The sequence below is a fragment of the Panicum virgatum genome, chromosome 1K (genome assembly GCF_016808335.1).
Source record: "Panicum virgatum strain AP13 chromosome 1K, P.virgatum_v5, whole genome shotgun sequence".
Lineage (NCBI taxonomy): Eukaryota > Viridiplantae > Streptophyta > Magnoliopsida > Poales > Poaceae > Panicum > Panicum virgatum.
The window spans coordinates 4,748,062-4,872,877 of NC_053136.1; the positions used below are offsets into that span (position 1 = coordinate 4,748,062).

General features: G+C 45.9%; 9 protein-coding genes, 1 long non-coding RNA gene and 4 pseudogenes across 16 annotated transcripts; 9 read left to right on the plus strand and 5 right to left on the minus strand.

The window, feature by feature from the left end:
• Positions 1-11,772: 11,772 nt before the first annotated feature.
• Positions 11,773-17,657, plus strand: LOC120658482 (zinc finger CCCH domain-containing protein 13-like). 4 transcript variants are annotated; one of them, XM_039936767.1, is made up of 11 exons: positions 11,774-12,075; positions 13,764-13,901; positions 13,995-14,040; positions 14,459-14,594; positions 14,680-14,736; positions 15,287-15,384; positions 15,489-15,560; positions 15,689-15,876; positions 16,442-16,587; positions 16,886-17,083; positions 17,270-17,657. In XM_039936767.1, the coding sequence occupies exons 1-11, from the start codon at positions 11,853-11,855 to the stop codon at positions 17,303-17,305; spliced, it is 1,338 nt and encodes a 445-aa protein (XP_039792701.1). In that variant the 5' UTR covers positions 11,774-11,852; the 3' UTR covers positions 17,306-17,657. The 4 variants fall into 4 exon arrangements, with proteins under 4 accessions (XP_039792838.1, XP_039792701.1, XP_039792775.1 ...); XM_039936841.1 differs by having other exon boundaries at positions 14,007-14,040; XM_039936904.1 differs by lacking the exon at positions 16,886-17,083 and having other exon boundaries at positions 11,773-12,075; positions 17,270-17,546.
• Positions 17,658-18,045: 388 nt separating this feature from the next.
• On the plus strand, positions 18,046-28,125 carry LOC120658792 (annotated as a pseudogene).
• Positions 28,126-28,882: 757 nt separating this feature from the next.
• On the plus strand, positions 28,883-31,897 carry LOC120658914 (probable leucine-rich repeat receptor-like protein kinase At1g35710). The gene has a single exon (XM_039937063.1). The coding sequence runs from the start codon at positions 29,408-29,410 to the stop codon at positions 30,986-30,988; it is 1,581 nt and encodes a 526-aa protein (XP_039792997.1). The 5' UTR covers positions 28,883-29,407; the 3' UTR covers positions 30,989-31,897.
• A 25-nt stretch (positions 31,898-31,922) lies between these two features.
• On the minus strand, positions 31,923-34,695 carry LOC120659037 (peroxidase 3-like). Its single transcript, XM_039937139.1, has 4 exons — positions 34,104-34,695; positions 33,817-34,008; positions 33,565-33,727; positions 31,923-32,611 (listed from the first exon to the last, which is right to left on the minus strand). The coding sequence occupies exons 1-4, from the start codon at positions 34,344-34,346 to the stop codon at positions 32,166-32,168; spliced, it is 1,044 nt and encodes a 347-aa protein (XP_039793073.1). The 5' UTR covers positions 34,347-34,695; the 3' UTR covers positions 31,923-32,165.
• An 885-nt stretch (positions 34,696-35,580) lies between these two features.
• On the plus strand, positions 35,581-36,529 carry LOC120659141. The gene is made up of 2 exons (XR_005668921.1): positions 35,581-35,978; positions 36,102-36,529. It is a non-coding gene; the product is annotated as an uncharacterized LOC120659141 (long non-coding RNA).
• A 4,309-nt stretch (positions 36,530-40,838) lies between these two features.
• LOC120659201 lies at positions 40,839-49,866 on the minus strand (annotated as a pseudogene). Its single transcript, XR_005668942.1, has 3 exons — positions 48,942-49,866; positions 43,104-43,108; positions 40,839-42,185 (listed from the first exon to the last, which is right to left on the minus strand). The product of XR_005668942.1 is annotated as a polyubiquitin-like (transcript).
• Positions 49,867-56,625: 6,759 nt separating this feature from the next.
• LOC120659283 (CRIB domain-containing protein RIC10-like) lies at positions 56,626-58,610 on the plus strand. Of its 2 annotated transcripts, none has more exons than XM_039937397.1 (5): positions 56,626-56,973; positions 57,229-57,314; positions 57,517-57,635; positions 57,745-57,832; positions 58,205-58,610. In XM_039937397.1, exons 2-5 carry the CDS (start codon positions 57,257-57,259, stop codon positions 58,444-58,446), a joined length of 507 nt encoding a protein of 168 aa, XP_039793331.1. In that variant the 5' UTR covers positions 56,626-56,973; positions 57,229-57,256; the 3' UTR covers positions 58,447-58,610. The 2 variants fall into 2 exon arrangements, with proteins under 2 accessions (XP_039793331.1, XP_039793405.1); XM_039937471.1 differs by having other exon boundaries at positions 56,629-56,973; positions 57,517-57,611.
• Positions 58,611-59,553: 943 nt separating this feature from the next.
• LOC120651082 (early nodulin-like protein 3) lies at positions 59,554-60,868 on the plus strand. The gene is made up of 2 exons (XM_039928449.1): positions 59,554-59,908; positions 60,025-60,868. The coding sequence occupies exons 1-2, from the start codon at positions 59,731-59,733 to the stop codon at positions 60,678-60,680; spliced, it is 834 nt and encodes a 277-aa protein (XP_039784383.1). The 5' UTR covers positions 59,554-59,730; the 3' UTR covers positions 60,681-60,868.
• A 1,573-nt stretch (positions 60,869-62,441) lies between these two features.
• LOC120651091 lies at positions 62,442-63,419 on the plus strand (annotated as a pseudogene).
• A 260-nt stretch (positions 63,420-63,679) lies between these two features.
• On the minus strand, positions 63,680-65,642 carry LOC120659411 (40S ribosomal protein S14-2). The gene is made up of 6 exons (XM_039937574.1): positions 65,485-65,642; positions 64,644-64,763; positions 64,506-64,551; positions 64,338-64,423; positions 64,117-64,246; positions 63,680-63,943 (listed from the first exon to the last, which is right to left on the minus strand). The coding sequence occupies exons 1-6, from the start codon at positions 65,485-65,487 to the stop codon at positions 63,876-63,878; spliced, it is 453 nt and encodes a 150-aa protein (XP_039793508.1). The 5' UTR covers positions 65,488-65,642; the 3' UTR covers positions 63,680-63,875.
• A 4,242-nt stretch (positions 65,643-69,884) lies between these two features.
• LOC120659487 lies at positions 69,885-70,528 on the plus strand. The gene is given in 2 exon segments (XM_039937683.1): positions 69,885-70,268; positions 70,271-70,528. Coding segments are annotated over 2 exon segments (366 nt in total). The 5' UTR covers positions 69,885-70,022; the 3' UTR covers positions 70,391-70,528.
• Positions 70,529-78,606: 8,078 nt separating this feature from the next.
• On the plus strand, positions 78,607-80,258 carry LOC120648124. The gene is made up of 4 exons (XM_039924879.1): positions 78,607-78,715; positions 78,816-79,441; positions 79,527-80,127; positions 80,172-80,258. The coding sequence occupies exons 1-3, from the start codon at positions 78,607-78,609 to the stop codon at positions 79,959-79,961; spliced, it is 1,170 nt and encodes a 389-aa protein (XP_039780813.1). The 3' UTR covers positions 79,962-80,127; positions 80,172-80,258.
• A 2,325-nt stretch (positions 80,259-82,583) lies between these two features.
• Positions 82,584-112,509, minus strand: LOC120659564 (BEACH domain-containing protein B-like). 2 transcript variants are annotated; one of them, XM_039937841.1, is made up of 40 exons: positions 112,162-112,509; positions 111,494-111,557; positions 110,820-111,024; positions 109,698-109,871; positions 109,224-109,538; positions 101,972-102,194; positions 101,245-101,298; positions 100,159-100,599; positions 99,366-99,681; positions 98,800-99,249; positions 98,554-98,712; positions 98,272-98,421; positions 97,359-97,514; positions 97,209-97,250; positions 96,781-97,125; positions 96,461-96,634; positions 95,636-95,796; positions 94,841-95,150; positions 94,344-94,749; positions 93,918-94,239; positions 93,445-93,633; positions 92,821-93,061; positions 92,506-92,709; positions 92,212-92,433; positions 91,949-92,125; positions 91,746-91,831; positions 91,171-91,626; positions 90,880-91,090; positions 90,426-90,647; positions 89,605-90,075; positions 89,215-89,517; positions 88,674-89,126; positions 88,544-88,590; positions 88,352-88,445; positions 87,110-87,316; positions 85,854-85,979; positions 85,391-85,759; positions 85,073-85,304; positions 83,819-84,569; positions 82,584-83,110 (listed from the first exon to the last, which is right to left on the minus strand). In XM_039937841.1, exons 1-39 carry the CDS (start codon positions 112,320-112,322, stop codon positions 83,872-83,874), a joined length of 9,636 nt encoding a protein of 3,211 aa, XP_039793775.1. In that variant the 5' UTR covers positions 112,323-112,509; the 3' UTR covers positions 82,584-83,110; positions 83,819-83,871. The 2 variants fall into 2 exon arrangements, with proteins under 2 accessions (XP_039793775.1, XP_039793707.1); XM_039937773.1 differs by having other exon boundaries at positions 91,746-91,858.
• A 1,632-nt stretch (positions 112,510-114,141) lies between these two features.
• Positions 114,142-116,117, minus strand: LOC120659692 (annotated as a pseudogene).
• Positions 116,118-124,816: the final 8,699 nt, after the last annotated feature.

The following is a 124,816-nucleotide window of genomic DNA, read 5'->3' on the forward strand; positions in this document are numbered from 1 at the left end:
GTAATTGTAACTACCTTCCATAGTATTAGCTGATTGAGTCGGAGGTTACAGTAAACTGACTTCTTCCTCATTATCTTCGTTGTCGTGGGGATTTTTAGGGGTACCCACAGCCGGGTGGCGGAGCGCACCCGCCTATTCCCAGTGAGGGAGTACTCGGGGAAGTACTAGGCGATGGGGCTGGATCTTCGCTGAGACAAGGACTCAAGAACACTCGATTTAGAGTGGTTCGGGCCGCCGGAGCGTAATACCCTACGTCCACTGGGAGATGTATTGTCTTGGTTGTGTGAATGAACCTATCCTCTGCTGGCCTTGGCTCTTGCCCAGCCTGAGGTTTTCTAGCGGCGCTCCCTCCTTTTATAGATCAAGGGGGAGCGGATACATAGGACGTCGATGCCCCGACAGGTGGGCCCAACGTGAATGCGGCTACAGTGGTAGCGAATCTTTCCTTCGATATGCGTACTGCTGCTCTCCTGTCACAGGGGTCTTCTCTTGTTCCGTCAGCTAGGTGCCCATTGGAGTAGCGTAGCTTGCGGCGTGGCCTGCTGAGGCTATTATGTAGCGTCATAATGGGTGAAGCCGAGCCGTCGTATCCGACTGTTACGGCAGACTGGCAGACGCGGCATGGGCGGCGCCATCGGCTCCACTGCCTTGGTAATACGCGATCAATAGTGCCCCCTGGTCAGTCAAACGCCTCGGCTTCCACCATATCAAAGTGGATGTCCACCTACTGCAATGAATGCGAAGGTAGGTGGACCTCAATATGGAGACCAAGGACTTCATACACGTGTCGGCCCCGGACCGCCCTGAGGCGGGGCGTCCAAACTTTCCCTTCGAGAGGGGTCCGGTTGCTATCCAGGACCCTATGAGGGGTCCGGGACCCCGCGGGGGTCTGGATTCCTTGGGAGGTCCGGAGCCCTGGCTACAGGCGCTTGAGCGCCTGTTTTTCCTGGGACACGTGGCGTTCCCAGACCTTCCCCGGCCGCGGAACAGGTCCGGACCTTTGTCGGGAGGACAGGACTTCGGACTGCAGGGGTCCGGCTGTTTGGTTGTAGTCAAGGATGACTACTAAGGCTCTTGCCTAGTCACAGCAAGAGGGGGTACCCCAGTCCTGGGGTACCGACAGTGGCCCCCGGGCCCACCTCGGGAGAGGTATGAACCCGCGGGTGGGGCCACCACCGTGATGTGTTCCGACGCAACTTGATTGCGTTGGTGTGCTCTTGGAGAGAGTGGGCATCCCGGACCCCTGAGGCCGGTATGATTGTTGCCTGGTTTAGGTACTAGAGTGCTCTCCACGGGGCGACGAAGGTGTAGGCTTAGGGTACAGAACCAAGCTAAGCGGCTACACGGACTTCGGATCGCTCAGGGGGTAGCACTACTTCCCGGACCCGGCTTTTGTCGACCGTCTCCGCCGGAGCGGGCCACCGGAGTGGACTTGGAGCGACCGGGGCGAGCGGTCTCCGCCGGAGCGGGCCACCGGAGTGGACTTGGAACGACCGTGGCGAGCGGTCTCCGCCGGAGCGGGCCACCGGAGTGGACTTGGAGCGACCGTGGCGAGCGGTCTCCGCCGGAGCGGGCCACCGGAGTGGACTTGGAGCGACCGTGGCGAGCGGTCTCCGCCGGAGCGGGCCACCGGAGTGGACTTGGAGCGACCGTGGCGAGCGGTCTCCGCCGGAGCGGGCCACCGGAGTGGACTTGGAGCGACCGTGGCGAGCGGTCTCCGCCGGAGCGGGCCACCGGAGTGGACTTGGAGCGACCGTGGCGAGCGGTCTCCGCCGGAGCGGGCCACCGGAGTGGACTTGGAGCGACCGTGGCGAGCGGTCTCCGCCGGAGCGGGCCACCGGAGTGGACTTGGAGCGACCGTGGCGAGCGGTCTCCGCCGGAGCGGGCCACCGGAGTGGACTTGGAGCGACCGTGGCGAGCGGTCTCCGCCGGAGCGGGCCACCGGAGTGGACTTGGAGCGACCGTGGCGACAATCCGATGAAGCATGTTACCGGACCTCATAGTAAGGTGCAAAGAAACCAAGCCTTATACTAGAAGAGAGCCCGGGACCTCTAAAGTCAGCAGTCCTGGATACTAGAGTACTTGTAACAGGGTAGTGAAGTACGTAAACTTAGGGTACATTACCAGGCTAAGCCACGCGGAGCTTCTCTACCCCAGGATACAAATACCACTTCTCCAGAGCAGGTCCTTAGGGGTCCGGACCGCCTTCCAGCTAGAAGGGGTGTCTTTACCTGACCACAAGCCAGCAACTTAACTTGGATTGTTAGCAATAAGGGAAACTCCGGTCAAGAGAAAAGAATAGTTAAACCAAGGCGAATAAATGTAATCAGGGTGGAGCCTAGGCAAAACTGAGGAGGAAAATCTCCTTTATTATTGTGGTTGTCACGGTATACATCGGAGGTCGGGATTACGAGGACGGACCTCCACCGCTCCGGACCGCTTTTGCCTGTTTGTGTGATAGGGCCAGAGGTCGGGTTTACAAGGTCGGACCTTGACCGCTCTGGACACACACGTAGACACCACGCTATTACAAAGGAGAAAATCTCTCATTCCTTTCTTAGGAGTAACCTACGGCTGCATGCTATACAGCGTGTTCTTCTTCGGAGGTGAAGGCGCCCTGAACGTGCCTGAACCGCATCATCCAGCATCACCTCGGGAGCTCGGGGGACCCCTCCTTGCCTAAGAGCTGTCACATGCTTACATGGCATGAGACAAATTCTTTGGCTTTGAATGGAAGAGGCCCCCTCCCCCTGCCGTCGCCGTTGCCGATGGAAACCAGAGCCCTTGCGCAGCAGATGGACCGGTGCGACGCGTGGAGAAGTGCGGTCGTTCGCCGGCTTGTCCTTGGTGCTAGCGCCAGGGGCCCCCGCACGAGGAGGCGGGGTCCTGTCTGCAGCAGCACCGAGCAACGCTGAGGTGGATCTCCGGCGCTGGAGACGGCGGGACGACACGGTCAACTTCCTCCGGGATGGCCGTCGGCTCCAGGCTCCATGTTGAGAGAAAGCCTTGAGCCGACACCATGCCACCGCTGAGGAGGCGTGGCCGTTGCTTGAGAGAAAACCTTGAGTCGACGTAGGAGCAGCGGCGCGCAGCGGCGCCTCCGCTGTGCGTTGCTACGCCGGCTCTGAGGTGTCGCGGTGGCGACACACAGCAGGCGCCGCTGCCGTGCGCCGCCGCACCGAGGGCGTCGGAGTGCCGGTGCCATAGCATGCGGAGTGAGTGTGCCTTCCTTCATCTTCAAGTTCGCCGTTGCAGAGGGAGAACACAGCCTAGAGGCCTGAAGATCCAGCCAACGCCTGTCCTCCCCACGGACGGCGCCAAAATGTCGTGGGGATTTTTAGGGGTACCCACAGCCGGGTGGCGGAGCGCACCCGCCTATTCCCAGTGAGGGAGTACTCGGGGAAGTACTAGGCGATGGGGCTGGATCTTCGCTGAGACAAGGACTCAAGAACACTCGATTTAGAGTGGTTCGGGCCGCCGGAGCGTAATACCCTACGTCCACTGGGAGATGTATTGTCTTGGTTGTGTGAATGAACCTATCCTCTGCTGGCCTTGGCTCTTGCCCAGCCTGAGGTTTTCTAGCGGCGCTCCCTCCTTTTATAGATCAAGGGGGAGCGGATACATAGGACGTCGATGCCCCGACAGGTGGGCCCAACGTGAATGCGGCTACAGTGGTAGCGAATCTTTCCTTCGATATGCGTACTGCTGCTCTCCTGTCACAGGGGTCTTCTCTTGTTCCGTCAGCTAGGTGCCCATTGGAGTAGCGTAGCTTGCGGCGTGGCCTGCTGAGGCTATTATGTAGCGTCATAATGGGTGAAGCCGAGCCGTCGTATCCGACTGTTACGGCAGACTGGCAGACGCGGCATGGGCGGCGCCATCGGCTCCACTGCCTTGGTAATACGCGATCAATAGTGCCCCCTGGTCAGTCAAACGCCTCGGCTTCCACCATATCAAAGTGGATGTCCACCTACTGCAATGAATGCGAAGGTAGGTGGACCTCAATATGGAGACCAAGGACTTCATACACGTGTCGGCCCCGGACCGCCCTGAGGCGGGGCGTCCAAACTTTCCCTTCGAGAGGGGTCCGGTTGCTATCCAGGACCCTATGAGGGGTCCGGGACCCCGCGGGGGTCTGGATTCCTTGGGAGGTCCGGAGCCCTGGCTACAGGCGCTTGAGCGCCTGTTTTTCCTGGGACACGTGGCGTTCCCAGACCTTCCCCGGCCGCGGAACAGGTCCGGACCTTTGTCGGGAGGACAGGACTTCGGACTGCAGGGGTCCGGCTGTTTGGTTGTAGTCAAGGATGACTACTAAGGCTCTTGCCTAGTCACAGCAAGAGGGGGTACCCCAGTCCTGGGGTACCGACATTCGTAAATGCCTTGATCTTCATGTACTGTCTGACAAGATTTTCTTGCCATGTTTGACGCAAAATGTCGATTCTAACGTGTTAACAATGAATGTCTTTCTCCATGTGTAACATGATACCTATGGTTTAAGCGGACAGCAAGCATTTCTGGAGCCTCAAGATCAGGTAATTGTTCTTCATGTGATGGTGGTATGTAGATTGGCGTCCAGTCGAATTGGGGTATAGGCACATCGGCAGCACTTTTGCACTATCCTTAGCTGGATCCAGAAGTTCAGGGACATAATGCGGATTCTCCATGGCGATGGAGTGAGGGTGCCGCCATCTATTCTTTCTCAACTCTTTTTTTCCTCGTTTGCACGCTCTCTTCCCCTCCAACCGTGCCATCTTCTCGCGCTCATTTCTAGCATTCCTTTGCTCTGGGTTCATTTTTTTGTACCACTCCCTTTGGTACGTGCTCTTTGACTTACTTGTCATATTTTGGGATACAGAATCAAGATCGTTTATGGTCTTGTCAGAGGCTTCAGCACAGTTCAGGAGCACACTTATTACCAAACTCTGGTGTTTGGAAGGATCGGTCATGATTGTCAGCACTGCTAGGTTGATATGAATTGTTGATATAGAGCCGATCATAACTTTTATCAGGATCAACATTTTCATCGTTCAATGCACCGGCCTCCTCTACAAACAGTTTGTACAAATATAAGAACAAAGGATAGTAAAAGTCCAACTAAAAACTGCACCATCAAATGGAGTTTTAGAAAATCTAATTGGCCTCGTTTTCTTTTCCTAACATTGTGAGAACCACACAAACTCCGAAACCAAAGTAGATATACATGAGTTAATGTTCTAAAGCAGATCGAAGTATTAAAAGGTCCAATAATTTGATACAACCCTGAAATATTGATCCATCCAGATTACATGTAATGTTGTAACACCACAAAAATGAAATGCATCTAGCACCTTTCTTTTTTCGACGCACTTCACGTTGCCTCATACATCTTGCATTCTTCTCTTCCTGAGAGAATACTGCATACCTTGTTCTTTCCCTTTCCCGTTTACGTTGCTCAGCACTGTTGTTTGCTGACTGTAAATTGGATTCACTCTCAACCCCTTCAATTTAAATAGAACATATTATAGATAGTGTGTCTAACATTTTAATTCAAGTAATCGCTTCTACCATGTGTATTCATTAGTTACCTCCATTAGTTTGGTTTGTTAAATCGCCAAATGGAGCACGAGAACTGTTTGTTTCCATAGAATTTTGATATTCTGTAAACCACATATAATCAAAAACCAAAGTTAGACGCATACTATAGTAAATACAAGTAGAAACATATGAATGAGTGACATCCAACTGAGACGAAGGGCCTATATAGCACAAAATACCCTTAATTTGGAGGTGAAAATGATGCTAAGGGGCTTAGGATCGGCATCCTGAGATTCTCCACAAATTAGCGTGCATCCAAAACTTAATCCAGCATAAGAAAAAGAAGCAATTTTATTGCTGATACAACCAGGACAACAGAACATGTAAACAATTCCTACATATGAGCCATTTTATTACTATCATACCACACAATAAGTTAAAAGAGTTTTTATCTCCATTGTGCTGTTACTTCCATACAAGAACATGAATTGAATATATAACTCCAAAATGAAAACAGGTAAAAAAGCAAAATGGAATGAAAAAAAACATGTTATCCAACACCTTTTTTCTTTTTGCGTGCTTCACGTCTCCTCAGATTTTTTTTTTGCATTCTTCTCTTCCTGAGACATTGCTGCATACCTTGCTCTTTCCCTTTCCCGCTTACGTTGCTTATTATTATTGCTTGCTGATGGTGAATTGGGTACATTCTCAGCCCCTACGTTGTAAATAGAAAAACCTATATACTCAGTGCAATACAAATTGTAGATGAATTATTCTTTCAATTGCAACAATCTAACAATCTAGACTGGATTGAAATTGTTTTATAGGTGAAATTGTGCAGCAGCCGCGACGTGTTGTATCAATAGACATCCCAGCGGGATAATCTCCAAAAATCACATATCACATCATGCAGTTTGCTAGTACAGGAAATAGGATGTTTCTGTTTCTTGTTATCGGTTGAGCAAATGGACTGGAATCGGGCTTGCTTTCTTGGCTGTGCTATTTTACTTTTTCTAACACTACTTGCTTTCTCATATACGTGCAATTTAAAAGTAGAGTGCGGATATAATATATTTGGGCATTCAATGTGGTGCATGCTTAACAGGAATATGTAAATTTTAACCAAATCACTAACCTGGGACATCTTGTGAGTCCGCATTGGTCAAGACAGGAATGGAATCTCCATCGGCAGCATGATCTTGAGAAAGCACTGACAAAAAAGTTTGGTTAGCATGTGTATATATAATTTACATATAGCTTACCTGTAGTATATCTGATAAATGCAACAACACCCGCCGTTTACCTATCGGCGTCGATGCAGTACCCTCATGTCGGGGATTTCCCTGTACGTAGGAGTCATTGGTATGCAACCAATCACTACTCTCATCAAGATCAAGTCCATCAGGTTGTCCAGTCATATCATTCATGTTCTGCTGATGCATGCACTCACCAGTATGATCGCTACCTGTAAAAATCATGATCAACATAATGGACTGGGAGTAAAAAAAATTCCGCAGAGTATAACATTGAAGACTGTCATGCAGGACCCCATGCAGATTACGATGCTAATAGCACAACCAAGGGAAAACTAAGGTCAGTATATAGCAGCCCATTGAGCTTGTAAGAACAGATTCAAAACTTATAGACTAACGGAGCCAGCTTGAGGCCAGACATATTCAGCTATCATTTTAGTTTTCTTGGCAGGACACATGCATGTCGAAAAAACAATCAAACAGGGGAGCGAAGTGCATAGCACTGAATTAGCAAGAACTATAGCAGCTGTTCTGTATGCATCATTGTGCTAAAAACATGGTCATGTATCAGAAAGACTTGGTGTAGTTGTTTACATGCTGAAAAACAATGCAGGTAACCCACATATGATAAATGTACTATGAATTTGATAGAACCAGGAATGGGATATGAACCATAATATCCGTTCATAAACGCAGATTTCAAACTAAAAATTCAATTAATGTTATTGCATCATGGCACTTATATTGTATTCTTACAGCAAAAGTTAAAATATACCACAGCCCTATGATAGCTAAAGTGTCACAGTATTATTTCTGTACAAGTGCTCTTCTGCTTCAGATAACACACTATTCTATCTGACCAAAAGCAATACATGCATGGATCAACACAAATATTAACAATATGTAGAAGATCATTCTCTATTGCTTTTTAAGTTGTTATATCATAAAAATGGTTAAATAAACAGAAGCGATGACAATTCCCCACTTACAGGTAATCTGAAATTCATGAATAAGAGCATTGTCCTCTAATTGGATCACCAAAGAGGATAAACTACAGACTTCCACAAATATCCCCAATCTTTAAGACAAGAATAATCACACATTAAGAATGACAAGTTACCATCTAAATTTTCAGAACCACACAAGGTTTTAAATAGCCGGCTATAGCTTCCGCTATAGACCGCTATAGCTTCTAGAGAGGGCGGCCGCTATGGCATTTAGCCCGCTAAAGCCGGCTATAGCCCGTTAAATTCCGGCTATAGCCCGCTAAACGCTGTAACGGCAGCTCTGCCGCTAAACGTCTTAGCCGGCGATTTAAAACCTTGGAACCACAAAAGGAGTGGCATTTTCAGAACTGATCTATTTTGATCAAAGAACTGGAACAATCTATATTATCAACTGGTAAGATTAGGTAGGCATGAAACGAGTATCTCCGCTGGAAACATATATTAGTTGTGACTTGTGAGTTGGTTTCAATTGATTAGAGATAAAGGACCCATCCACGAAGAAACAAGGAGACCCCTGCGCACACCTCGCGTCCATGGCGGAAGCCGGAAGGGGCTCCTGGAAGCTTTCCTTGCCGGTGTTCGGGTGCGCGGGAGGCCACCAATGGTGGAGGGCCATGGGAACGGCCGGAATTTCGCGGCTGCCAACGGTCACTGCTGCTGTTCGTGGCGGCGCTCCTCCGCTGAGGCTTCAACGACTTGGAGAGGTGGAGGAGGTACGGCTCGACGTAGTGGTGCTCGTGGTGCCGTTGGTTTGCTCCGGCACTACAGTGGTGAACCAGGTCCTCACGAAGGGGTATGCAACACATCTAATATGAACCGTTGATTTCAGATCCAAGGGCTGGTAGCCCTTCTCCTACCTCTGGCTACTCACGTAGCAGATCAGAACGTATCCACCATGGAAAAGCTTCTGTGCGTGCCGTTCTCCCCTGGCGACGCCCTAGATCAGCCTACGGCGCGCGAAAAACAGCAGGGAACGGCAAAATGGAACGCGCACGGGATGGGGATCTCACCTAGGGCACTCGGGAGAGCTGCAACAGCGCGGTTGGTTTGTTCCGGCGGATGTCGAGGCCGTCGTATTTCGGCCGCCGAACGGGCTGCGGCTGCAGCAGGTGGCGGGGGCGGACCTGCGGCCTGATGATGCGGAGAGCCGCGGCGCGGACCAGGACGGGGGCGAAGGGCGCGCGGGGAGGCGCAGGACAGGAGCGCGGGCCGTACGTCGGAGGAGGAGCGTGGGGCGAGAGCGGCAGGGCCGAGTAGGAGGGGCTCGCGGGGAGGAACCGTTTGGAGATCCGGGGTCGACGGGGAAGGGAAGATGGAAGACGGGACGGACGGTTTGGAGAGGCGGGCAGAACCACGGGGGAGGGACGGACGGTTTGGAGAGGCGGGGAGAACCACGGGGGAGGCAGATTCACCGTAGCGGTAAACATGACTTCGTTCTTTTTTACGTAGTAGTAGATAGTAGATTAGACTTATGTGAATAACTTTTCTTATATGAATAACTGATACAAAACTTTGTGTAATGTATAATGTTTTAAGTTAATAAAGAAATGCAGGGTTACTATTCAGTACTTTTTGGGTGTGGGTGGACCCACCATCTCTTCATCTTTCCACTCTAGGTTTTCCTCTCCTTAGAGCATAACCTATATATTTTCTCTCTCCATCACTGATAAAATATTTTGCACTTTTTAATAGCTAGTGCTATAGCGGATTACTCATGGATAAGGTAGGGGAGGAATCTATGCGTGTTTTTGCTATTGGTACGGGGATAAAGTTGGTAAGCACCTTCCATTACCAAAAATATAGTTTTGTAGTATTAGGAGGAGAGATGAATAATGTGCTAGAGATGTCTTAATAGTTCTCACCCAACTCTTTTGCTCATAACCTATTGGTGTTCAAGAACACCCTTGTAAATCCTTTACCATTGCGCGAAAATAATCCTAAGTCATAAAACTAGGTGGTGTGGTAACCTAACACGAGGAGGAAGGAGGTGAGCGCAAGAGAGGCCCCACATTGCAGTAAGAAAGATGGTTTGTCAGAGACTCCCAGAGACTAATAAGCGATGTACAATATCGCTAGCTCATATTATCCACTTTCACGAATAACGTTGTTAATGTTTCATTCGGATAAGGTTCCTTGCATTTGCATCCCTATTTTAGCTTGTTATCGAGACTATTCGTGGTGAAGTTAGGCTGATTTTCTATGATGCCAAGAGAAAACACAGCTAACCCTAGGAGCTCCTCAATTACCATCTCCATTATTTCTTACACTCTAAACATGTTACTTAAAAAAAGATTCCTCCAAACATTAAGTCCTTGTTTGGTTCCAAAGATTTTTTTAGTCCCTGTCACATAAAAAAGAATCTTACTATTTTGAAATATCAAACAAAATCTATTTATAATTTTTTTGACAACTGAGTGCTAATTCGCGAGACGAATCTAATGAGCCTAATTAATTCATAATTTGCTGCAGTGATGCTACAGTAATTATCCGCTAATCATTGATTAATATACATCATTAGATTCGTCTCGAAGTTTAGCGCTATGATTCTGCAATTAGTTTTATAATTAATCTTTATTTAATACTTCTAAATATTAAGATTCTTTTTTATGTGACATGGACTAAAATTTAGCCTCTGAAATCAAACAACCCCTAACCCTACATCTACATAGTACGCTCCATTCATTTTGAAATATAGAATATTTTACTATTTTAGTTTATCCTGAGTCAAACTAAATCAAACTTCCAACTTTCATCAAGATTATAGAGATGCAAAACACCACCAACATCAGATTATTTGTCAATAAATTCATCATGGAATATCTAGACGGCTGGCCTGTTCGGCTGGTAGGATAAATAGTGCGCGGCTAGTAGAATAAATAGTATTATGTGAGAGGGAATAAACCGTAATATGCCAGCTGAGCACTGTTCAATATGTCAGCCGAACAGGCCTAGCGCCTTGTAGGTAACGATCGGACGGCACAGATAGTGCAGTGCGGGGGTATAGGCTCGTTATCTGCCCGCCTCCTCCCCTTGCGTTGCCGACGGCATCGTGCGGACCCCAACAGCACAGCTCAAGATGGCAACGGGTATGTACCTGATGGGCAGTAGCCATCCATATCCGTACCCGCTAAGACTAAAATTTACTCGTCGGGTTACCCATACCTGCATACGGGTAAGAAAAATTTTCCATATCCGTACCCGGCGGGTAATTTATATCCGACGGGTAATCCGTACCCGAAAACATATCCGATAATTACATATAAATAAGAGACATCCATATTAAAAATAAATTATTCCAAGCTTAATTACAACAAGCATTAGCAAATTCATCCAAGTTTCACTGCAACAAGATTAGCTCCGATCTCCCTGGCACGAGGCTGAGCCGGCGAGCGCGCGGGCGGATGGCTGGGGCGGACGGCACGGTCTTCTCCTCCCCTCCCGGCTGCGAGCGATGCACGTCATGATCTTCCCGTGTCCCGATGCCGCGCGCCGCCCGCGAGGCGAGGGGCGACTGGGCGAGGCCGCGAGCGGCGTGCCTGCTTGGGGATGGAAAGGGCCGAGGCCCGAGGGGGCACCGCCCGCTGGCGGCTGGCGCTGAGGCGCGGACGCAGAGAGGGAGAGGAGGACGGCGCGATGCTAGGGGCGACGGGCCAGCACTGCGGACTGCCTGCAGGCGCGATGCTAGGCGCCGACTGCAGGTCACGGCTGTGGCGGCTGGGAATTTGGGAGCGGAGTGAGGGAGAGGAATAGGTCTAGGACTTAGGGCTCACAATATATATATTAGGCTATTTTAATTGGATTGTGTCAAATTTATGGGTTATATGAGCTCAAATGTATTAAAGATTTGGGCTAGTTCAATTTTTTTTGCTGTGGGTATTTTTTACCCGCGGGTAGACGGGTATGGATCACATACCCGTCTACCCGATGGGTAAAAGATTTCGTCCATTAACATATCCGCGGGTAAAAAATTTATTCAATATCCACCTTCTTACCCGTCAGGTACTCGGTTTCCCATCCTCGTCCTCGTCGCCTCCCCGCTAGCGCTAGCTTTGCCCCCACCCCTCGAAACCCTACCCGCACCATGCGCGATCGATCGGTCGATCGCGAATTCCCCAGCCGCGAGCGCGGGGATCGGCCGCCACCCGGGATGCTGGGCCCTCCGCGCCGCGGGCCGGCGTACAAGACGAAGATGTGCGCGCTGTGGCAGCGCGGCGGCTGCTCCCGCGACACCTGCAGCTTCGCGCACGGGCGCGCCGAGCTCCGCCGGTTCCCCGGCTCCCGCACCTCGTTCCCGCCCCGCGCCGGTATACACAGCCCTTCCTTGTGCGCCCATTCTCCACTCTTTCTTTCTTTCTTTCTTTTCCTTCAATTGAGTGTTTATGTTCTGAGATCAGATCCCGCTAGGGGCTTATGGTTCGTGGTTGATTGGGAGGGCCGGTTGTTATGACATTTCAGAAAATTCTCTTTCTCAGATTGCTTTGTTGGTAGGTTTAGACGTATGGTTACTAGATGCAGGCTGTTGGGGCGGTTAAGTGAATAATATTGTGGAGTACAGAGTACAGTGTTTATCAGAAACAGATCTCTTTAATGGCTAGGGTTCACGAATTCTGGATCCTATGATGAATGGTCACGTAGTCAACTATGTGATTTATGTGCTTCTGAAGAACATGACACATGGACGGTATGAGATGGTTAGTCATGAAATGAAATCCATGTGATTTTTGTGCCTCTGAAGAACATGACGTGGTGGTTGGTATGAGGTTTTAGCGTTCCATGCAAAAAAGGAAAAGGCATACATGGCAACTTACTGATATGGATGTCTGCCATAACAGAAGGGAGGAATTAGATCAGTTTGACTTTCGCTGGGATAGCGATTGACTGAAGAATGAATATATTTTATTGCATCATTTATGGATGTCTATATTTGGACCTTTAAGGTGTTATACACAGACATGGGTGTGGGTATATCGGTGTATGACTCGAGCGTGGGTTTGATTCATCGGAATATGGCACTGGTGTGGGATGTCTGATTCAGAAAAAAAAAGGACACAGGTGTCCAGGTAACATATTTACCTTGGGCCATTGTTCTTCATAGGGAAAGTTCTTGCTTCATGATTTTTTGTAGTAGCGAGATGTCTTGTATTTTCTTATAGTGCTTGTGTGATTTGTTAATTTTTTTTATATCAGTGCTTGAATTCAACCTCAGTTGCTGCAGATAGAAAACAATTCTAACAAGTGGAAGCTCGTTGCAGAATTAGGCGGCATTCTTACTGGTTGTCTTTTGATTTAACTACCATTTGAATTAGCAGACTTCTGGGCAGATTTGTTAGACTCAACCGCTGCCAGAGGATAAGACGTCCTTTATTATTCTTCACTTGGTATTTCGATGATTTGTTGTGACTGTAATGCTTGTCCTATATCAAGAAGGTGGGCATATCAGTATCTTGGATGACGATTCCCCTGAATCATGTCCCTATACATTTGATGTGCTATGACCATGTGATTAACAGATTTAACAGAAATCCTTGAATATTCTGCATCAGTTAGTTTCATTGGGAAGCCTGGTAATTGCAAGTTCTTGTAATTATTGCAAGTCACCGCGGAAGATATCTGGACAAATGATAGTAGATTGGTGATATTGGGATTATAGAAGACCTCAACTTGTCATAATTGCTATTTGGGCTTGTTCATGGTGCCTCCATCAATTTGATTTCTGACAATCAACATTATGAGTTTGGTATCATCTTAATGGGTGCATCAGTGGTTTCATACCATATTTGGTATCTACTCGCGCGTTAATTTTCACCCCTACTTTGTTGTGGCTAGTGGTATTATACTGGAGACCCTTCTACTTATTGCTTGTCGAATTATCTTGTAGCTCAAAGGTTGTGGTAAGCTTACAGGCTTGTGGGTGATCTATCTCCATATTGATAAATTTTTCGTTCAGTGTCGTATCTTTCCTTGTATAAAATCTGCTCTATCTCTACTTTAGGGAGGGGAGATTATAGAGGCGGTGACTTCAGAGAAAGGTTTGATAGGAGGCGTTCGCCTCATAGGAGGCATTCCCTTGATAGAGATTCCAGGGGTCATCGTCCTCTTCATGATCGAAGACCAACTTCTCAAGAAAGGGGTATAGAATGCCTTCTTATTTGAAATTCTGCATCTCACCTTTTCATTTAATTGAACTCCATGTCCACCGTGTATGTTATTAAAGCTTTGAAAGTTTTACTTGCAGAATCTAGCTATTCACGATCCCCCAGCAGGAAGAGGTATGCAGTGCATTCCAATAAATGATTAAGCCATTGAATTGTAGATATACTTCGACACATCTGCCACTGCCATACTTTTACTTGTATATTTATTATCCATTGTTTATTTGTTATCTGCCTTGTTTCTGTGATGCAGTTTCCTCATTGTAAGCTACCATTTGATATTTTGGAGCTCAAATAGCTTTCAAAGCTTTGTCATTGAACAATATATTTTAAAATATCCTATATTCCTATCTAAAATCATAACTTTTAATCTTGTAGACTCACACATAAAATGCCTCTTCCGTTAAGATGCCTTGAAGAACTCTTATTTTATTGATTTTTGATGTTCTCTACCTGCGTTTAATATGTGGAAGACTGAACATGCTGATATTATAATTTACCTTTCCACTTTCTAACCCCTCTCCCTCTCTCTCAGCGATAGGAGGCATGATAAGAACCCTGATGATGGAGAAACCAACTCATCCAGGAGCTTGAGCGTCTCTGACAAAAATGATGATAGAAAAAAGGAGAAAATCTTAAGTGGTGATGATAAAGAGGATCAAGAAATACAGGTCTGCTGCATAATACAATGTATAGCTGCAAGTCATCTTTAGGACACCCTGCTATTGTATAATTAATATTAAGATTATTCTGCAGCTGAAACAAATAAGACAGGATACGGAACTTCTGCGTGAGGATAAATCTCACTTGGAGGTCAGTTTCTCTGCTTTTACTATTACAGCTTGTAAACCATGTGAGGTTCTTAATTGCAATCAGTAATGCTTCCCTATTTTCTATTGTAAGGTTAATCACTCCATTCATAAATGGGACATTGATGTGCGAATCATCATGCTTTAATGGCTTTATTTGAAAAATTCATTTCTGTGCTTTATTTTTGGTTGCATCTTTTGCTGCTTATATCTTGTGTAATTGAAGAGTATTCGGTGTTCATGATGGTTTAGTTTAAACTTACTGAAAACTATCCAATGTCCATAATGGGCTAAACATTGTTGGAGTTTTAATTTGTATAAGTTGATATATGCATATAAACCTTGCTTTGCAATGCCCATTTGTAAGCATTTCTTCCCAGAGTTTTTACATGCTTTATTTGGATAATGTTTCTCTTAGTTCCTCCATCCATGGTCTATTATAAGTTATGATTGGCCATGTATTCAAAATAGCTCGATCTTGTTTTAATATGAACTTGACGCTCGATCTTGTTTAAATATGAACTTGACGCTCATATTTACTATTCCTTTCTTAGAACATTTTGGATGAGAAGAACGCTGAAGTACGCAAGATTTCTAGCAGGGTAAATGATCTTGATCTGCAGATAAGGAAGGAGAAAGAGGAATGCCACAGGTAATTGTACAATCTGGCACATGACAAGGTCATTATTGTTTATATGAATAGCTTCATGGTGTCATCAGGTGTTCTAATCTCACATTACATTATTTCCAATGTAGGATGACCTCAAAAATAAAGAAGTTCATTAAAGCTCATGCTCGCTTTTTGAAAGCACAGGAAGAATTGAAAAGGTACATTGTGTTTTGTCACTTTTCAACTAACAATCAAAAAACATTTTGGCCTGTCTTACTAGCACCATTTCACTTATATATCAACACACTTATGGATTTATGGTTATTGACTAATTGGAGCTGTGCAGGTCACAAGCTCGTTTTGAGAGACTTGGTGATTTGCTTGCTTCGGATATTCTGAAGCGTGGTGCTAACGAAGAAGTTTCCAGTGTCAATGTTGATGAAGATCCAAATGGGCCTTATGAAAGGAGCCCAAATGCTGCTACAGCTAAGAAGAGATCAATCCCTTACTCAACAAGTGAAGAAGCAAAAGCCGGTGGGTATATTAGTCTGTTTCTGAAGAGTGTAGAGTGATGAGTATGTTCTGTTATGGTTCACATTAGTATGATGTGAATCATTTTAACTTTTAAGTAACTTTTGTTTCTTCTTGGTGAAAAGTAGTAAGGTACTTGGAGTCTAAGTGAGCCCTCCCTAGCTTCTAAATCTTCCTACGTTGAACTTCAAGCATTGGAATTGATGTGATAAGTTGGCTAACCCCTTATAGAAACACTAAATGATGTATTCCCTCCATTTGTGAGGCATTTTAGAATTTGAGTTACCAGCATCCTTAACCTTGATCATCTGGTTGCACGAAAAACTGAAAATAATTGGCTTATGATAGGTACTTTCAAAGTATAATATCTATAGTTCTGTACGCCTATTTGACCATATTGCTGTAGAATTTGAGTGGTCATATTGGAGGCCTTCTCCAAAATGTTGTATATCTGCAACAAAGGAAGAAAACTTTCCATTTACATCTCATTATCATTTCTTGCTCTTTGGGTTTAAAGATACGTCTTTGTATCAATGTTGGTCTCATGTCTAATCTTGTTCTTTTTCAGTAAAGAAAAGGAGAGATCGTGATTCAGAATTTGATAAATCAAGCAAGGGAACTGAGCCAACAAAAGCTTTATATTTGAAGAAGAAATTGTGGGAAGATGAAAAGGATAAAATAGGCAATGTTGTTTCCTCGGCCAACACTGACAAGGTGCAGTATTCTTCATCTATTAACTCTATTTTCTCATAAGTTATGCGTATCACATTCTCTATCTGGTATAGTTGAATGCTCTGTTTGGACAAGAGTTAGTGAAGTTTAAGGTTGACACCTCATTGCCTTTTCTCTCTTTCTTGACTGTTAAAACCAACTAAACATTTGAGACTGTATAAAATTTTATAGGCTTCTTTTACCATCGATCAGTTAGCTCATTTTGGTCCTATTGACATGATTCACGCAGTGGGTAGTATGAGTTCAAACTTTTATTGAGTAGACATTTTTAAACTTACAGGTCAAAGATTCTCCAGCCAAACATGTTTTACCCTCCACTGGTATGGCTGCTCATGCTGTGGATGATCTATTTGAAGCTGTTGAACTGGAGGATAGGCATGATCCAATAAACACATCAGTAGAAAATGATGCTGGTGACGAAACTAGGTCGCCTGCTATGCCCCCACAGCCACCACCAGTGGTTAATGCTTACGAGCAGGTGACTAAACTTGCATCCTACATCCTTAGAATGTAAAATACATAGAAAATGTAAATTTGCATCATGCAGGAAATGAGAAACTTAGCTCGTGTAATTAAACTGAATTGCACTTCAAAACGAGTTCCTAATTTCTTTATGTAGATCTGGTGAATAGTGTGCTCACAGTTTGTTATGTTTCTTTCCCAGTATGAGGGTGATGATGAGGATGTCGACGTGGAGTAAGTGGATGTCGAGATGGTAGAGATGATACTGGAATAATCTGTTTGCTCTTGCCCATGTAAAGTCAAATGTATTTGGTATTGGGAGTTTACCTTCTATAAAAACATCTTTGATGGTAGAGGATGCAGTTTAAGCTGTCTGTTATGTGCAGCTCAACATTTTTCATGATTGTGACACCCCAAATATCCTGTTACCTGTACCTAATATATCCCGCGGACGCTAATCTTCTCAGTGCCCTGGTGCTTGTGATGCTGTTTCCATGTGTTCTGCTGATGCTGTGCTGTTTTGCAGCTTGTGAATACTGATGTTTTATGATCGTATTATTCGAGTTAGTCGATGCTGGTGAAGTGGCTTAGTACATTCTTCTGCTGCAAACTTGAAATGCTATGCTGTAACGCTACGATGTCTTCGTATAAGTTTAAGCAGCCTGCTGCTTGTAGTAAGCAACATTATTATCTCTGGTCCGCGCACTGGAACGGAGAGAATATTTTAGAAGAGGAGTTTTGGAGGAGCCACAGTTAGTTTTGAAAAAGCCATAAATTGTGGCTTCACCAAAGCGACTCCAGCTCTGTTTTTGCATAAAAAAAGACCTTGATTTGTGGTGTTCATTTATCCAACCCCAAAAGATCGCTAACAAGAGACCACACCTAGCATACAAAACACAATCCCAACCACTCGTTAACGATCGGACGGCTAGGTGCCTAGGCTCGTTGTATGCCGCCTCATCACGGCCTCCTCGCCTTGCCGGCGGCACTGCGCGGACCCGAACAACCCTTTTTCCATTTCCTCGTCGCCTCCGCTCTAGGGCTTTGCCCTCCACCTCTCGAAACCCTACCCGCACAATGCGCGATCGATCGCCCGACCGCGAATCCCCCAGCCGCGAGCGTGGGGATCGGCCGCCGCCCGGGATGCTGGACCCTCCGCGCCGCGGGCCGGCGTACAAGACGAAGCTGTGCTCCCTGTGGCAGCGCGGCGGCTGCCCCCGCGACCCTTGCAGCTTCGCGCACGGGCGCTCCGAGCTCCGCCGGTTCCCCGGCTCCCGCACCTCGTTCCCGCCCCGCGCCGGTATACACAGTCCTTCCTTGTGCCCCCCATTCTACACTCTTTCGGTTTTTTTACTCTCTTTTTTTCCCAGTTGAGTATTTATCTTCTCAGATCAGATCCCGATAGGGGCTTATGGTTTGTGGTTGATTGTGAATGTCGTTCTATGAAATTTCAGCACGTTCTCTTTATTTGGTTGTTTTGTTGGTAGGTTTAGACGTATAGATTACTAGACGCAAGCAGTTGGTTTGGTTGTGTGGTATGGTACCACGGAGTAGAGTGTTTGTTGGAAACAGAGCGCTTTATTGGTTAGGTTTCACGAATAAATGAATAATTTTTGAACGGCCACAAGATTGTGTGCCATTTCACAAGCAGTACGAATAAATGAATAATGGACCCTTTGATAATGGTTGTTACCCTAATCTATGTGATTCTGAAGAACATGACATGTGGATGGTATGAGATGGTTGGTCATGTAATCCATGTGGTTTATGTGCTTATGAAGAACAATGCACGGTGGACTGTATGAGGTGTTAGTGTGCCATTGAAAAAAAAAAAGGAAAAGTCATACACGGCAAGTCACTGATACAGATATCTGTTATTACAGAAGGGAAGAATTAGGTCAATTTGGCTGGGATAGCAAGTGGCTGAAGAATGTATGATTGGACCATTTATGGTTGGCAACTTTAGAGTTTTAAGGTGTTACATGGACACAGATATATGGGGGTGTCAGTGTCGGTGTGGGTGTCCAATTTGGCAGATCATTTGGAATCATGCCAAATAACGCTTGGAATTCGACATGGGTGTCAGAATCCGGCACTGGTGCAGGGTGTCTGATTCAAAGGGAACTTTTTTCTTGCTTCATGATTTTCGTAGTAGCGTTATTTCTATATTTTGTATAAACTTAAAGTGTTCGTGTGATTTTTAAATTTTTTATATCAGTGCTTGAGTTCGACCTCAGTTGCTGCAGATAGATAAAAAATTCTAACAAGTGGAAGCTTGTTGCAGAATTAGATGGCATTCTTACTGGTTATCTTTTGATTTAACTACCATTTGAATTATCAGACTCCTGGGCAGATTATTAGACTCAACTGCTGTCAGAGGATAAGACGACCTTTTAATAGATTCTCCAATTGGCATTTCAACGATTTGTTGTGACTCTAATGCTTGTCCTACATCAAGAAGGTGGTCATGTCAGTATCTTGGATGATGGACTCCACTGAATGATGTCCATATACATTTGATGTGCTATGATCATGTGATTAGCAGCTTTAACAGTTAATTGAGCTTGTATCTTTGAATATCGTGCATCAGTTACTCAGTTAGTTCCATTGGGAAGCCTGGAATTGCAAGTTACTGTAATTCTTGCAAGTCACTGCAGAAGATATCTGGACAAATGATAATAGATTTATATGCTGATATTGGGATTTGAGGTTGTTCATGGTGCTTTCCATCAATTTGATTTCTGACAATCAACATTATGAGTTTGGTATCATCTTAATGGGTGCATCTGTGGTATCATACCATATTTTGGCATCTACTCATGCTTTAATTTCCGGCCCTACTTTGGTCTGGCTAGTGGTATTATTCTGGAGACCCTTCTACTTATTCCTTATTGAATTATCTTGTAGCTCAAAAATGTTGTGGTAAGCTTACAGGCTTATGGGTGGCCTATCTCCATATTGATACATCTTTCGTTTTGTGTTGTATGTTTCCCTGTATAAATCTTGCTCTATCTCGACTTTAGGGAGCAGAGACTATAGAGGCGGTGACTTCAGAGACAGGTTTGATAGAAGGCGCTCGCCTCATAGGAGGCATTCACCTGACAGGGATTCCAGGGGTCATCGTTCCCGTCATGACCGACGAGCGGTTTCTCAAGAAAGGGGTAAATAATGCCTTCTTATTCTAAAATCAGTAGTACATTTTAATTGAACTCCATGTTCAACGTGTATTTAGGTTATTAAAACTTTGATAATTTTACTGCAGAATCTAGCTATTCACGGTCCCCCAGCAGGAAGAGGTATGAATGCATTCCAATAAATGATCGAGCCATTCAATTGTAGATATACTTTGACAGATCTGTCACTGCTCATACTTTTGATTGTATATTTATTATCCATTGTTTCTTTGTTTCTATGATGCGATTTCCTCATTGTTACCTACCATTTGATGTTTTGAAGAAGCTCGAATAGCTTTCAAAGCTTTATCATTGAACAATATGTTAAAATATACTCTGAAATCATAACTTTTAATCTTATAGACTCGCATTTGTGGCGTTTAATTGCCCATATTATATGTATCGACTGTATTGACACAAGCTTGTAACATTTGTCCCTATAGAACATGTAGAACTTTCTTATGCTTTATTTTATGTCCATGATTACTAGATTCTTGACATGTGTTATATGTTTGCGATTATCTAATGTGTTCAATTCTTAATGCACTTCTCAGAAAAAAGATCATACCACTTTTCACAAATAAAATTGCCTCTGCTGTTAAAATGCCTTGAAGAACTCTTATTTTATTGAATTTTGAGGTTCTCCACCTTCGTTGAATGTGGAAGACTGAGCATGTTGATATTATAATTTACCTTTCCATTTTCTAACCTCTCTTCTCAGCGAAAGGAGGCATGAGAAGAAGCCTGATGATGGAGAAACCAACTCATCTAGGAGCTTGAGTATCTCCGACAAAAATGATGATAAAAAAAAGGAGGCACTCTTAGGTGCTAATGATAAAGAGGATCAAGAAATACAGGTCTGGTGCATAATACAATGTATAGCTGCAAGTCATCTTTGGGACACCCTGCCATTTTATAATTAATATTAGGATCATTCTGCAGCTGAAACAAAAAAGACAAGATATGGAACTTCTGCGTGAGGATAAATCCCGCTTGGAGGTCAGCTTCTCTGCTTTTACTATTACAGCTAGTGAACCATGTGGGCTTCGATGGTAGTTTTGAAAAGATGATGCATGGGTTTCATGCATCAGAACAGTAAACCTGTTCTGTTATTACACTACCAATGCACTGGCTAATAAATTTGGTGTCTAGGTACTTATAGGTACTTAATTGCAATAAGTGATGCTTGGCTATTTGCTATTGTAAGGTTAATCATTCCACACATGAACATGCTTTAATGGCTCTATTCAACAAATTCATTATTTGTGCTTTATTTTTGGTGCTGCCTGCAATAACTGCTTTTTGCTCTTTGTATCTTGTTCATTGAAGAGTATTCAGTGTCCATGATGGTTTACACTTACTGAAATCTATCCAGTGTCCATAATAACTCGATCTTCTGAACTATAATATTTACTAACCTCTCTTCTCTATCCAGTTTCCATTTTCTAACCTCTCTTCTGAACTTGACGCTAATATTTACTATTCATTTCATAGATCATTTTGGATGAGAAAAATGATGAAGTGCACAAGATTTCTAGCAGAGTAAACGATCTTGAACTCCAGATAAGGAAGGAGAAAGAGGAATGCCACAGGTACTTATACAATCTGGCACGTGTAAATGGCCTGCCTCTTGGTTATACAAATAGCTCCATGGTGTTATCATGTATTCTATTCTCACATTATTTCATTTCCAATGTAGGATGACCTCAAAAATGAAGAAGTTCATTAAAGCTCATGCTCGCTTTTTGAAAGCACAGGAAGAATTGAAAAGGTACATTGTGTTTTGTCACTTTTAAACTAACAATTGGATAGCATTTTAATGTGTCTTACCGCACCATTTCACTTTATATCTACATTATTACGTATTTATGATTACTGACTAATTGGAGCTGTGCAGGTCACAAGCTCGTTTTGAGAGACTTGGTGATTTGCTTGCTTCAGATATTCTGAAGCGTGTTGCAAATGAAGAGGTTTCCAGTATGAATGTTGATGAAGATCCAAATGGGCCTTCTGAGAGGAGCCCAAATGCTGCTACAGCTAAGAAGAGATCAATCCCGTACTCAACAAGTGAAGAAGCAAAAGCCGGTGGGTATATTAGTCTGTCTCTGAAAGTGTACAATGATGACTATGTTAATATTCAAGCACTGGTTCTAAGTGTGCCCAGTAGTTGGATCACTTTTACTTTTAAGTAACGTTTCTTTCACATTAATATCTGTGAATCACTTTTACTTTTAAGTAATGTTTCTTTCAAAGTACTCAGTAGTTGGATTCTAAGTGTGCCCTCCCTAGCTGCTAAAACTTCCTCTATTGAACTTCAAGCACTGGAATCGGTTTGATAAGTTGGCCAACCCTTGATAGAAACACTAAATGAAGTTACCAACATCCTTAACTTTGACCATCTGAAAAAATTAGGTTATGATAGGTATTTTCAAAATATAATATCTGTAGTTCTGTACGCCTATTTGACTGTATTACTATAGAATTTGTTTGAATGGTCAATGTTGTTTATTGGGGAGCCCCCCACCCCACCAAAAAAAAAACTAATTTACATTTCGATATCATTTCCTTTTCTATATGTTGTGTTTAAGGGTGCGTCTTTGTATCGGTTGTGGTCTCATGCCTAATCTTGCTCCTTTTCAGTAAAGAAAAGGACATATCTTGATGCAGAATTTGATAAACCAAGCTTGGGAACCGAGCCAACAAAAGCCGTATATTTGAAGAAGAAATTGTGGGAAGATGAAAAGGATAAAATAGTCAATGTTGTTTCCTCTGCCAACATTGACAAGGTGCAGTATTTCTCGTGTATTAACTCAATTTTCTGATAAGTTATGTGTATCATATTCTCTTGCTGGTATAGTTGAATGCGCTGTTTGGACAAGAGTTATGTTGATGACCAAAATTGGCAGCAGACAAGACCAACCGGTCTGACCGGTCGCCCCAGGCGGTCTGACTGGTCTGTGACGATGTAGCCGATCCGGCAGGAGCCGCCCGGTCTGACCGGTCCAAGCAGAGTCCGAGTACAACTAGAGATTTTCATAGATTTAGATCTTATAATAGGATTTCTTGCGGGACAAGTCCACCCACATTATAAATATAAAGGGCCACGGCCGATTGAGACATCCAATCGATCAAAAAAACACATCAATACATTACTTTTCTTTATGTCTATTGTTTCTATTTTTATCTTCAAACCCTAGCTCCTTCCAACCCTTTTCTGCTGTTCTTCCTTCGTCTCCGCGACGTCTGAAGGCGTTCTAGGTGGCCTACCGATCCTAGAACAACCCTACGTGCGCCTGCCCTGACGGGGTCCCTCCCGGGCGAGCGTTCGTCGGACTTCGCCGTTCTTCGCCGGCGAACCGGTCTGACCGCCTTGAGCATCGGCGCCGCATCTGTGCCGTCGCTCGCTGCACGATCGTGCGCATTCGTGTGTGTTGGCCCTAATTTTGCGCCAACACAATTTTGGCGACTCCGCTGGGGAAGAAAGATTTTGGTTGTAAAACCGATCTAATCTACTCCATATACTACCATGGTGAAGCTGTCGGATCTCGGTGAGATCAACGTCAATAATATCAGCATGCCATCTGTTGATGAGTTGCCACCCGAGGATCGTCAAGTTTATGAAGCCTTCATCAAGGAGTGCGAAGAGGAGAACACACGGTGCAAAGAAAAAGAAATCGAAGAAAAGCGTCGGTGGTTCTTGTCTCACTTCTCCAAGAATCGGAAGGGTGATGTCTCCAAAGACAAGGAGGTGGTCATTCTTTCAGATGAGGAGGAGCAGGCCAAATCTAACACCAATGTAAGTGCTGCAATATCGCCCATTACTTTGGAGCAAATTAGTCAATTGTTGGTTAGTGGTCAAGAAAAGATTCTTGCTACTGTTCAAAATATGATAAATCATTAGGCAAGCAACCTTTGATTGATGATAGTGGTACTCCTAGACCTAATATTGATGGCACTTTTTATCATAGTACTATGCATCTTGAATCATCGGCAGCACATGCGCCCCAATACGGCATGCCGATGAATTTTTATGATCAGAGAACTCCAGAGCAGTATCACGCGCATGGAGCGGTCGGACCGGTCTCGCAGACCGGTCAGACTGGTCATGGAGGACCGGTTCTGGAGCTTTAGTTGCATATCCATCGTCTCCTGAACCAATTACTAGTGTACCTTTGTTTCGGCTGGCTTTAGCCGAATGAATAATTCATACACTATGCCTCCTCAGGGTTCAGGTTATTCATATGGTACAATGCCAAATAATGGACATTTGTAGCAAATACCATATACACAACCGAATCATATACCGCATGTGCCGAATAGCTCTAATACCAATGTTCAAATGCCAAATGATTCTTATTTTAATCAAATACTTGAGAAGCATAAGAAAGATTTGGCTGTTATGTTTAAAGAAACTTTCGGCGTAGAATTGAAGGACGAAACTCTAGTCTGTCAAAAGTCTAATCCTGAGAGTTTTGATTCTATTCCATATCCTCAGAATTTTAGAGTACCAGAATTTATTAAATTCACTGGAGAGGATAGAACTACAGGGAGCATGTTAGTCAGTTTAATGCACAAATGGGAATTTATGGGAGTCTTGATCATTTGAAAATTAGAATGTTCCCTTTGTCTTTATCTGGCACTGCTTTTTCATGGTTTTCGGCATTAGCTCCTAATTCTGTGCAAACTTGGTCTCAATTAGAGCGTAAATTTCATGATCATTTTTATAATGGTGAAAATGAGTTGAGGCTATGTCATTTAACATCGGTTAAGCAAAAGTATGATGAGTCGGTTGCTGAATTTATTAGAAGATTTAGAGATACAAAAACCGATGTTATAGCTTGGTTATTTCTGAAAAGGATCTTGCCGAATTAGCTCTTAATGGTTTGAGATCTCATATTAAAGAAAAATTAGAAGGATATGAGTTTCTAACTGTTAATCAAGTGTTGCAGAGGGCTTTGGCTCAAGAAAGCCGAAGCAAAGAGTCTAAGTGTAAATCTGATCGTCTTGGTATGCATATGATTCATGGTGATTCTTCAGACGATGAGAATAGTGAGGTTTATGCTGCTGAATTTGTGTGGTCACCTAGCGATAAACCTAGCACTTGTACTTCTTTAAAGCCGATTCCAAAAAATCGGCATGATGAAGTTAAATACACTTTCGATGTGTCTAAGTGTGATAGAATCTTTGATGAATTAGCAAGGCTTGGAAAGATTAAGTTCTCACACTATTCCATCGGTAGATGAGTTGAAGAGGCGTGCTTATTGTAAATTGCATAATACCTTCTCTCATGCTACAAATGATTGCAATGTTCTTCGTAGACAAATACAATTGGCCATAGACGAAGGATGATTAGTTATTTCTGGAATGCAAGTCGATCAAAATCCTTTTCCAATGCATACACATGTGCTTGAGTTGAAAAATTCCAAAGTTTTAATAAGGCCGAATCAAGCCGAATCAACAAAGGGAAAAGACGTGATCATTGGAGAAGAGAGACCTGAGAAGAAGATGCAGCATAACAAAATCTCTCGAGATCCTTCAACGCTCGGGGGGCAAGACAAAAGGAAGACCGACAACAAATCTATCGGTCCGACCGGTTCCAGAGGCGGTACGACCGGTTTGACTGGTACGAAGACCGGTCTGACTGGTGCGTGCAGAGAATCTGGGAGTTTCTCCAGAAACAAGACAAGACTGAGTTTTAAAGAACTCTTGGCTAAGTATGAGAAGCAAGAAGTTATTCAGAAGGAGAAGCGATTAGATGAAGCTAAGGATGTGAGCTTATCGTTAAAACTTCAAGAGCAATCGGTTTGTTGTTCACATCAAAATAATTGTTATGGGCCGTTTACTCTCTGGTTTCATCCTTATTTTTATACGCCTATGGATTATAGTAGGATGCATATGCAATTATATTATATTCAATTTCCTCCTATGTATCCAAATTATGCTTCACCACAAAGACCGATTGTTGCTAGCAATGATCTGGTCAAAAGAGACTTTAATTGCAGCAAAGAAGACGTGAGACAAGATTCAAAATATTTATAGCCGAGGTGGTGTCCCTCAGGCTTGTCTCGTACCCAAAAGCGAAGATTGCAACGTTTACGCAAACAAGAAACGATGGGGCAAGAAGTGGAGGTCAAGCCAACAAAGCCAATAGCCATGAAGAAAGTTTGGAGACCGAAGCAAATTGATTCATCATCAACTTGAAGAAAAGCAAGACATGGCCGATAATTTTTATCGCCCTTAGCACAAAAAATGGCCGATGTATCGTTGATCATCGCCTTTAGACAATTTTGGTCCAGAAGAGTGTTCTTTGGCACGCAAGCTTTGCCAAAGAACATGTGGGCATATGTTGACGACCAAAATTGGTAGCAGACTAGACCAACCGGTCTGACCGGTCGCCCTAGGCGGTCTGACTGGTCTGTGACGATGTAGCCGATCTGGCAGGAGCCGACCGGTCTGACCGGTCCAAGCAGAATCCGAGTACAACTAGAGATTTTCATAGATTTAGATCTTGTAATGGAATTTCTTGCGGGACAAGTCCACCCACCCTATAAATATAAAGGGCCACGACCGATTGAGACATCCAATCGATTAAAAAACACATCAATACATTACTTTTCTTTATGTTTATTGTTTCTATTTTTATCTCCAAACCCTAGCTCCTTCCAACCCTTTTCTGCTGTTCTTCCTTCGTCTCCACGACGTCTGAAGGCGTTTTAGGTGGCCTGCCGATCCTAGAACAACCCTACGTGCGCCTGCCCTGACGGGGTCTCTCCCGGGCGAGCGTTCGTCGGACTTCGCCGTTTTTCGCCGGCGAACCGGTCTGACCGCCTTGAGCATTGGCGCCGCATCTGTGCCGTCGCTCGCTGCACGATCGTGCGCATTCGTGTGTGTTGGCCCTAATTTTGCGCCAACAAGTTAGTGAAGTTTAAGGTTGACAGCTCATTGCCTTTTTCTCTTGCTTATCTGTTACAAGTGAGAGCACAATATAAAATTTTATAGGCTTCCTTTATCATCGATCATGTTAGCCCATTTTAGTCCTGTTGACATGACTCAAGCTCTGTGTAGTATGAGTTCAAACTTTTATTGAGTAGATATTTTTAAACTTTCAGGTCAAAGATTCTCCAGCCAGACATGTTTTACCCTCCACTGTTATGGCTGCGCATGCTGTTGATGATCTATTTAAAGCTGTTGAACTGGAGGCTAGGCATTATCCAATAAACGCATCAGTAGAAAATGGTGCTGGCTGTGAAACTAGGTTGCCTGCTATCCCCCACAGCCACCACCAGTGCTTAATGCTTACGAGCAGGTGACTAAACTTGCTTCCTACATCCTTAGAAGAAAAGATTAAAAAATTTGAAAATTCGCATCTTTGCTGGAAATGACAAACCTTGCCCATGCGATTATACCAAATTGCACTTCATAACTTGTTCCTAATTTCTTTCTGTAGATCCGGTGAAAGTATGCTCACAGTTTGTTCTGTTTTCTTTTCCAGAATGAGGGTGATGATGAGGAAGTCGACGTGGAGTAAGTGGATGGTAGAGATGGTAGAGGTGATACTGGTCTGTTAGCTCCTGCCCATGTAAAGTCAAATGTGTCTGGTATTGGGAATTTACCTTACATAGAAACATCTTCTCTAGTGGCGACCCATAGTGGACGCTGTTTAAGCTTGACAGCTAAGGTGTAGCTCAACATGTTTCGTGGATGTGACCCGAAATATCCTGTTACCTGTACCTAATATACCCCGAGGTAGCTAATCTCGTCAATGCCATCGTGCTTAACGCTGTTTGGATGTTTTCTGTTCATGCTGTGCTGTTTGCGGCACGTGAATACTGATATGTTTTATAATCGTATTATTTGAGGCGGTGCAGGTGACATAATGTTAGTACATTCTTCTTCGCAAGTTTGCAGTGCTACAATGTCTTCGTATAAAGAGCATCCCTGCTGCCTGTGATAAGCAACATGGTTATCTTGTGGTGCTCGCGCATGATTCCTCCATTCGGTTGCCCTCTCTGCACAAGCTGTTGCGTCTCCCCTATGCAATTTGCAAGCAGGCCAGAAAGGGAAGCAGATGAGTGCTCCACTGATGACCGGTAAGTCATCAGTGGAGCCCCCATCTGCTTGTCCGGCGTGCACGCCGGGAACACTGACTGATGGAACTCCAGCACAAGCTCTGGCCACGCTCACGGCTCACCTATCTGAGCTTGGGCACCAACAGCCTTGCAGGTGCCATACCCACTAGAGAATCGGAAGGTGCCATACCCACTAGAGAATCGGCTAGTGTTCCGATTGTAACCTTTTTAGTCTTGGTTATGGAAGGACTACGAATCTGGCACTAAATACTTAGATTATTAGTCCCGGTTTTTACACTTCTTGCCTCATGCATAACTTCCTTGTTATTCTCACCTACGTAGAACATATGACTCTACTAAGTATGTTATCCTTTTGAATTAACTCGTGGAGGACCCAAACTCCCGGTTGGTTGCTCCAACCTCCATCTATAATATTTTTTTATATTTTTGGCAGTCAATGCTCTAGCAGATTACTAAAAATAGGGTGGAGGGAGAAATCCTCTACAATTGGAGCACCTCCGATTACTAAAAGAACAAATCTTTGATATTAGGGAAAGGGATGATAATCTGGAGATACAAAATCCAGCCGCAGCACGGCAGCAGGCTTGGTGGAGCAAGTCTACAGCTATCCGGATGTTGACTACCGGTAGGAAGGTATTCACTACTAGAGTACTTTTATATTGGGGCGTTCTTGCTATTCCCAAAGGTGCAGCGATGCATGCAATCCAATCAATTTACCACCTTCAGTTCCACCCAAGAGTAGCCTTAGCCATGGCGCTGCAGCAACTCCTCCATATCTCATTTTTCTTGCTAATAGCATGCGCGGCTATGGCGATCAACCCAGAAGCAGAAGCACTTCTCCGATGGAAATCCACTCTGATTGGAGCCAAATCTCTGTCCTCGTGGTCGCTTGCTCATCCAACCTGCTCCTAGTTCGGCGTCACCTGCGACGCTGCCGGCCACGTCACTGCGCTCAAGCTTCCCAGTGCAGGGATCAGCCGCAAGCTTGATGCCTTCTACTCGACCGCGTTCCAGAATCTCACCAAGCTTGACCTCTGCAGTAACAACCTCGCTGGTACCATCCCGGTAAACCTCTTCATGTTGCTCAATCTCACCTCTCTGGACTTGAGCAGCAACAGTCTCACTGGTGCCGTCCCCTACCAACTCAGTCAGCTCCCTGGGATTGCCAGGCTTAATCTGGGGAACAACCACTTGACCAACCCAAAATATGGAAAGTTTTTGCCTATGCCCGATTTGAAGACCTTATCTCTAGCTAATAATGATCTCAACAGCATGTTCCCATGGTTTGTCCTCAACTGCACTGGTCGTAGGATGAGGTGGCTCGATTTATCAGCTAATTCCTATTCAGGGCATATACCAAGCTCACTACCAGAGATGATCCCCAGATTACGGTATCTTAATCTGTCACACAATGAATTCTCGGGTACAATACCGCGTTCACTTCCAAGGCTCCAAAGGCTCCAAGAGCTACGTCTCTACAACAACAATCTCACCGGAGGAATCCCGGAAGAGCTGGGGATGCTATCTGAATTGCGTACTCTTCACCTATGGAACAACGCACTTGATGGGCCGATCCCAGCATCACTTGGGAACCTTACTAGCCTCGAGTTTATGGACTTGTCACTGAATCAGTTACATGGGCCGATCCCAGCATCACTTGGGAACCTTACTAGCCTCGAGTTTATGGACTTGTCACAAAATCAGTTACATGGAAGCATACCACCATGTTTGGCCAAGATGCAACAAATACGATACTTCGAGTTAAGTGGGAATAATCTCAACGGTGTCATTCCACCGGAGTTGTTTACAAATTGGACCATGCTCCAGTTGTTCGACTTGTCCAACAACTCGTTCAGTGGAAGCATCCCGCCGCAAATCGACAACTGGGTTAACCTGGAGGTTCTCTACCTCCATGGCAATAATTTTATTGGTCCAATCCCTGCGGAGCTGGGAAACATCACATTCTTATATTGGTTGGACTTGTCAAAGAATCACTTCACTGGAACAGTACCATCAAAAATTGGTGCTGTATCATCTTTGGAACTCCTTGACGTTAGCACCAACCATCTTGAGGGCGAGCTTCCTGCATCTATATGCAACTTCACACAGCTCAGTTATCTCATCTTGTCTCACAACAAGTTCAGAGGTACCATTTCTAATCTCAACGGCATGGAGTCGCCCATATTATGCCAACTAGGTAATGCTTTGCATGTCTTGGATCTATCACACAACCAACTATTTGGAGAGCTCCCTAGTTGCATTTGGAGCTTGTGGAATCTTCAGTTCTTGGATTTGTCTAGCAACACTTTGGTTGGGGAAGTTACAACCGTGATGACTAATTCCACGTCTTCACTAATTTCACTACACCTATCCAACAACAACTTCACGGGATCCTTTTCAGCAATGTTGAAGAACTTCAAAAACCTAACTATTCTAGATCTTGCAAACAATAAGATTTCTGGAACAATTCCTCCATGGATACGAGAGACCAATCCTTTGTTGAGGATTCTAATACTACGATCAAATATGCTCCATGGAAGTATCCCGTGGCAACTTTCACAGCTCTCATATCTCCATCTACTTGATCTATCTAAAATAACTTTACAGGTTCAATACCGAATAGTTTCGCTAACATGTCTTCAATGTGCCAGCCCATAAAGGAAACATACATTGACAATGGACTTAGTGAAATTATATATTCATATTACGGTGAAGTTGACATAGTTTGGAAGAGACGAGATTATAATTTTCAGTCAGCAGCTGACTTTATGATTGATATAGATTTGTCAAGAAATTCTCTTTCTGGTCAGATCCCTTCGCAGCTGACAAATCTAAGAGGTCTTCGTTCTCTGAATATGTCAGGAAATTATCTATCTGGAGGTATCCCAGAACACATTGGCAATCTCACACTTTTAGAATGTCTTGACCTCTCTTGGAACAAACTTGAAGGCCCTATTCCTTTGAGCATGTCAAACTTATTGTCCCTAACTTCACTAAATCTCTCAAACAACAATTTATCAGGAGAGATACCTAGAGGATATCAACTGAGAACTCTTGATGATGCCTCAATTTATAGCAATAATCCAGGACTATGTGGATTTCCCCTGAACACTACATGTAACAACTCGATTCCCAGGTCACCATTGGTTGGGGTAAACATACACGGTCAAGAATATGAAACCCTATCGTTGTGCTATTGGGTAATTGCCGGTGTTGTTTTTGGTTTCTGGCTATGGTTTGGCGCATTATTTCTCTGCATGTCCTGGAGGTTTGCTTTCTTCAATTGCGTTGATGCCACACAATATGGAAGTGTTAAAAAGATCAAGCAGAGAGCAGAGGACTCTTCTTCCCATTCAGCCCACCTGGGCGTCTCAGAGCTCTACCAATAGTTTTTGCGTGATCTCTAAGCTTACTCGAAGGTGCAATGGGCATGTAACTTTCATGCAGAGATCCTTTCTGATAAACGGGCAGAATTGCCCTATGTAGTATCATGAACAATGCTGAATTTAGTCAGTTGCAAAACACTGTCACTCTGTATCTATGTAGTTTCAAGCATATTGATTGTATCTATGCATGCAGCATCTAGTGTGTGTGCTCGAATTTACCAACTTTCTTTGACGTTTGGGAGGTTGAACCATGCAGCTCAATATGCAATTGGTAGATTGCAAATTGCAACACAAGAGCAGCAACATTCTTCTACAGTTAACATCAAACACAACAAAGAGGATGCTTCACAAAATTTTCAGTAGAATTATAACGGCTGCAAATGACCAAAATGTGATAGCAAGTTGGCATATCCCCCACTGATGACGATCCCTAGAAAGAATGGAAACAATCAGTTGGAGGGGGAGTTCACAACGGCGCAGTTCCTCCTGACCTCCCCCTCGGCGCCGGTCTTGACCTGCACCGTCCCCAGCGTCGCCATGGACCGCGCGAAGAGCTGGAAGAAGACCTCGTCGGGTCCAGCCACGACGCTCTCGACGTCGGCCCGCGCCGCCGCGTCGGAGAGCAGCGCGGCGTCGGACTGGAGCAGGCACCTGTGCTTGAGCAGCGCGCGGTAGTAGCCCAGGTCGAAGCTCAGGTGGCTGCCCGGGTCCATCTCCACGATGGCGTCCTCGGCGTACCCGCCGTTGGGCGCCCGGCACTTGCGCCGGCGGAGGTTCACCGCGTAGGCGGCGTCGAGGAACGGGTCGGTCGTGTCGTTGCTGGCGCCGGCGCCGGGGTGGCCATAGAGGCGGTCGGCGAAGGACGAGCAGTGCGCGATGCCGATCGTGTGCGCGCCTGATCAGACAAGATTCCGCATGTTTTAGTGCTGGAAATCGAGCTGCTGATGTGGACGCTGACTTTTCTCTATGCAGTTTTAGTGCTGACTGTCGAGTTGCTGATGAACACTTGAACAGTTTAATATTGTTGAAGAAACATTAAAAATGGCCAAGCTAAAATGCAGTGACCTATATAGCTGCGCTTACAAAATTCATGCACCCGTAGGGCTAAAATTTAGGTGTAGCTGAAATTCAGTAATTTCAGTACAGCGAATGTCCAGTGCTCAACTATGAATCTCAGGCAGTCAGGCCACATATATGCACGTATTTAGAGGAACAGAAAAAAAATCAAAGTGGACAAGTTAAAAATGCAGTGACTTGTAAAACAGTGCGCACAAAATTCAGGCACTTTTTCTCCTGAACAGCTAGAATTAAGTAATTTCAGTAAAATGAAAAGTCAGGGCTCAACTATGAATCTCAAGCCATATAGGCGCCGGCAGCGCATTGGAGAGGACAGGAAGCTGGTAAGCATAAGTGAGTCGGATCTGAAAGTAAATTTGGGTTTATTTCCCTCAGGGAATCCGGCAATCCGCTTTAAGATAGGCAGCGAAAGGAAACCATTATTCGTGCTCCTTTTGCCTGTGCTACTGTTGCCCACTCAACACACAAGGAATGGGGCAATCACAGCCAGGCCATCTCTCAGTTTCCGGCCTACTGCTTCTTGTGCAGTTATGCCTCTCTGAAATCACACCGCTTTTATTCTTCTTTCAGAACTTAACATTAATGAAACCCATGTGTTCTGAACAGAGCCTGATTGAGATAATGATTTTCGAATGATCCCTGATTGAGATAATGATCAAGTGTTATGTGTGCTGACTAGTGACTAGTTTGCATTGCAAGTAAATGATCAATTGTTATGTGAAATCATGCGTGCATTACTGTAGCGTGATGATTGATGAGCCACGTTGTTACCTGAGAGCCAGACGAGGTCGCGAACGCCGAGGCCTTTGCTGGCGAACATGTCGGCGAGCTCCTTGAAGCTCATGCTCGGCTTGGGGATCTCGTCGATCGCCTCCTGCATGCTCGACACCGTGCCGTCCCTCCTCCCCGTCGGCACGCGCCACGACGGCCCGCCCTGCAACAGCTACACCGTCAGCGCCTCAAGGTTCAGGGCGGCGGCTAGCCACAAGTGAAGGAAGCGCTGCCCGCTACGAGGTCACGCACGATGGCGGCGACGGCGTCCCGGGCGGCGAGCGCGAGGACGTCGGCGCATGAGACGACGCCGGGGCACGCCTCCTCGACGAGGGCCTTGACGCGGTCCACGAAGTCGAAGCCGCGCAGCGTCAGGTTCGGCGGCGCGTCCTTCTCGGCCACGCCGCCGGCGGTCGAGTTGAGCAGCACGGACGCGTCGCAGCCCTGGAGTGGACACATCACGCAAGGTCAGACAGTGCGGTGCGCGCGCACTGGGACGACACGACGGCGAGCGCGACGGCGAGCGCGCGCGCGCGTACCCTGACGAAGCAGTCGTGGAAGTGCAGCCGGAGCAGCGCGGCGGCGACGGTGGGCACGCGGCGGACGTGCTCCCGGACGAAGGCGCCGACCAGCCGCTCCACGCCGGGGCAGCTCTGGGCGTAGAACCCCATCCTGAGCTGCCCGCGCGCGCCGGCCACGCTGCTGGCCACGACGACCACCATTGCCATGGCCACGGCACTCCTCCAGCTGCTGCTTCCCGGCCGGCCGGTCGCCATTGCCATGCCGCCTAGCCGACACAAGGCTCACTCACTTGGCCTACTGAACTGAGCTGCTGTGTACTTGTGTAGAGTAGCCGGCGTGTGTGGCGCAGGAGTACAAGTCCAGAACACAAGGTTGGTGAGCTGGGCTTGTCTATAAATACAGGGGGATATCTTCTTTGTTTTCTGCAGGCCCAGGGCTTACTTAACACTGAATTCAGTATCAGAAGCAGAACCAATTCAGAGATTTCTATCCTTCAAAAAAGAAAAAAGATCAGAGATTTCTATGGCAACATTGCTAGGATTTCCAGCAGTGGGTAGAGGCCGGGCAAGAGAATCAGGCTATGGTAGAGGTCGCAAGCTGCATCCCGGTTAAGTTTCGCAGCGCTTTTAGCTTTCAGGTCCACTCCCAGCCCCACTGCCTGCATGTGTATCCCCGTCAGGAATGTGATTCTAAAACAGAGGAAGAGACATGTCGCCCCCACAGCCCACATGCAAGCGGCGCAAGGAGCGCGTGATTTCTTCTTCGCCTTGCAATCCTGATTGTGATTGGGCACCATGTGTGTCTCTCTGTGATGCAAAGTGGTTTCGACGTCTGTGGATGGAAGAAAGAGCAAGAAAAGAACAGGATCCTTTCCTACCATTGCCTCAAAGGCCCTAGCTCTCTTTTGGCCAGCTTTCAGTGGCTCATTACTCCATTCAAATCGTCCTGTTACATGCTACTGTTATCTCTTAGCGGCTCGCTGACGAATGGCTAATCAATGTGGCCTGTATTGTTGATGACAATCCAATTCCGAGAGACAGTAGTTGTTTTGTTTTGTTTTGCTATTTTCCTTGTTTTTTTCTTTATTGGGTCGGCATGTACAAAATCCTTCCCAACTAATATGAAAAAGACAGAGCAACTACCGATTGGCCCTTGGAAAAGTTTACTAGAATCGTTAAATCATCTGGTTAAGCGTCAGTGTAAGAATTTCTGAATCGTGTTAAAAAGATGATCAACATTATACATATGTTTCCTCTAGGTTAAGCATGACAATTTGCAAAAGTGTTTTTGGGGGTGCACTGCACATCTTGGGCATAAGACTGATGCAGAGAAAAAGAGGAGAAAGAGTGAGCCGATCAGAGCATCTCCAGCCGGCTGCCCAAATATAGCCCTCTATTTTGTATTTTTAGGTTGGCCCATAAAATTTAGGGGTTTGAAATTCTCTCCGGACTCCGGTTAGTCCGACCAAATGAAGGCCACTAAATCAATCTGACTAATGCCACCCAGCCGTCAGCGAAACTCTCCCCCGTCCGCCCTCTCCTCGGGCTCGCGCCGCCGCGCCCGCCTCGCCCGTGCCGCGCCGGCCGGACCCCTACAAGCTGCTACCCTTCCGCTTTCCCGTCGCTCTCGCTGGCCCTTTTTCCTTCCCGGTCGGCTTCCCCTCCGCTCGCCGTCCCCGTCTGCGGGAATCCAGCTCCAGCTCCTCCTCGCCACAGCTCCAGCTCCAGCTCTAGCGGGATGTACTTTACTACACAGGGAGGAAAGGAAGAGTGAGAGGTTGCAAGCCTGCTGGTGTGCTTGCGGTTGTGCTCTGCTTCTGCTCTGCTCTGATCTGCTCCACCAGCCAAGCAGGATCCGAAGCTCTGGAGACGAACACGGAAGCTACCTGCTAGGTCGGTTCTTGTTTCCTGATTCAAATTTTCGTCTCTTTCCCTTTATTTACTTGCTGTTTCGAATTCACCTGCCTCCCCTAATCATTCGCGCCTACCTCTGTCGAATTTTTCCACTCTTGGAAGGCCCCTGGAAAAAAGCAGGCTGCAAGAAGGCTGCCTGAGCATCCAAACTGATGTGATTACTTCTGTAAAATGAAACTAGCATTGCCTGAGCATCCAAACTAATGCTGTATTTGCTTGACAATTGATTTTAGTTGTACTGTTAAGTTGTACTGTATTATTAGTGTTGTGAAAATAATCTTGCAGTCCCTTATGTACTGAACCTGAAAGATGTGCAACATGACAATTATCAGGTCAACCTGTCATTCAGAACACAGACAGCTTATGTACTGAAATCTGAGTTCCTTTTCATTCTGGAGGAAAGAAGACAATTATCTGGTATTCTACTGCTTATCTGTTGCACTTTTTTTATTTAGGACGTACACCAGACTTGGTTGTTCTGAAAGCACTGTATTGTATCAACCATAATAATACAGTAGTAATTCTGTAAACTTCTTAATCTGCTTGGTTTCGCTATCTAAGTGACTACTGGCCACATGTAAGACATGCTGACAATCACTGGTATTTTTCAACTCAGCTGACTACTACTATAGAAAAAGTACTACTGAAATAAACACTTGTTGATAACCATGCAAGGAACAATCTTAAATGTTACAACAAACTGCAGCAGTTCAGACTTGAAGTTGAAGCTCACTAGTTCAGAATCTGAACCCTCTTCCATAAGTACTCCGTATTTGAAGTTGAAGCTCACTAGTTCAGTTCAGACTTCAGAGACGAGTCTCCTCTGCAGTTCAGACAGAGGCAGCTGGCAGAGTAGTTTGTATGGCAAAAGATAGGATGTAAAGCTCACTAGCTCAGTGAACAATAATCAGTTTAAAAAGTAATGGACTTCCATGAGGAAACATCACCAGAAACATTACTGAACAAACGGAGAAAGCTCGAGTCATGAAAGCACATATGGAGTCCGAGCTCAAGGCAGACAGGAAAATAAGAACAGTCAGCACCAGCCAGCCCAATGCCAAATGACTAGGTACAAAAGAAACCGATAACTATGTTTGAGTTCAATTATCATATAGCATTTCAGAAATAGATAACTCGCAAGTACATTACAATAGATGTTCAGGTACAAAACTGCATCAGGTAGACCTAAATAAGGAGCACACAAACTCTGAATTTCCCCAAATCCTGATGCCAGTTTTCAAACTGAAACCGAACATACCCAAAACTAAAAATGGTCTTCACATGAGAGACTCAGCTTCCTCAGCGTCCCCTCCGCTGCCCTGCTCACTTGTGGAACCTCCCCCCGATGCCTTGAGTAATGCTTCCTTGGTTGTTGCTATTTGTTGCCTCATTGTCTTGACATATGCTCTTTGGCTTTCATCCACGTTGGAGGTGTTGCAGAACATGATCTTTTGTTCTTGATCCCATAGCAACTTCCGCTCTTCGAGGTCCTTCTCAGCTTTCCATCTTTCTTCGCGTTTCTGATGTTCTTCTGACTTCATTTGTATAAATGTTACAAGCTGCACGGCATATTCATCTTCTCCATCATTCCTCTTTTGTTTCTGTTTTGATTGTTTGCGACCTGGAGGTCGCTTGGAAGGTTCACGGTCATCTTCTTGTGCTTCTTGCGATGGGGTCGTGGACTTACTTTATCTCTTTCCTTGGGCTTGTTTCATTGCTTCATATGCTGATTGAAACTTCTCGGTATGGCGGATCTCCATCCAGCAGTGAAAGTAAGGAAAACCTTTGGCCTCATCATAGGATTTTTGCGCTAAATTGATCTGCAACAAAGATGAAATCAACAATTAGAGAATGAGAAGCATTTGATGAAGTCATGAATTTACAAACTTACATATTCTGTATGCGGAACGCAACTTGGACGGAGACGTTCTATCTTCTCGATGCATTCTTGAAACCGAATGCATTCCCTTTGGATGCCATTCCATCTTTTTTCAAGGGAGGTAACATTTCTATCAGAGACAAAAGTCTTGTTCTCATGATAGTGTTGTGCTATCCGATTCCAATATGTGCCTTTTGGTTGATCACTTCCTATTCTTGGGTCAAATGTTATGGCCATCCAAGACCAACACAACTGGATGTCTTCATTGTGATTGTAGTTTCCTCCCCGCCCTCTGCTACTGCCACTATCTAGGATTGGTGTTTGTGTGAGAACCTCTAGATCAGCTTCAGAGTCTTGTGTCAGCATGTCCACCAATGGCTGAGAACTGTCCATTGGGTCCTATAATGCAGAGGCTAGTCAGTTGTTATCACAGAGTCTTCAAGTGGTGCAGCTAGCTAGACAAGAAAATTAAAGCTCACAATAATAAAAAGCATGCTATTGCTACTGTCCATGGGCAACTTAACATCACTTGCAGCAGCATCTTTTGCAGATTCAGATGCTGTTCTACTTCTACATCTTTTCCAGCAGTTTTTAGCATCAAGGTTTCTGAACCAGGCATAACACATGAGGGCATGAGGCTATCAAATTCAGACTTCCTATTCATAAAGAAGTTCCATTCCCGGTTGGGGGAATTTATGTACTTCAAATCCAGACTTCCTTATGCTAGCCCATTGACATAAAATTTATGTACAGAACAAACAAACGACAGTGAAAAATATCAAGGAACAATACCTAAATCCTTTTCACTTCTATTGATATATGTGCCATTTATCATTCTCAAAGCTAATGCTCACTGGCATAATTCAAGGGAGATGTAACAGACAACTGCAGAAAAAAAGAGAATCAATCCTAAATCCTTTCATTCTGCTGATATGCCATTTATCATTTGGCTTCTATGCTTTTGAACTTGATACAGAAGCCAGCTACCCATTCATCTCTGGCTTCAGGCAACCACTGAATTACCAACTGATTCCACTGAATTACTAAACATGAATGATCCAGGGCATTCTAAAACATGAGAACTAAATGATATATCACCAATCAATGTGTATCTGCTTAAAGCAAACAATATCAAAGAACTAGGTGGAGTTGCTCCTACCTGCATGGTGTTGTCGGCAGTCAGGGTAGGGCTCCAGTCATACAATGGCATCGAGGAGGAGCTGAAGTAGTCGCCATCGTCCTGGAGTGAAGTCGTTGAGGCGGCTCTTCGGGTGTCCGAGGCGGTGGCGGCAGCTTCCCGTGACGTCTTCTGCACTTGGTGCGACGGAAGCTGTGCCGGCTCGGAGAAGCTCGGCATTTGGGCCTTCCTGCCGGCGCCGGTGAAGACAGAGCCGCGATATGGTTCATGGCGCAGGGGAGCAGGCAGGAGGGGGCCGGGTGGAGGCGATTGGAAGAGCTGGCGAGGCAGCAAGGCGCCGGGTGCGTCGGGGACCTGGCGTGGCCGGACGCCGCCGGGATCGACCCCGGCGTTGTGGTTCTGGCGAGGTAGGACGCCGCCGGGACGAGGACTTGCCGGCCGTGTGGGTGCCACGAATGTCGACCGACGTTTCTTGGATGCCGAGGTAGGCGCGGCCGGCCGAGGAGGGCGCTCGTCGCCGAAGATGCCGCGAGGCAGCAGCGGCCTTGTCCGGCTCGGCCCGTCGCTGTCGGTGCTCCAAGCCGGCCGTCCGTCCCCCAGAGGGGTGGATCCGTCCATGGCGGGGAGTCTACCGGCAGCGGGCGAGGATCTCCGGCGACGGCGAGGCGGGATGGTGGCGGCGACGGACGGCGTGAGAGCCGCGACCACGACTCCGCGAGATCCCGTGTCGCGAGCGAACCAGAGGAGAGGGAAAAGATGAAAAAATAGAAGTGGGGCCCACGTGTCGGGTGGGAATAGAGGGCCTCCAGTTCTAGGGGCTCTGGGCCAAAATTTGGTGGCCTCCACAAAATGGTAGCTCGTTTAGTGGCTCGGTTGGAGTTGTTTTTTCCACCTGGAAGACTAAAAGAAGGAATAGAGGTCCATTTAGTCACTGGGCTGGAGATGCTCTCAAAAGCAAAGATTTCCTCCAAATCTAATTTCCTTTCAGTTTCGGGGTACAGCTTACATCTTTGAGAAGTTGTGTGTACATTTTACAGAGGGGAAACAGCGCCCGGAATGACTAGTTGGTTGGACAAGAGCTCTGTGAGTTCCACGCAATGTGAGCAGAGCTCATACGCACAGATTTCTCGAACCAAACCTTTTTCTATGAACATTTGCATCATCTATTGCGGCGCATGTCAAATCCTGAGACCCATGAGCCGATGAAATCCTGAGAACGGAGCTTAAATGCCATAATTTCAAAATCAGTTTTCAGTTTTTTGGTGAGATCACTTTTGTGCCTCAGTGTTGCAATGATCAGGCACAAAATTATACACAAACAAAAAGCAAATTACTTTGACTCCATAAACCACAGCAAGCAACGCTACAGGAGCCTCAAAGAAATATGACCTCCAAGAAAACAGAAAGCCTAGTTCAGAGTAATGACACAATCTGAGAACTTCTAAATATACAGAAAACGGTTCAGAGTTCTAACATACACATGAGAACGCTTAAATCTCCAAAAAAGGAGTGCCCCCAAAAAACAGTTAAGAGTAATAACCCTTGCAAACATCAGTGAGAAATTTGGAGAAATTTGCAAAAATGGGACTGCAAACATTGGCCTTTGCAGTTTTGCCATTGGCCCCACATTTCATAGGCACAGATGGTCCCACCGTGTCATTCACTGAGAGTGGCAAATTCACGAGTGGTCAGTGTTTGCAGTCCTAATATTGCAATTTTTTCGAGAAATTTGAGCTTGCAGAACATAAAGATTGACAAAGTAGGAAATGCTAGGAGGCCAGAACCTTGAGGTGTAACGAATATCTCACAAGCTAAACAGATCTCAAAAGCCAACAAATTTAAGTTCAAACATCATTTATTCATGCTTAAGCCATACTGCGGCACCACCACAACTGTTTTAGACAACCAGTTCATGAAACCATACACAAATTCAACGCCAAATGACACATATACTTAAAGACGCCACCCTTCATGGCAGAGACCAGAAGACCCAGGTACAGCAGCAGCTTCGGTGACCGATGGCTTACTGGCCACCACGAAGACGCAGCACCAGGTGCAGGGTGGATTCCTTCTGGATATTGTAGTCAGCAAGGGTGCGGCCATCCTCCAACTGCTTGCCGGCAAAGATCAGACGCTGCTGGTCCGGGGGGATACCCTCCTTGTCCTGGATCTTGGCCTTCACGTTGTCAATGGTGTCGGAGCTCTCAACCTCCAGAGTAATGGTCTTGCCAGTCAAAGTCTTCACAAAGATCTGCATCCCACCCCTCAGGCGGAGCACCAGGTGGAGAGTGCTCTCCTTCTGGATGTTGTAGTCAGCAAGCGTGCGCCCGTCCTCGAGCTGCTTGCCGGCGAAGATGAGCCTCTGCTGGTCTGGGGGGATGCCCTCCTTGTCCTGGATCTTGGCCTTGACGTTGTCAATGGTGTCGGAGGACTCCACCTCGAGGGTGATGGTCTTGCCGGTGAGGGTCTTCACGAAGATCTGCATGCCTCCCCTCAGGCGGAGCACCAGGTGGAGGGTGCTTTCCTTCTGGATGTTGTAGTCCGCAAGGGTGCGGCCATCCTCAAGCTGCTTGCCGGCAAAGATGAGCCTCTGCTGGTCTGGGGGGATGCCCTCCTTGTCCTGGATCTTGGCCTTCACGTTGTCAATGGTGTCGGAAGACTCAACCTCAAGGGTGATCGTCTTGCCGGTCAAGGTCTTCACAAAGATCTGCATGCCTCCCCTCAGGCGGAGCACCAGGTGGAGGGTGCTTTCCTTCTGGATGTTGTAGTCAGCAAGCGTGCGCCCGTCCTCGAGCTGCTTGCCGGCGAAGATGAGCCTCTGCTGGTCTGGGGGGATGCCCTCCTTGTCCTGGATCTTGGCCTTGACGTTGTCAATGGTGTCGGAGGACTCCACCTCGAGGGTGATGGTCTTGCCGGTGAGGGTCTTCACGAAGATCTGCATGCCTCCTCTCAGGCGCAGCACCAGGTGGAGGGTGCTTTCCTTCTGGATGTTGTAGTCAGCAAGCGTGCGCCCGTCCTCGAGCTGCTTGCCAGCGAAGATGAGCCTCTGCTGGTCTGGGGGGATGCCCTCCTTGTCCTGGATCTTGGCCTTGACGTTGTCAATGGTGTCGGAGGACTCCACCTCGAGGGTGATGGTCTTGCCGGTGAGGGTCTTCACAAAGATCTGCATCTGCAAAAGAGAACCAGACAACAGGGTAAGTGCCTAGCAGTAAACAAACAGAACTCATCACAAGCAAACAGCAACATCATATTCATACCAACAGGTCATGTGTGTTCATCACATCATTAGTACTAAGCATGCCATCATCCAAGTATATCAAAGTAAGGGCAAAGAGCATGCATGATCATCAGGTGCACAAAAGAATCATCAAATTGTAGCAGTACATATCTTCATCTATCATGCATATCTATCCATAACAGGACGATGCATGTTGACCAGGTAAAAGCTACAGGATCGTATAGGAACAGCAGCGTATATATCTTCACCAATCTTAGCATCTTAATCATGTGGCACATGCAGTTTCAATTTAAGCACATGAGCTAGTTGATTATGAGGTACCAGAGAATCATCAAACTGATGTAGCAGCATATATCCTCATCTATCATGCAATCTAATCTAATCTAACTAAACAGGAAAGGTGTGCTATTCAGTTAAAAGCTACCGCATCATATACAAACGGCAGCATAAGAAAAAGCATAATCATCTTAATCATGCAACAAACGCAGATTCATAATAAGCCCAAGAGCTAGCTTGTGATGATCTTATTCTACTCTGATCTACAGCAATCAGATAACGACCTAACCTTGCACATGGCAACAAAACAATCGATCGGACGAATCAGTTGTTTGTTCCTAGCTAGCACCATCGAACCAGATAATAGATGCACGTACAGATCCCGAAAACGAACCCAAAAACAGGGCAGACCTAGCTGAATCTAGGCAGCGACCCAGCAGATCGTGAGAACGATCTCATCTACGAACAGCCTAGAAGCAACCCCACGATTCCCGGACAAACGACCTAAAATCCCCACAAATCACATGAGCATGACAGGATAAACAGCGGAACCGATCAGATCTACACGAAAACCCCACCTCCCAGCCACCCACGATCAGGAAACACGCGGATCTAGCATGATTTCGTCAACGCCTCAGCCTAGTTCCTAGCCACAGACCAAGCAGAACCACCAAACCACGCCGAGCGAGGAGATGGGGCAAGAGGACGGGGGAGAGGATCGCCGTACCTTGAAGCGGGGGAAGGATCGCCGAGGGTCGCGAGAAGAGCAATTTGGATTTGGAACCCGGGGGTTGTGCGCTCCGAACGATGAGACGATGTGAGATTGTGGGAAGAGGCGCGGAGGGCCCTGTATTTATGGGCTGCGACGTGGGGTGGAGAGGTGGAGAGGGTTGGGGAAGGAATCCCCCACCCGTGCCGTGACGGTTCCGGGCCGTGGGAGAGGAGCCCGCTCGTCTCCGCCACGCAATTTCCGCGATCGGAGCGGAGCTTTCGAGAGGCGGCTGGATGGTTGGTGGCCGTTAGACTTGTAGACGCCGTTAACGCCTCGCCTCCACGGCACGCGTCGCTGACGTGCGCGCCACTTTTTTTATTTTCCTCCGGGAAGAGTTTTGAGCAGCCGCTTATGATAATGGCTTAACGACGTTAGACGGAGCGTTAGTGGCAGGCCATGATAGAATAGACGTATTGCAATGGGATTATAATTAAATAAATAAGAATATAATAAGATATGGCAAGTCGGCACTCATGACATGGTCTACGAAATGATAGTGCTCACTTTCTTAGCCGAGAAAGTTGACGCGACTGATTTAGAAGTTAAGATATTATTTCTCTCTTCTTTTCTTTCCTCGTCATATAAGGATGACATAAACTTTAGAGATTGCCGGTAGTGATTTTGGATTTCGGCGATCAGGCTTGGTTTGCCGGTTTCGGACGGTGTGCCTTAGGCCACCCGCAGTGTATCTTGTAATGTTCAACCGATAAGCAAGGGTGGGGCTCAAGCAAGTAGTAAACAACTATGTCAAATGTCACCATGGTTATGGTCTTGTTTAGTTGGCTTCAAAATTTCAAAATTTTACAAGATTTCTCATCACATCAAATATTTCAACGCATGCATAAAATATTAAATGTAGCTAAATAAAATAATTAATTATACAGTTTGTCTATAATTTGCGAGACGAATTTTTTAAACCTAATTAACCTATAACAGAATAATAATTACCATATATAAACAAAAGTGGTACAATATTTTACACTTAAAAGTTTACATATCTAAATAGGGCTTATATCTGTTAGTGAGAATAAGATGAAGCACGCTGGAATAAAAGAAACGAGCCCGTTTAGTTCCCAAAAAATTTTCACTCGCTACAGTTTGATTACTAATTTGGAGTATTAAATATGGATAATTCGCAAAACCCATTTCACAACCCCGAGCAAAATCGTGAGACGAATTTAATGAACCTAATTATGCAATGATTAGACAATATTGTGCTACAGTAATTAGTTTTATAATTAAATCACATTTAGTCCTCCTAATCTTCAATTGAAAAAAGTGATACAATAACTTTTCCAAAAAATTTTGGGAACTAAACGCGCCCTACTCCTCTGTCCTCACATCCCCGTGATTCCTGCCCGCGAGAACAAAGAAGGCGAGGCCCCTGCGCCAGTGAGAGATAGGGGAGCAATGGCCAACTGCCATGCTATTTTTTAACTTGAGTGAACAGTGAATTTGCAGGGATATTATTTTCTATTGCCTTGCTGCCGGGTAGTAGTGCTGTGCCCTGGTAATTGTTACTGTACTACTGACTTTCACAGTAGTTACTACGAGATAGTAAGAAAGCATTTATTGTTTACTATATGGTTTTGCACCACACTGTAGGTGTTCTTAGGCCAATTTCCGTGGAGAATTTTATATTGATGTTTCCAAGATGGCCACATAAATAAATAGACTATGAAATAATGATTGAAACTACCTCTCCCAATGCATAATTTCATGGTGTAATTTTCTAGGGTCTATATTGCATTTAATTTCAAGACTCATAGCGTGTTGGTATTTATGTAGAGAGAGTTTCATCTAGATGAAACTGGTTTCTTCTCTTTCTTCGTCATGTCATCATATAATTCTACATAGCATGCTAATTAATGCGCATGAAACCTCTGTAAAATTCTCATTGGGAGTGGCCTTATGAACAAAGTTAAAAATGAGTGTAACAAGGAGAAACTCAAACATGTCCACACAAGCAGCAGTAAAGGTTTTTTTTTTGATTTAGCAGCAGTGAAGTTGATCGATTCTGAGGTTTGCATTTTTCAGGAATATGCTTTCTTGTAGTTGTCATGTTACAATCCTGCTGTGCCCGGTTGACGCTTGAAACGTTAACTTGCCGTGCCGGATTCGATCAAACTATGACAAACGTAAGTTATTCGTCTAGGTTAAGCATATCTTTTTTTTTCTGAAAACGTTAGCAAGGGTCTTGGCACAACGCCATCCTCTCTATAGATGCATTCATATTCCCTCCAAAAAAAATAGATGCATTCATCAAATCCTCAAAGAAAGAAAGAAAATATCAATCCGAGAGCCTTCTAGATTGATTAGGACAGACACAATTGCAGCCGCATTTCTTTAGGTGCCCGGGACCGATGAACTAACAATGGCGCTACTAGTCTATGACTACTAGTACCAATCACTCAATAATGGTTGGTCACAGGTCCCAAAAGCGTGTGTAATTATATAAACCAATACACAAAGGACACTTCGTTGCATCTTCTAACTGCATTTTCTTGGTACCTTCGCCAACTGGTACATGCAAAAGATGAACTAAGGGCATGTACAACCGTGTAGACAGGTGCCGTCTGTAACAGTCTAGAACACCGCACACAGACAACTATAAAGACAGTTTGTACAGTGGAGTGTCTGTGAGTCTGTCCATAAGTTATTTAATACAAATATGGACACACAACACAAGATGATCTAGTCTAAATTGGACCTTTGTATGCCTTTTTGTTGCATGTATGAAATAATATTTTGTGCACCAAATGAATTGAATTGCGCATGGTTCCTGTGTGGCTGCGTTGATGTTTCTATTCATATAATGGAACATAGTTTCTCTTAATATGTATATTCAGCATGGTAGAAACAATGTCAATTCAGAAAGGTACAGATGCATGTTTCTCCATATACATATATGAGTAGCCTGTAGTGATCTATGCACATTCTTTAGTATTGTTCCGTGTCAGGCATTTAGTCGAGCACCTTGCAGTCAGCTTTTGAGCTCACTTGCATTCCTGCCGACGATGAGCTTGCCGGCGCCAAGGTGCGTATATTTGCGATCAGTAAGACAAGGAGGTCGTGGTGACACACTTGGTGCAGATGAATGGCGACCGGAGCTTGCCAGATACGAGCAGGGCGGTGGTGTCCATGGCGGCATGGCGGGGGCAGCCGCGTTCCCGGCGACCTAGGGGCGAACACCAGATATTAGAAGGAGCACGAGCTTCACCAGGTCAAGAAGGTTCTAATTTTGTGGTTTGTTTGGGATGAGAGAGGTCGCAAGGGGAAGGTCACCGTGGGATGGACGGACGGACGGCTTGGGCAGTTTCTGCTCACCTGCGGTGGCGCCATGTGGTGGTCGGCTGGCCGGGGAGATGCAGCAGGGAGCTGCGCAAGGCCAAGGAAGTGCTCGGGGTGGACGGAATCGAAGGGAGGTGAAGAGTGGATGGAGAATTTGGGTAGTGAGACTAGAGCTTCAAAACTGTCCGCCATGGCAGCTCCTTGGGCTGAATTGGCGAGGAAGAAGGGTGGCGAGGGGAAGATGACGCGCACGTCAAACAGGGAGCGTTGCGACTGCAGGGGATCCCGCAGCGTCGTCGCTCCGAAGAGGCGATGCGTACAACGCAAAAGGATTCGTCGATTTGTCCTTGGAGCACGGACCGCGATCGTCGCCTCACGAGACGACGGCGAGCGCTGTCTCTTTGTTAAACCACATCGTTAATCGGGAAAAACCGTATATAGACGACCTAATTAATGGCGTTGTACATGCCCTAACAATGACGCTAGTATACCAATCAATAATGGTTGATCACTGGTCACAAGTGTGTGGAATTATATACTCCCTCCATTCAGTTTTGATAGATATATTTTCATATGACACAATGACCAAGGGCACCACAAGTGTGCTTATCAATCTAATAAATGTCACAGACTTTTTTGTTGGTCCTCCAATGTTTTAACTAGGAACTCCTTGTAACTAGTGCTATTTATTGCCAATACCCATGCTAATAGTAAATATAGCTATCATTTTTGAACATTTAAGTTTTTGAAATATAGCTATCAAAAGTGAATAGAGGGAGTAGTCAATACAAAGGACACTTCCATTTTCTAACTACATTTTCTTGGTACCTTCACCAACTGGCACATGCGCAAGATGATTAGTCTGGGTCAAGAGAGCTTTGTGATTATCATAGGATACGAAAATTGGATGCATTGTGGATAAGACCAAATGACCAATGGACAACGTCACTATTCCACTTGGCTGGATTTGCAATGTGGATGTGGATGGGTTTGCGCCATTTTCTTCTAGCGACGTGTACAAAGAAAAATTCATCGAGCGTCTGAAAAATAACTGCATTTCCCTTTTTAAAGAATAGAAATAGCAACTTGGATAGACCATGTACAATAAGCGACGGCCTACAAAAATATGCAATCCTCTAAACATTTATCCAATAAAGTTTTTTTAAAGAAAAAGATATATTGACTCCAATACACAGCCTTGTATCCCGTTCATCTGCATAAGGAAACTTCCAACCGAGATCTGTGGGCTGCTGCTACAGCTAAGTTCGAAGAGAAAAATACTGGGTTCGAGAGCTGATCACACACCATTTCATAAGAACACTCGATGATCTTGCCACGGCCTGGAACGGTATTGGTAGGGTACTAGGATAGGTGCCAGACAGATTTTCGCCTGCAAGCCTGTTTGGCAATGGCGAAGCAGAATATTTATTTTGTACACAGCATCCAGACAAAAAGAAAGCATGAATGTGTGGGCAACAGACACACTCCGATATTCACTCTGTTCGCTGCATCCAGCCGATAGTGTTTTTCTCGTACTAAACCAGCACCAGTCAACAGCCATCTGTCTGCCAGCAGTACTTTTCTCTCACAACAAATCAAACACCAGCCAGCGGCCACAACACAGCAAACAGAGGCATTGGTTCAGTTAAAAAAAAACTAGCAAATTGTAGGAGCAACAAACCACGACAATCGATTCAGTTTGAATTAGGAGTATGAAACGTATCTACTTCAGTTATTGGCTTATTGCAATGGTCAAACACAAAACTACATACACGCAGAGAGTCACTTTGTCTACCTCCAGTTAAATATGATCCCCAATTACCTGGTTCAGAGCAATGTCACGAGTCTACCAAAAATAAGGTTCTGCATAGCACAGACCTACTCGATTCCATAACTAGCGAAAAGCTTCTTAATTAATCTACTAGTAACACTCGAGCAACAAACCAAACATGTCAGATCCTCCAAATCGAATCCAACACTTGCAAACAATCAGTTAGAAATTTGAGCTTGGCAGAACAGAGATGGACATACAGTACAAAATGGGAGTCAGCAAGAATCTGGAGGTGCAACAAACACCTCACAAGCCAAAGAGAACTCAAAAGCTATAGAATTTATATAGAACTGGCATAATGTATAAACAGAGCACAAATTTGAGTCTTACTTATTCATGCTTAAGCCAACTGCGGCCGCAATGACTGTTTCAGGAACACAAGGACACAACCAGTTCATGAAAACCAAACACAGTTTAGACAAACGACACAGATACTTCAAAGAAGACGCCCTTCATGGCAGAGACCAGACGACCCAGGTACAGCAGCAGCTTGGATGACCAATGGCTTACTGGCCACCACGGAGGCGGAGCACTAAATGGAGGGTGGACTCCTTCTGGATATTGTAGTCAGCAAGGGTTCGGCCATCCTCCAGCTGCTTGCCAGCGAAGATCAGTCGCTGCTGGTCCGGGGGGATGCCCTCCTTGTCCTGGATCTTGGCCTTCACGTTGTCAATGGTGTCGGAGCTCTCCACCTCCAGGGTGATGGTCTTCCCAGTGAGGGTCTTCACGAAGATCTGCATCCCACCCCTCAGGCGGAGCACCAGGTGGAGTGTGCTCTCCTTTTGAATGTTGTAGTCCGCAAGGGTGCGGCCATCCTCCAGCTGCTTGCCAGCGAAGATGAGCCTCTGCTGGTCTGGGGGGATGCCCTCCTTATCATGGATCTTGGCCTTCACATTGTCAATGGTGTCGGAGCTCTCCACCTCAAGGGTGATGGTCTTGCCAGTGAGGGTCTTTACGAAGATCTGCATCCCACCTCTCAGGCGGAGCACCAAGTGGAGCGTGCTCTCCTTCTGGATGTTGTAGTCTGCAAGGGTGCGGCCGTCCTCCAGCTGCTTGCCGGCGAAGATCAGTCGCTGCTGGTCTGGGGGATGCCCTCCTTGTCCTGGATCTTGGCCTTCACGTTGTCAATGGTGTCAGAGCTCTCCACCTCAAGGGTGATGGTCTTGCCAGTGAGGGTCTTCACGAAGATCTGCATCCCACCCCTCAGGCGGAGCACCAGGTGGAGGGTGCTCTCCTTCTGGATGTTGTAGTCCGCGAGAGTGCGGCCATCCTCCAGCTGCTTGCCAGCGAAGATGAGCCTCTGCTGGTCCGGGGGAATGCCCTCCTTGTCCTGGATCTTGGCCTTGACATTGTCGATGGTGTCAGAAGACTCTACCTCGAGGGTGATGGTCTTGCCGGTGAGGGTCTTAACGAAGATCTGCATCTGCAGAAGATTAGCCAGGCAACAGGGTAAGTAACTAGCAGTAACACAAGCCTCAAACAAACAGAAACATCATATACAAAGAGAGATAAGGTCATCATTGGTAGTGCTACAGAATCAACAAACAGCATCACAGCATGTTACCAAGTGTAGCAAGAAGTTAAAAGAGCATACATGATCATCAGATATACTAAAGAACCATCACACATATCTTAATCTATATAAGCACATACATATCTAGCGAAGCAACAGGAGTATGCAGTTGCCACAGGTAAAACCTACAGCAACGTAGAGAAACAGTAGCATACATCTACACCTATCTGAGTGTATATTCATCTATAAACATGAAAATGCATTCGAGATAAGATGATAACTAAGCCCAGCAGGGTAAGTATCTAGCAGAGAACCAATAAACTAGGAATGAAACAGAAATAGACTGAAGCAAACAGGAACAACACATACAGACAGACACTAATGGCCTGTAAAATGTTCATCATGTAGGTAGGAATCAACCAGCAGCATATGTTATCATCCAAGTATATCAAAAATAAGTAGCAAGTGCATGCAAGTTTACCATGTAGATACTAGAAACTGATCGAATATTAGCTGCATAATCTTGATGATCTGTATAAGCACAAAGTAGCAGGAGGATGCATGTTCCTCAGACCTCAGGTAAAAGGTACAACATCAACTCAACAGGAGCATATGTCCATCTACCATCTTAATTGCAAAGATATAGATGCGAAACACATGCAGATCCAAAATTGATAAGCCAACAGCTTGTTGAGATAATCTTATTCTACTCTAATCTATAGAGACAAACATGCCGGACCATTACCAAACCTTGCAAGCTAAACAGAATGGATAAGACAAATCAGTAGGAAAAACCTAACTAGCACCTGCAAACTTAATACACATACGGACGCGGGATACAAGGACGAAATTATTCATCATATCTGCATCAGAAATATCGAACAAAATGCGGGCAGATCTAATCTAACCAAGACAAACGAGCCAAGCAAAATCATGGGGAAAATCTCACCTACAAACCGATCAGAACTACCCCCACAACTCCAAACCTAAAAACCCTCACACGAATAGCACGATCAACGATTTCACCAGGGATTCGATCAGATCTACACTACGAACGGAGAAATATCGCGGATCAAACCAGACCACCACACGACACCCCATGGGTCCCCCATGGGTCCTAACCATCGATTCGCTCGATCGGAAACGGAAACGGAACACGCATAATCGATCGAGGGGAGAAGGGAGAGGAGGATCGCCGTACCTTGAAGCGGGTGAGGGATCGACGAGGCTCGCGAGGAGGAGGATTTGGATTTTGGTTGTGTTCTGGGAACAACACGAGACGAGACGCGATGGGGAACGGGGAGGGGCGGTGGCTGTTTATATGGCCGGGCCAGGGAGGGTGGGGAAGGAATCCTGTGCCGTGACGGTTCCGCCCGCCTCGTCTCCGCCGCGCAATTTCGGCCAGAGGAACTTTCGAGAGGGGGACCCAGGGCCCAGTGACAGAGAGACAGAGGGGTGGAGAACCGTCAAGGAGTCAACTCTCATCCGTCTCCTTTGCGTTGGCGGGTGGTGGCCGTTAGTTTGTCCACGCCGTTACCGTGCTCCTCCAGGCCGTGTTTGGTTTGTACTCCTCTTGGTTACTGTATGATTACAAGTTGGTTACTTTGTGCACAAACTTCACAATCCATGCGCTACTTTGCGAGACGAATCTAATGAGATATTTGACCGTATAATTAGAAGTTGGTTACTATAGCATTACTGTAGTCAATCATTGATTAATTACTGTCATTAGATTCGTCACGAAAAGTTACACACATTCCTAAAAAAAATTATAAATAAACTTCGTTTAGTACTTCATGCATTGAAGATTCTTTGATTACGCTACTCGTGCTAGTGGAAACCAAACACTGACGTGTGTGCCCCTGCCAGTGGAGAGTTTTTTTTTCCTGCTAAGCTGTGATTACGATGAATTAGACCGACCCAGTCCCAGTTGAACGAGTCTAAAAATAAATAGTCTAAAAGCAAGATATTCCACAAATTCTCGATTTTAATTTTCTCCATATCCAAAACTAATGAGAGTCTTCTAGAATGATTGGGACATAATTGGAATGTAAATTAGCTGCAAGATTAGTGTATTAGTTGCCCCCCACTAAACAATGTCCCATTGTCCCTATTTGTCTAGCACTAGTACCAATCCATAGTTGGTCACTGGTCACAAAGTGTGTGGCATGCATGACACTGTATAACCTAGGCGAAGGGCCGGGCACTTGCTTCAATTTCTAACCATATTTTCTTGGTACCATCACCAACTTGATCATCAAAAAATTCACAAGGGTTCACTCACTGTTCCTAAATTTTGATGCGTTGGTTTTGGATATGACCAATGTACAATGTCCCCCTCTCACTTAGCTGTGTATGCAACATGGACACAGATGTGTTTTCAGGGTCATCTATTAGAGCATCTCCAATAGATGAGCTAAATAGACTTGGTTAGGTAAAGAAAAAAAAATCCCGTCAAAACACCATCCAACAGACTCGCTTTGCAAGATCGGTCGTCATCCCGCTCGCGATAACGTGCCCCTCGTTCGGCACTTTTGCCTCGCGGACGCCACTCGCCATCCCCCTTCCCGCGGCCTCCCCTCCTCTGGCCTCTCCCTCCATGGCGCCTTCTCTTCCACCTCCTCCCTCCCTCTGCGTCGCCCCCTCTACTTGCTAATCCCCTCCTGCGCGCATGGACATGGCCGGACGCGGCCATGGCGGCGGCGGCGCGCGCGGACCTCCTTCCTGGTGCGAGCTTCCCGGCGAGGCCATGGCGGAGGCGGCGGCACGGACCTCTTTCCCGGTGCGGAACTTCCCGGCTCAAATCGCCATCTTCCCCATCGGGATCGAGCTCGACTCGGCCCGAATTGTTGTCTTCCCCAACGAGATTGAGCTCCTCCCTGGTGTGGCCATGGTGGACCTCCCCGGCGGCGCGGCCATGGCGGGCGGCTCCTCCGCCGTGGGCGACGGTATCTACGCCGTGGACGGCGGCCGCCACCACATGGACCTCGATGGCGGCTTCCGCAATGGCACCGCATCCCCGGTGGCCTTCTTCTCTGCCTGCAACCTCGATGCCGGCGCCGGTGGCCGTGCGCGCAGAAGGTGCAGCTTCCGCGCACTGCCTGCAAAGTTGGAGCAGGAGGTGCAGCTCCTGCAGCAGGAGAACGAGACAGGAGCTGCGATTGCACCAGCGCCCATCGACCGCTCCAGAGGCGTGGGAAGACGGCGGAGACGGACAAGAGCTGCGTGTGTGCCGGCGGGCAGCATCGTCAGGAGGGGAGCAAGAAAGAGGATGGAGGCCGGGAAAAGGCTGGAATGGAGAGTCAAGATGGAGAATCTATTGGTTTACTTAGCTATTTAGCTAGTTTTTTATATTTTACCTAGCCTTTTACTTCTTTATTTAGCTAGAAATTTTAACTAGTCTCTTGGAGTTGTTCTTAATTTCTTTCTGGCGATGTGAATATTCTGAAATCCATGGCATCCAATTCCTTATTTGTGGCTGGCCGATTCATTTTACAGCAACGAGTGTTTTGGATTTATTTAACCTACATTTTATTTCTTTCTCATTTCTAATTTTATATGCGTAGCTGCACTTTGTCATAGTTTTTTTTTAATAACAGGTAGCGATCATCTGGAAAGAAGCTTGTTAGAAAGTGGTACACATTGCGCTATCCTCTTTTGCAACAGAGAAGATATAGCCACCTCAGACGGCTATGAATATTTTCAGTCAATCCTATTTGCTGTTTTAGGATTAAAAAAGTACTTTCTCTGCATCCGTAAAATACATATTTTTGCAGATGTTTGAACAGGGCATTTATGTTTGCAAAAAGAAAAGAAAAAAATGTTTCGACGTCTACATGGGCTGCTAAAGCCCAATTCGCACAGATCGTCAGGCGCTTGTCAGCCACCTCTTCCCCTGACGTGCGGGTCCCAGATGTCGGCGTCATCTTCCTCCTCTACCGCAGCTCCCTCATAAATCAATCCCCGCCGCCCCTTGCAACCAGTTGCCGTTCCACCTGCGTCTCCGCGGGAAACATCACGCCCGCCGATGAGCAATCGGAATCGGATCGAGCAGTAGTAGGCGACAAGAAATTGGATCGGAAGCGTTACCGATTCGGATTCAAATCAGCTGCCGCCGCCGTCGGCTATATGTATTAGCATTTGCAAGTGGTAAACAATTCGATCCATCCATCGATCCCTCCCATTGCGTTGCTGCTCCACTCATTCCAGCGATAGATAGATCCGGCCGGCCGGCCGGCCGTCTTCAGTTCTGCTAGCTCCTTTGCTCCGATGGAGGAGGAGGACGATGTGCCGCAAGCCCAAAGGCCCCTGCGGGTTATCGTTCTTGCGCCTGGCGAGCCTAATCCCTTCGCCGTCGCCGACGACCCGGACGCCTCGCCCGCTCGGGTATCGATGCGGGAGTATCTCGCCTGGGTGCCAACACCAGCCCTAGACATCGATGGTCATCGCCAGCGAGGCCATCCTGCCGGAGGTGTCGGGTCGCTCACGCTAGGGGGAGGAGTGCGCCATCTGCCTGCAGGACTTCGCCGACGAGGAGACGCTGACAGCGATGCCCTGCTCGCACGCCTTCCACCGCCACTGCATCTCCAAGTGGCTCTGCCATAGCGCCGCCTGGCCTCTCTGTCGCCACCAGCTACCCGCCACTCCCGAGCCCGACGAGGACGGCGACGACGAGGTGGAAGTGGAATGGGTGGACGGTGCCATCGGAAGCAATTGAGCTTGCCGGCCTACCCACCAGGGAAGAAGAGAGGAGAGGGGGATGCTGTATATCCAAAGAGAAATTAAGACAGGCGGCTTGTTTGTCATCTTCAGTTCAAAGACAGAAATCCATGCTTGTGCAAGCACGAATTCTGTTCATTCAATTGATAATCTTCTTCATGTTGGATATGATCACCGTCATCAAGACCATCCTTCATCATTCATCAGAGGAGGAAGCCCGATGCTGACGAGAGGTCGTCCGCAATCTGTTGGAGTCCCTCATGAATCATGACCAGGCGCTGGAGTGAGTGGGTAACGCACCGCGGGATGTAGTCGAAGGACCATGTGGCGAGAGATCATTAACTCGCGAGAGAGAGAGAGAGAGAGAGAGAGAGAGAGAGAGAGAGAGAGACAGAGAGAGAGAGGGGTTTCAGCACGCAGTCATGTATCCCCAGTTCCCCACAATTCTATTCTAAATAAGAAACTCGCATACACTGATATACAGACCTGTGGTCTGCAACAGCTAAGTTCCAAGAAGAAGAAAAATGAGGTTGGAGATCAGAGCTGATCACATGCTGATCAAGCCATCTCCTAAGAACACTTGATGTTCTTGCCACGACTTGCAACGGCATTGGTGGGGTAGGTGCGAGGCATGACCAGATCTTGTCTCATGGGCGCCCATCACTTGCCAAATCGGAGCCAACCATGCAAATATGTGCTCTGTTATTCTTTCCTCTTCTTAATCCAGTCGGCAACAGCTTACAATACAGGCCTGCAACACTCGTAAGGATTCATAACTCTGACTTACCTAGCTGTGCTCATTTCTGTCATTAGTTTGCACCAGCAAAATTTATATTTATAAAAATGCGCATTGCTTTGTGTGCAACATAAATTCACAGTGCAGGCTTTTTATGTCCAAATTCAGAAAAAAAAGCTTTTCTATGCTGAGATAATCTAAGGGTTTATGTTGGGCATTGCATCACGCCATCACCAAGCAATTCTGAAAATGCTGACAAGTGACAAGGCACATGACAGATGGCTGTCACCTACTATTTCCTGCCCCCATAGAAATGGGCTCCTGACTTTTTTTCCTAAAAAAATATTTATAAAAGTATGTGTGAAGATGGACACCAGGTGAATGCTGATTTGCAGGAAGATAGAGAATGTCTAGTTTTATTTTATTTCTGTGCTGTGTTTAATTGGTCTGAGGTTGATGGTATCATTTGTCACACCTTCAGCCACTTAATTGGGAATTTTAATATAAATAGGATAAGGCAAGCAGCCTCGAGGGGATTGGCTGCTGATGTTGCACTTATCAGCTTGAAAAAATTCATGACATATAAATTAACCAAAGGGAATACATGGAAATGTTCAGGATATAAAGTTTTATCGAGCTGATGGAATGGGACAGATCATTCATCAAAAAGTGGTAGGTCAGACGTGTGCTTTCCAAGATAGAATCAGATCTCATAAACTGGGGTGTAGACTCCTACTTGATGTGGTGCCACTCTCCCAGATCTGCATGAATTTCATCTACTTTTCTGAACTAAATATCCTGCCTGGTCCCTGCTCATGTTACATGAAAACTTTATGCACATCTATATCAGGTAGAAAGAATAAGGTCTGCGATACGCTGAAGATGAAATTTCATTAGATTGCTGATCCCTGCTCCTAGGCTGTGCTGTGTGCTTTTCTGCTACCAGCAATGAAACAGTAGTATGCAATGTTGGTTGGAAGTGCAAGGACCAATGCACCATGAGGCACATATGACATACACTAACAGATTTTGAGCAGACATCGGGCCTGGAATCTTTAAGGCTTTGGGTAATTGAGCCGCTGATGTTAGTTTTGTATGGCTATCAGATGAATGTAGACATGCGTTGATGGTTGACAGTTAAAGTTTCTAGGGAACAATCCAGCTTTCTTCAGAACAAAATAAAAGGTTCAACTACTCATCAGGACTATGATATTGTCAATGAGTTCATATATTAACATCTAAACAAATGATCACCACATAAACTAAATCCATGTACAGCTAGCTTGCAAGCTAGAGCAGCACAAGTTGGTAGTTCTTCAGCAAAGACTGAATTGCACCAAATAATAAAATAAAGAAGAAGAACGAGAAGAGTTGTGGCCAACTAACTCGCCCCCATATTTAAGGAGTTGCTTTGCTACCTTCTTAGAAGATTTAGCTCCCTCTGCTTCCCACGCCTCTAAACCAGACTGCCTTGCTCATCTGCTTTTGCTTTGCTCTTCATCTTCAGAGCGAACTTGGTCTAACGATTCAGAAGCAAAGGCTGCTCGTCGGAGTTCTAAAACTGAGAGGCTAGTTCCTGAGGTAAGATGGCGGCTGCGCGTCGTTTTCTGTCTGTAATCCATTCTACTGTGTGCATCTTCGTCTCTGGCAATCTTTACGTCAACAATCTTTCTTTCTTTTTGAACATCAGGAGATGTGTATCCTTGTCATTTGTGCAAATTGTATCATTGTTCTTCCCTTTTCCTTTACCATGTCTAGTATAATTTATGTGTCATGAAAGCTAAAATCTTTTCTTCGTACTCTTAGAACATTTGATCTTATTATACATTCCTGTAGGAGCTCTTTTTCGCCAAGGGATTGACCAATGGCGATAAAGATGAAGGGGATCTTCAAAGGGCTGAAGATAATCTCTCAGATGTTTGGTAATAATCCCATCCTTCTCTATTTTTCTTTTGTTTTTATTTTTGCATTACTTATCCTTGAGTTTCTATGTTTTCTGTATCCAAATTCTAAAAATTTAATAGAAAAATTCATGAAAAATTTGTTCTGAAAAAGAGTCCCAACTAAAAGAAGAGGGTGAAAGCACAAGTACCTGATAAGACATGGACTTATGTTCTTTTGCAGTGCATAAAGAACATGAGATGGAGATCGGGTACCCTACAGATGTAAAGCATGTGGCTCACATAGGTCTGGGCACCAGTGACACATCTCCAAGCTGGGTAAAGAATATCATAACTTTGCAGGTTTTCCAATTGATCTTCTCGGCGACAGCCTACAGCATTTTCTTTTTGTCACGAGTCTGTTGTTCTCCAAACTTTTCAACTGATTGCTGATGTACATGATTCATTTCAGATGGCTGAATTCAAGGGAACAGAGGATTTGTCAGCAGGCCCTCTGAGCACAGCTGCGCAGTCAAGGCAGACTTCTTGGGCTTCTGCGGGTGATCCTCACCTCTGTCACTGCTTACCGTTTAAATATTCAGTCAACCAAATAGACTAAACGGCAAAATCAGATAAAGTTCCTTGATGATGTTATACGACGTTCCAGGCACGCCTTAAACAAATATGTGGCTAATAATCATACAGGCAGCACGAGTAATCATTAGTGCTTATAATTAGACCCCCTGAATCCTCTTGGCGATTTCATAATGGTAGTAGTGGCACAGCACTACACCAAGGACGTCTTGGTCGCTTGCATGTATGAAGTAGGAAATGAACACAAATTCGTTGAAGAATCTCACAGATCCTTTTTCTGATACAGACATTTGTTTTCAATTTGTTGGGCTGAATTTACTGAAATTTCTTTTCTGCAGACTTTGAGCAGCCAAGAAGCATGATGCCCATTGAGATCTTCCAGGACAACAGCAAGCCCGGCCAAGAGGGTCCCTCTTGCCATGACGCGCCAAGAGGAGGCCCGAGGAAGCCGAAGAGGAAGAAGAATAGGGCGTCGTCGCCTACCTCGTCTGCAAGGTCATCGTCTTCAAGGTCAAGAGCCTCATTCGCAACCGCGTACGACGCCTTCAGTGAGTCGCAAAGAGGGTTCCGGGTCGCCTGAATGGCAGAAAACCATGTGCGAATGCAGATCACCATGCCTGTAAATGTTTTCAGTTTAGGAAGACAGCTTGGTTTGGAATTGTTTGATTCTTTGTTTTCTTTTTTACAGTCAGACCTAGTTGGAAATCCAAAGGAAAATTGACTTAAATTAATGTTTGAAGAACATGCAGCCATCTCTAATCTTAGATTTCTTATCTGTAGACTCGTACTAGAGAGTCTCTGGATGATATGTCAGACTTCAGAAATTGGGTATGGATTCCTGACAAGATTAGGACTCTGCAAAGCTTCACATATTTTTTCAAGCACGTTGACAGCAAGTCCCAAACAGCTTGTGGTTTCGACAATATTTTCCAAGATATACAACTGTCAGGGACTCGTCGCCGTCGGCAACTCGGCATGCCTAGGTCCTGAGTACCGCCATTGATCATGCCACGTAGGGCCTACAAAACTGTCTTTCCACGCCATGACAGACGTGCCATCGACGAACATGATGCAATGTTTCATCATGTCTTAAGCACTTTGTTCAAGCGTTGCGCTAGAATTTCTACAAAAAAAATTGGGTTCATTTTTTTTAAAAAAGGTTGCAGTAGTTGAAGAGTTGGCAACAAAAATATTCAGGAATTACTTCTTTGCAATGCTGCAGCTGGGCTTCTGTTTCCCTTGCAAATGGGGAAAGCATAACCTCAGCACCAAGGTCATCAGGGACCCTATGCCATCCAGCACAGCCTACAGAGATGAACAGAAGAGCCTTGCAAGGACACAAAAGGTGAAACTTTCTGAAACAATTTTTTTTGACCTTCAACAATTTATGATTAACAAACCAGGTCCTTGCGCCGCTGATCCACTTAACTAGTCCATTAGCACATCGTTCCGTGACGATCGAAACGTATCAGCACACGCCACGTGTCCTAACTCCTAACAACGTTGGCAAAACATGGATTGTTAAATTGTTTGGAAATGGCAATTGCCTATGAGCCAAAGACTCATGCACAAGCTCTGAATATTCCAGCCGCCAATTGGCAATGCATCAGCTACGCCATGGATCTAGCAGGCAGGCATCCAGAGCACAGCAGAGCCAAGACGAGATGGAAAGGCGTGGTGCCATATGCTTTGGAAACATAGCTCAACGTGGCCATGGAAAGCAACGAACCCTACAGCTTGTAAAGCCATGGCCATTCACGCCTACAAATACGCAGCAAACCCATGGTTTTTCTACCTCCAGCAGAAGACTAGAGCACTTGCAACGCAAGCCTGACTTCACAGCTGCCTGCCTAGTTTCTCGCCCATGGCGAGGTCAAGTAGTTACGGCCTTGGGCTTGCTTGCTTCGCCGTCGCTGTTGCCGTCGCCGGCGCAACCCAGTTCACCGTCGGCGGCGCCAATGGCTGGAGCGTCCCCGGCGCCGCCGCGGAGCCCCTCAACACCTGGGCGGAGAGGACCAGGTTTCAGGTCGGAGACTCGCTAGGTAATTGACTGGCTCCGGTTCACATGTCGAATGCACGAAAACTTTCGGCTGCCATGCCATTGGTGATCATGAGAAATTCTCACGCCATGGGTGATGCCATGATCGTTTGGGCGCAGTGTTCGTGTACCCCAAGGACCGGGACTCGGTGCTGCTGGTGGATCCGGCGGACTACAACGCCTGCAACACGTCGTCGTACGTGAGGAAGTTCGCCGACGGCGACACCGTGTTCACGCTGGATCACTCCGGCGCCTTCTTCTTCATCAGCGGCGTAGAGGCCAACTGCCGCGCCAACGAGAAGCTCATCGTCATGGTCCTCGCAGCCGGCCGCAACGATACCGGCGGCGGCGCCGCGCCACCTCCGCCGACCGCTGCAGTGCCTCCGCCGGCGTCGACGTCTCCGCCTCCGCCGACCGCTGCTGCGCCTCCGCCGGCGTCGACGTCTCCGCCTCCCGCCAGCTCCGCCACCCCGCCGCCGCCGTCGTCGGCCGCCGCGTCGCCGCCGCCGCCCGCCCCCCGCGCGTCAGCTCCGGTGTCGTCGTCGACGCCGCCGCCGTCCGCCCGGGCCGGCGCCCCGGAGGCACCGCCGGCGCCCTCGGCGAGCTCTCCGGCTCCGAGCGCGCGTGGAACGACGCCGGCGAACTCGACGGGCACGCCATCGCCGCCGCGTCCCGCCGGCTCCAAGGACAGGAACGGCGCCGCCCTCGCGGTAGCCTCGGGCCTCGCCAGCTCGCTCGGGGCCTGCGCCCTTGGCTACGCCATGCTCGCTCTCTGAAGAATCAAGAAAGTGAAGTGAAGCTGATAGAACCACTGACCTACTGGCCCAACCAACGAGCTGAAAAACTAAATCGAGTAAATGTACATGTAAAGACGACGCGCGATTTGTACATGCTCTTGCAAATCTTTGTACTACCATTCGTTTTCCACCGGATGAATAAGAAAAATGAAACGATTCAGGAACAAGTGATGCTGCCTAAAGAGAGTGGAAGGGTGACCGTGTAGCGTAATGAAACCATTTCCCAATTGCGATTGCTGAAGTCTGGAGAAGAGAAAACAGATTGACTCGGCCAGACCAGACGAGGAGAAAGGAGACCCTGCCGCCGCAGCGCCGAGTAAGAGTAATCGTCGGCAAGCGCGCGGCCATGCCGGCGAGGACGCGGCGGCGGCGCTGACAAGCCCGAGCCGCCGGCTGCCGCATGTTTGCCAAGCAAGTCGCCTGAGGTGGGCCGACCCCAGGTAAAAACGGTGACTCAGGTGATGGGCCAGAGGACTCTCTATACTCTTGGGCCTTAAGTTCGGGCCGGCCCGAGTTACAAATGGGCTGGAAGATTCACGGCCCATTTTAGTTCGAAGATTAAGGTTGCCAGACCCGCGCGCGCGCCGTTCTTCTTGATACGGCTCTAGCCTTTTTCTGGGTGGGCCACGTCTAGTTGCAGAATCCTATAAAGTTCTTTTTCTTCCATCTCATCACTTTTTCTTTGGCCCCGTCAGATCAATCCGCACAAAAGACCAGTGGCAGTTTGCATTTGTAGATGCAAGTATATGGTCTGGATCATTAGATCGAGCAATCAACTATTGAGGTGTATAATAAATAAATAAAAAACTATAGAAGTGTAGGGATTCTTTTTTTTTTCTTTTGAATTACAGGGTGCAGGGATTCTTCATTCTTCTTCCTCCCAACCAAAATCTTAAATCTCATCGGCCATTACAGAGCTTATCCTCCTCGTCCTCCCAACCAAAATGGCACCGGCCATTTCAGACCCTATCCACAGTCTGAAACTCTGAATCACTGACAGGCTAGTGAAACAAGCCATGAACTTTTCGATCCACTGCCATTCAGGGGAGGGGAGCATCGATTCTTCGCGGCAAAGGCAAACCGCAAACCCAACGGGAATATGGGATTGCATAAGGCACGGCACACACCAACGGCCGAGCTGGAGCACGTGCTCTGCGCAGCGCCGCTCGAGGCGGCGACCGACCGGCCAAAGCAAGGTACCCCACCCACGGCCTGCAAGGCCTCTCCTCCTCGAGCCCTCGCGATCCGGGGGAGGGGGGGTCCGCCTACAAATACGCGACATGGGGTGTGTCGCGAAAAGTTTGCGAAAAAGTTGGTGTAGCATGTTTCGGTTTTATTTGACAACTATTGTCTAACCATAAAGTAATTAGTCTCAAAAGATTCTTTTCGTTATTTACAACCAAACTGTATAATTAGTTATATTTTTTTAACTATATTTAATACTTCATACATGGAACGGCGGATCCAAAGGGGGGATGGGGGGCTCCACCCCCTACGGGCTGCAACCTCCATTGGAACAAGGGGAGCTAGAGGAGGAGAAAATGAAGAGAGAAAAAAAAGAAGAAAAAGAAGAAGGCTTCAGCCCCCCTATGGCTGTGACCTGGATCAGCTACTGCATGCATATATCATAAAATTCGATATGCATGTATTGTAAGATTTGATGTGATGTGCGTTAGTAAACTTTTCGCGCAACTAACACACAGCATGTCCCTCTCCATCCCGAGGCTTTTTTTATATTCCTGGTGTTGCAGGCACTGGGACAGCGGCGGGATCCATAGCTTGCACTGTACTCCTAGTTGCTTCGTAGCCATGGCGACGAGGAGGTCCTGTGGTCTGGTGCTCGCCTGCTTCGCCCTCCTGGCCGCGACCGCCGGCGCGGCGCAGTACAAGGTCGGCGGCGACAATGGCTGGGCTGTGCCGGCCGCCGGCGCCGAGCCCTTCAACACCTGGGCCGAGAAGACCAGCTTCCAGATCGGCGACACGCTCCGTGAGTGCCGATAGCATTTGAATCGATTCGATTCACCCCTGCTCTCTCTCTCTCTCTCTCTCTCTCTCCTCTAGCTCCGGTCAGGCAGCTCGTGACCTGCTGACCTTGCATTCTTGCTCGTGGCAGTGTTCGTGTAACCCAAGGACAATGACTCGGTGCTGCTGGTGGAGCCGGCCGACTACAACGCCTGCAACACCTCCTCCTACGACCAGCGCTTCGACGACGGGAGCACCACCTTCGCGCTCGACCGCGCCGGCGCCTTCTTCTTCATCAGCGGCGTCGAGGCCAACTGCCGCGCCAACGAGAAGCTCATCGTCATGGTCGTCGGCGGGGCAGGCGCGCCGGGGGGGGGGGGGGGGGGGGGGTCGCCCTCGCCGACGCCGTCCGCGCCGGCGCCCTCGAGCGGCGGGGACGCCAAGGCGCCACCGACTTCCTCCTCGCCCAACGCTCCGGCGCCCAAGAACTCCACGGCCAAGGGCGCGCCTCATGCCGCCGGCGGCCGCGGCGACAAGAACGGCGCCGCCGGCCTCACCGTCGTTGGTTTCCTCGCCTCGTTTGTAGGCTGCATTGCCTATGCCACGCTTGCTTTCTGAAACCCTGTGGATGCAGTGATTTTCGTCGTGTAACCGTGTGTGTGAACAAAGTTTATCTTTTGTGTTCGTTCTACGATCCGGCAGAAAACAAGTGCTGGATCGACATCTGATCATAATGCTAACAGTATTGGAGTGTAAGAATTTGTCAAAACGTTTGGTTTGAGAAACCACCACATTCTACCATCACTCCATCACTGAAGAGTGAACATTTCAGAATTGGCTGCTGCAACTGGCATATCAACAAAGCGACAGAACTTCCTTTCAAAAAAAAAGCGACAGAACTAAAAAGAAGTGAAATGTTTTGGCCTGGGAACTGGTCACATGTATCCTCAGCATATTGGCGTCCAACAAGAACGAAACAGCATTTCCACACATGAATCAAAGTAAGATCATAAAACAAACGAAAGCATAATTAATAGACTTGAGATTGATTGTGAGCAAAATTTTCTTAACCAAAAGAATCGCCAAATTGGCAGACAGTCAATAATCCAGAACACTGAGCAAAACAAAACCCAAGCTTCACCGGAACATTTAAGCTATATAAGAATATTTAAATAGAGGATTCTCCACAAAAATGACAGGAAAAAAAAACATCTACAGCCTCCTTCCTCTCCTGCCACCCTTTCTGCGAGTGCTGTCAGTGGGAACCGGGGTCACATCCTCTGCAAAAAACAAACAGGCATCAAATTACTGCTATGCCCATATGATTGTTCATTACAGAGCCTTGCATGACATGAGAAAACAATGTGATTTTGCTAGACAGACCAGAAAAATAACAGTATTGGAAACAAGACATCTACATTCTTCAGAAGTATTTGAAGGCTGTCAAACTTACCAATGCGTCCGATTTTCATGCCAGATCGAGCGAGTGCCCTGAGAGCAGACTGAGCACCAGGTCCAGGTGTCTTGGTCTTGTTGCCCCCAGTGGCGCGGAGCTTAATGTGCAAAGCAGTAATACCAAGCTCCTGAAAGTTTAATGAATAATGAACAGACATGAATAAAGTATATTAAAGAAAGGAAACTGGTCCAACAAGACAATTATGTTCACATACAAACCTTGCAACGCTGGGCCACATCCTGAGAAGCAAGCATAGCGGCATATGGAGATGATTCGTCACGATCAGCTTTGACCTTCATGCCACCTGCAAGAAATAAGGTATGATTTTGTTTCAAATTTGTTCTCATCATATATTATGAGAAAGAAAAAAAGAGATAGGATCGTACCAGTGATACGAACAAGTGTCTCCCTCCCAGACAAATCAGTGACATGCTGCACATTGAGGCCAAAGCTCATCAGATCAGACACTTGCAGTGGCGTGAGCTTAAGACTGCAGAGCATGTGATTGTCAAAACAGCACTTACGATGAATGTGTCATTGAAGGATGCAAAGACATGAGCTACTCCGAAGACATGCTCCCCTTCACGGACAGTGGGTCCAAGAGTTACAGTCTCCTCCTTGGGCTCCCTGGTCTTCCTCTTCGACTGACATGACAAATCACATCACAGTTAGCTGACGATGGAGTTGCTAAATTGCACAAGGTTTCAATACTATGCATCTGGTGAGCCCAATTTACTAATATGTCACACTGAAACAATCGGACAAAATGCAGAAGCTGGACAACAATGGCAACAAGCATCATAAGTTTAATCTGTCCTACAAACTAAAATATATATTCCTTATTATACAGAGAGCTAACCAGGTTAAAACAAACTAAGGAATGATCCAGATATTCTATATCATATCTGTATTTTTTTTGGGTGCAAATGCGCACAAACAGCCTCAGAAGAAAAGCACATCTTGCAGGTCATGTGAGACGGGGATAAACAACCGCACTTCGTCAAGCGATCGAATGCAGTCCATGCCTAACTAGTACTTGCAATCTATCTCGTTAATAACCTATCACAAAAGCATATCAAATCATTTAACAGCCCCTGGGAACAAGGGAACATATAACAAACAATTTCTCAGGCATGCCAGCGTGTCCATGTTTCTCATCCCGAACTCCTCGTCAGCCATTCCTAACTCCTAACTCGCCTTCGCCTTCCAGGCCAACAACTCCAATTCCAAAACAATGAGCAGCCACGACGCTAAAATCACACCACTACGGTTTCACACCGCACCGCAGCCTACGAATCCGCGCACGATCTAGGAAGCCACAGGAACTACAGGCAGGAGGTAGACCGAGGGATCACGGCGGCTCACCATGGCGGGGGCGAAGCGATGTGACCGGCGCGTCCTTCTGCTTCCGCCCCTCTCAAGATCGCTAGCGCGCCGCCGCCGGAACCACGGGGAGGAAAGTGACGCTGCAGTTTTATACGAAGGGCGGCGCGCACGAGATAGGGTTGGTTCATCGGTTGGAGGGCTGCCGGCCCCCGCCAACTTCGGCAAATGGGCCGAGGATGCCATATTGGGCCCGTATTCTAATCCAAAGAGGCTGGCATTAGTGGGCTTTATGTGGATGGCGTATGATTTCGGCCCATATGGTTTTTTATGAAGGTAAAACTGTGGAGGAGTTCTCCAATTTCCATTAAATAAAAGAGAACAACATAGAGAGTACATAGATACTTATAAATGTGGAGGGGGGGGGGGGTAGGAGAGGGGAGAATGTACAAAGAGTGTCTACTCAAGTGGATAACCAACTCTCGACTGGGCTTTCTTATCATGGCTAAATCTTAGTGATTGTAGCTTGACTTGATCTTTGAATCTCATGGTCCAAAGACTGAGGGAACATCTTGCACCATCAAAGATAATTGCATTGCGAAGTTTCCAAATTTCCCATGCTGCAATTAGAACCATCTCCATGAAAAAGGAGTGAGGTGAGGCCTGCCTAACTTGCATAATTCTGGTATGAATGTCCAGAGATAAATCCCACTGTATATGTATTTTCGTCCAGCATCTCTCAGCAAAAGGGCAGGCAAATAGCAAATGATCTATATCTTCATCAACTCTAAGATGACAGAGTACACAATGCCATCCTCCTTGAATGTTGAAATTTCGTCTTCTGAGCATTACCTTGGTATTTAGTTTGTCAACTAACACAAGCCATGCAAAGAATTTAATTCTCGGAGTACATTGACATTTCCATAGCAAAGAAAAGGATCGAGGAGCATCCAGTGTTGAAAAGGCCAGCTTATAAAGCTTTTGCGAGGAGTATCTGTCATTGCCCCAAAGGAAAGCCCAATGATCATGTGTAGCAGGGTCATATGGAATGGCAGATATAAGTTCTTGCATTTCAGCTAGCTCATCAAAGGCTTGTTGGGAGAGAGGGAGATTAAAAATTGAGGCTAAATCAGGTGCTTGCATGATTTCTTTGACTGATGTAGAGCTGTTGGAAGCATGCTGAAACAGGTTTGGGAATCTCTGATTTAGAACCACTAGACACCAAAGATCCTCCCAAAATAGGACAGTGGAGCCATTTCCAAGAGAGCACTTGGCAATTCCTCTGTACAAAACATTTAGCCTCAGAACATTCTTCCACCAAAAGGATCCTACCTCTGATAATATGTATTCCAAATAAGATTCACCCAAGGCACATCATGTCTAGAATAAAACTTGTGGAGCTGCTTTAATAATAATGCATCATTCTGAATCCTCAGATTGATCACCCCAAGACCTCCTTTTTCTTTTGGCCTCTGGACCATTGGCCATGCGGCCAAGTGGCCACTCTTTTGTCTTGTTCATTTCCCCTCCAGAGATATTGTTTTCTTGCTCTGTCTATATTATCAATTACACCTTTATGGAGTTTGATAGTACACATTGTGTAAGTAGTAATTGGGGAGATCACTGAATTAACTAATTGCAATCTGCCAGAGAGTGAAAGAAGTGAAGAGCATCCATTGAGCCTCCTTTCAATTTTAGCCATCAAAGAGAACATATCCTCAATTTTCGGCTTGGTTGTGCCCATAGGCAAACCTAGATAGGTGAAAGGCATGGTCCCAACTGTGCAACCAAAAGTTTGTGCAAGATTTTCTGTTTTCTCAGGAGACACATTTATGGGGATCATTGAGGATTTGCTGTAATTCACATGCAGCCCAGTGGAATCAGCAAATGTGTTTAGCAAAGACTTTAGGCACACCAATTGCATTGCATCAGCTTGAACTAGTAGGAGTGTATCATCAGCATATTGCACTATAGGAAAATCCATATCTAGTATTGGCAGAGGAGCTTTTAGAATACCCAAGCTAAAAGCTTTGTTGACAATGCATTGTAGAAGATCAGCTGCTAAGACAAAAAGAAGTGGTGATAAGGGATCACCCTGCCGAACTCCTCGTTTACATTTGAATTGTTTCCCAGGGATCTCATTCAGCAAGACCGAGGATTTCCCTGAGTCCATAATCAGTTTCATCCACTGCAACCATTTTGGAGGAAAGCCCAAATGCTCCATCATCTGAAAAATGGTGGAATGTTCTACAGTGTCAAAAGCTTTTGCGAAATCCAATTTGAGGATTAGAATTTCCTTCTTGGACTGATGACATTGGTGTATGTATTGAAAGGATCATGCCAGACAATCTTGAACTGTCCTATTTCTGATGAAGCCATATTGGTTGACATGTATTAGCTGAAGGATGATCAATTGCAGCCTATCTGCTAGAAGTTTGGTCAGTATCTTGGTGCTAGAATTAAGGAGGGAGATTGGCCTGAAGTCATTGACACTTTCAGGATTTATGACTTTTGGAACCAAGGTGATATAAGAGTAATTAATGGATTCAAGATCCAGTTGCCCATCAAAGAAATCCTCACAAAGCTTATAAATGTCCTCTTTAATTATATTCCAGCATTTCTTCAGAAACATACCATTGAAACCGTCAGGTCCTGGAGCCTTGTCAACTGGTATATGCTTTATTACCATGTCAATTTCCTCAGTTGTAAAAGGTTGAACTAGTTCTGACAGATCAGTATGAGTCTGAACCAAACTTGATAAATCAAAATGCATTATTGGAGAAGAAGTTATTCCCATTTTGTTCTTGAAAGAGCTCCAGAGTAAGGCAGCTTTAACTCATGATCACTAACAAACATTCCACTATCATCTCTAAGCTATGGGATGGAATTTCTTCTATATGTCAGAGTGGCCATAGCATGGAAATATTTGGTACATTCATCACCCAACCTTATTCTATTTACTGTATGTTTCTTTCTCCAATATATATTTTTATATCTTAAGAGCTGTAACACTTTTGTTTTAATGGTCTTTCTCAGGTTCCATTCCATCAGAGCTAAGGATCTACATTCTTCCAGGGAGTCTAGGAAGAAGATAACCTTGTTGCAGTTGTCTATGAAAGCAGTAAGGTTAGAAAGTTTTTTTTGCTCCATTGCTTCAAGGAGTATCTTAGGTTTTTAAGCTTAAGAGATAGGGTAGAGGCAGAATTTCCTCGAGCTTGTCCAGGAGATGACCAGCTTGCTTTGACTGTATCTAGGAAGCCTGGGTGCTCAGACAAAAAAATCTCAAACCTGAAGACTGTCGACTTTGGAATGCTTGTTCCAATCATTATCTTACAGGGGATGTGGTCAGATATGGGCTTTGACATTGGGTGTACCATAGTATTTGGGTATTGAGTTGTCCAATTCACTGAAGTAAAGAACCAGTCTAGCTGTTCTAAGAGAGAATTCTGCTGCATATTGCTCCAAGTGAAAACCTTTCCTTTTGGGTCCATATGGTTAGAACGTTGCCGAGCCAACTTTTCCTTTTTTTTTCTCAAAAAAGCCAACTTTTCCTTTGAAAAAGGAAAGAAACACAATAGATACTAGCTGCGTGAATCTTCTCTCAAATTCGATTTGCTCAAAACAAAAATCTGTTAAATCCGATGGCCACCGGCGTCCAGAAAAAAAAATAATGTTCGTGTCTCGGTTCCTGCGCCGTACGGGGCACGGCATGGCAGCCTCGCCTCACATGCTTCCGGCACGTGGACAACGCCGGCCGCATGGACGGAAAACGACGCCGGCCGCGTCCCGGTCCCGGCGTCCGTGCGCTCCGCCGCCGGTCGCCATCGCCAGCCGTCGAGTGGCCACAGATTTCGTGGCGCGCCAGGCACCGCGGGAGGACAGGGATTTTCTGGAGTGCGCCGGGGGGTAGAACAAATTAACCGTGGACGGCCGGGGTGGCCACACGCAGAGCCCCGCACGGGCGCGCCGTGGCGCGCCAGCCACGTCGCCGCCCCCGGCCGGCGGCCGTCGCGGCGGGGGGCACCCGCCGTTAAACCGAAAAGGCGCCATCAGCACGGCGGCAGCGACGACGCCGACGCGCCCGCGCCACATTAACTCCGCCGTGGAGTGCCCCGCCGGCTCGCCGTCGCCGTCAGCCGCCGCCGCGTCGCGCATGGAGACAGCGCGGCACGCTTCCTTGCTGCCTCCCGAAACGAAAGGCAGGTGCTGACCTGTCTGGCTAGAGTTGAGCGGCTAGTGGCTTTGACGTGCAGGCTAACGGGATTCGCACAGTTGTGCGATCCGCCTGCGAGAGGCGACGCCGCCGTCCACGTCGCGCCGCCGTGTGGCCCACGGAGTCGCACGTAGCCGGCCGGGCTTGGAGCGAGAGCACGGCGTCCGCACGCAGCTGCTCGTCGCGCTCCCGGTATAAATACGCGCCCTGGCGTCGCGATTGCACAAGGCACAAGAACTCGTGCAGCTGCAAGCCACGCACGCCAAATAAAGCACACCGTACCAGCAAATAAAATTAGCCCCGTGCTGCTTGCTGCAGAGCGAGTAGAGATACTGCGACTGTCTTAAGTGTTTGGTTAATTGACGTCATGGCGAAGGCGCAGACGGCGGCGAGGTTCGTGACGGAGGTGGCGCCGCCGCCGGTGGTGGCGGTCATGCGGCGGAGGAAGGTGCCGAGGAGCCTGGACACCATCGCGGAGGACGACAGGGAGCAGCTGGCGGCATGCGGCCCGGCGTCGGACCACCAGGGCTTGGCGGCGGCGTGGTCGTCCAGGAGGGCGGCGCCAGCGCCGGCGCGGGAGCGCGCGGGCCGGTTGATGAGGGAGCTCAGCAAGTCAGCAGGCACTTCTTGGACGCCCACGGCCAGCAGGCCGGCTCCGGCGCCTGGGAGAGTGGCCGCAAGCTAGGCCGCCGGCGAGTCGTGCGTGTGCAGGAGTTGCACGAGAACTGTGCATGAAGGGAGAAATAGTAGTGAGCCGTGGGCATGGGCGTGGGTGTGGGCGTGGTTGTGTGGGGGAGGAATATTTTGTAGCGCTTCCATCTGTACGCGCTCATTCACGATCCTTCAGATAAATTTAATTTCATTACAGTATAACTAGCAAGATGTCCCGCGCTAGGGATGCTAGTTTTTATTCTACTATCTTCATCAATCTTTAAATTTCATACATACATACATACATACACCTATATTGTTAAGAAAAACCGATTAGCTCGGAAGGACGGCCCCACTAACTTTGCTTTAAGAAGAGCCCCCCCCCCCCCCCCCCCCCCCCAAAGACTGGTCGGGGCAAGAACCTCACCAGCATCTGCTTCTTTGTCAGCTTGGGATTCATTTACAACTAATGGGAGATGAGCAAAAATGCAGCACCCAGGGTTCGAGCCCTGCGTAGGTGGCACCTCTATTGGATGCTCCACCATTGAGCTATACACTTATCTGCTTGTACACCTATATTGTTATACATCTGCTGTCTCTTTTATGCTCACCATTCTCTATGGCGGTCATCACACAAAATCTGGCTCGTGTTAACTTTTCTTTTATATAATTTCTTTTACTTATAGTTGTTCACTGTAAGTTATGCTATTAAATTGTGCTTTGTTATCATTATTCCAATAAATTTTTAGATTGTTAACATGCTCCTTAAATTGCACATTAATGACCATGTTCTGTTGGGCCTCATCTCCTTCAAAAATTGCTTAGTTTTGACTTTAGTGGTGAGATCATATTTTTGATGGAGCTAAAACTATTTTTAAAAGATATTTGGCAAAACAACTTTCTTAGTGGTAATCTGGTAACTCTAAGAGCACTTTAGAACTTAAGGAGGAAGGAGAATTTGGTGAAACCATTTTTTGTGGTCCTCTCTATTATAAGCCGCTCCAAGATTTCATTTGGACTTTTGGCTAATGTCATTTTATTTTTATGTATTTATTAGGACTTTACCAAAAGCTGTTGGAGAATCCCCCAACAAACAGACCCTAATACTTTATGTATTTGGTGGGACTTTACCAAAAACTATTTTCTTTCCTATTTTGCTTCTTAATCTATATATACAAATCAACTATTATTTAATTCCAGTTTTATAATTTTCAAATTTATCTATTTATTAGCCGTATTCGATATGGATTCTTTGGTAATTTCCTTATACTTTCAATTTTGAATTAAGCTATTTACTAATTGTAACTCTATTTTGACCAACTACTAATTTTATAATTTTTATAAACTTGAATTTAGCTATTTACTAATTATGTTGTATGAACTTTTAATCAACTGCTAATTTTCTTTTTTTAATTCGAAATGTAGTTACTTACTAATCGTATTCGAAATGAATTATTTGGTCATGTTCTATTCTTAGTTTATCAATTCTGAATTCTTAGTTGTACACTGTATGAACTTTTTAGATTAGTTTAAATTGTTATATCTTAATAAAATCTAACAGAATCAATATTTTTTTTGGATTAACTCTTCAGTGAACATGATGGCTGATATATTAATATTTTTCTCCTCTTTTAAAGCTGATTTGTTACAGGTAGAGTTGTATTAGTTCGATATGTGGTACAATTGTATTAGTTTAATCTAAGTGTTGTCTAGTTGTAAATCCATGCATTCTCATCGGTTACACATATGTTGTGTTGATTATTTATTATTTGAAAATTATAAAAATTATCTATTTATTAATAATTGCTATGCACAAATATTGCTAACTGGTTTGATATTATTTTTGTTAAATTTGATCTGTTCCATAAGATTCTAGGAGCTTGTTAACAAATGACAATAATGTTTTGTTATTCTATTTCATCACAAAATGTTTAAGCAATGTATCTCAGTCTCTAGAGCTCATAAACTACAAACTTTTAGTGCACGACTGTAAGGATCACCGGGGTGTCCGACCCTAGAGGGGGAGGGGGTGAATAGGGTCGCTAATCGCTTTTCTATCCTAGGGCTCAATCTAATTGCATAAGATAAACCTAACACGTCCTACACATGCTAGTTATGACTAAGGTTTATCTATGCTACCCTCTACTTACCCCAAAAGACTTGCCACCTATAGCCAATCCTAATCAAACTAACTAGGAAAGTAAAGGTAAGCAAGAAAGAGTAAATGCGGAAACGTAATGCGGTAAGTAAAGCGGTAAGGGAGAGGATATGCAAACTCCCGTGAAGACACCAAGACACATGATTTAACGTGGTTCGGTTAGGACACCAAAGTCCCTCCCTACGTCCACGGCCACTTGCTCACAAAGAACAAGTGTGATGCCGAGTCTCTTCGCTTGATCACCGTCTTGCCACGCCTCCAAGGCTCCCGACAAGCAAAGGCTAAGTGACGCCAAGTCACAAAGACGAGGTCACCGCCACCGTCTATCTCGAAGCGTCACCACGGCACCGTCTTCACTATCTTGGAGCTTTAACACCAAGTAGGGGCCTCCTTCCCCGCACAAAGTGTCGTTGCCACTCCACACCAAGTCGGAGGGTCACACGACGAGTACACAAGGTGCTTGCCGCAGCAAGGCTTTCTCTCAAGCTAGTTCTCTCAAGAACTAAGCCTAAACAAGCACTAAGCACTCTCACAAGTGTGCTTAAGCCTATATGATGTACAATGAAGCTCTATGGTGGTTGGAGATGATCTTTAGCTCTTGTATACTTCCTTGAACTCCAGCACTGTCAAATGGTGCGGCCTTGGGGGTATATATAGGCAGCACAAGCAAATATAGCCGTTGGAGAAAAGCTGCCAGAAATGTGCTTAACACCGGTTAATCCGATGCTCCCCAAATTGCCATCGTCGGTTTAACCGGTGATACTAAACTGCCCACTAAAAACTAGCCGTTACGTGTACGGGCAATCAACCGACGCAATCGACCGGTGCATGTAATATTAGCGTCGGTTTAACCGGTGAGTGCAACTGTCCTCTGATCCTTGAAAAACAAACTCTCTGGACAACTGCACCGACACCATTAACCGGTGCATCATCGGTTCATCCGATGTATGCATTTTTCTTGGTCTGCTTCTGCCATTGCACCGACGTATTCAAACTTCCTATCGTCGGTTCATCCGGTGCCAAACCCTAGCCCGCAGGCCATCTCTGTCATTGCACCGATGAGTACATTTTGCCTTACGTCGGTTTAACCGGTGATACTAAAACTCCCAGACGTACTTAAGTCAATGCACCGACGTGTGTAATTTGCTTGGCGTCGGTTCAACCGGTGACTTGATTTCAATGCACCGACGTGTGTAACTAGCCGTTACGTGCGGAACCCCCGTAGGGGCGGCCCTTCGGGCCTAGCTTCGGCTCTCTTCTCTTTGTCATCACTTGAACCTAAAAGCCTGAGTATATCATCTAAGCAAACACATTAGTTCAAGTGTTGCGTGTGTCATCAATCGCCAAAACATTATATTGAAATATGGCATGAGAGGCCATTTTCGCTACAACGACATATGTATCTCCAGTACAATATGTATATAAGTGGTCCTATCATATTAAATTGGTATACATACATATATAAATATGTTTGTTTGACTTTCTTTATTTCTACCTAATTTTGTAAGAACGTAGCCTACACATACGCAAACTCATCTAAATTTGCTATTTGCCCATACAGGCATATGCTTCATATGTATTTTTCTAAAGGCGCTATTTCTTCACACATCTAGAACAATGATTTTTTTTCCTATATGATAATCAAAACATGTTTCAATGGCTGAAGATTAACAAATATCAATATATCATGAAATTGTTACTATTATTATTTTTCTTCAACATTGATTATTCTATCTTTTGGTTTGAAACATGCTTCGGATTTTAGTTTGAATATTCAAATATTTTCAAATCTATGTTTAAAGACCATTCATTTTTGTTAGATATGTTGTCTGAAGTTTTTGTTTTTGATGGAATTTTAATTAGAGTGATGCTCAAGCACCGGGGCTAGCATATAGCCTTACTGTTAGGACTGGGCATTCGGTTTTTCGGTTTAGTTCGGGTCGGTTTTTCAGTTTGGAGAAAAATTCGGTTTGCAGAAACTAAAACCCGATCGGTGCTCTGGAAAACCAAAAACCGACACCGAAAATGTCGTTTTTTCGGTTCGGTTGTTCGGTTGCACCGAACAAAACCGAATATCACTTATGACAAATAAATGTCAAGCATAGTTCAGTCAGTTTGTTGATTTCGCACAATTTCTTTCGTGACTCAGTGTCCCCATGTACAAATGAAAGGGGGCATTCAGCATGACAGAATCAACCAATAGTCGTGGGATGGAAATCAAGGATTAGCAAGCATCGAGATCGTAATAGTGGAAGAGGACAGACATTGGAGGATTCCTCGTTTATTCCGTCGTGATGGCCGGAGATGTGAGCCGCGCCGCGGCTTGCTCCCGCGGCTCCTGCTGGCTACTGGCTTCTCGCCCTACTGGACGCTTGCCGCCCGCCCGTTGACTGCTCCTGCTGCCGACGCCGCTTGGCCATGGCCCTGCGCGCCAACGCCCGCAGCCTGCGCTTGCTGCCGGCGCCGTGCCGCCCATCTACCACACCCGCGCTGCCCGGCCTCACGCCGCTTTGCCTTGCTGACAGAGGGCGGAGAGCCGGAGGCACAGCTGCCGGCAGCCTGCCGCATCGTCTGGTGTGGTGGCTTGCTGATGCGTGGGGAGGATAAGACTTAGGGTTTACATTTGGAGACTGGGAATATGTAGTGCGCTTGTTTCATGGGCCGAGGTGGGCCGTAGCAGGTTGGGTAGGTGCCTTGGGCTATCGGAGTTTGCTGCCTGTGCAGAGATGGCTTCGGTGATTCGGACTTTTCGGTTCGGTGCAGGGTCGAAACCGAAGCCGAACCCGATCACCGAACATCGTAAAAGCGCAAACCGAAGCCGAACCGAAAAACCGAAAAACCGACAATTCGGTTCGGTTCGGCTCGGTTCGGTTCGGTTTGGTGTTTTCGGTTAAAAAATGCCCAGCCCTACTTACTGTGAATCCATATAGTAGTTCTCTTATCTCTTTTCCTTTATCTGATGCCTTCTTGACATGCCATATATATATATGAAGTAAACATGGAATTAGCATGTATATCAAATACATAGCAGCATTGTATTTGACACGGACTCATATCCTTGTCCAATCACATAATCAATAGCTATTTTTTTCTTTTCCAAATTTATAGTTTTATTATTTGTCCTATTGATCATGGACTTTTTAGATTAGTCTAGACCATTAGATCTTCATAAAATCCAACGGTGTAAGTTCTTCTCTTTTTTTAGATTAATGTGGGAATTTCTAGACCCTCTCGACGAACGTGGTGGCTTCTTTTAACACTATTGTATTAAAATAATAGATATCATATTTATGCTCAATGATGTTGTATTTCGTCCCACTTCAATTTTGCTCAAAATAACTGTGATGGCTAGTTAATATCAGGCTCCCTTTGGTGGAGCTTCACCTGGCTCCAACTCCACCACTATAGCATAGAGGAGCCAGAGCTGGTGGAGCAACGATTTGTGGCTCCACCGGCTCTTTGTTGTCTCGTGAGAGGGAGGGATGAGAGAGAAAATTGACTTCAAGGTGCTTCACTGGTGAAGCCGGTTTGTATGCACTCGTTTGGTGTGGCTCCACCTGGAGTCACTGATGGAGTTGTTTTGTTGGAGCTGGCATGTACTTGCTCCATACGGCTATCTTTAAATGCAGGTTTCACATCAAATACCCTTAAAGACAAAAAACTTGGTTGAAACAACGTAATGCTAATTTTAACTGTGTTTGATTTATTTATTTATTATTCTTCAAATTAAAGCTTAGGTTTTTTTCCATCTAGGATGGTACAAAGAAGGGATAATTGCACTAATGCCCCTACCTCGAACTCTAGTTGCATTGACTAGATCAAACCGGGGCAATCGTGGAAAGTAAAAAAACGGAAGGTGGGTCTTGTAACCGGAAAACCAATCGAGGAAAATCATGCAAATGACAGAAACCAGGTTTAACTAGGTACTCTATCCTCAGTTTCTCGCTCTGTAGAGTAGAAACATGAGTACGTACCCAAAACTTCCCAAAAAAATTCCCAATTGGTACTACATTTTCGGATCACAAAAGTCTAGTATGTCCAAACTAGAATCAGACATCCCTAGTTACCTAGTTTGTTAAACGTCATGTTTAGGGAGTGCGTGGTGTGTTGGAAGCACGACATTTTTTTAAAAAAAAAACTAAGCAGGGCATCAATTGATGGCTTTTGTATACGTACTCCCCACAGCTTCAATAATATAACATCAGCAAAAAAAAAAAATTCAATGCATTAGCTTGTGTGGACGGCACAAATCTACTACTACTACTGGCTAAGCTTATTTCTCGCGCTGTCTGTTAGGATGACGGCGAGGAGGCGCCGCCACCGCGCTCGCTCCTCGCCTCCCGCCGCCGCCGCCCTCCTCCCCATGCTGTTGATCGCGCCCGCCTGGACCTCCGCCGCGTCCGTGGCGTCGCCGCGGCCGGAGCCGGACACCGCAAACTGCTGCAACGATCGGCCGCCGCCGCCGCCGTCGTAGGACGCGGCGGATGTCGCCGCCTTCTTGCACTCCCTCGCTCGCGGAGGCGACGCTTCGTCGGCGCTGACGCCGCCGCCGCCGCCGAGGCGCAGCTCCGTGTCGCAGCGCTGCCTCTTGCACGCCGCCATCGTGGACTCCTCCGATCAGAGATCCTCCTCGCCGTGCGCTGGCTTAGCTTTTTCCAGGCAAAGAGCAGCTTGAATCTGAATCTGAATCGATCCTGGTGGGTTTGAAAGCTGCAGGAGACAGATCGAGAGAGCTCCTTGCTTTTATGTACGGTGCAGGTAGAGAAGCACTTTCTCATGGAGCTCTCCATTTTCCAGGTGCGCCGCCGCGTCAACGTCGGGCAAGTCGCCGTCAGCTTCGGCTAATCCTGGCAACTGCGTGAACAGGCGTGAGGAAATGAAAAGGGACACGTGTGCCGGCTGCATCGTGCTCAAAAAAGCTGGCCGCCGGAACCAGACGTTGGTGTCTGCCTACCATTTTTGCACGTGCGGTTTTTCTTTTCCTTTGTGTTCAAGTTTGGAGGGCTCTTCTTTTCGAAAGTGCTTCTCTCTCACATGATCAATTAGGCTAGAGATATTTGGAGATACCAAAATTATTACAGCATGAATTTAGTACCTGAGATATCAAATAACAACCTTTATACCGTTTTAGTTCTCAAATTGTTATATACGATACCTAGTCTCTTAATAAAACACGTGCCAACCACGACACATCTTGGAAGAAGGGTGATTGTAAGGCCAGTCTCAGTGGTAATGTCATCGACACAGTTACCTAGACTGGAATTTTAAGAACTATGCCAGTGGAGGGTCATGGTGATGACACTCCTCTCACATTTCATGACACGCCTCTCTTCTCATACTATTAGTACATGTTATCAAATTTAATGTCCATGACACTCTTATAACCCTCCCATTGAGACTGGCCTTAGACATACATGCATGTAGACAATATTTGTAAACTTTTGACCAGAAAAATACATAGAAATCTTTAAGATACGTGAAAGGCCCTTTGGCTATCCTTGCTCGCCGTTGCCATAATGCCATGGCACGAGTCAAGAGAGGTTTCGTTTGCTAACTCTTAGAAATAATTAGACACGTGTGGTCGATTAGTGTTAGGCACATGATTATTAGTGTCAAGTAGTACGTGATTAACATGTGGTTTAGTTTGTCATTAGCAGATGCTAATGATGGGACGACACGTCTGTAAAAAAGGGCCACCTTAACCACCACTACTAGAAAACAGGCCAAAGATCCAGGCCAAAAGTACCACTTGTTGTTTGAACCGGTACTAATGTAAGACATCAGCACCGGTTGCAACACTAGCCAGTACTATTGGCCTGCGCCGAGCACTGGCAAGACGCGTCACGGCACAAACCGGTGCCAATGCACTGACAAAGGTATCGGGTAATGCCATGAGCCGGTACCAAATGGTCGATGCATCAATGGCACCGGGTGGAGGCACGACCCGGTGCTATTGGTGCAGACATTGGCACCGGCTCACGCCATAACCCGGTGTCAGTGCATACCTTAGATATATGCACCGGTTGGTTGCAATTGAAAACACGTCTTCGCCGAGCACTGTCAAGACGCGCCACGGCACAAACCGGTGCCAATGCACTGACAAAGGTATCGGGTAATGCCATGAGCCGGTACCAAATGGTCGATGCATCAATGGCACCGGGTGGAGGCACGACCCGGTGCTATTGGTGCAGACATTGGCACCGGGTCACGCCATAACCCGGTGTCAGTGCATACCTTAGATATATGCACCGGTTGGTTGCAATTGAAAACACGTCTTCTGGCACCGGTTGAAAGAATCGCCCGGTACCAAAACATGGCCGCCCACTTTGCCTCCGCGCGCGATATTTTAAGTCCGATCCGTGTCCATTCATCTCTCACATCTCTCATTCTCTCGTCTCTCTCATCTCTCATTCTCTACCTCTCATCTCTCCCACCTCTCCCACTGCCTTATCTCTGTGAGACTGGGAGCGGAGGGGGCGCACGAGAGGGCCGAGCGGGCCGCCGCCGCCGCGGGAGCCGAGCGCGGCCCGCCCAAGCCGGGCTCGGCCATCCGCATCTCCGCCACCTTCGTCCCGGCGGGCAGCACCCCGCCGCCCTGGCTCCTCCCCGGCGGCGTCCCGGCGTTCTTCCCGCCGCGGCGCGGCTGCGACGTGAGGCTGTACCAGGACGCGCACGTCGGGGCCGGTGAGCTGGGCGGCGAGCCCGGGCGGTGCTGGGAGGAGCTGTGCCTGGCGGTGCTGGGCACGCAGCACCTCGTCTACGTGGTGGGCTGGTCGGCGTTCACCAGGGTCCGGCTGCTGCGGGGCGCCATGTCGCCGGAGATGGCGGCCAAGGCGGCCGAGGTGAGGGCGCTGGGCGGCGTGGCGGTGGAGGACATGAGCCTGGGTGACCTGCTCAAGTACAAGTCCCAGGAGGGCGTCCGGGTGCTCCTCCTCTGCGAGGACACCACCTCACTCCACAACTTCTTCCTACGGACGGTTCGTCATCGTCGTGTACAACAATAATCTCAACAAAAATTAAAGCTGCTGTTTGATTTCCAGATGAATGTGCATTAATTTGCAGAGGGGCGTGATGCAGACGCACGGCGAGGAGACCAAGAAGTTCTTCAGGCACTCGTCTACAACCCCACATTCCGGGAGGAGGAGGATGCCAAGAAGCTGGGTCCCCGGCAGCCGTGGCACGACATGCACTGCCGGCTGGACGGGCCGGCGGCGTACGACGTCCTCGAAAACTTCGAGCAGCGCTGGAGGAAGACGACGAGGCTGCGCCTCAAGGGTGTGCTACCGTTCGGCAAGAAGGCGCACTGGAAGGAGGACGCCCTGCTCAAGCTCGAGCGCATCACCTGGATCCTCAGCCCCGCCGCCAAGTCTGATGCTGATGCCGCCGCCGCCGCCGGCGACGACGACGACGAGCAGCAAGCCCTGCAGGTCCTGTCGGAGCACGACCCCGAGCGCTGGCACGCCCAGGTGTTCCGGTCGGCGGACGCCGGGTCCCTGAGGCGGTTCCCGCGCCCCTGGGACGGCGAAGCCATGGCGCGGCACCACCTGCTGGGCGACAAGAATCTGGCGGTGGAGTAGAGCATCCACACGGCGTACGTCCGGGCGATCCGGTCGGCGGAGCGCTTCGTCTACATCGAGAACGAGCGCTTCATCGGCTCGTCGTACGGCCACGCCGCCGGCGCCGGCAACCTGGTGCCCATGGATTGTATCTATTTTATGGGATTAATGGACTGAATCTATCTTGTGAACGATTTTTTTTGAATGATTTGTCGGATCTATGAGTATTTTTTTGGATCAATTCAATATTTTGTTGTTGATTCTTTTGAATGAATCTCTACTGCACAAGTAGAGAATGGGATGCTAGTGGAGGATGGGAAGGGAATGGGAGAGAGTGCAAGAAACAGAACGGGAGATGATGAGAGGGAACGTGCGTAGCTGCCTTTGGTACCGGTTGGAATTCCAACCGGTACCAAAGGTGGCTTTAGTTACCGGGTGATTTACCCGGTGTTAAAGTCAGACCCTATTAGTCTCAATTTGGGGGCACCGGTTGAAAAACCGGTACCTAAGGTTGTTTACAACCGGTGCTAAGACCTCTTTTTCTAGCGGTGCACATATATATATAAATATGTACTCACTATTTACATAAGATTAGTACGAGAATCATGACATTCCATTTGACTGATCCTAAACACTAAACCTTGACATGCCACGAATTTCTTGCTGTTCTTATTATGTGTGGACGCTTATCTCGTGTGTTTTTTTAAACTCGGCGGCTATCGTTTAATTTGATACTACAGTAACATTGGCGCTTCGTTAATTATATTGTCAGTCGTATAGTATGTCGTGTTAAATTGTACACAAAATTACAGAATGAGACGCATCGAATCGGAAACTTCTTAAAATGAACACTAGCATTAGCGTGTGTGGACGACAAGGACACACAAATAAATCTTGTTTATACCATCTGTCTAGCAGATCATTTTAATTTCTCGCGATGTCAGTCAGGACTCAGGAGCAGCAAGACGACGGCGAGGACGCGCCGCCGCGCTGGCTCCTCGCCTCCCGCCGCCGTTGCAGGAACCACCGCAGCGACCTCCGCCTCCTCGCCGCGGCGCGGTCCGAGGGCCGCGCCCCCGCCGCCCTCCTCGCCATGCCGATGATCGCGCTCGCCTGGACCTCCGCGTCCGTGACGCCGCCGCCGCGGTCGGACGCCGCCACCAGCATCTGTAGCAGCCGGTCGCCGTCGTAGTAGGGCGCCGCGGACGTCGCCGCCGCCACCAGCTTCTGTAACAATAACCGGTCGCCGTCGTGGTAGTGCGCCGCGGCGGATGTCGCCGCTTGCTTCTTGCTCTCCGTCCCGGCGCACGGAGGCGACGCGTCATCGGCGCCGCCGCCGCCGAGGCGCAGCTCCGTGTCGCACCGCTGCCTCTTGGGCGCCGCCATCGCCGCCACCAACGCCTCCTCCGACCAGAGATCCTCTTCTTGGCCCTGCGCAAGCTTAACTAGTTCCTGGACAAAGAATTCACACTCGTATCGTATCTCGAATTCTGATCGATTCTGATGATGCGCTCAAAATCGCAGGAGAATTTCTTGCTTTTATATACGGTGCAGGCGGCGAAGGAAGCATTTCCCGTGTGCTCTCATGGAGCTTGTGCTCCGCGATACCACCGGCCCATTTTTCAGGTGCTGGACTGGACGTCGCCGTCAGCTTCGGCCGGCGACCTCGCTAATCCTGGCAAGTGATCGTGGGGAATTAAGAGAGGCCCGGGGGCTCGTTAGGCTAGCCGCATCAGGTCAGGTGATGGCGGGAGGAGATGGAAACGAGCACGTGTGCCGGCGCGTGATGATGATGCCTTCCTGCTCGGAAAAGATGGCTGCCGGAACCATCGGTTTCGACCGTTTCGAGTCTACCTACCATTTTCAACGTGCACAGTTTTCTTTTCGTTCGAGCTCAAATTTGGGGTGCTCTCCTTTGTTAGTTAGTGTATCTCACACACGTGGAGGTACCCAGATTAGTATCTTCATGAATTTAATTAGTACCACCCAAGATACGTGTAGTACCCTTTTAGTTCTCAAATAGATGATATTACTCTCTTAATAAAGCACGTGATGCAAGGCACAATTTTTTCTTTAGAAAGTATAGACGATGCAAAGAGACACATGTGTAGCAAAATTTGTAAACTGATTTGACCACAAATATTTATAGATTTGTAATGTGAAAAATATTTTAGCAGATTTTTCATCATGCCTAATACGTTCAAACAATCATTTTTCTATGAAAGATGCTTACAAAAAGAGTGTCAAAATAGTCAATTTCATCCCTGAACTATTGTGCTTGACTCAATTTCATCCCTGAACTATAAAAACGTCCAATTCAACTATCCAAATTAGCCCAACTTCATTCATTTGCTGACGTGGCACGCCACATTGACTTGACTCATCAGTATCCAATCAGCTTAGGGTTTTCAACTCCTATTGAAATGAGTCATTTTACCCATCCTCGTTTTGAACAGACCAGCGACATCTGGGGAGAGTAGATAGAGCACAGTTCGTAGCTTCCCATATTAAATCTGGGGAGTAGATAGAGCACAGTTCTTTTGTACAAAAAGAGCAATCGATATTACGATAAATCAGCATTAACATCTCGCAAGTTAAGCAATAGTTGCTTCTCCATGTTACAAGTTGAGAACAGCAGGATCAAAAGATTTACGATTGCTCTGACCTTACGAAAGCTACATGCTTTTTCTAATGAACTTCCATCAGTTACATGTACAATGTGAAGTTATTTGTACAGGTCAGTGGGCACCTATTTACCTAGAATTTTATCTGGGAAAATTGTTGCTCACTCTTCCTAGCAAAATTACCCGCCCAAAAAAAGGTTATATTACACTCAAATGCACCACGTAACCACCTACCACCCTACAATCTCAGGAGTATCATATGAATGTCCCATCCCTTGTCTTGAGCATGGAACGACGTAAATCTATTATATTTTCATTGTATGCATTTCACGGTTAGAAGAACATCTGCCTTTTGATTGTGATCGAGGCATGCCTTTTGCACAATGCTAATTCAATCTGATGCCATATGTACATTTATACAGGAGTTACAGACTCTTCTCTTTTACTATTTTGCTGATGAGATAACCAGCAGAGTTTTAAAACAATTCATCAATATTCCTAGCAAAAAACATGAAGGATATACAGTTACGTTGACAAAAAAAAAAGATGCACTACAGGAAAGCTCTTGGCCACAACCGCTGATGCAGGTGACAGGATAGGAATAAACAAAGTGTTGTTGGCAAACGTCACCGACACCAAAGTTAATAGGCAACGTGGTGCAAACCAGCCTCTTCGTGCAACCATGCAAACTTCTAATCTGGGCCATTGGATCAACATCCAAGGGGGTGCGCACGAAGAGGTTGGTTTGCGCCTGATATGCTGCCAAGTTAATATGCTATATCCTGCAGTTAAGCATTTTGCAAGTCGCTAGATTTGAATATAGTCGAGCTCAGAACACGCAGTTCAACCTACATTTGTTACCATGAACTGACTCCTAGAAAGAGGGAAAAGAATGGCCCAGCTACAGTCAACTGTATTTCTCTCCAATAAAACATTTATTCGTTTGAACTAGCTAAATGTTGTCCAACTACAGCAAGTAGTTATAAACACAAATAACCAAACATAGCCAAAGGCCAACTGTAGTAAGCATTCAAGTTAATGTTTAGAGCAGTAAATAATTTTGAATAACTAATGATTCATTTTGAACACTGCAAAATCAATGAGCTACAGAAAAGATCTAGTGAGTGAAAAAAAAGTAAGTGCTAAAAGGTACACAGATCAGATAATGACTCACCTCTCATTTGAAACATGCAGCAAGGAGTTCTGGTATTGTTTTCATCTATACCACTAACCACCAATAGAAGGTTTTGCCTTGTGCCGTTGCATGGTGCTTTTACGAAGCAAAGGGTTTTCTATTGAAAATACAATCAAGCTACCATCCTTGGTTCCTGCCACGAAGCACTCCTCAGGAGTCACAACTAAAGAAGTTATTGTCTTCCCAGCTCCCTCGTACCTCCAAACAACATCAAGGGAATGCATAGAGCGCAGTACAATTTGACCATGATCACCAGCACATACCATAAACTCACCACAGCAACTTAGCTCCATGCAATTGAGACGGCTATTGGATTCAGACGAAGCAATATGCTTTCCATTTATGGAATACATATGCAAGGAAAGGTCCCTATCAGAGTATATAACTAGCCTACCATGCTGTGATGTTACCAGTTTTGACAAGCCAGCACCTGAAGGATGTCGAATAGATCGCACATATGTCCCCTCACGGAGTGTATGGAATATACAAGTTCCGTCCTTTGACCCACTGATAACAATATCTAATTCTGTGCTAACAAATAAGCATGTGATAATATCATCATGACCACATAAGATATGGGAAGGGCTTTCAATGATGACATGATCCTTAGTTGATAGGTCATAATTTGCATTCCTTGATCGTTTATCATTTGATCTTCCTCGAAATGCATACCAGATCATAACAGTTGTGTCGTAACTTCCAGTGGCAATTACACTTCCATCAGATGAAACTGCCCAAAATTATGTTACAGGTGTTAAAGATAAAGATGGAAAGAAAGATGAGACATAAAATTTCTTGAGCACAAAAACTGTTCCATATGTTAAAGCCTACAGAGGAAAGCAGGTAGTAAATTTGAAAAGGCACATAAGTCTAAGCAATATTGACTAAGTGGCTAATGCCATATATTTAAAAGTATAGTTTAGCTTACAGGTTTAAAAGTTATGTTCAATATACTTGGTTTTCTAACAGTAAAAAAAGTGAGAAAACTTGAATAAGAAATGGTTTGGAAGCCTTATTTGAACGTATCCCAATAACAACACTTGTTTTTTTACTGGTGACTGGGTGCTACACCCTTCTTTCTTCTTAATATATTAATACGCAGCTCCCCTGTGTGTTCGAGAGAAAAAACAAAACAAAACTAGTCATTGAGGCATTGCTAACTCCTAGCACTAATGATGCTATGCTACTACAACTGCTTAAAGAGCTTCTAGGAATTTAATTTATAAATGTTACCTGCCACACAACTAACTACATCTTTATGTTGCCGGATGCTCTGAACAATTTTTCCATCGCTTAGAGAAATGATCTGGAAACTATTCTCCCAATTACCACCCAAAATTAAGTAATTGTCACCATGAATTTGAACAGCTGCTAAGCATTGTCTTCCAAACTCGACATTTTCAGCCAAGGAAGTGCCAATTTTCCTAGGAGAAATCACATCAGAACCAATTGCAAAGAAAGGTTCCTACAAGAAAAGAACACAAAAGGTGAAAGAAAGTAGACGAAACAAAACAATTCCACCCTTAGAGATGTGTGCAATTAGAAAGATACCAGTGATCCAGAAAATGTAAAGTTTCCACCAGACTGCAACTGTGTTGTTAGCCAAAGCTTTACAGAGAGTATGAGCCCCTCATTCACCAAGATAATGTTTGAGTCCAACAAGCCAATAAATAACAGAGATGAAGGGGTGATTGTGGTAGGGACAACAGAAGTCACTGTTATTGACTGTGGTGCAAAATATAGCGGATGCGCAATTGGTATAGGAGGACCTCTTCTTGGGTGTTTCTTCCGGAAAATTTGAATTGGTGTCTGTCCAAAATTTGCAATTTGGTCCTCAATAGCAGACTTTTGCAACATGTCATCCATGTTCTCCAAATCAACTGCACCCTCATATGTTAAATAATAAAATATGTTCGCTGCCTGCTCCAAATGATGGATAGAAAATTAGCAAGCTAAAGTGTGAGAACTGAGAAACCACGGGCAATAAGTTTATGACAGAGTATGATATATTTACCTCAACTGCAGGCTTGCCACGCTGCTTATAACCAAATATGAGATCAATCCAGTGATGTAGATTAGAGCTTACATATTCACTTTCAAGGGCTTCTCTATTAATATAAATAAATTCTTCTGGGGAGCCCTAAACGCATCACATGAAAATTAACCAATAAGACATCCTTCATTTCGATGATATGATGCAATTGCGAGGCCAGAATTTTGTATTTTCAAATGATACCATCTTATTGAAAAATGAACTGCTTACACAAGTAGGTTCTTCACAAAATAATTATCTAATCATGTTCCTCTACAACTTTTATATTTATATTGATATAAAATATCACAGCCTTGGTTGTTGGATACCATGAAAAGTCAAAGATTGCACCACGTTTAATTTGGACGTATCCCACTAGCAAATTAAATGGGTAACATACAATACATGAGAGTATGAGACTATATGCAATGTAATTAAAGACCATTGTTCAAATCTTCTGCTAAAATTTAGGACAGTATAATGCATAATTGCTATGAGTAAATTAGTTCCTTGGCCCCTTTTCAATTGAACTTGGTTATCTGGCCCAAACTTGAATTTCGTTTTGATCCTTGGCCCTTCTGTTAGTTTGAGAAACTAACGGTGTTAAAAGCAACATGAAATGACTCTTTTACCCCTCGCGCCAAATGAAACACTACAGCAGCATACAGTAAAGTCATACAAGCATTTTAAGGTATTTTAGGGCTGCCTATTATCAATAATCTATGAAAATAGGTTATAATTAAATTTTGAAGCATGGAATTATTATTTTCATATATATTTGCACAGGACACATACACAAAAGATGAAATACAGTTATTATTTTCATATATATATATATATATATATATATATATTTTGCACATGACATCACACTGACCATTTGAATTGCATATAAATCCACAATCACAATCGAAGTGCACACATATATAATTATTTTCATACAATGATTCCAAACACCCCTAATGCTATTTGATTTCATGCAGAATAGATCTACATTCACATCCCAGCTGAAATAATCAATTAATCATGCAAATTCACTGAACACCAAGAAAAGTTCATTATTTTAGATGCAGCAAAGTTTTCATAACTGAATGTGGTGAGGTGATGTAGCTATATGAGGACACACTACAGGACTGCTACAATATGATTGAGCTAGCAGAATATGAATAAAGCTATAACAGTGTATACTGGACTGCTCCATGAGCGAGAGAAAAATATTAATACTAATAATGTATTACCTTTGCCCATGGAGGGAGACCGACATCACCTAAAGGTTCACCATCCTGCTTTATGCCTAGGTGATATGAATTTGAATTTTCAAGAAACTCAGGCATGTAAAAAAATTCAGGTATAAGCTCTTTGACATCACTTGTATTTGATAGGCAGTTCCTGTATGTGCTTTCAATGCTCTGAAATAGACGATCCGCATGGTCAAACTTACCACCCTGTACAGAATACATAAAACAATGTGTTGGTGTTTTTGGAACCATGACGATAAAATAAGCCATAATAGAAAAAAAATCCAAATCCTCTTTTACTTATACAAACAACAACATAGTAAAGATTAAAGAACAATCCGGTTTTACTTATACGAAAACAAAAAATTTCACCTTAGTAAAGATTTAAGAACAAAACAAACAAACAAACAACAACAACAACATAGCCTTCTTTCCCAAACAAGTTGGGATAGGCTAGAGATGAAACCCGAAAGAAATAAGTTCAAGATTCAGGCACATTGATAGCTAGTCTCCAAGCGCTCCTATCCAAAGCTATCTCTTTAGAGATATTCCAATCCTTAAGGTCTCTCTTAACCGACTCATCCCACGTCAGTTTAGATCTACCTCTACCCCTCTTTACATTATCGACCCGCTCAAGAACCCCATTACGCACCGGCGCCTCAGGAGGCCTTCGTTGGACATGTCCAAACCATCTCAGCCGATGCTGGGTAAGTTTCTCCTCAATTGGTGTCACCCCGACCCTATCCCGAATAACTTCGTTCTGGACTCTAGCCCTCCTTGTGTGCCCGCAAAACCACCGCAACATTCGCATCTCTGCTACACTCAGTTGTTGGACATGTCGCCTTTTTGTAGGCCAACATTCAGCACCGTATAACATCGCCGGACGAATTGCTGTCCTATAGAATTTGCCTTTTAGCTTTTGTGACACCCTCTTGTCACAAAGGATGCCAGAAGCTTGCCGCCATTTCAACCAGCCAGCTGAAATTCTATGCCTAACATCTTCATCAATGTCGCCATCCTTTTGTAGCACCGATCCTAAATACCGAAAAGTATCCTTCTGGACCACCACTTGCCCATCTAGACTAACGTCTCCCCCCTCATGCCTAGTCGCGCTGAAATCACACATCATGTACTCGGTCTTGGTCCTACTAAGTATGAACCCTTTCGACTCTAATGTGCGGAACAAAACAAAAACAAAAAAAAATATGAAGGCAGGCAGGGAGTCAAGAATAACGGATGAACCTGAAGATTGCGGTGGAGAGCAGTAAAAGGCTCAAGCCTCAGAAGGTAATAAAGAACAATTCCCATGCTAGAGTAGTGGGATCCATAATAAAAACTGCAACAAAAAGGAATGCAAAGTTTGCTTAATGAGAGCCTCAGGCAAGATGGCGCACATGAAAAATGTTTGAAGGAATACAATGAAATTTATCAAACCTTGGTATATCAGGATCCACAAAATTAAGATATCTATCTTCAAAAGCCTGCATATTAAATATAGTTTATTCAAAATTATCGGAGGACACGGCAAATTCAAGTGACAGTACTCAGTAGGAACTGATCCTACCTTAAAGCGCTTTGCATCCAAGGCACCTACTGGTTTTGTCAGGTCCCTAAAAGTTGATGATTTATTAAAATCAAGCTTTTCTGAAGAGTAGTCAGCCAATATCCAAGGAAATGTAGGATACTGAGTTAAATCGTTGTAAGATCGGCCAGCAAGAGTGTTGAGAATCATAAGATACTCAAAGTTGCTTATTTCTCTCCTTCTCCAGCTTTCTCTAGCACTCTCAGCCATTTCAAGGGCAACCTTTCTGTCAACAAAGGAAATCAGACTGTTCTTATCTCTGCTAGTTCCTTTGGGGAACAGAGCATCATTTCTCAGGGAAACTAAGAGAGACCCAACACTTTTAGCATCATTTTGGGAGGCAAAATTCAGAAATACTGGTGCATTTCCATCATCAAAGAATATCTCAGTAGCAGTATATTGTAGTAGGTAGCGTGTCCAATGAACTGCTTTTATCTGTCAACGAGGAATAATGAGTAAAATATGTGACTAGCCCATACAAACAACACAAATTCGCACAAAATGAGAGAGAAAAGAGACATACCCTAGTGATTTTCCACCTTCTATGGTGTTTAATTTTATTAGACTGAGTTTTTATCTGAGTGTCACTACATTCAGCAGCATTGCCACGCCCTCCATCAAGATTGCTCTTTGGTTTTTCCAGACCTCCCGTCTCATTCTTGGAGTCTGAATCTTTTGTATCTTGAAATCTATCAAAAACAGATGATCCACCAGTGCCTTCGACCAGAAATTCAAAAGAAAAATGTAGGGCGTTTCGTGTGATAGTCAATTGCCCAGCTAGTTTTCTTTTGGGGGTTACAAGAACACAGTGAACTGATGATAGTACCTGGGAAATGATATAAGGAAACCGAGTGAGGAAAGAACAGCAAATACACATACACCCATTCTGCAAGTACATACTAGACCTGCTTACCTCAATATAATCGTTATCTCCACTGGTTGATGAACTTTCTTTTCTATTTTGAACAATAGCATGATAATCAGAGGAATCTGCAGAATCTACAGTATCACTAACAGGGTGGTGCTCTGGTGGGATAGTCTGGGGAGAATCACTCGTATCATTGTTATCCTCACATGATTCAGAATTGACGTCCCCTGTAATTCCCCATACTCCTTTCAGAAGTAAGTGCTTCAATTTTTCTGGTATCTTGGTACTAACAGATGGGTCAACAGATGGGACAACATTCTCATTACTAGATTTGGTGGATGATGGTTGACAAAGTCGTTCGTCAAACTTATAGTTACGCTTGAGCTTGAGTCTGCGCCGCCATTTATCTTCAGTTTTGTCAAGTTTCCAGTATGTCACAATATTATTTGGAAAAGGAGCAGCAGACCATGGCCCCCTCTCGTCACTCAAAGCACGGAGAATATGAATCCATTTGTCCTGTTATGAAATAAAAATCAGTTTGTATGGAATCTTAAAATTACTCCCTCCATATAGGAAATAGATGACGTTTAGGACAGCGACACAGTATCCAAAGCATAACTTTGACTGCTTATTTTTATAAAAATATTTGTTGAAAATTGATATATGTATATTTTTATGGAAGTGCTTTTTAAGACAAATCTATTCATATGATTTTCACTTTTTCAAACTCAATAACTTAAAAGTTATTCATGATTTATATTCCCAATGTTTGACTCAAACCTTGTCCAAAAAGACATCTAAATCCTATACGGAGGGGGTACTAAATAACAGCATGTTTGGTAAAAATGAGACCGGTCACAACTTACTGCAACAATTTGCTGATCCTCTTCAAACGCCATCTGGAAAGCTGCTTTCCTACTGTCGTCCGCAGAAATGGCAGCACTCTTTGCAAATTGTATATCATCCTCAAAACTTTGCAGTTGTTCGACGTCTTGAATTGAGCGTTCATCAAGTTTAGAATGTAGTTCCTGGAGCAGCTTCATGCGATCAAACTTTGCATCCTTCATGTACTTTACCTCATCAGTAGCCTGGGTAGCAGAAAACATGATTTTTTCAGCAACAGTTTTGTTTCAGAACTGTTTACAAACTGAACAATAAAACAGACTTCAGGGCTCAATAAAAATTCTCCCTCCAGCTAAAATAAAGAATATATAAAATAGCACAGTTTGAGAGCTAAAATATCGGTTCAATGCTTGAGAAATTTCTGAGAAGCACAAAATAGCTTCTGCATAGAACTAAACATGAAAGACAAGGACAAACCGCAGCAAGAACCCGGTCCTTTTGTACATGACTAAGGATGAACCCAGCCTCCTTATTGACACTTGCTTCAGTTGAATCATCTCGGCCAGACACACTAATTGCAAGCATAGGCTTCCCATATATCACAGTTTCAAGAATCAAGTGCGACATAACTTGGAAACGTGCACCATCATCAAGTTCCCCATACTGAGATCTTACCCTTACTAAAGACCTGCAGTAATAAGTTACTAAATTGTCAAATTAACTAACATCCAGGGAATGATTATATATAACTAGGAGCATGAATCCTACCAAATTAAAAAATGCAGTCTGTTTTTGCACTGATCATCTTCAGAGATGAGACTAGGGAGTAATGATATGAATTGCTGAACACACTTGGATGCGTTTTCTAAGCCAGCTTTGCAGAGATACATAATGATAAGGTGGAGCATAATTCTTGGAAATCTCTCTGCCCTTAGCATCATAGCTTTGTCAGCAATTTTGTTGGCCTTTCCACCTAATGCACTACTGATGCCTCCTGTTACAACTACAGCAGCCATTTCTGCAGCCGGGATATTGAGGGATTCTACCAATCCACGTGCCCTTTGCCCAATAGACGGGCCGGCTGCATTTGAACTTTTTGGTGTTAATCTGGTCTGTCCCTTGTCATTCAGATAACACAGAAGTGTCCATATCTTGTCAAAAAAACTCCACCAATCATCGCTCAACAGTTCTCCATTGACAAAAAATGTATTACGCCAAGGAAGACTGCAAAAATGTAAATTGGCATTAATGGTCCAAGTTAAAAAAGGTTGACTTAGGACAAACCTAGATGTGCGATCAGAGGAAGGGGCATTTTATGTGTGGCTACCGAACTGTTATATTACCTTGTAAGTAGGTCATTGCTCTCGATGTTTATAATTTCCAAAACTGCGGAGTTAATGTCCTCTTTTGCAGAGTCATCAGATGACAACTGTGCAGACATTTCAGGCGAAGGAAACAGCAAAAGAGAAGGGTTAGATGAGTGAATGAGGACTGTACCTGAAAAAAAATTCTTTTCAGTTTGTTACAAAGAACTGCTCGGCCATACCAAGAGTTTAATCCCTATTTCGTCAACAAACAGTTCATGACTAAGGTTCAAAAGATACAAGATGTTATCACGGCATGGCTGAGAATTAAAAACATTTTCTTCAGAAGAGGTCTCGAGAAGGCTTCCAATGAGATCTTCAAAAATGTCTCGTAGCAGATAGGAGTTTGGTAACTGTCCCTGTAGATTAAACATTAACAATTAACCAATCAGAAATGTCACTCGGATGAAAAGAGGGTATAAAGATGCTATGACATAATTTCAACCTCATCAATTTTCAGTAGAAGGAAATTTGTTGTATCTTCCAGTTGATGCCAGCCTCCTTTCACAGAGAATATGCAATAGGAGAGGACCAATGAATACATGTTCCTCACAAGAATCAGCTCATTGGTCTCCAAATCGTTACCCCTGGCTTCAGAGTTTGATTTGTAGTTCCTAAATACATCAAGCTTCACAGATGTCTCGAGCCAAGAGCTCCAACCATACTCCTGAGAAATCAATTTTGTGAGCAACAAAAGAACTGATTTCTAATGACCTAATGAAATAGTATTAGAAAGTACCATAAGAGATTCAACATTCGAAGGGCTTGAATCCAGCAAATCAAGAAGATCACTTAAAATCTTTGTACGTGCTGAAGCATCTTGACAGGATTGAATATATTTAAAAATGCAAACCAGAATCTGAGGGACAAAAAAGGGAGCCAAACTCGCTGAAGTACTGCTTTTATCTTTTAAAGCATCAGATTGGGCACGTTTCTGTAAAACCTGGACAGAAAATAGATGTGCCAGTTAATTTATTGAGGGTTTCAGTTAACACTGGAAGTCAGACAAGAGGATACATAGTACTATCCTTACTATGAAGTTTTGTCAAATTACCTGTTTAGGACTGGCTCCACCAAGAAGAACATCAAAAAGACTAGCACATAAATGATCTGAAAGTGGAAATTTGAATAGTCTTTCGGATATTGAATAGAAAAACAGTTGAGGTGCTGCTGTTGTTCCTTTCCCTCGTCCTACAGGAAGGCCAAAAATTTTTGGTCCTCTTTTCTCAGATGGAACTCCAACCAAAAGTTTTCCAAGAAGTTGAAGCCCCAATAAACGGATTGGCTCGAATTCCCTGCCAAACAAATGATATAATAATCCCAACCTCATATATTAACTGAAAAGTACAATACAGAAAGAGAACAGACATAAAAAGTTCAGCAATTGCATCTATGCCCATGAATGACAGGAAGTAAAGGAAAAATATATTGTCCACCAAACATAGGCCCTTTTTAAACACTAGTCAAGGGCAGTTGGAGACACAGTTTGGTTTCAGAAAACACAAGTCTTAAAGAATTGCAATTTCAGCGGTCCTAGTTAGTAAAAACAAGAGCATAAGCACCTTCTCAAAGTGAGATCCAGATTAATTTCACAATATACAGTGTCAAAGCACACTTTAGATGAGAGAGCTTTGTTTGCTTCTATCTAGTAATCTGTATGTAAATGAAAGAACATTACCTCTTAAGAAGATTGATGAAAATATAACAACCACCAAGTGAATTTACTTGCTCCAAGAAAGATGGTAGAAGTGAGTTATACGAAAGGGCGCGGATAATCATATGAAGTATATCCTCAATGCATGCAACATCTTGACTTCTTTCAAGAAAGGAAACAAGAGCTCTGATATCATGTTGAGAAACCTTTAGCCTGTAAGAGATAAATGTATTACCAATTAACCTCGTAATAATATGCATAGAAATGTTGCATATGCAATCCAATAAAAGAAGATTCAGTATTATGTATAGGGCAGTATTTAAAATGAAGGCAGGGGCAACAATGAATTTACTTAGTAAAGGCAGGGCAATGGGAAAAGTTGAAAAAAGGAGGGTAAATGTTTAGTTGAGATCAAAGTGAGGGCATGTCGCAATTAGGGAGTACTTATGGAGAGAAAACATATGAGCATCTGTGATGAACGGTTGGAAGTACTTTACTTTAAGCTCATTTCTGCGAGACTCAACACGAGAAGTCGGATCTTGCGAATTAGTTCCATGCTTGGTCTCTCTCCGATCACCTTTTTGCTAACCAGCAAAGGCTTAGAAGACCTAGAATCTACCTTTTCTGAATAGAACTGCCAAACAACATCAATGATCCTAGGGAGCCCACATAATATTGGTAAAAACTTCCCGTCGGCTTCAAAGTATTGTATCAGAAACAAATAATGTTCTCTCTGCACTTCATAGGTCGCATATGCCCAGATATGTGGATTCAAGTAAAATTGTGAAAGAGCATCTTTCAATAGAATCTCTGACATGCCTGAAAAAGCAGATAAGCTACTTATATACACCCTTCCAAACAAATAGGAAAATATATAAGCAGATAAGCAGAGAGAGAGAGAGAGAGAGAGAGAGAGAGAGCACCAGAATTCTTCAAAACAGTAAACATGTACTTCGATGCCGAAAGAGTCTTGAAATTCAATAGCTGTGGTGAAACAGATTGGAACAAGAAACCCAAAATAGAGAATCCAGAAAGAAGATGCATCTGTTGCTGATTTGCTATGTTTCCATCTAGAACAGAAGCAACAAGTTCAATAACTTGACCAGCCAATTCATCACGGGTGACGGACTCTCCATTATGAACCCCAGCATCATTGAAGTGGATCAAAAGAGGGAAAAATACAGATACACCACCAACACAATAAATTATTTCTTGCAGCAGGCGCCTTGCACATAACTTTGTCCCACCCATAGTGGTTGCCTCAAACTTACTCTTGTCAAGACCATCCAATACAGATGACACATTAAACAAAGCCCTATTGTTACTAGCCTGGAGTGAATGGAAAGGATAAATATTTAAACACCTAATTCCAGCATTGTGTTGGAAAATTAGTACATAATGCTTAGATGTCGCCTCAAACCTGTGCGTTCAAGCCAAACATCATTTTTGATGAAATGCCATCCCTTGCATCAAGTATTCCCTTGTACAGTGAGTCATCATTTGTAAGCAAGTTTTGATCACCAAGGAAAGAGTACATGTAACTTGGTCCTAAGTTATAAATGCCCCTTATTTGTTCAGGAGAGAGAGCATCTGAAAATGCATAAACTGGGCCCATTTGACCAGTAAAAGCAAAGGTGCTCTCAAAACCAAGAGAAGAAGGTTCTTCACCAATGGGCATCAATTCTGTACCAACACTGCAGCGGGTCATTACTTCATTTACTTTTGCATACCTGAAAGTAGCAAAAGAATGATCAGAGGAAACTATTAATAGGTTAGGATATCACAAACATACCAAACTTGTTGAGCTTACCAAATGAGTTCATAAGATATGCAACAGCTATTTTTTCTGCTATCTGGTCATGTACTTATTAGTTTTTTTGTTGAATGTTCGAGATAATTAGCAGTAATGCCATTATTGTATGACCATGAGAACTAACAGAGATTTACATTCTTGAGACTGTTAGTAGCAGCAGTCCATCTTAAATATGGTGTTGCAAAGAGATTCTATTAGTGTCCAATATTCCTCCTCCAACACATGCCTAACACTCCTATGTACTGAGAAAGACAACAGCTATTGTGATTAGTGGACATGAAAGTATTGAAGATTATTGGTAAATACCTAGTCCTGATAATCGGGATACACTTTCTGACAATTGAAATACAATTGAACCCCAGAACGCAAATCACGTAGCAAAAAAGTGAGAATTTGACTTACCTGCACTTTTCACTGGATACTAGATCACCATCTACATAGCATCTCAGCTGGCTCCCTCCAGAAAAGGTTCTACCAATTGTATGAGTAACACAAAGGAATTTCCACTGCTTCGTAGGGAGGCTCAGAGGTAACAAAACACACTGATGCTTTGGACTGACAGACTGCAGAATGTGGGGAGGTAATTTGATATATGTTAATAATGACGGGAATTATTCTTCTATTCCTCCAACCCTAGATGGGTGGGTATATATAGCACCTATACATGGGCTACTAGATGGGCCTCTATACACATGGGCCCAATATACTCCAACAGTTAATGCCAAGATCAAGATTCTATTTACTTGACAGTTGAGGTTATGCAGAGTTTATGCCAATATATGCATACATGTGCAACCGTGGCAAAGAAAGGTTCTTATGCGAAAAATTCTATTGGTAACACTGCTGCATAACTAGGATTGGCCAATAGAAGCATAGCATCTAAAAGAAGCGCCAATCATAGTCACGTTTGTGTTAGAAACATATTGATCTCAGGTAAGCATTACATTTTCATTGATTAGTCAGTGGAATGAAGGACATTTGTTCAAATCAGTTGCTTAACTCAACAAGGACTGTCATGAGAATATCAGCAAGACACTGTTGAATTTCACCCAATTCAGTTGCCACTTGCAAGCTGGCAATCAAATTAAGCCTCTAGTTGTTTGCATTAGAAACAGTTTCCACTAGCCAAAGAATTTTTTGGGCTTAGGATAAACCATAGTTGATGAAAGAAAAGGAGCACTAGCAAAACAGAATAAAAAGTGAGCACAGGCATGAGGCGAAAATTACCTCATAGATTAGAGTATTTTTCCCAAGCATAGCTAAACATCCTTTTCCATTTTCAGTGAAGAAGGAGAAAAGGCCCATCATACCCTTCTCAGGGAAACTTTCCACCCTTAGCCAGCAGCAAAAAGATAAACCTTTGTTGTAAGGCCATTGAACTGATGATTTTATTTCAATACCCTGTTGGCGATGAAAGTACATGGAATCATACAAAGTGATGCAAAATAAGACAGAAAAGCATAATGAAGAAATTGGTCATTTTAGAATTATCAGAAAGAAAATACTACCAAAATGGCTTATAGTAAAATAAAATCAACACAACTCACAGAATCATGACCGCTAAACTCAAAGAAAGCTTCAGGCCCCTTTTCCTTGAGCATGTGACTAACACTTGTCAAAAGCAATGAACTGTGCTTCTGCTTTGCAATAATCTTCTCACCACGCAGGAGGGCAAAAATTTTTCGAATATCCTTTCCGCAAATACTGTGTCCACCAATGATCTGAATTAGCTCCGCGATTTTGATTACAATGTCATCCCCTTCCTCTACTGAAAACCAATCAAGAAGGAAACTAAGCAGCCCTGCTCTGAAACAAGAAGTTCTATTTGTAATGGACCCCTTGAGCAACTGTTGTAAGACCATAAGCCCATAATGCTGGAGTGAAGTGCTGCTCTGCCAATTGGAAATCACCAATTTACATATATATATACAGGAAAGTATAAACAGAGCGTGCACACATAGGGAGGGAGGCGGACCTTTTGCAGAACATTTAGTAATAGCATAATCACATCTTCATTCTGATGAAAAAAAGAGCAAAATCAAGTAACAAATATCAGATAACAGGACAAAATACAAGGGGGGTAAATTGAATGAAGCAAATCAGGTAAAATCATGACACTCCGCACCTTTATTGTTGTTTTTTCATTTATGTCAAATGCACCATCAACAAGCATGTCAAGTAGGGCATCCAGAAGTTTAGGACTTGGAATCCATTTACAGAAGTCCAACAGCAAGCTTTGCAATGTTTGATAACCTGCACCTACCAGCAATCTGAAGGCAGCCTGGATAGGACAAACCAGGATTTTAAAATCACAGCAAGAAAATAACAGCACGAATAAAGAGTGATGAGACTGATATTCAGACTAACTGCCTTGTTTGCAAAATAGCCAGCTTAGAGGAATGCTTGCTTGCCCGTGCATGGTCATGGAAGGGTGCACGCCAAACAAGTTCAGTCCAGGCCATCCTAGGTGTGTCTGCTCACTAAGGCTGGAAGCTACCAACTGCGCCACAGCAAGGAGAGAAGAGAAAAATAGCAGAGGCTGAGGAATGTGGGGATGGCAGCGCAGTGAGAAGACCCATGGGTCTAATGGGTTTTAAACCATCTCGATCCAATCCATGAATCAGTTTGTTTAAAGGTTTTGGTTGGGCTGGGAAGGTGAGTTGCGTGCAACCCTTGTCTATGCCTATATCCAATAGTCTACCTTCCACCTGGTGTTGTGCCAGTGGGCCCAGAAAAGGTACCACCTGTTAGATGTATTTTCCCCATTGTATAAGGGGCTTTTGTGCATATTTATCCACACATGTACCTGTATATATTTGGGCCTAGTGCCTCTATAATGAATACAAGTGCTATTCATACCAGCATGTGAACAGTACTGCTGCAGCACCTAATAGTGCTGGTACACAACACAGCAGGATTAAGTTCCAATGCTAACCCAGGAGCAGGAAAGTATAAAAGGTTTAAAATGGTAGCATAAGCCTTCCAGGTACTAGTATAGCCAAGTTTATGCAAGACATGATAGCCAAATATTTTGTTACCTTTGACTCATCATTTTCAGCAAGTAAAGCAGTCAGTGTCTGAAGGACATTGAGGACTAATTGCTCCCCAACTGCTTCATCAAAAGTTCCATTCAACAAAGAGACTATATGCAGGAAGCACTCCCCGTAGCGAAACAGATTTTGATAATACTGCCAAAATATAATAGTGAAAAATAAATAAAACTGACAGGTATGATGTAGACTAATGGTGTGAAGAGCCGTACCAAAATATGTAAAGTACTGGGAGGAGCAAATTCATATTTACAAGAGAGAAAAACATACCACGCGATCTATCATTATGATATCTCTCATATTAATTAATAGATCGATCGACAATTCTGCAAAACCCTTTTCGTTTTCTTTTACACGATTGAAAGTCTCGAGATATTTGGAGCATAGGTGCATCTTTGCTGCATGATCTTGTGCTGATGATGGAGGTAACTGATTACAAGAAACAACAGGAGAGTCTCTAAGTTCCAGACGTTTGTATCAAGAGCAATATAAGGAAAGAGGGTGAATACGACTTACCCTAAATAAAGCAAGTACTTGCTCCACTATATGCTTCCTGAGGTATTCTTCTTGGAACAAGTCAAACAAACACTCTATACAATTGGCATTATGTAAAATTGCAACCCTACCAATTTCAGATATTGTGGCATAATCCTTGAAAAGGTTGAAAGCCAATTCCACAAATGTGCGAGCGTTCTTAATTTTCTCGTCTGAAGTCGTCGGAACATTTCTGGATCGAGAACCATCTTCATTTAAGTCATCTTGGAGATGGGACAGCTTCCTTAGTTCTTGTGCTTGAAGGCATGCAACCTTCAGGACTCTAGTAAGCACATCAATTGACTTGAAAGAAGCTAGAGTTTGTTCCGTTGCAAGTTGCAGGATAACATGAAAACTTTTAACAATAGCACCAGCCAATCCAGGATCATAGGTACAATGTTCAAGTGCACCTACCAAAGCTGAGCATTCTGGCTACAAACAAAATAAGACTATTTTAGAGAAGAACATGCAAACAAAAAAAGATGGCAACATCCAAATTAAAATAAACTAAGCAATATCTTAGTTAAGGCAGGAGAAAATTTGGATACCAGGTTATTTGAGTTTTCATTGAGTGTTGCAGCAAACTCCAAGAAGGAAATAGCTTCAGCTTGAAGAATGTTAACATCAATTTCATTGAAGCTTTCGGAATTAGTTGATTTGGGAGCATCAATAAGTCGATCATTCCATGTCGCATGAATGATCTGATGCATGTAGTCCACAGATGACCCAAAGTAGAAAAATTTCTCCGAGAATATCAGATCCCAGAGACCCTCCTCTCGAAAAGATTTAAGTAGAGCTGGTGCTGAAATGAGAACCTTCCTAAACGTGCAAAGCATGTAATGCTGCAAGGTATTTGCTAAAATCCTGGAGAATTAATCAGCAAAAAAATCATCAGCAAAAGAAATTTAGTAATGGGTCCCATTAAAACAGATGTTCAATCACTTGAAAAGGCCTAAAAAGAATATTTTGTGTAGAGACTGATGTTGTTTGTCCCAAGAAAGAACATTATAGCCAGAAGAATGAACAGTTAGGAAAGGTTAAAAGGATTAGAAAGCAGACAGCAACTAGTTGAAAGATTGCTCAAATGGTGAAAATTATCTACCATAATATCAAAATGCCAATTGTTAAATATTACTGAGTTTTTCTATTGATTTGATGTTTGACCAATACAACTTAGCTTGGAAAATATCTTATGTTAATACACACAATCTTGATAGGTTGGACATAATGGACGTGAAGAGCCATAGTCATCGATAAAAACAATAAAGCCTTTTAGTCCCAAGCAAGTTTGGGTAGGTTACAGATCCATCAATCAAGTTACACCAAGGAGAAGAAATTTACCTTATATGATCCGGCAATTCAGTTTCACCAGTACAAGCTTTGATGCACGGGAAAACTGTTGAAAGAACCTTTATGATCCACCTCGCGCATTGCTCCCAGTATGCCAGTGAGATGGATAGCGAAATTTGGCTAATATCAGTTGGAGAAGGGCAATACTTAATCTCCTTGGGAGGAAGAAGAAAAGAGCAAAGTGCTATGCTCAATTTTACAGAATACTCATTCCATTCTGATGTATCAAGAATATCCACAGGATTTGAGAAAGATTCTAATGTTGGTGAAGAACCGGTGCTTTCTTTATCAAGTTTCAGGCAGGCCTGAGGATTGAGCGACTTTTGCTGATGAAACTCCTGGAGCATAAATGCAGGCCAACAGATACTGTTTGCAAATTTATGTATCCTCCCATTTTCACACAAGAATTGCAAATTATTGACATTTCCAAAACTGGACTGACAGTCAAGGACACAAGAGAGACAAATCATGCAACAGAATATGACAACAAATTTCCAACAATATACTAAGTTCAGACCAAAATAGTTACAGCATAATTACAAGTTAGCCCTATCAGTATGCCCTTGTCAGACAAGGCAGCACCGCCAAATGTTTAATTGTTATGAGGTTCACTAACCGAATTTAATGTAGACTCAAACCTTCATATAGTGATGTTTCACTTAAAACTGATGCAAAATAGTTTATTAATCACTATTATAATAAGTAACATAAATCATCATCAATCACAACTTAAATTATCTATATGAATCTAGTGCATATCCTCCAACAACATTATAAAAGCCTAATTGTAAAAGAACACGGATAATTATTCATGTAGTGTAATATTTCAAGATAGTAAGGCACTGCCTGACACGTGACTGTTTAGCGACTTGTCAACGACTTATCATCCAATGCAACCAGTTTCTACAAAATTCCCCAACCCCGTATCCATCGGAGATATTTGCTTATACAGAATTCAGAGTGTTCAGTATATTGTCTATCAAAGCTCCAAAATGACAGAATTTATTTAAAAAAAATAACAAAGTACTATAGCCAAATGCACTCATTTCTGTACTTAAAAATGATGGAACAGGATACACTGCCTCCCTCAGAATTTCCAAAGATAGTATCTGAAGCCCGAGAATGCCATGCCTGCAAAAGGATGCTATGTAAGATCAAAGAAAAAAAACAGATCGAAAGATCAGATATATTTAGCAGGTTATCTCTGGCAGATTGTTGTTGCAATACACCATCAACTTATAATGGCAAAAGCACTCCTATTGAACACTGTGGTAGGTTGCTTGCCAGACATTATCATTAATAACAAGTCATAGCTTTTCAACCAAAGAGGAAATGGAAGTAATTTACTCTAAAATCTCCTCCAATAAAAACAAGACTTTAAGGAATAATACGTGCCATTGAAAATTTTAAACTTTGAGCGCTCTTTTTCTGATGGATATCTAGATTGGATGAGAAAACAATATCCCAAAAAATGCTAAATACACAAAAAGTAAACTAGATATCAGTGGTTAAAGTTGCATTTTGGCAACCATGTTACAAAACATCACTCATTATTTGACTGAAGTAGCAGCCGCAGTAGCTGTTGATAGAGGAGAGAATGTGGAAAGTATAATTTTGTATCAATCATAGAGGATTAGTCAGGATGTCTGCATAACAGCTAAAATGAAGGAACGGAATGTAAAGAGCCTCTGGGGAGCCTCTGGAAGGGTAAATCTTTTTCCCTCTCATCAATCAATTGCAATTAGTGCCCTCTATTCCAAACTTTAGGATCCCCCCTACATCAAAGGGTTGGTTTTGCACGTACCTTTCATCACTGGGAACAAAAGACTGCTTTGAGACTGAAAATTTGCTTGATGGCAGTCCAAGTCCATCTAATAGAACCTCCAGCCCCCCTATACTTCTGAAATGATTTTGTGCGCGAGTATTTTCAGATATTGTTGATCTCAGAGAGTACAAAGTTATGAAGTGGAGTGACAAATCAGTCCACTGCTCTTTCAAATTCAGCCTTCGAATGACCCTTAGGAGTTCTGCAAGGAAAAAACAGATATTTAAGCTACCAATGATGCACAAACGTGGCTAAAATGATATAACGAGAGGAAATTCATTGGAACAATTTTCTTGGATGTACTGACATTTGAAGCATATAGAAAAACCATGCTATACCTTGGTATGAAAAACTACTCAATGCACACATTTAACACAGCTTAAAAAATATATTTACTACAAGATTTAAGAAATTTAGTTATACAGACTCTACGAATTTGTTAGACTTCACAAATATATGTTGGTGAAACAATCTTGCATTTTATTCCATGCCAAGTTTCCAACCTCTTCAATGCAACTTGGGTATCTATTGGCAGCATAATTATAGTACATAGAACATATAACTTTAGAAACAAATTAAGAACTCAGTGCTGCTGATGATTGTATCATGATACATCTTACTCTCACCCACCTCCACAAAAAATGTAGAATGAATGACAGGTGGAGGGAAAATAACTTTGAACAAACAAATCTACTCCTGACTGATGGAGAGAATAATGGCTTGTATTCCTCCAAACCCTAGAAGGGTAGGATATATAGATCCTATACATGGGCCTCTAGATGGGCCTCTATACATGGGCTCACATATACACCAACACCCCCCCGCAGTCTGAACTACCGGCGCAGCGGTGTTCGAGACTGGACAACGAGAAAGCTAACATCCTCCCGCAGTCTGAACAATTCAAGACTGGACAAGAAGAGAGTACAAATAGAGTACAAAGGGCAAATACCCCCCGCAGCCACAACTAGCCACCGGCTATGTTGAGGCTGGAGCGAAACTCCGAGAAGGTCGAGGAGGGCAATCCCTTGGTGAAGATGTCAGCAAACTGGGAGGTAGTCGGGACTTAGAGTACCCGAACATCGCCACTGGCGACTCTGTCGCGCACGAAGTGTAGGACGATCTCCACATACTTCGTCCGCTGATGCTGGACGGGGTTGGTGGAGAGATACACGGCGCTGACGTTGTCGCAGTAGACGAGCGTGCTCTTGGCGAGCGAGCTGTGGAGCTTCGCCAAGAGCTGTTGTAGCCAGGACGCCTCCGCCACGCCGTTAGCGACAACCCGTTACTCCGCCTCAGCACTGGAGCGGGAGACAACCAGCTGCCGCTTGGACGACCAGGAGACCAGGTTGCCGCCCAGGAAGACGGCATAGCCGGAAGTAGAGCGACGAGTGTCCGGGCAGCCAGCCCAGTCAGTGTCGGTGTAGACCACCAGCTCAGCAGAGGACGAGCGGTGAAGTACCAGGCCGAGATCCACAGTGCCACGAACGTAGCGGAGGAGACGCTTCAGTGTAGTAAGGTGTGACTCCCGGGGATCATGCATATGGAGACAGACCTACTGAACAGCGTAGATGAGGTCCGGCCTGGTGAAGGTGAGGTACTGCAAAACGCCAGCCAGACTGGTAGGCAGTAGGATCAGCCACCAGATCACCCAGATCAGTAGACAGCTTCGCCTGAGTGTCGACAGGAGTGGAGCAGGGCTTGCAATCAGTCATCCCAGCCCGCTCCAGAATATCGAGTGCGTACTGCCGCTGTTGAAGGAGAAAACCAGACGGGCGAGGCTCAACAGTGACGCCCAAGAAGTGGTGGAGCTGACCCAGATCCTTCATAGTAAACTCCTGCTGCAGAGAGGAGATGACACTCTGAAATAGCTGCTGACTGGAGGCTGTGAGCACAATGTCATCGACATAGAGCAGCAGATATGCAGTCTCATCCCCACGGCGGTAGATGAAGAGAGACGTGTCGGACTTGGCCTCGGTGAACCCCATGTGAGCAAGAACATGGTGAACCGAGAGTACCAAACCCGAGGAGCCTGCTTCAGACTATAGAGAGACTTGTTGAGCCGGCAGACCATATCCGGACGACTCGAGTCCACAAATCCCGCTGGCTGAGAGCAGTAGACAATCTCTGAGAGAGTGCCGTGAAGAAACGCATTCTTCACGTCCAACTGGTGCACAGGCCAGGAGCGCGAGAGCGCAAGCGAGAGGACCGTGCGCACCGTAGCGGGCTTCACCACTGAGCTGAAGGTCTCATCATAGTCCACACCAGGTCGCTGAGTGAACCCCCGGAGAACCCAGCGAGCCTTGTAGCGCTCCAGTGTGCCATCAGCCCGACGCTTATGCGTCCAGATCCACTTGCCAGTCACCACATTGCAACCAGATGGACGCGGCACGAGGTCCCACGTCTGGTTGGCAAGAAGAGCCGCGTACTCTTCTTCCATCGCGCGACGCCAGTGAGGATCCGCCAAGGCGTCGCGGACAGAGGAGGGTACCGGAGAGACCCGCGGCTCTCCCTCGGTGGCGGAGAGAGTCGCCATCCGCCGAGTCACCATGGGATGAATATGCCGAGGATCCCGATGGATGACTGGCGGGTGGTACACCTCCGGCTCGGCTCGAGAGGGAGCCGGAGGAGGCGGTGGCGGCGACGGCTCCGGTGTAGGCATCGCAAGAGCCTCCGAAGCAGGAGGCGGCGCCGGTGTCGACGCCGAACGACGCCGGTACACCTGCACCGGCTGAGCGTACCGCTGCGCAGGGGCAGGGGAAGGGACTGGGGCCGCGCGTGGCGCAGCAGGAGACACCGGGTCCGCACGCGGCACGACCGGAGGTCCGGTGGCCGCGCGTGGCGTGACCGCGGGCACCGGGGCCGCGCTCGGCTCAGCAGGGATCACCGGAAGCGGTGCCGGTGCGCCGGGAAAACCTGCAGGAAAAGGACAGACAGGTAACGGTGGCTGAACCACCGAGTCAGTCGGAAACAAAGACTCCATCTCGGGGTCAGGAGAAGGTGTGGAGGAGGTGGAGTAGGGGAAATCCGACTCGTCAAAGACGATGTGTCGGGAGATCAGAACGCGGCGAGAGGTGAGGTCAAAGCATCGGTACCCCTTGTGGTCAGGAGAGTACCCGAGGAACACACAACGAGTCGAGCGGGACGCCAGCTTGTGAGAAGCGGTGGCGGGGGTGTTAGGGTAACACGCACACCCGAAGACCCGAAGGTGGTCGTAGCGAGGAGGGGTACCGAAGAGAGCGTGGTGTGGAGTGGGAGCAGAAGAAGCAGTGGACGGAAGACGGTTGAGGAGGTAGGTGGCGGTGTGGAGGCTCTCAGCCCAAAAGCGCGGGGGCTGAGAGGCCTGGATCAGAAGGGTGCGCACGACGTCATTCATCGTGCGAATCATCCGCTCAGCCTTGCCGTTCTGAGGAGAGGTATACGGACAAGACATACGCAGCTGAACACCCCGAGAGAGGAAGAAGTAACGGGAGGTGGAGTTATCGAACTCCCGCCCGTTGTCACACTGGACGGCCTTAACAGTGAGGCCGAACTGAGTGGACACCCAGGCGAAGAAGTGGAGGAGGGTGGGAAAGGTCTCAGACTTGGCACGCAAAGGAAACGTCCAAGAGTAGTGCGAGAAGTCATCGACCACCACCAGATAGTACTTGTAGCCAGAGAGGCTGAGTACAGGAGATGTCCACAGGTCACAGTGAATAAGATCAAAAGAATGCGCAGCATGTGAAGAAGAAGAAGAAAACGGAAGTCTAACATGACGACCTAACTGACACGCATGACAGAGGTGCTCAGCAGGAGCCATAGTACATGGAACATCGGTACTACGGCTGAGCTGAGCCAAAACGTCGCGGCCGGGGTGTCCAAGCCGGCGGTGCCAGGTGGTGGAAGAAGGCGTCACGGCAAAAGCAGTAGACGAAGAAGAAGTCGAAGACGGAGCAGCGGAAGCAGGAAGCCGAAGAGTGTAAAGGGGCCCCGGGCTATCACATCTGAGGAGCGGACGCCGGGAAACCGAATCCTTCACAGTAAGACCAGAAGAGTCAAATTCGATAGAACAGGAGTTGTCAGCAGTAAACTGTCGAATGAAAAGAAGGTTGTGAACCATTTGATGAGCAACAAGAACATTAGGAAGACGAGGAGCAGAACCCACAGCGGTGACAGGAAGGCAAGACCCATCACCAACCATGATAGAAGAAGGACAAGAGGGGTGTGGGGGTCGGACGGAAAAGAGGATACCGGCATCAGGAGTGGTGTGGAACGAGGCACCCGAGTCGGCGATCCACTCGGTGGTGACCGGCGGCGTCAGTCCCATGGTGCTGAAGGACTGCGCCAGAACGGCCTGGTCCCACCCCCCAGGCCAGGTCGGCTGCTGGCTGGGCTGAGCGGGCGGGGTCCAGTACGGCGCGGAGAGGGGAGCAGCACCGGTGAACATGGCCGTCGGCTGGAGCTGAGGACGAGGCCCCCCTCCCGGACCCTGGAACGGCCACATCAAGATGCGCCCTAACCATAGGTTGCTGAAGGATGGCCAGAGCGTACCTCCAGGGGCAGGGGCAGGAGCGGGAGTCGGAGCCTGAGCCGGAGGAGTCGGCGCGCCCCGACGGCTTCCACCGGTACCGGTACCCCCAGAAGCAAGGCCACCAGTGCCACCACCACCACCACGTCCCCCCCGCCGCCGACGTCCACGCCCCCCCCCCCCCCACACACACCTCCGGTCTGCCCGACGAGAGCAGCACCAAGGAGAGAGGTGGCAGGGGTGGCGGAGGAAGCCGGTGGAGGTGGGCGAGGGCGATCCAGACGCGAGACCCCTGGTGATCTCGAGGGCGAGGTCGTCCCGGACCTGCAGGAAGGAGGGGAAGGGCCTCTGGCGGGCGATCCAGCTCTTCAGGTGGTCGTAGGTGCTGCTCAGGCCCCGCATGACATTGAGCACCAAGACCCGATCGGACACCGGATCCCCGAGGTCGTGAAGAGCATCGGCCATGCCCTTTATCCGCCGGCAGTACTCACCGACGGAGAGGTCCCCCTGCACGAAGGTGCGGAAGGTGGCGTCGAGCTGGAGGGTGCGGTACTCGGCGTTGCCGAGGAACTGCCCCTCGAGCGCCACCCAGACCTGTCGCGCGGTGCCACCGTGGGTCCTGACGAGGTTCTGAAGATCTAGTGAGATGGTCCCAAAGATCCAGGACAGGGGGACACTGTCGAGGCGCAGCCACGCAATGTCCCGCGTCTCGATCGGCGAGTCGACGAGGACGTGGTCGTCGAGGGCGTAGCGGCGGAGGGTGAGGAGTCGAGGAGGACGGAGACTAGGGCCCTGATGTTCTGGACGCCGGCGGCCTGGAGGTAGAGCTGGGCGACCATGTGGTCAGTCGGGTCGTATCGGGCTCCAGATCAAGCGGGCGGGGCCTGGTGGGAGGAAGAGGCGCCGTGCTCAGGGTCGACGTGCTGGCCGGAGGAGACACGGAGGAAGCGCTCCGCCTCGGCGACCCGGAGAGCGAGGGCGTCGGCCGTGGCACGCTCGCGCTCCCAGATGAGGGCTGCCACGCGGACCCGCTCCTGTGCCGCCGAAGCCTCCGACTTGGCGGCGAGGAGGGCCGCGGCGAGAGCGGCGTCGGCCTGCTGCCCTCGGAGAGCGGCGGCGGCGAGCGGCGCATCCGCGGGCGCCATCCCCAGTCCGGTCCACGCGGGGCTGCTTGCCAGCAGCGACGGCGGCGCGGTGGGCGGCGGCGGCGGCGGCGGCGGGATCGACGGCAGGCGCCTGCAGCAGAGGCAAGGCGGCCGGATCCTGCACCTGCATCAGAGGCTGGGCGGCCGGATCAGGGGCCTGCAGCAGGAGCTGGGCGGCCGGATCGGCCGGATCGACGGCGGCCGCAGGGGCCTGCTGCAGCGGCGGCCCGTGAGGAGGAGGCCCAGGGGGCGGCGGCCCGTTGGGCAGCCCGCCAGCGGCGCCGCGGCCCCGCCCGCAGCGGCGGCGGCCGGATTTGGGAGCTGGGCCAGCGCCACCAGGGCGGCCGCAGCAGATCCGCGCCCCGCGGCGGCCGGGTCGGTGGCTCCCGCGGCGGCGGCGGCCCCTGCAGCCCCCGCGCCGGCGGCGTAGGGCGGCCGAGCGGCCCAGGCGCCGGCGGGAGAGATGGTCCAGGCGCCGGCCGGAACAGAGAACGGGTCGGCGCCGGATTTGAGCTGCAGAGCAGGGGAGGAGGAGAGGTAGGGGAAGGTTGAGAGGGGAGGGAAGGGAGGCGACGCTGGCTGCCGGCCAGCCATGGTGGCGGCGGCGGCGGCGGCGGCGGCTGGGGGGGAGGAGAGGAGAGGAGCCTAACCTATGCTAATGATACCATGATGGAGAGAATAATGACTTGTATTCCTCCAAACCCTAGAAGGGTGGGATATATAGATCCTATACATGGGCCTCTAGATGGGTCTCTATACAGGGGCTCACATATACACCAACACTGACACATTTTAATCACAAACCAACTGTCATTAACAAATGTGTAAGGAACACAAGGGATTGATTAGGAAGCTCGGTTAAGGTTCTGAGTGGACGGTCAAATGAAAAGGGGGTGATTAGCCCTCCGGCACAGAAAATAGATATAACTTGGAAAAGGTCCAAGTTTTTTTCAGATTAGTTAGCTAGCATTGCTATCTATTTCACTACATTCAAAGTTGGCCTTCAAGTGGCTCAGTTCCTTTTACCAAAACAAAATTTAATAACATCAACAAAACCATGTTAGGAGTTTAGAACCATTCATCCCAGGTTATATTCAACGGTGTTTGCACCATGCATCGCATGTTGTACTTTCTATCAAATTCTTAGCTTCATAGGGGAACTGCATTTAATCATCATCTTTTCTATGATACTTCCATTCCTAAAATACTCCCTCTGTTTATTTTTACAGAGCATACTTGAGTTTGAAAAAATCAAACTTCACAAAATTTAACTAATGGTTAGACAAATTATATGCATGATTATTGTGCAAAATTGTATCAGTAGATCCCTATTTGATAGATCTTTAAATACAGCATTGATTCTTTAGCAATTCATAATACATTGCAAAGAGATTTATAGTCAATGTATGCTCATAAAGACCTCTCCAAATCCCAATGCGCCTTATAAAAGAAATGGAGGGATATGTTTCTAGAAAAGATGCAATGCACTTGAAACTATCAGCAAAAAACATCAAGTAAATTGTACTTGGACCATGCTTTAAGATTACTTGAAAATCATAAGCATTGAAAAGATAGACATTACCTACTAACCAATTGACACCACCTGCTTCCATAACTGAAACAATGGCCTTTTTCTGCCAATTTTTATCAGAAACCATGTTTTTTGAAGTATTTGGAGTAACTATGGACAAATAAGCGCGTGATAGGGTGTGTTTGGAGCTTTTTAGAAGCTGTGAAATCCTTGTTGTAGTTGGCTCCAGATCCATGAAGTTTGAAATTATTGTAACAATGTACACAAGAACCTTTTGCATCGTCCTCATGTTCTCTACAGTTTTATTTGACAGTTGTTCGTCTGCCGCAAGCAAGCTGGTCAAGGTCTTCAGCTTTACAACTGCAGCTGAATATATGACAGAAAAATTCAGTTAAGACGAGGTCCACCACAAAAGTAAACATGTCATAATTTTCACTACAACAGTGAAACTTTTATCAAAGAGGAAAAAAATGAAACGGATCTAGAAATATTGATATATTAATATTTATAGCCAAGAGTATGTACCTTTCAAAAGAGCAGTGACCTTCTGCACACCTCCATAATAACTAAATACTCTACAGTTATGAACCGAACGGGTAACAATTGTCAAGCACTCAAGAACTGTCAATCCTTCAGTGTTCAATCCCAGGTCGCCCAATAACTCTGAAATGTTAGTGGAGGATTCTGGACAACTGCTGCCTAATAATGCAGGAAAAAAAGTAAGATCCCAATTTATCGCTGTAGTTGCAAAACCTAATAAACCACTGAATAACAAACGTCATAAATACAATAGTGCATTGTTAAATCTGATACCAAAGAATGTAATTGCTATTAAACCAATATCAGCAAAATGTATTTTCCTCATCAGAAGGAGCTGAAAACACTCAACCAGAAAGAGAGAAGAATTGGGTTAAATTGATTTACTCAAGCTGCTTAGCAGAAATGAAGTTACTTAGATATTAGACTACGTCTACAACCAGCGTTTGAGAGGCAATCGGACATACAAAAAAACAAGGTTCCAAAAAGCTACAGGGCATTCCGGTATTCTTTTTTTAGACCAAATACTTGTTTGGTCCTGCTTTTATTGAAAGCACAAATGTCTGGCCTACCAGATTAAAGTTCAGGGCACCTAAACACTGTTCACAGACAGCTTCCCTGCAGAATACCATGGAGAAAACAAACCCACTCCACTATCTAGCTACTACAAAGAAACTGACCCTTCCTGGATAAGAACTAAACAAAAGCAACCCACTCCATGGCATTCCTTTATTGTGCAAAATAAGCCAGCATTTTAGCTGATTTCCAGAAACCTTCATATAAATTCTGCCAGCTTATGTGCATTTTGCAAACATAAACAAAAGCACACACCTAATTTTAAACTAACTGTACGAGTATTCAATTTTTAAGTGATACCAATGTAGATACTAGATAAAGTCAATGATATCTAAAGTTGGGTAAAATGTTATGCTCCTTTTTTAACTGTGGTCATCTCAAATCACTTAGTCAGAAAAATATGCAAAGAGATCCTGACAGACATATGAATGGCAGCTTCAAAAGGTGCAGCTGTAGTGTTAGGTGCAAACTTCAAAAGTTCTATGATATAATTCCAGAAACGAGAACTATTGTTCGTTGGATAGATCCACTTACTTTCAGTAACAGATGAAGTTATTTGAGAAATCTCTTGAATGAGAATAAGGATGACCTCAGAAGGATGACCAGTAGAGCATCCTAAAACTGTATCATCTGATAATGATTCTTGATCAACTGATTGCTTAATATGGCCTGGCTCCCAATCTTTAAATGCTTTTACAAAATGCATGGCAAATATTTGCAGGGATTTCTTCTTTTCAGCCTATGAAATTGTTAAAAACGAAATGAGGCAATAAGATCTAACTTTGAAAAAAAAAAGTGAGTCACATTGAAATGCTACAGAAGCTTAGTAATTTCAAGTGTACCTATGCTTACGCTAAAGGCCTGTAGTGCCATCCTTAAACCAAGCTATATGGTCCAAAAACACAAATTTGTTGATTATTCATAGTCTTGAATTTTTTTCCCTCCTGTCCTTGTAAAGATACCAAGTGAGGAAACTAGTCCAATTGCTCACTTAATAAAGTTAACTTATGTAGAATTGTTGAAAGATAGGACAAAGTACATTTATTAATACACCAAAATTAGGACACGTCTACTGATTTTTTTAATGCTAGGACACAAGTGATGCAATAAGTACTTTTTAGTGAAACAGCTATTTGATTAAATCTGATACAGTCCAAGCAAAAGTCTGTGCAGGAAAACTTAGGACATTCAGACAGCAAGACGGGTACCTTGTCAATGGCATTCTCATACTTCTGCCAAAGTGCATTCAGAACTCCTTCCTCACCACTGTCACTGGAATCACATAACACAGGATTAAGAGAGAAATAAGCATAGTGTTGTAACAACACAATGAGCAATGACAGTTCAGTTCACCGAGACGTAACCTTGGAGAAACCACAAACAAGTAGCATCAACAGAACTTAGTTATTTATCTCTACCCTAAAAGCTCAGCAACAGAAGCTCATAATTAGTGTTCATAGGCGTAGCCAGCCAGGGTAATCCGCTTGACCACCCAATCCTCTGATTCAACACACTGTCTATTATGTGATTAGACACTAGAGAGGAAGGATAGTTGTATACTTCATACATTTAACTGCCAGGCACACTGACATGGAAAAGTTGAAGGGCGGAAAAACAACACAAGGTTATCCTGCTACAGTTTAACCGGTTAGCATTCAACGTATTTTGCTAATTCCATCGCGTCTATCATCACGAGTTGATACCTCGATGCTTCACCAACGACAGCTGAAAGGTGCAGAGGACACAAGCGCACTAGAAAATGCAACACATAGCTCGAACTCACTGGTGCGTGCACTAACAGATGCTGACTACACCAACACCACGGCTCAAACAAGCAGATCGCATTGCCCACTGCAGACGAGGCACTCGCGGTTACCTGAAGCGGACCCTTGGGGACGGCGGGGCGGCGACCCTGTCCGCGGAGGGGGACCCGGTGCCTCCTCGGTCTCCGCCCCCGCCGCCCGCGCCGGCACCGCCCCCCGGCGAGGCGGGCGCCGACTTGCGGAGGAGATCGGCGACGCCCTTGACGATGTTCATCGCCCCCGATCCGGCGCTAGCAGCAGCGGCACCGGCAGCAGCAGGAGCGCATCACCGCCGCGGCGAGGACGACGACGACGACGCGGCGACGCGAGGCGAGGCGAGCCCGCAGGATTCGATTCGAATCCAATCCAGCCCAACGCGATCCCCAGGTAGTGACAGAAGTGGAGACGGCGAGATCGCGTGATGGGGGGGGGGGATTGCAAAGGAAAATGTTCCGGTTGGGTTTTCTTCGACTAGCGAGCGATTTTTTTTTTTTTGACAGTCAGATCGAGGAGTGCGAGAGGAGGGATCTGGAATTCTGGAATGGGGTTGTTTCTCAGGACTCAGGAGTAAGGACAGTGGTGGGGTTGTTTCTCAGGAGGGGAGAAGTTCAGGGGGCTAATTAAAATGAAATACTTACAGTATTTAGGGAGCTAGGTGCCTTTTCTTTTTAGTGATTGCGTTTATCCGCTTTTTTGCGCTGGAGACCCTGTGAAACCCGATTACTCTTTTTGTGGGACTGCAGAGGGTTTTTTTTGGATGCCGGGATTGCAGAGTTGACCGACCCTCTGTCGCGGGTGTACGCGATAAATTATGGGCATCTTGGAAGGCTTCCGCCGGCTCTGGCTCCGGCACCGGCAGTGTAGTGTTACTGTAGCATGGAGCCGGCCGAGCCATCCAAAACTAAGCTCCGGAGCTCCAATAAATATTGTTGCATATCAGTGAGAAAGTAGAGAGGAGCGGAGCCGCTCTAATAAACAGTATTGCTACAGTACTTTTTGCAGTGGAGCCGGAGCTGCTTGGAGCTCTCCCAAACAGGGCCTATGCCTCACTTGTACTAGTTGTTTTTTTCTTTGCCTTTGTAACTAAACACGATCCAGTATGGCAGTATGGATGCTCAACTTCAACGTGGTGAATGGTCCATGGCAATGCTAAATCATGCCACAAGATCAATGGACTTAATGCTAAATAATACCGTAAAATCCAAATGATACTCATTTCTTTTGAAATTGCTATTTTTTAGTAGGGCCATTTAAAACTTCATTACTTATTACATAGTAATAAACATAACAAAATTACAAAGTTTAGATCAAACACCCTAACGAGTTTCTGCTAAGCGTAAAACTAGTTTTAACTACATAAAAGCGTAATATTTCTTCTAGAATTGCTACTTTTTGAAGAATAATACTTTTTAGTTAGTCTTCCATTGGAATAACGAGGAGCCACAATAAATGGATATATGTGTTTTCATTGGACATAAGTTTCATTTTTGTTAACTGAATTCAACTTGTGAGTGGATATGGATTGGTAATGGTAACTTTCACTCTTTCAGTTGTGACAGAACCACTACCGACTTGCGGCCTAAGTGTGGAGACGCAAAAGGGCGGTAAAAGGAGTATTCTTTTTGTCCAAATAAAAATTAGCATCTTCCTTTCCTATAACACTATTTTTATGAAAGATCAAAATGTTTTTTAAAAAAAGATCAAAAATTCTTACCAAGCTGTGCAAAAGGAACACTTGTTTTGTTTGATGCGAGCCTTTACTTCGGGAGGCAAGTACGTACTTGCGACTACGAGCTCATTTTCACTGTTATATCGTTGGCTACATCTCCAGTTTCTAAAAAAAATTCTACAGTACACATCGATTTTTTTGACATATGCATAGAGCATTAAATGCAATTGAAAAAATAATTTATTACATAGTTTAACTGTAAACGATGAGATAAATCTTTTAAGTCTAATTAGTTTATAATTGAATATTAATTGTCAAATACAATGAAAGTGCTACAATAATAAAACACAAAAAAATTCGTGAACTAAACAAGACCTCAGACAAGAAAGGCAATAGGACTGCTTCTTTTCTCACGCAAAAATTCACATGATATAACGATGAAACATGCTCAGTTCCCTGATGCAAAGTGTACAGATTATGCCAGGCCAGTGCATCATCCTACGCTTTATGATCCACACTTCCCTTGCTGTTGGTAATAAAAAAAAGTAGGCCACGGTTTCCAGTTCCACTACTCGATCGGGTTCAAAAAAAAAAGCAAAACGATCACTAGCCAAATTTCATTGTTTCCAGCCGTCCTCGTCATAGATCAGCGGCGCAGACGACATCATGAGATGCTGCACCTCATCGTCATCAATGCTCCCGGCGGTTAGGAAGATCGTCTGGTCAGTGACGACAGCGTCGCTGCCGGGCGCCTCGCCAGTGATGCCATCGCCCAGTAGGTTCGGCATCTCCTTATCGTCGGCCACACTGCTTGCCACTAGCCTCTTCGCCGGCTTCTCGTCTCCTGCGTCTACGTTGCCATTATCACAATTGTCATCGCCACTTCGATCATGACTAGGTTAAAATTGGATCCAGAGAGGAAGGCCATCGAGAGCTCACCGGAGAGGCATCCGCGTTTGTCGCCAAGGTTCTGCACCTCTTCTTGGATGCAATGCGAGGGGATACCACCACCGCCTTCGGATCGGCTGCTACAGCCGCCGGGGGGACGACGACCCGCCGAGTCGGCGTTCTCGTAGCTGACTAACCCCGGCATGGTTCCAAAATTTACCAGGCCGGCGTCGGGAACCTGCTGATGTTCCAGCTCGCGGCGGAGGAGCATCGTCTCGAGCGCGGCGCCGGCGGCGATCGCGGCTGATTGGACCGAAGGGAGCTCCCGATGCGCCATTGGCGGCAGCAATGGCGCCAGCGGCGGCATGTAGTTGCTGGGGTCGATCTGCAAGTTGCTGATGTAGGGGAGCAGCGGTGGCTCCTGCGCGGCCTTGCCGAAGTAGTAGAGCAGCGCCGGCGAGTCCGAGGCCGGTAGCGGCAGCGGCAGCGAAACGAGTGGGTCGACCACGTCGAAAAGGAACGGCGGCGGCTCTTGGCCTTCGACGCAGCCGACGGAGGTCGCGTCCGCGCCCGCGGCGGCGCCAAGGATGGTGTTGAGGCCGCCGGCGCGGATGAGGGCGACCTCGTGCTCGACCTCCGGAGGGTACAGCGGGAGGCCGGCGCGCTCGCGCCGCTTCGTCCGCGTGTTCCAGTAGTTCTTGATCTCGTTGTCCGTCCTCCCTGGCAGCTGGACGCCCGCACGCACAAAAGATCGATCAAATTCGCGCACGAACTCGATCGAATCTCATCTCACAAATAAATGAACTTATAATAAATCAGACCAAAATCGACCGTCGTCGATTCCGATCCGCTTACATGCGCGGCGATGCGCGCCCACTTGTTGCCGAGAAGCGCGTGGAGGCGGAGGAAGAGGAGCTCCTCCTCCGGCGACATGGCGCCCCGCTTGAGGTCGGGGCGGAGGTGGTTCGACCACCGCAGCCGGCAGCTCTTGCCACAGCGCAGCAGGCCCGTCTCCCGGCGCACCTGGTTCCAGTTCCATTCCCCGTGGCCCTGCATGCACGTGCCCGATCAGCTTCTCGTCTTCCTCGGCTGTCCAGGCGCCTTTCTTCAGGCCGGCGTCCTCCTCCTCCTGTGCCCTCTTCGGCCCGAACCTCCTGCTACCTCCACCGCGCGCCATCACAGCAAAGCGCCGCAGTCGCCGTTGCCACGGGCGGCGGCGCGGCGCTCCGGTCGCCTCGATCGATGTCCTGGGCGGGGCCGTGCGTGCCCGCCTCACCCCTCTCTCTCCTCCCCTTTTTCTTTTCTCGAGTACGCTTCGGGGGGAGAAGAGGGGAGAGAGCGAGGCAAGGCAAGTGATCTCGCCGCTACAGCTCGTGCATCATCGTCGCTTGCACAAGCAGGAGGCTAGTAAGGAGAAACGAAGCCATGAAGCATCGAAGAGCCGGAACCTGGCAACACCTAGCATTGGTGGTAGTAGATCGATAGAAAGAAAGAGGGTGTGCACTCTGCTCAATGCAGCACTATCTCTAGAAGAAGAATAAAGGATTTCTTTTTTTGCCGCGGGTGTGAGTACGGAGTGGACAGAGTACGCCATGCATGCACAGGCATATGCTAGGGTTGCCGTGTGGCCGCCGTTCATCAGGATCGATGTTTGACTGTGTTTGCATTTGCATGCAGCCGACTAGCGCACAGGGTTCACTCTACCGTTTGCACTGTAGATTTTACCGTTTTATTGTAGCGGTAACTGTTTTTTGACTTTTATATTTTTAAATTTTGAATCGGAAAACACCGGTTATCGCTACCGGCAAGTGTTGCCGCAAATAGCGGTAACGGTAAAAATCACCGGTAACCGGCGATTTACCGCCGGTAAGGTGAATGCTGCTAGCACATGGGGTTGTGGAGCGATAGAATAGCTCCCTTTTGACTAGCTAGTTCGCATGTTGGTGATTGCAAATTCGGTTGGCTTTACGGTAGTATAAAAATTCTTTTTACACTTATATGTAGCTACTTCCATTTGTGTATTTTATGCAGGCGAAAAATCTTTTTTACACTTGCTTGTTGTTACTTCGACGCGTGCATCTCATGACGTAGCATGTTGTTGACGTCAAAATTTTGCAATGGTGATTTTCGTAAGAACACCGGAGCTGATAAAGAACCCTCGAAGGCTGATAATTCATTCGGTAAGCTGTTAGAAAGAGTGTGGAATATTATTTATTCTATGGTGCTTCATAGAAACTATCTTTTTCTTGCATGGTGGGGATATTCTAAAAGACTGCCATGCTTTTTTTAAATGGGACCACATATAGAGTATTTTTTTCATGAAGCAAGAGGATTATTCCATGCTAAGCTATAGTTGAGGTAGTCGAGGAAGAGCAACGACGTGCGGTGTAAAGTGATGGCTCGGTGGCTAGCAAGGCAAACAACGAACTTGGAAGGCATTATTTGAGGTTACGAAGTTGCTAGCGCCCGGACGTCCGATGGAATATTTCCCATCGGACACTTTGGTAGTCTGTCCCAATAGCTGAAAATAGCGTTCGAAAAATATAAAATAAACTTTTACAACATTAAAGAATCAGCATTTGCGACATAAAAAAACATGCTGAAAATTGTTGTTAGCCATCTGTTGATGATGAAAAAGACCCGCCGCACCATCTGTTTCATGTTTGAGGGAACATTCGCACCATCTGTTTCATGTTTGAGGGAACATTCAAAATCCACGTGGAACATCTCAATAAAAATGCAATATCTGGATTAAACACTTGTAATATATCTATGAAGCATGTGCAAATTGCAACATCTATATCTATTTTTCAACATCTACATGAAACACTTGCAATATTCATAAATATGTGGAACATACGCTTGCAACATGTGTCAAAACTTGCCTGCTGCCCGCCATGGATGCCGCCCGGAGCTCCTCCACCGGCAGGCGCAGGGGAAGCCACGGGGAGCGGCGGTCGCGCCGCCGCCGAGGTCCGCCCTAGGTGCGAGGAGCTCTGCCCCCTTGGCCGCCGTGCAAGCTCCGCCCGCGCCCGCGCCCACGCCCACGCCCACGCCCAGCCGCGCGAACTCCACTGCGCCGCGCTTGGATGTAACACCCTGCCCGGATACTCCGGCCGTAGGCCCGGATACTCCGGACATGGAGTTCCTAGTTCATGTAATTTTTGTCCTCTGGGCCCCACAATCATTAAAACAGGGATCTCACCGTCTCTCTCTCCCTCACAGCTCACTCTCCCTCTCCCCCTCACGTGCACTCTCTCCCTCTCCTCATGAGCTCTCCCTCTCCCTCATGAGCTCCCTCTCTCTCTAGTGCCCTAGAGTGCAAATCCTCCCTCTCAACTTGATTCCAAGGCTAAGGAAGCTTCAATAGGCGTGGAGAACCCTTTTTCCATGTGCTCCTCCTCAGGGAGGCTTTGGATTTCAAGTTCTTCATTCAAGAAAAGCTCATCCTAGGTATTCAACTTGTGCCTCCCCGATCTATGTTTCTAGGAGGTTCTAAGTGATTTCCTTTGGACAATCATCTCTATATGCATCCTTGAACTAGGATTCGAGAGGGTTTCAAATTTGGTGTGTTGGTTTTGCCAAAATCAAGATTTCAGTTTTTGGGGCGAAAATGCTGTCGGGTCCGGAGACTCCGGGTATAAGCCCGGATACTCCGGGTTTTTGAACACTCCGGACGATACTCCGGGTATAAGCTCCGATACTCCGGGTTTGGGACACTCCGGGGGAAACTCCAGGTACAGGCTCGGAAACTCCGGACTTGGCAGTCCAGATACTCCGGGTATTTGTCCGGATACTCCGGATTTTTGGGGAATGTTTTGGGCCTGGGAGTGCAATTTTTGTGTAAATTACTAGTAGTTGCATCTAGTCATTGGATATTTTAAGATTGCAACCCATGCATGCATTCTCATATCATTTGCATACGTGTAGACGCCGCCGCCGAGGGAGCCGTGTACGAGGTGATCGCCGAGCCACAGGAGCAGCAGGGGCAAGTTCAGCAGGAAGAGCGGCGTGAGCACCCGGCCCAAGGCACAGTTGAGCCCAGTGTCGAGCAGCAGCCCGAAGGCAAGCCCCGGTGCACATCCTATTAAATTTAAATTATGGCACCTATATATGTATTTATTACTTGTGCATTACGTTTAGGAGTTGATTGAAACTCTAGTTGCATGAACCCTAAGTTTCCTTGAGTTGTACTAGTATGTATAGGACGATAGAAATGCTATGCTAGATAGGTTTCGGTAGAAGTCGAGTAATTCTTGGTTACTCGCGAGATATAGGATAGTTTTATGTTTCCATATATGAGTTACTAATCTTTGGATGAAAGTCTGGGAATGAAAGAAAGAATAGAATCTGAGACCGGGCGGGAGAGGTGTAGTTCCGCCTGTGTCGGTTAAGGACCGAGCCGTTGTTGGCCCTGTTGATCATGTTTGAACTTTACTAACCGCATGCCGGGAGTAGGAGGTAGTCGAAACCGGTAAACCGAGTACTGCCTCATCTCGAAAGTACAGGACTCCATCTCACCTCCTGGGGTAGTCGAGTGGTCGCGGAGAAATGGGGATGCATATGTTTACTTTTGGTGGTCTTACGTTGAGCTCGGCTGACCATATGATGGTGGGGCGGTCCTGCAGTTTGAGGCGGGGAGGGGAAAGGTTGGTGCGTGGGGTCCGACGGGACTTTTGCGTGCCGTGTTGGTTAGGTCCACCTTGCAAGGTTAAATCGAATCGATTCGCCGTCAGTCGCTCTCGGATATGAGCACCTTGGTCACTGCGTCGCAGCGTAGTGTTATAACGAGATGATGAGTATATTTATATACATATGATGATGAACACCTTGCATTATTGTTGATTGCACCACCATGTCTGCTATAGTTGATCCATGCAAATATTAGAATAGAGTTAATTTGTATAGAATCTAGAGCTAAAATACTGAAAGTAAGGAATTTCTTTAGTCGCTTTTCTGCAAAATAAACCACCAGCCAAAAGCTTTGCATATCTAGATATGTGGGCTAAGTTATACCCACTGGTCGGGTAAATCTTGCTGAGTATTAGTTGCTCAGGGCTTTATTGGAAAAATGATTTCAGGACCCGCACACGTAGACTTCTGTCCGTGTTGCGCCAAGTTTGTTTGACTGGACGCGGATGGGTGGAACATCGAGGCCCCAGGCGCGTAGCTTTGGAGTGTATGGGATTGCACACTCGTGGGCTGAGTGTGAAATTTCATTTCCGTTCTTATGTGTTGTAGTGGGCAGATTTCATGTTTATAAAACTTTGTATAAATGGCAGACACACTTGTGTATTATTATGTATTTCGAACTCGGTTTGTAAACTAAATGTTTCATAAGCGATGTGTGTTTGTATTTTTAAGTACTGTGTGGTGCTCCTACCATCTGCGCTCACCTTCGTGTGAGACCATCGGTGTTGTTTCGATCGGGCCGTGGGTTGAGAAAGGATCGCCAAATTAAGCCGTTAAGCTAATGCGCCCGATGTGTTTAAATGACAGCCATTACGCTTAATTAGAGTTTTAATTTGGCGGTTCCGTCACAGCTCGTATCAGAGCCGAAACGCACTGGGGGTGGTACGAGCACGACTAATTTTGTGATTTTTGCGACCTAAAAACGAGTTTCAACTTAGGATAAAAGGTTATTTGGAAGTGTGGGTGGGTTTATTTGTAATAGCCCTATATAGTTAGTATTAGAGTCGTGGCTAGATTGTGGTTCTGGAGATGAGAGGGTTATTGTAGGACGATCATGCATTGTGCATCATGTCATTCATTGTTTTAAAAAAAATCATGCATTTTGGGGGTGGGAACGAAGTGAAGGATCACGGGTGTATCCGGATACTCCGGACATAGGTCCGGATAGTCCGGGTGTGGTGTCCGGACATTCCGGATTATAGCCCGGATAATCCGGATTTGGCTCTGCAAAACTTCTGGCCTTTTGGTTTAATTTATGCTTTCTGCATTCTTCCATGGTGGATTATCTTATAATCAAGATATTGTGACCAAATCAAACGTGGTTGAATGCAGAACGGCAGCACCCCCGAACCCTCCTGATTTGGCTCAGGCCATTGCGGCCATGCTCACCGGACGAGACGAGCAGACGGCACTTCTTCGGGAGATTGTTGAACAAGGCAGAGCGCAGCGGCATGAGCAACACCACCAGCCCGCTGTCTCCGGATATGAGCAGTTTATGAGCACTCAACCGCCACTGTTCCACAAAGCAAACGAGCCATTGGACGTCGACAGTTGGCTTAAGACCATCGAGTCTAAATTCATGTTGTACCCCTACAATGACAACGACAAGGCGTCATTTGCAGCACAGCAGCTCAGGGGTACCGCACGTACGTGGTGGGACAACCACATGGCCATATTTCCTGCGGGTACTCGGTTTTCTTGGAATGAGTTCAAGAAAGCTTTTAGAGAACACCATATTCCCGCAGGGGTCATTCGCAGGAAGCTCACCGAGTTCTTGGCCCTGAAACAGGGTAACAACAGTGTTCTACAGTATTCCCAGGCCTTCAACAATTTATCGCAGTATGCGGGATACCACGTAGATACTGATGAGAAGAAACAGGCGTGCTTCAGGCAGGGGCTTAGCAGCAAGCTCCAGGATCGCCTGGCAATGTTCAAATTCAACACTTTAAGTGAGCTAGTCAATAGGGTTATCATTCAGGAGGACGCCCACCTAGCTCACAAGGCATAGAAGAAAAGAAAGGCGCCGGCAGCGGGATCTTCAAGCAGCACTCCCCAGAGGTTTCGCTTGGTGCAGTCGGGCCCGCAGCGAGCCCCCTTTCAGCACCAGCCGCAGCAGCAGTGGGGGTATCGGCCACCCCAGTATACACAGCCTCAGGGAACGGTCAGGCCTCCGGTTCCTCAGCAGAGCGAGCATAAGGTCTGGGTGCAGCAGCCGGGGTACGCCCCAATTTCTTTCCATGTTACAACTGTGGGCAGCCTGGACACTTTGCATGGAACTGCCCGATGCCGCCAAAACAGGGCCAACCGTCCAGTCAGCAGAATCAGAAAGGCAAAGTCGCTCACTTCAAACCGGGACAAGTGCATTACACCACCCTTGAGGGTGTCCCGGAGGGAGCTCCAGTGATGGCGGATACGTTTTCTGTAAACGATCATCCCGTCACCATATTGTTTGACTCTGGGGCATCTCATACATTCATTAGCAAGGAGTGTGCCATTAGGCTCGGATTGAAAATAGAAAACACGCCAAATCCATACAATATTCATTCGCCCGGGGACCAATTAATTACCAACCAAATTGTCAGGCGAGTGCCTCTCCAGTTACAAGGAAAATGATTTATAGCACATCTTATAGTACTCCCAACTCAAAGAGTGGATATTATACTTAGCATGAACTGGATGAAGGAACAAGGAGTTCTTTTAGACACTAATGCACATTCTGTGCACATAAAACCATCTGACCATGGGGCTATGACCTTATCTTTAAAGAACCTTGAGTCAACCACTTCCACTGTGAATCACACTGAGGGCAAGGCTTTGGCTGACATACCAGTGGTATGTGAGTACCCGGATGTTTTTCCGGAGGATTTACCTGGGATGCCACTGGATCGCAACGTTGAATTTGCGATTGAATTGCAACCGGGAACGACACCAATTTCCCGAAGACCTTATCAGATGCCACCCAATGAACTGGTGGAATTAAAGAAGCAATTGCAAGAGCTGCTTGACAAAGACTATATTCGTCCTAGTACTTCGCCCTGGGGCTGTCCAGCACTTTTTGTTAAAAAGAAGGATCAATGCCTCAGGTTGTGTGTGGACTATAGACTTTTGAATGCTGTCACCATCAAGAATAAATATCCACTTCCCCGGATTGATATTTTGTTTGATCAGCTTTTCGGGGCCAAAATATTTTCTAAGATTGATCTCCGCTCGGGTTATCATCAGATCAAAATCCGAGCCGAAGATATTCCTAAGACGGCTTTCTCTACCAGATATGGACTATATGAATATCTGGTGATGTCCTTCGGGTCAACAAACGCTCCGGCACATTTTATGTATCTCATGAACTCAGTATTTATGCCCGAGCTGGATAAGTTTGTCGTGGTTTTCATCGACGACATTCTTATATTTTCTAAAAATGAAGAAGAGCATGCAGAGCATCTTCGCATCGTCCTTCAGCGTATCAGGGAGCACAAGTTATACGCCAAATTCAGCAAGTGTAAATTTTGGCTCAAAAAGGTGCAATTTCTAGGCCATGTCATCTCGGAGAACGGTATTTCTGTGGACCCCAGTAAAATTCAAGATGTATTGAATTGGAAGACTCCAGAGTCTGTTTCAGAGATTCGGAGTTTCCTTGGGCTAGCAGGTTATTATCGCCGATTTGTATCGGACTTTTCAAAAATTGCTAGACCCATGACTGAATTACTCAAGAAAGGGGTGAGATTCAATTGGGATGACAAATGTGAGCAGACTTTTCAGACCCTGAGAAAGCTTCTGACGTCTGCCCCTGTCCTTGCTCAGCCGGATATTACTCGGCCCTTTGATGTATATTGTGATGCATCAGGTACGGGCCTCGGCTGCGTACTCATGCAAGACCAGAGGGTAATTGCTTATGCTTCCAGAGCCCTCAGGCGACATGAGGAGAATTATGCCACGCATGATCTGGAATTGGCAGCCGTGGTGCATGCATTAAAAATCTGGCGCCATTATCTTCTGGGCAACCCTGTTCATATATACTCAGACCATAAGAGTCTTAAGTATATTTTCACCCAGAGCGAGTTGAATTTGCGCCAGAGACGGTGGTTAGAATTGATTAAGGATTATGACCTGGAGATTCATTATCACCCGGGCAAGGCAAATGTTGTTGCTGATGCATTGAGTCGCAAGGCAAGTTGCAACTGCGTCTCAGCTACAGTTTGCATGAAACTTTGTGTCAAGAAATGGAGAAGATGAATTTGGCTATTGTAGCTGAGGGTACTCTTGCTAACATTGTTCTCACTCCAACTCTTCGAGATCAAGTTATTGCGGCTCAGAAAGACAATATTGGCATGGAAAAGATTATGCAAAGGCTCAGAGAAAATGACCCTCGAGTGGCATGTTTCCATTTAGATTGTGAGGGTGTTTTGTGGTTTAAGAACCGGCTGGTGGTGCATAAGGATTTAGAACTCCGAAAACAAATTCTTGATGAGGCTCACCTTTCTAGGTATTCCATTCTCCCGGGCAGTAACAAAATGTATCAAGATCTCAGACAGCGATTCTGGTGGACCAGGATGAAACATGAGGTCGCCAAATATGTGTCTGAGTGTGATATCTGTCAACGGGTCAAGGCAAGTCATCTCAGACCTGCTGGCATGCTACAACCATTGGATATCCCTTCGTGGAAGTGGGAGGATATTAGTATGGACTTCATTGTTGGTTTGCCTCCCACGTCAAAGGGATATGATTCTATTTGGGTTATCGTTGACCGCCTCACTAAATCCGCTCATTTTCTTCCAGTGAAGACACGTTATTCATCTCATCAATATGCTGAGGTATATATGGCTCGGATTGTGAGTCTTCATGGCGTACCCAAGACAATCATTTCAGACAGAGGCTCACAGTTTGTTGACTGTTTCTGGGAACAGTTGCATGCATCTCTGGGTACTCAGCTTATTCGCAGCTCAGCCTATCATCCTCAGACCGATGGTCAAACTGAGCGAATCAATCAAATTCTGGAGGATATGCTTAGAGCCTGTGTGCTCTCTTATAGCAAGAAATAGGATGAATGCCTACCCCTAGCGGAATTCTCTTATAACAACAGTTACCAGGAAAGCATCAAAATGGCTCCTTTTGAGGTGTTATATGGGCGGAGGTGTAGAACGCCAGTGAATTGGTCAGAAGCCGGGGAAAGGAATGTGTTCGGCCCTGAGATGGTCAGTGAGGCAGAAGAGCAAGTCCGGTTCATACAGGGGAATTTGAAAATAGCCCAATCTCGACAAAAAAGTTATGCGGACAAGAAACGTTAATCCGTCTCATTACAAGTGGGAGACCATGTTTACTTGCGGGTATCTCCAATGAAATGAGTCCAGCGATTCGGTGTGAAGGGAAAGCTCGCCCCTCGCTATGTTGGGCCTTTTCCTATTATTGAGCGATGTGGGCCGGTAGCATACCGCCTGGAACTCCCTGCCCAATTATCCGCAGTTCATAATATTTTCAATGTCTCT

Excerpts from the sequence above, each read along its gene's own strand:
- LOC120659564 (XM_039937773.1), bottom strand. The coding sequence starts at position 112,322 with ATGAACATCGTCAAGGGCGTCGCCGATCTCCTCCGCAAGTCGGCGCCC. Across the intron at positions 96,635-96,780 it reads AGTTTAGCGGTCATGATTCT|GGTATTGAAATAAAATCATC; the intron begins GTGAGTTGTGTT and ends CATCGCCAACAG. Across the intron at positions 92,710-92,820 it reads GTGGAGCCAGTCCTAAACAG|GTTTTACAGAAACGTGCCCA; the intron begins GTAATTTGACAA and ends TTTTCTGTCCAG.
- LOC120658914 (XM_039937063.1), top strand. The coding sequence starts at position 29,408 with ATGTTGCTCAATCTCACCTCTCTGGACTTGAGCAGCAACAGTCTCACT.
- LOC120659411 (XM_039937574.1), bottom strand. Across the intron at positions 64,424-64,505 it reads GACACTTGTTCGTATCACTG|GTGGCATGAAGGTCAAAGCT; the intron begins GTACGATCCTAT and ends TATTTCTTGCAG. Across the intron at positions 63,944-64,116 it reads CATGAAAATCGGACGCATTG|AGGATGTGACCCCGGTTCCC; the intron begins GTAAGTTTGACA and ends TGTTTTTTGCAG.
- LOC120648124 (XM_039924879.1), top strand. The coding sequence starts at position 78,607 with ATGCATCAATGGCACCGGGTGGAGGCACGACCCGGTGCTATTGGTGCA. Across the intron at positions 78,716-78,815 it reads TACCTTAGATATATGCACCG|TCCGATCCGTGTCCATTCAT; the intron begins GTTGGTTGCAAT and ends CGATATTTTAAG. Across the intron at positions 79,442-79,526 it reads ACAACTTCTTCCTACGGACG|AGGGGCGTGATGCAGACGCA; the intron begins GTTCGTCATCGT and ends ATTAATTTGCAG.
- LOC120651082 (XM_039928449.1), top strand. The coding sequence starts at position 59,731 with ATGGCGAGGTCAAGTAGTTACGGCCTTGGGCTTGCTTGCTTCGCCGTC. Across the intron at positions 59,909-60,024 it reads TCAGGTCGGAGACTCGCTAG|TGTTCGTGTACCCCAAGGAC; the intron begins GTAATTGACTGG and ends GTTTGGGCGCAG.
- LOC120658482 (XM_039936767.1), top strand. The coding sequence starts at position 11,853 with ATGCGCGATCGATCGGTCGATCGCGAATTCCCCAGCCGCGAGCGCGGG. Across the intron at positions 15,561-15,688 it reads GCACAGGAAGAATTGAAAAG|GTCACAAGCTCGTTTTGAGA; the intron begins GTACATTGTGTT and ends GGAGCTGTGCAG. Across the intron at positions 15,877-16,441 it reads AAGTGAAGAAGCAAAAGCCG|TAAAGAAAAGGAGAGATCGT; the intron begins GTGGGTATATTA and ends GTTCTTTTTCAG.
- LOC120659037 (XM_039937139.1), bottom strand. The coding sequence starts at position 34,346 with ATGGCAATGGCGACCGGCCGGCCGGGAAGCAGCAGCTGGAGGAGTGCC. Across the intron at positions 34,009-34,103 it reads TCCACGACTGCTTCGTCAGG|GGCTGCGACGCGTCCGTGCT; the intron begins GTACGCGCGCGC and ends TGTCCACTCCAG. Across the intron at positions 32,612-33,564 it reads CGACCTCGTCTGGCTCTCAG|GCGCGCACACGATCGGCATC; the intron begins GTAACAACGTGG and ends TTGTCTGATCAG.
- LOC120659283 (XM_039937397.1), top strand. The coding sequence starts at position 57,257 with ATGGCGATAAAGATGAAGGGGATCTTCAAAGGGCTGAAGATAATCTCT. Across the intron at positions 57,636-57,744 it reads AGAATATCATAACTTTGCAG|ATGGCTGAATTCAAGGGAAC; the intron begins GTTTTCCAATTG and ends GATTCATTTCAG. Across the intron at positions 57,833-58,204 it reads GACTTCTTGGGCTTCTGCGG|ACTTTGAGCAGCCAAGAAGC; the intron begins GTGATCCTCACC and ends TCTTTTCTGCAG.